This window comes from Tetrao urogallus (assembly GCF_951394365.1).
Source record: "Tetrao urogallus genome assembly, chromosome: 15".
Classification (NCBI taxonomy): Eukaryota; Metazoa; Chordata; class Aves; order Galliformes; family Phasianidae; genus Tetrao; species Tetrao urogallus.
Window position 1 is genome coordinate 5,067,046 of NC_136828.1, and position 138,899 is coordinate 5,205,944.

Consider the following 138,899-nt stretch of genomic DNA (forward strand, 5'->3'; position numbering starts at 1 on the left):
AAGCAGCCCGTCAGCCTTACCACTCTGCTGCCAGGTTCTAGACTGCTCAGTCATATCCTACAGTCAGTTATTCATTTGAGGAAATTGGCCATAGTCTCAAATCTTGCTCTTGTTTGAGATTATTCATGATCCATTCATACTGAAAAGGAAAAAAAAAAATTAGAAACTAATTACATTTTCGGGTTCACAATTATTTACTCAGGTGTTTTTGTAGCAAAGGAAAATGTGCAGACAGAACTGATTTGCAAATGAAGATATTTAAACTTGACAGAATTTAGAAACCCCATTCTTTAGAGCTGGGAATCGATAGACACGTCACATGGTCCTGAGTTATTACATTCACTCTCCTAATTTTCCTTAACTTGGTAAAGATAGCCATGTCTTAGCTTTTCAGACTGTTGAGTGGAAGAAGTCATTAGAAAAAATCTTTCAGGACAAACAGCAGAAGGGTTTGCATCAGCCAGCTCAATGACAATATTTGATGGACTCCATGTTATCTGAGGATCTTCCTCACCTTGTGTTCCACGGCACAGATTGATGCAGATTTTCCATCCTCTTAAACTACAGGTGCTTCTCTGCTTTTTAAGTCCTGTGTTGTTTCCTGAGCAGATCTGGGGCAGCAAGTCCTCTGTCAAACAGTGAAGGAATCAGTGCATTTCCCATGGAGCAGATGGAGAGCAAGACATAGCACAGGAGCAACGAGCCCTCGATGAGGAAGCTTCACAGCTTTGATGTGTTCTCTCTCTCCTTTCTCTTTTTAATTACCTAGAAAGCTATTCTTTCCATGGAGCATGAAAACTGTTCTTGCAACAACCTCAGTATTGCTTTTGAGCCCAATTTACCTTTCTAATCAAAGGAGATGTAAAGTAAGACAAACCTCTTCTCACCTAAAGGCGCTAAAGAGGGAAGGTATATCTGATTAACAAACAATAAACACATTGCATCTACAAACAAATGCCTGCAAGGGAAGCTGCACATGCTTTTTGCTAGTTTATAGAAGGCTGGGTATCTTCAAACAAGTCTGGTGAGCAGAGAAAGGAAACTGGTGTTCAATAGCACTGTTAACCACTGATTAACAGAAGCAGACACCTGAACCAGGTACTTTACCCAGGGAAGGTACTATTATAGGGACGAAAGAAGAATGCACTTCAAAGGTGCAAGTGTCTTCATACAGGTATGTGTATGTATTCTAGGAAAAGCAGCCTTAAACACTCCAATTATTTTGCTAAACACAGCTAAAGCAGTGCAGCACATAAATGAAACAGTAATTTATCTGAACTTATCCGTTATCCCGGATCCTTGCATAACTGCATGCCAGCAGATATTCCAGCACAGAATAAGCTACCAGCAGCTGACCACTTCTGGGATGTCACACAGCCAATGTGTAACAAATGACCATGAGTGAATTGGTGCCACTTTACAGCCAGCATATGTTAACAACCCTGATGGAAAACCCTGCCAAGGAGTTGGCTGCAACGATTCAAGTCAGAAAGTATGCTCAGCAAGCTTGCATTATTGGATATAAACAGTCCTTTGAAGTGGGAAGTCTCACCTGGAAGTTCTGCTGTTATTCTGTAATTATCTTGCGATACATCACAATTTAATACAGAGCACTCTATGACTGGCCCCCAAAGTCACTTCCAAACAAACAGTGAGAGCAGAAGGACTTGTCATTTACATGAAGTTACCCTCTTAGAAGCTAGAAGGGTGGTGGCATTTCAAATTTAGCTAATGTTGGAACAGAAGGAAAGCAGCACTGGATGGAGATTGAGAGGAAAAGGACTTAAACTGTATGACAAAGAGTGCTTTAACTCAAATTGCATCTTAATTGATAAATGCTGAACCAGTCATAACAAACCCTTGCGAGAGAAAATAATGTTTCATTTTCTCCATTATATAGGGGGAAAGAGGAGATGCTGTGTGCTTACCCAAACTCGAAGCAACCAAAAAGAGAAGAACAGAACCTACCTTGTGCTGAAGGAGCTCAAAGCTATTAGCAGGAGTTACAAGAACCAATCTGTCATGTGCGCCTCCAAAGAATTTGATTCCCCATGGATTATTCAGATCAATTACAGAATGAATTCTAGATTTCATAACACGGAAGCAAAGCCCCACTGCTGACCGGCATGGCAGAAACATGCTCTTTGCCAATCTCACCTTCCATCTCTGTTGAAGCCCATATCAGAGTTATGGTTGCACTGTGGAAAGATAAAAAAAAGTAATGGAAGATGCTGAAAGACCAAGAATTTTGCTGGGACTTGTTGTAGAAGCCTGGGTCTAGCAAAGATCTGAGACACAACCACAGACATCAATGGAGCAATTACAATCACTGCATTTCTTGGTCAAGCAGGAACACAGCATAAGTCTCCATGTATGTGAACAAGCTCGGCTTCAGTGCTCTTCCACTCCTTGTCAATGCAAGCAAGGAGCTCTCCTCCAGAAGTGAGGTCAAAACATAAAAAAATAATAACCAAAGAAAGTAGTTCTAACAGGCAAAGGAACAGATGTTCTCATGACATCATGCAGACACAGTATCACAAACACCTACCCTTCCACGTTGCTCAGTACCAGTGGTTTTCAGTCTCTGGCCTGCAGACCTTTGGTATGTAAGGGATTATATCCTAAGGTAACACAGAAAAATAAGATATTGCCAACTGTAAAAATGCACTACCCCCTGTCAGAGAAACTACAAAGCTGCTTGGCTAGGGTGTTTCCATTTCTGCTGATGCTGTGTTCTATTATCAGGCCTTCAGTAGTCAACATCCTGCAACATCTGAGCATTCACCCTGCCCCTACTGCACACCACGTTCCTGCCTTCAGGGAGATTGAAAACCTCACGGGCAGAGCGTGAATTTTTTAAAAACCATACCTATTTTGTGGCTCCATTCTTGACCGAGAAACTGCTCATATTAGCTTTCCCTCAAGGGCTCCATTTCCAGTAAACACATTATCTACTGTATAACCATCATCAGAAATTGCCTTTTGCTTTTAGCTTTCTCTTTGGGTTTGTTCTGTTCTAGACACAAGCCATCCCTCACTGATTAGATGCTGCATCTCTGCACCGTAAAACCCTTTTAAAGAGGTGGACAGCATTAGATGCCGCAGGCTCAGAATGACAGTACGCCATGACTCAAAAAATCCTCCAAAAAATTTTAAATCCTGTTGTAAACTTAAGCCAGAAGATCTGTACTACTACTGCTGCTGCTAGCTGGCTCAGAGGGAGCACAGGATAGTAGCATGGGGTTTTGTAGCAATCAGAAAGATCAACTAGATGGAATGGTGATACAGGAGGTCTAAGGACAAGGGGACCAGTGCACTGGAAAGGTGTCACAAAGAAGAAGCGCTCACCCATCTCTGAAGATGAAAGCTCACAAGAGAAACTCCACAAGGGAGGGATCTCCAATCAGAGATCCTTCCCCAGTGAGGTCTAGGACAGGTGCAGCCAGGCTCCACCTCTCCTGGGTGCACAGCTGAATTGCCTTCACCTGCTCTCCCAGGGCTGACCGGGTCCTTTCCCAGCTGCTCAATCAGTGGGTCAGGCTGTGACTCAACAGTTTCCATACAGGTTCCCAACAATTTAGCAAACATTCGTGTTTTCTTATTTTCTTCTGTATTGGAACTGTTTTTATAATCACTGTGTGTGACTTTGTCAGGAATACATGTGAAGGACCAATAACAACATTCCCTGGCTTTATCCTGAAAGTGACTTTTGCTCTCAGAAGACACCAGCAGAACAGGGCACTGGTGACTCACCCTTCCAGATTAACAGGGAAAGGTACCATTTTTCAGACTCGTGTGTATGTGCTGGGTTAGTTCCACTACTTCCTCTGCAAAACACAGAGAAGGACTCAAACCATGAACACATTTCCTTCCAACAGATTCTGTCACAGGCTCCTCTTACTGCAGGGTGAGAAGGATCCAAACCTGAATTCCTACATCGCAGAATTACTGCAATACCAAGAAATACATTTATAAACCATAGAACAGGAAATCTTTCAGTAGGTTGTTTGGAGCTGCTGCTCATTTTTCTCTCTTTCTGCCCTCCACACGCTGCTTTACCCTGAGACAAAGCCCCAGAGCAGGAACACTGTTTGTTAAGAGCAAAACAGCGAGCTGATGAGACTGGGCAGAACGTGGCTGATCACCCCATGTAAAAGTGTTGATGAAGTAACATCTGGGTCTTTCTCTGTTGTCGTTCATGTCATTTGGGTTTTGTCAATTCTGCTGATGAATGTTGTTGCTACAATCCAGAGACAGGTTGCAATGGCAGACGGGAAAGCATCGCTCAGCTTACATCGAGGAGAAAAAAGATGAAAAAGAGTAATATTTCTGAGGTTCTCAATGCACTGGCCTATCTTACTGCCATGTGAAACTATTAGCCATTTTGCCATCAGCCACTGAGAGCTGCAATCAGATGACAGAGTAAGAGAGAGACTTCTCTTTATTCTGCAGCTAAAGCTAGGCATTTCACAGCAATGCCACTGGCTGTTCTCTAGCATTCACTCATCTTTCCTAGGAAATGAAATGAGTTGGTTGTCAGGGGCAAGCAGGTCTGGAAAAAAAAAAAAAAACAAAAAAAAAACTATTTCTTGCATAATGTCTTTTTACATTCCTAATAGAGGCATGAGGAAACATGCGTTATACTGCTGAGTATTTTTTGCACAAGATAATGAGAGAGCAGTGCAAAGAATTCCCAGAGGCAGATAACCCAGCTTACTCTTGCTTAATAGTTATTTACTGAGAAGAAACACTCTCCTCCCAAGTCAGGCTGCTTGAGAAAATCATGCTTCGTTAGAATTAACCTGCTCTCTGATCTGCCACTTGCATGAATTCCTCACGTTCCAAAAATGAAAGCATTTGGTTAGAGGCAACAGTGTTTCTTTCAATCCTTCAGTCAGAAATATCTGAAAAGCAACAGAACCTCACGGACAGCAGTGAAATTCTCGTAAAAAAGAATGCACAAAGACTCCTCATGTCAGCAGCACATCACCTTTGATGGAACACAGACTAATGACAGACCTCTTTTACTAGGAACAGATTTTGCCACTTCTGCTAACAATGCTTATTTGCACCCAGATGCAAAGTAGAGAGCAGAGAGATTCTTGATTAATTTTCCGCACAGAAAATACACCTCCCTTGAATATCTCCATGTAAAAATATCTTGATGATTTAGTACCTGGTTCCCAAGTAAAACAGGAGTTGGGTGTATACACACCGGGGCCGTGACGCAGGCATTTCCTTTCTGCCTGAACCACAGAAGGACCGCAGACAGGTGGTGGCAGTGGGACTGGGCTGCTCAGCAGTGGCTCAAAGCCAAGGAGCCCATCTCAGGGCTCTGTTTCATCTCAAACAAATCCTAACTGCACTGCACAATTTACTCCAGCTGACTCCTGTCACAGCTGTTCTCTGTGTCTTTTTTCACCCTAACATAACTGAAAATGACATTACAGCACTTCAGAGGTTTCAAAACTTAGGCGTAACTGCAGAACTGAAATACTCCATTCATCTCTCAGTGGCACAAAGATGCCTTTTTCTCTCTAATGCTGCCTCTTACCAACGCTCACGCAATCCAATTAGCTTTGGCTCTGCAGTGCAGGCGAAATCTCCATCTGCTGGGGCTAACATCCTAGAGGACCTTCTACAGAAGAACACAGCTAAGAGCACAACGACTCTTTAGCCTACCTGTCTTCTCTTTCAGTTTCTACACATTCATAGCACCCAGCACCCATTCACACACAGCCAGCCAGCACCACCCCCAGTCTCGGGGCTTAAGGGACTAACTGGCCTGGCTGACTTTTAAGGATGCATGAATCCTGGCCCCAGGTGGTGGCTTTCAATTACTTTACTGTCACCAAACAAAAGGAAGGTTGAACAGCTTTCTCAGTCAGTCAGAACAATTTCCTGCGTTTAAGTGAACAACAGCTAGGCAGCCAGAAGCTATGCACAAGTAGAATTCCTGTCTTTCCATACCAAAATGAAGTTTTCACTTCACCACGGTGATCACATTTAGCAACCTCTCCAGAGTATGTGCCTGCTTTTTCATGTCACAGTGCCCGCAGAATGAGGACTGCATTACAAAGGGTAGGATTTCAGCAGTTAAGCAGGACTGAAAGTAGAAATAGCAGGAAATTGCTTTAAACTACTCCGCCAAGCACAAATGACTTTTAAATTCAGTCACACACCAGCATAAGGATGTGTTTTCACAGCCTGACAGGAGAACATTAAGCAAGTTCTACAGTACAATAAGTACCTTAACAACCATCCTACTTACAGCTCATTTCGGGATAATTCCCTCTCTGATCTCTTGTACTGCTTTTGCACACCTTTAACTCCCTGCTAGTCACTCCTGGCACAGCTCCACACACAGCCCGGTCAATATTTGGACATTAACGGACAGTGGTTTTGGGAAACTTTTAGGCAGAGGATCAGTTTGCTCTAGGGAGAGCTATCGTGTCTCTTGTTTCCATCAAGGAAAGCACTGCATATAAAGTAGACGGGATCGTTTTAATTAGTAAGGACTTGATACCCCAGCTGCTGCACAAGGCTCAAGAATGGGGCCGTTCCAATGTGAGAGGGCTCCGGGATCAAATCCAAAAATAACTTTAAAGGTGCCCAAATAATAAAGGATCATGAAGAACTGTAGATTCTGACCTCAACTTGAGCTCCAGAAGAACAAAACAACAAAACCCTACGCAGAGCTTTGCATGGCCCATTTTGAATTCCGTGATGGAAAGGATTCAAATGGTAGTCATCACGTAGCATGCACTAAGAAGAGATACTAAATTAAAGGCTTTGTGACTGGCCACTGCTTTCTATCCTTAGATGAATGATGAAATTGTTGGTAAAAGATCTAAGTAGATACCTCTGGCTTTTATCTTTAATTTTTTCTTTCTAAATTTAGTCTTCACAAATCATTCTGCTTAGAGTATTGGTTTTAGTACCTGTTTTTAGTATTCACAAATTATTTGATTATTCAAAATCGCTAAGGTGGAATTTCAGTATAGCACATACGAATATATTTAAACCTGAGGCTTCTGAAAGTGAGAAGGCGTGCGTTTGTTCATCACTCAGCGAATCAGGGAGCTCTGGACCAACACAGACTGCAGGTGGCAGCACCCAGTCAACCAGCTGCAGGGTGAGCTGAACCCAGACAAATGTCACCATAGCATCTTCATGGTTTTTAAGCCACTTCCTGACCGTGAGTGCTTGGGCATCCACGCAATTTCTGTCTGAATTTCCATTTTGATACAATACTGATTTCAGTAATTAATGTTTTATTAATCTGTACTTTAGTTTTCAATGTTGCAGCTTTGCTTTTCACATATTATTGTCATATTCTCTTCTAATTGAGCGTGGAGATGTGGCACTGAGAGACATAGGTCAGTGGGTCTGGTAGGGATGAACTGACAGATGGACTCTGATCTTAAATCTCTTTTCCCACTTCAGTGATTCTGTTCTATAATTCTAAATGCTTTCAGTGCTTTTCACTCAGTCAGATCTCCTAAACAAGAGAAGCTCCTTCAGCTGTCTTGAGCCAAACACAACAGATAGGTGGGTAATTTTTTCCGTTCTCTCCAGTTCGTATTTTCCCTACTCAGTTCAGGAGAACCTGGTTTTAATATCACCACTCTCTGGTCTTGCTCAGAAAGAATCCGCCCGTTCCATTTTTCTTAGCACACAATCTCTATCATAATACCTATCTGTGCTATGGCCAGTAGGTGTTCCAGCTGCAACTATGTTCCCAGGAAGTGCCTTACTCCATTCTGAGACCAACATTAATTACTTACCCAGTTAATTAGGTGACTCAAGAGCCCCCAGCAGAACCCCCATCAATGTGGACATGAGTCTTGGCAGCACCCACCTGGCTGCTCCTCGATATGAGACACAAAGCCCCCCTTCTGAGGGGCAGCAGGCAACGGGACTCTGTCTATTTGTGCCTTTGATGTCCTTTCTATTTGTGGTACCCAAAACATTTGCATTGACCTTCTCTCGTATGACAGGATCCTTTGCTGGAGCCACAGGAAGCCACCTGCAAAATATTTTCATTGCACTCGGAACTAGTCTGCAGCCCTGGCTCAGCAGTCTTTGCAAAAGAACGGGTATTTTTGGCTTATTTAAAGCACGTTCAATCTCCTTTTAAACTTTCATATTTAAAACAAAGAGTTCTAAGGACAACTTAGTTATTCACTCCTCTGACCATGCTGAAGTTTGTAATTAGACAATTATTCAGTCATCCAACCACATACTCTTTTTGACATCAGAATCATCCCTGGCCTGCAACCCAGCTCCATCATTCATCTCCTTCCAGCTCCTCACTGCTTACTGCTGACATTGATCACTTGGCTATGGATGCTAACTTATCCTTATGGAACAAATTATCCAGCCTTGTTCCTTCTGGGATCAGTATAGTGGTCATAAGACAGCTTCATTGCATGCGTCACACAGACAGAAATTCTGCAGACTCCCATCTGTCTTACTGAAAAGAAAGGAAGTCAATAAACTCAAGCAGAAATGTTTACAACTCTTGGACATGCCAATCACATCCCAGTTGTATAACCACAGTGTGAGCTCCGCAGTCACGCCAGTAAAATAAGCTCTGTCCTCTCTGCAGGAAATTTCTCTATTCTGTGCATTTTCCCATTTGAGGAGTCTATTTATTTGAGGTTCTAGGTCTAGCAGTCATTGAGGTGTAACAAGAACTAGGAGTTGCAATTCAATTCTTACAGAAGGATTTCTCTGCTGTGGCCCATTACTCCCAGGCATGAAGACTTCAGTGGTAATCTCACAGTTTCCAACTGACTTCCAGAAATCTTGTCTGCCTTGTGCCAGGTTGAAAGCACAAATATTACAGTTGGCAGCAGGGATGAATGAACATGAAGGTAGCATCTCTTGTGAATGTAAGGATTCTCAGCCAGCAGGGCAGAGTCTCCTCTTGAAAGCCATTAAGAGCCGGTCAGAAAGAACCAACACTGACAACATATCTTAAATAACTTCTTGAATTGTCATCACTGAGTTTTAACTCTTAGAGTTTCAAATATATGGTTTTCAAATATCAAGTTATTAGCCACGATCAAAACTAAAAAGAGAAAAATAAAACGTTTTTCACAAAGATACTCCATACAAACAGAGGAGGATGTTCAATAATTTTCAATGATTCCAGGAATAAATTCAAAATAAACTGTTATGCTACAATCGTGTTTTCTGACAGCCAGCTCAGAGCTCTCAGAAAAAAAAAAAAAAAAAAAAAGGAAAATCACTACTAACAAAATTAAGAACTGGGCCCCACTGTGGTGAGGCACACAGCCCAGCTACAGCAGGCTGGGCTTTTGGATGGGGCTTATTTACAAAGCATACGTGGATTTTTCAGGTTCCTGCACGGCATAGGGCTGGTTCCATGTTACACATCTTATTTTAATAGGCAAATTACTAGAAAAAGCCCACGTATGATGTCTTCACCTTGCACATAACTTCATCTGGAAGTGACTGCATATGTGTGGTTTCTGCTTTGTTTTGAGCTATGTGTCACTCAAACGTTTACTCTGCATATTACAGCAACACATCTCCAGATCCTATCTGATAAGAATGATGTTTCATATCTGAGTCACTATCATCCATCTTGTGTAAGAGATATGCTGTACTCAGACACCAAACAGGACAGGTAGGTTCCCAGTAATTAGGATGCATGCTCACCAATGGTATATTGGCATTTTAATCAGGAAAGGAATATTTTTTCTATCTGTGCTACGGTTACAGAAGATAATAGCAGCAATATTCACAGGCACTGAGGTTTCTTGAATCATAAAACACTGTCAGCTCCACATTCCATTGACTGCAAACAAATATTTCCTGCTACAGACAGGTCTCTGTTTGTGTAACTGGTTCAGCCTTTTCTCCAAGCTAACAGCCAGCTGCTTTATTAGGAAAAGACTTTAATTCATTATTAATTTTCCAGTTTTATAGAAACCATATAAAATATGTGTTGTCTTTGGGAAGTCCTAGATTGAACCCTGTTTCTATCACATTCCAAGAGACATTTCTGTCTACAGGGCTAGATCCTGAACACAAATCAGCAAGCGAAAAAACAATTGTGAATCAAAGAACACACGAACTGTCGAGACGGAAGCAAAAGAAAGAACACATCTCACAATTTCATCCACCTGCAAGGCTAGGACCACTGCTGTGCAGCTGATTGAGGCCCTTCTGAAGTCAGCAGATATAGAAAATGCCACTGTGTCTCACTCTCCTCTCATGCATGACCTGAGCAAGGCCTGGACAAAACAGCACAGCTGCTCTATCCCAGCAGAGGCTCAGTGCAGCTGATGTGTGCTCTATCCTGTGTGTGCCCTGGGATTCTCTCAGCCCTGGGCTAGATCTTTCACTGGGGCAGCTTCCCCATGGTGATGCCTTACACGCCTGCGTAGAGCTCAGTACCAGAAGCGCTTTGCTCCACCAGCAGCTCTGCAGGAACACCTGGGTGAGGCTTTACAGCCTGTATGGCGTACAGTGATCCCTCTGATCTTAACTGCATGCTAACAACTCTACAGTCAGATCTAGGGTAATCAACTGCACACATTAAAAACAATTGATTGTCCCATCACATGAAAGACTGCAAGCAAAAATGAGGGTGGGGGAGAAATCCAAATAAATGTCAGTGTAGCTCCTACACACAACAACATGGAACAATCTTTTGTGATGATAGAGAAAGCAATCAGCTCTGATGGACTCACTTATAATGATTATTATATCCTCGTTTTCCCCTGATAGTACACAGGATATTCAGGGGATTGACATACTTACGCAGGGAACTGATACAATCTTTCTCTTTGCTAAGTATTACACTCTTAGAATAAACAGTGCAATTAAGATTGCAAAAGAAATCCAACAACGTGCAGGTAAACAAAGTTTCAATATCATTCACTTCCCCCACAGACTGAAGAACCTTCTGGAGGTCAGTGGGTGCCCACAGCAGTGAGGGAGGCAGGCATGGCAGGAAGAAAAAGGCAGCTTTCTGTCCTCCCATCCCACCTGCAGTAAAGGCTGAAAATGCTGGAACACATGGAAGCCAAGAGCCACTTGGAAGAGGAGAAACAGATCCATCTGTAGAGTGAATGCCTGGCTCCTATATGCCTGGAAACAACCCTAGGAGCTTAAACAACATCAGGTTCTTTCATAAGCATCAGCTCGACAGCACGTTAAGCGTTAAAGTTGTCCTAAATATTTCAGCACTTAAGCCATCCTACACCGCAGTAAGAATTTCTTGTGTGTGAACATTTTCGGAAGTGCTTGTGGTTTCATCACTTTTTTCCCCCTCTAGTCTTCAGGGGTGAAAAAGGGGCAAGGAGAGACACCCCTCCCCAGAGAAATGAGCCCTTTCTCCACACAGCCAAGTCCTTCTCAGAGGTGGTGTCTCTGACTGCAGTGCGCAGTCACTGAGAAGCAAGGAGTGAAGGATTTCAGGGCTGTGATTACCATCTTCACAACAAACATCAAGAATGTATGTAATTACTAAGCTAACATTTGTATATGCAAACAAGTGTGGAACTATAGCTGAATCTAAGCCCTGTGCCCTCCAGAACACGCAATACTTTTTCAGGGAAAAAGTATTTTATTTGTAATACATATTTTCCCAATATCCTGCCACACAAGTTTGAATTTGATAACCAACTACAGCCATCCTAAAACCAAGTCCATCCTAAAACCAAGCCTTTGCCTACTTGATCAAAAGTCTGCGTGAACCAAAAAAAAACCAGTCTGTGCTCAGTGTCCCCCTGACTCCCCACAGACCTGGGCAGGAGCAGGAAGGGGAAGCAGGCAACCCTGCACAGACAGCCCCTGCAGCACGCATCCTGGTAGCCATTCCTCCCCTCTCATCTCACATGTTATTAAAACCAAGAGTAACATATGCACCTTTTGGTATCCATGGCTTTTTATTCCATACACTCTTGCACACCCAAACCTATTGCTGAGGTTCAGATCGTAATCTGTATCTTTCTCCACACAGTGTTTTCACTAGATCCTAGAACACCTCCGTAATGAATGGTATGTTGCAGTGTGAACACGCAGTCACTGCTGGCCTAATCCAGCTCTCTCTATACAGACAGGTGAACTCTTTTATGGGACCCCTAAAAAGTCAGGTGCACATTAGATGCTTGCCTAGAGCCAGCAGGACACCCACCTGTACATATATAAACACTTGCAGATGTATTTGGCAATATATACTCTATATTCTGTAACACTCTGTGTTATTCTTAGAGTCCTGGAATCATAAGCCAGGTAAAATTTCTGAAGGCTCATTACCCTTCCTATTTTCATTCATTTCATTACTTGCTGATGAACATTATTCCTTCGTTCTTGATTTTCGCCAGTGCAAAGCATGTTATGAATGAAAAAAAAAAGGTGCTTCCAAGCAAAACTTACAAACATCCCTGGTGTGCCAGCAGAGGATAATTAATCTGTTCACAGATGGATCTGTAGCTGAAAAGTTTGAAGACTCTGGTGACTGAAAACTTTATACCAGTGTCTATATCTCACAGTAGCAGTGAGCAGTTAATGACTGCATCTGCATGGCACAGGAAGCACAGAGACATGCAGAGGGAGAGTCTGTGCCAGGTCAACCCCAGCTAAGAGCCCAGGTCCTGCCCCCCTGCAGTAGGGGAAGAAATACATCAGTGTTCTCAGATCCTACCTGACGTGTAGGGATGAGACTCACTTGGCAGTGATCAGCAGCTGTGGTGAGAAATACAGGACGGCGGGCGGTGCACAGATGTGTGGACACCCGAGTGTCTGCAGACAGGGTGCTCTGGCCTTAGCAAGTGATGTTCTGAGTGGAAATAAAGCAGCTATGGCTTCCCAAGTATGAACATCTCAGTAATTCTTCCATCCAAGTGCACTACAGGACTGCTTAATGCAATGGCTTCTCCTCAACAGGAGCCTACCTGCAGCACTCCCAGCAGCCAGAGCACAACACACCCACTTTTCCCTGGGGATTAGCACTGCCACTTCAAATTAGGCTGTCTGCTTGACCTCTGAACAAAACCTCCTCAAAGAAAGGGCTGCAGCAGGGCAGGAAACCCCTGACCTCTAACAATCAGGAATGCATAACGATTGGCAAAACTGGTACAGCTGAGAAACTGGCAACAGGTGAAGGAAGAACAGAGTGAAGTGCTGAGCACTCCAGGTTTTCATGCTCTTTGCCTCACTGGGTCTCAGAAAGTCCTGGAAACTGAGATTTTTGTTGGTAATGGATGATTTGCTGTTAATGGCTGATGTTAATGTGGAAGCACATCACCTGCCTCTCTTAGCTGGACCCGAACAACTAGGTACAGCATCTTGCTCCTGCTGTCAAGAATGAAGTCTCAGCACTGTCAGCACTACCCCTGAGCTGTGATCTACATTTAACCACCACCCGAACAATAGCAGACTCCCTGATGAGCTTTGTCTCTAGGCTAAATTAAAAAGGTGGAGGGATGGTAGATATTAACCTTGGCTAATCCTATTATATTTGCATTTCAAGTCTTTGCTCTTTCACAAGTTTCCTGTGTGATGTCAAGCACGTTATTCACTCCTTCTTTCTCTTCATGTAAAAGGAATAACAGATTGGTAATAGTACTATTGCACAATTTCATTTGAATGCAGACATTAAAATGCTGCTTTACTGAAATGGAAATGCTTGGAGGAGATGTATTATTTTTATATCTTCTTCAGGAAGGTTTTATTTCTCAGGTTCACTGGTCAGTGTCATTGAAGAAGAAAGATCATTTCCATGTGGATGACTAAAAATTGTAAAAATTGAGATGTTGTATTTAACGGGAAGACATACATGAGGTTAAATGTCAAAAGCTATAGCTGTAGTGGATACCTGTATATAGAATAGCTGGTGAAAGGACGTTGAAGAAGCTGAAATTTGGGATAAGTACAACTGTTATAGGCTGCCCACAAGCTGCCATCCCCTGCTGCCCAGTGCTGCTCGGGAGATAGAAGAGCTGGGATTGAAGGTGTGAGATGGAGTCTGTGGAGAAGGAGGGGGCGAGGGAATGTTCTTAGCTTCAGCTAATCTCACCATCCAAATCTATTTCAATTGGCAATTAATTAATAAATAAATGAAATAAATTAATTTTCTGCTGGTCGAGTCTGTTTTGTTTATGACAATAATCAGCAAGCAATCTCCCTGTCTTTACCTCAGCCCACAAGTATTTCCATCTTTCTTCTTCCCAGTGACCTGTTCAGAAGGGGAAGGCGGCTGGGTGGGGGTCTGGTGACCAGCTAGGGCCACTCCACCACTGAGATAAAGCACTGCTTTCACAAAAGTCAAGTTCAGCCACAAACCTGGCCACCAAGACCATAGCTGCAGCATTGAAGCCTATCACCCTGCACGGATACATTTGTTGATCTAAGCATCAAGACCTCATTAGTCTTTTCTGAAAATAATGTCCGACATCAAGAACAGAATGTCCCAGACTCATCAGCACCTGTGGCTTTATAAGTCCCTGTGATGGTTAGGTACATAAGTGTGATGGGTTAGATTACACACTTCCCTCCATCACCCCCAAGTTATTCCCAAGCTTCTTCTAGTTGTCTGCATCTAGGTTTCAGGATAGCATGAAGTAAAATTTATGTGATATTAGAAAACTATCTTGGAAATACTCCAGCGCGAGCCTGTCACACCACATTCCTTCTGTGGCACAGCAGGTGTGAGCTGTAGGCTGTGATAATTATACACCAGCTACTAACCTGACTCTCTGTCTTCTTCAGCCAGATACATTACTGAGGCACGTTGGCAAAGTCATGTCACCAGTCGTGTGTGCTGCTTCCTTTCCTAGACACAGCTGCATTGGAAAGACGTGGATGAACTGATCAACTTTCAAAGCACTTCTGCTCCCAGAATTTGCCAGAGTTACCTAAAGGTAAGAGCTTTCTAATTACTCTGAATCAATACTACTCCTTATGGAATACAGAAAGGGACATGTCAAGGACTGAGGTGGACAGGGAGCTCAGGGAGTGTGACAGCTGTGGTTCTTGGCTGTAAATGTTAACGCTGTGATTGAATTGTCAGGCTTTGGATTCCAAGCTTTGGAAATCTGGAGACAAAGATTGTTCTTAGGGTACTTTGCTTATTTCCTAGAACAGTCCAAAGATGGAAAACAGGAAAACAATCTGATAAGGTAAAGATGAGAACAATAATAAGAAAGTCAAACCGATGTGCCATCAGAAAGGGCTTCTGTCACACACAGCACAGGGCACACACCTGCTTTCCTTAGATTAACGTTATCCATAATAACTTTGTAAGAGTTGTCAGACCAGGTCCAGATGCTAGGTGACGTTATTCATGCTGTCCTATCAGTTTGCAGTTCAAGGACAAGCCACGGACATTATTTTTATACGGTTATAAACGAAATGCTAGCTACCCATGCTTTAGTGCTGCCAGTAAGAGAATGTAAATCCCTAAGAGAACCTAATGAGAAGATGCAATAGGATCAAATGTTAAGGCAACGATGAAGTGCTGAAAGCAATTGTGTAAGGCTGTCCTCAGCTCAGACATCTAGAAGGAAATGTGAAAGAGAAAATGGTGTCAGTGGAGGACAAAGGAGGAATCTCAACTTGGCATATACTCTATACTCTGTTGCTTGCTCAAATTTTAAGACCAGCCACAGCCAAATTTGGACCATGTCACTGCAGAATGGTCACAGTGCCTTCTTGATACAGTGTCTCTGTATACAAAACAAAGAGTAATTAATTTGCTCATCGTCACTGTTGTAGAACAGGATCTGATCCCTTATTTCCCCTCAGCCCAGGTTAATGCATGAACCACTGGCCAGTACTTCCTTTTCGTGGTTAGCACTCTATTTTTGAAACAGTAATTAGGGAGGGAGAAGTTTTAATGCAATCCTGTGGCCCGATTCTCCTCGTCCTTCAGAACAGAGGCCCTTTAAATGTGAGCGAAGCTGGCCTGCGAAGGCAAGGCATTGTGCTTCAAACAGCAAATTAAGGATCAGGTATTAAGGGATATATCTGGTTTACATCAAAGGTTCACACAGAATTCAGTGACAGAGCTTATTTAGTATTTTAATTAGTAGTTTTGACAGAAATGTGGGAGTGGCAAAAAAATGTACGCATGAAGACATGAATGTCGGGAAGCAGAAAGCCTGTTGCACAGTGAGAAAACCTAGAGAACTGCTGTGACAGATTTCCTACCTACCTGCACTGCTCCAAAGCAGTACGTTTAGGGAGTACTATCAGGAAATGCAGCTACAACTGGGAACTCCTCAGTATAGAGTGACATCGGAGGACAAAGAAACACAGCATAAATGCAAGTCATTGGCACGATGTGGTTGTGGAGGAGGACAAAGTACTTTCGATTCTATTAAAGACAGCATTTCCCCTAAATATAAGGAGATAGTCATACTATTCTACAGGCTGAGGACTGAGCTCATCTGGTCACTTCTGTCCAGAATTAATAATAATTCACTGTCCAGAAGTGAGGACATGACAAGCTTGCATAGTGCTGTGAGCAGCGGGAGCAGAAGATGTACTGAAATAGAGTAGAACTCTCCTGATGAAGGAATAACCCAACCAAGTATGACTGGGATAGGACTGGAAAATGCACAGAATTCCTGCCCAGCCAGCAGCCATGTGGGGCCACGTAGGCCAGGCCGAGCTGCTGTTTGCACACCCAAGTGTGCAACTGCCTGCTCAGGGCCAGCAGCCAGGGAACCAGCCCTCCATCTGCACACGGCAGCAAACACACACCCTGCGTTGTGCTGGATTTAAAAAATAGTAATAATATTAAACATTCCAAATATCTTTGCATTTTTGTCACCCTTTACAATATCATGAATGAGAACACATTTGCTCCAAATTGGAGAAAGCAAAGAGATCTTTATGAAGAGAGCTCAGCTCACTAGCATTTCACTCTTCAGTGAATGCTTCTTCCTGATTCTGTGAACAAAAGTGGTTGTTCTCACCGTGCTCTCAACTGCCATTTAGGCCGCAGTGCTTTGGGTTAATTACACATCAGTACCACCTTGTACACACGAGGGGAGGGTCCTGCCCAGCTCTCCGGGCCAATGGCAAAATCATCCTGATGACTTCAACAGGTGAACAACAAGCTTCTTGCACCGACCCTTAGAAGCAGTGACCTCCCACATTGGCTGGAGAGTCAGTGCAGCCAACAGACAAACCAGTGGAACCAAGCAGGGAGTTCACAACAAGAACCACAGATCAGAATCCCCCAGAGCTACATCCTTTCCATTTGAAAAAGGAAGCAGGTAGCCTGATACACGCTTAAAAACCGGGAGCCTGAAGAACTTGGAGATGGCAGCAGGGTACCACAGTGCCTGCATCATTCGTTGAGTTCACTGGCAGGATGCCTACTTCAGGCACGCTGAATACCTCCTAAGGTCCAACTTTTAATTTGCTGCCTGCTGTCCTGTCTTGAGTTTCTATTTTAAAAACACGAATAAACATATACCTGGATGCTGCTCCACAGCTCTTTGTTTATCTGTGCTATTCCTTCCTGAATATCTGACAAGTCTCAGCACATTGCAAATGTTACCATCAGCAACAAACTTAGGGCTAATGAGAGAAGATTTCTCCACTGAGAAATTCAGCATTTTATTGCTGACTAAAAATGAGAAACAACTGCTTCGGTAAAATAAAACAGATGCACTCAATGTTATCCAAGCCACAGATGCAATTGTACGCCAGCAAAGGTATTTTATGGTCACTCCTTACAATAGTAGAAATCAAAATTGTTTCATAAAAGCAGCTGGATGGGCTGAATGCCCACAAAACACATTGAACTAGCGATGGCAGGACAGCAAGAGCACATTACACTGTAATGATCATTACAGACTGATCTCTCAGCTACTATCCTAAAAGCCATCATACCACTTCTACACCTCCAAACATCCCTGAAATCTGCAGATCAATTTCTGAAGCATTTTAATATTCCAAAACACAAAACTTCTGAATGAATTACATGGCCTTCAAATACCCGAATCACAGAATGCTCCCTTCCAAATTTTGCATCCCGTGTTGTTCTGGCCCTGAACTGGCTGTTACTGAAGTCAATGTCAAATCACACTCTGACATAAGCTGGAGCTGGAAGAGGCATTCAACGTGTTCCTCATGCACCCACTGCTTCCTGTCCTGCCTAATATTCTGGATGCCATCCTGGTACACGATGTGATGGCCGAAGATGATAGCCTCCTGCCAGATGACGTACTGAACCAAGCGCTTAACGCCAGCGTGGTACAGACAGGGCACAGGGACAGCTCTCTGCAACGTTAGTTCCTCTCTTACAATATCCAGCTCTTCCCTACACTTTCTCCATCGCCCCCGGAGCAGCACCAGGCATTCTGTGCTTTTACATCCACAACCAGCTCCTGGGTGCAGCACCACTTCAGCTGGAATAGAGGCTGGCCGGCGTCACTAATTGCTCCTGGAAGCATTCTGGAAACCTCATTTGGAGCCTGCAGTGTGAGATTAGCAATGAACCTTCTTGCTAAAAAAGCCTCCCTTAAATACAAAAGGGATTAGAAAATCCTGCTCAGTTTTCACAGAAGTGCCACATCACGTTTTAATCAGGCCAATCCACTGAACTCAACAGAAAGGAGGCACAGGAAGAGCTACGTGGGCTCCAATACATGCACACCTGCCAAATCCCAGCTGCCTCCTCTCACATGAGAATTTTGAGTCTCAACGGAGGGGAATTCGTACTGCAGCAAACTACAGCTCCTCAAATCAAACTGTAAATACATCATCAGCACTGCTCACACTTACAAAGCAAACACATACAGCGCTCACGCAATGATATTTCTGAATCAGTCTTCAGTACCTCCCAGTTTATGCCCTGCTGAGCTGCACCCAGACTGAAACAGACGTGAATCCCATGGGCTCTCCAGTCTCACAAATACTTCCATTTCAACTGCCACAATATCACCTTAGAAGAGGTACCTGAAGGAAAAGCATACTCCTCTCAAAATTGAAATCAAACTGCAAAAAACACTTTAGAAAGATCAAAAAATGACTGACTTGCATACACAGGACTGTCTGTCTGTCTGCCCATCATTCAAACATGCAACAGCTGACAAATCATGTAGAGAGAGGAAAGTGGTGAATCTCTTCGGATTCCTGAAAAGATTGTCCCCCGTGTGCCTTCATTTCCCCTCCATACAGCACCAATGGCACCTGGACACGCACTAGGCACTATTTAGACATTGGGGATGTTTGGGAGGAACATACAGAGGTGTGGGTGAGTGCTGGAGAGCAGAGCCCTGCCCTGGAATTCTGCAGTTCAGCAGCTTTGCTTGGCTCAACGAATGTCACTGCACACCAGAGCTGAGGGCCGGAGCGAACCCAGAGGAGGTCGATGGAAACTGCTGTTGCCTATCCTCCTCTAGGATATGTCCCTCCTAAAACATAAAGACCTCACACCTCCCATTCTCTGAACTGGGTCTTTGTGCCCACGCCTCAAGGTGTGATTTGCATTCTCTATTTTATCATTTTAAAATGCACTGAATTTAAAGCAAGCTTTATTTTGCAGTGCAAACTGATTCTATCCATATGCCAAAGAAACTGAGACAAGAAAGAAAGCAGTCTTGTTTCTGCATCGCTGTGACTGTGTTCCTGCCTGCAAGTCAAGTAGTTTGTAATTGCTTGAGCTGACCTTGAGAGCTCTAGATAAACCCAGCACCCATGCCAGGAGTGCACAGCACTCTGCTCTGCCCTGGTGGAGAGCTCTTTGCTCACTGTGGCTGCAGACAGGACAACTCACATCACATCCTTTGGCATCTAGTGTGGGCCAACTGCACACTGCTTGTTTCTGGAAGGGAGCTTATAGGACACTTCCCACTCCTCAGGAGTCGCTGCCTGACAGTTCTTGCTGTTTTCTCCCTCAGTGCTCCTAACACTGTTCATTCTCTCCCACATCTCCAGCAGATTATCACCTCTGATAAAGGTTCTAGCTCTAACCCACAGCAACAACACCAGATGTGGATGTTCACAGTCCCAGTGTGCTCTCAGACATCACAGGCACAGCAGCAACTGAGCTGAGATCACATCCTAAACAAAAGGGCCCACTGAGCTGTGGAAAACCCTCCAAGGAATGCTCTTCCTGGAACTCCATACTCACAGCACTCAGGTCCAGAGGCTACCCAAGCCCTGTGCCTCCCAGGCAGGAGAGCTGAAGCAGCTCCTGCAGCAGCTGGGGCTCACAGAACGCCTCAAGCTGGAAGGGACCTGCAAGGATCAAATCTGGCTCACCTCCTTTGGGGCAGCTGCTCAATCGCAACATGCAGCACTGTTAGAACAGCAACTAAAAGGCTGAAAGCAACCCAAATCCAGGGCATCTTAGCAGCAGCCTACGGCCCACAGCTTCAGTGCTCATGGCTCGAGCAGAGCCAACACAAACGAGGACTCCCACACCATTCCTGGCTCTGCCACTGATTCACTGAAGTCACTGGCTTTTCTTCTGCACCTCTGCCCTGTACATTTACCTGGTGCTATTACATTAACACCTCACTGGGTGGAGCAAGGATTAGTCAGTGTTTGCTTGCATTCAGCTGTTAACTTGCAATGCTCTCGCTATGTTAACCACTATTATTATTCCTTCATTTTGCCTAGGCTTACAGTCACTGGATGAAATTCAAAATCCCCTTCTTCTTTTTCCTGTTTTACAATGAATGATATTAATTCAGCAGAAATGTCACCAGAAATGACACATCCAGTATTTAGCATGTGCTGTTTAAGTATCAAGCAATAAGCCAAAAAACTTGAAGACACTCCTTATACATTTGGCCACTGATGCTCGTCTCAAAGAAACAGCCCATGGTCAACACTGGCTAGCACCCATTTGTCCATTATCACAGTTACTATTGAGACATTCTTCTCTACAGTTCAATAACCTTCCTTGGCTCTCATTGTGTCACCTTACCCAGGACGTCCCGATTCTCAGCTTTTCTCTTTTCTTCTCAGTAGGATCCTCATGAAGCTTCACCAAAGCCCTATTAATACATCCAACATTTCCAGTCTTTTAGCTTCTTTACACTGAGCACGCTGAAATACACTTTTCCCCATTCTGCCTGAATAATCCATATCTTAGCCATTTTTTCCAACTTTGTCACCCTTAACAAGGCCTATGCTTTATTTCTGACTTTTTCTCCACCCCACTTACTAACTTTACCATTCATTCTGCTACCATTTTCCACACCATGTCCCATTCATCCAGACCTGTGAAATTCTTTCAAATTCCTTCTTCCTTCCTCCCTAGGACTGCTGCTTTATCTCACCACTACTGACTTCCTCTCCCACCCCTCCCTACGCTCCCCCATAATCATGGCTCTCCAACACAACCTGAAAACAGACCTGCTGAGATCATCTTGCCTTGTTCAGAAGTCTCCATACTCCTCTAGTTTGACCTCACATACTCAGGCAGATGATGCTGATTTGCTGAGCACTATGTTTTGCAGACTTTACTTGCTTATCCAACTGTCTCTTAACAATATAATCCCTCACTACTGCATCACAGCAACAAAAGACACGTAGTTGTGCTGCAAGATGCTATGTGGAGTTACCCTAAGCCTCACCAGCCTCATTCAATTGCTCCTCACAGGCAACCGAATCCTCAATCCTTCCTCATTGGAAGGGGATTCTCCCCCTCTGTCCTTGTGAGACCCCATCTGCAGCAGTGTTCAGCTCGGGAGACCCAACACAAGAGGGATAGGGACCTGCCAGGTTCGGAGGAGACCACGAGGGTGCTCCCAGGGCTGGAGCACCTCTCCTGGGAAACAGGCTGAGGGAGCTGGGCTTGTTTAATCTGGAGGTGGCTTTGGACAGATCTCCTTGTGGTATTTCAATATTAAAGGGTAGCTATAAGACAGAGGGACATTTAACCAGCTTTGGATAAGAAGGGGAAATAGCTTTAAACTAAGAGAATGATGAAGATGGTGAAGCACTGGAACAGGCTGCTCAGAGTTGTGGATGCCCCGGCTCTGGAAATGTTTGAGCTCATGTGGCACAGGGCTGTGGGCAATCTGATGTCCCTGCCCACGGCAGAGGTTGGTCCCAATGGGCTTTAAGGTCCTTTTCAATACCCCAACCATAATTCTATCTTTGGTTCCTTTCCTTCCCTACATCACCCTTCCTTGCTGACGTGCATGTAAAGCCGTAACTTTCTTCTGCAAAGCAATTCCTACTGTTAACATTAGTCTATCAAATCATTAATCAGCCAGTTAATAGTGGATCAAAGGATAGCTAGGAGTAATTAACGCCATTCTATTCACAGTAATACAACATGTATCTCCAGCTGCATCCTCTACCTCCCACTCTCCTGGACTGTGAAGAAGTGCCTGCTAACACCTGCAACACACACGTCCTTTGTGGCCTGGTCCTGCTCAGAGCCTCGGGTAGCACAGTCATAGCTAACAATGATATTGACCAACAGACTCCCGTCATGCCAGTGATGAGACAATAGTTTCACAGTACAAGACTGGTCATGGCAATGATGATGATGAGGTTGCACAATAGCCTGCTGAAAGATCCAAATTGCCACAGGTTGCACAGTTGCATGCTCTGATTTAATGACACACGAAGGGTTTTTGCAGGTGCTCGGAAGTGCAATCTTCCCTCTCTTGATTATTTTGACAATTCCAGAAAAAGAATCACACTACCTTTTCTGTAAAGGTAACACTTGCAGACACAAATCTGAGTGCTTCAAATCGTATACTTTCTGTGTGAATGCTGTCAGCTGTCCGACACAAAGAAATAAAGTAAGATTCTATTTTCTGCTTGTCCTCATCTTCCTCACCTGGAAGTGGAACAGTAACTGACTGTACTGCAGTCTCTAAAACAGCCAGAATAAGAGAACTGCTCATTTTCCTCAAAGTGAAATCTGAGAGTAAGAACTAGAAGGAGGCATTGGGAAGTAGAGGGGAGTGAGAGTCACTGACTGTAGAAACTCTTTTGTGCTACTTTCGGCAGGTGAACTCCAGAGATGGCTAGTGAGAAGGGACGTGTGGAAATCCCCATGGTTATGTACGAAGCACGCCAAGAGCCCTCTGCTCCTGAGTACTGCAGCCAAGGAGGTAAGCAGCCTTTGCTGGGCATGGATGGAAAGAGCAAGCTTCTGGCTGGCTCTGTGGCAAACATCAATGGTCATTTTCTAACCCAAGCAGCTCATAAAGGGCCCAACTTGGCCACAACATGAGGGGCTCAAAATGTGCCTGTGCCAGTGTATAAAAGCCAGGGTTGGGGTGGGCAAGCCGGTATGATCTGCTAGTGTGGAGACCACTTGAAACGGGAAATAAAAAAAAAAAGTGTAATTATTCATTCTACCAACAACAACACTTAACTGGAACTGCAGTTGTCTCTACAGTGACTTCATATTTCTAACAAGCAATTGTGCAGACAGCAGACTTTGTAATGGTCTGGCCACGTGCTGCTTAGCCTGCCATCTGCTTTTCCAGAGGACTGGCCCTTTCTCTTGCACTCCTGCCCAGAGCTGCCCTCACTCCCTAGCTGAGTCAGTGTAGCACCTGGGTTCCACGGGCACAAGCAGCCCTTCCCCACGTCATCCCATGGGGGTTGGCACAGCAGAAGGCTTGGCAGCTCTGCTCAGTGACTGCTGTGCGGCAGGGCTGGCTTTTGCTTTGACACCAGACGTTGCTCCCACACCTACGCAAGCATCTCACAATGCTCCTTTGTCTTCTGCTTGCTGGAGCTCATGCTCACTGAAAGACGCACTGATGTCAGCCTTCCTGCTATTGAGGAAACTGCCATTCACCAGACAGGGCTGGAGAAGAAACCAGTATGGAGGTCAGAAGGTGCGGTACAGGGTTGCTAAACTTGACATGTTGCAGAGTGCTTTACCCTGATCAGCTCTCTCCACACATTTTTCTTCACAAAGCCCTCTCTGGCCTCACTCTAAGCTCTCAGAAGAACTTGCACGAGGCTGGGGAATGAGGTTGAAAATGCTTGAGGTGACTTAGTCACCAGTCCCAACTCTCTTACCCACAACAGAAGGAAAAAATAATTCTTCTCTTTCTGTAGACCAAAGGGTAACATTAAAATTCCTTGGCTTGAAGCTGGGGAGAAAAAAAAAAAAATCAAACTAGAAAAAAAAGTTCCAAACATTATTAGTAAAGGTGGTAATCACTGGAAGAACCCAGTTAGAGGTACTACAGATCTTTAGTCAATAGAGCCTTTAAAATAAGATCAAACACCATTTCAGTGTCATACCAGAACAGATGCAGTTATGTGTTGACAAAATAATTTGATTTTTTGGTTGATGTTGCTAAGAAATTGAGAGCAGCTTTTCACTGCAGGCTATTCTGGCTTTAAAAACCCACGAATCAAACCAATAGTGCCTGTTCCCTGTGCTGTACATCAGAAGGTCACACCAGGCCGTCCTGCCAGGCAGCAGCCCGCCCCAGCCCCAGCTCAACCTTCTGGGAGGTGAGCTGACCACTCTGTTATGTCTCACTGTCCTTCTTCCCTTAGGAGGCTATGAATATCCTGCTCCCCCTCCTTACTCCTACCGAGAAACAGCCACTGTTGAGCAGCCTGGTAAGTGCCAGGTATTTCTGACAACGTTCATAATTCTACTGCTAACAAAAGCAGAACGCAGTTGGTTTTAAAGTCAACAAACATAGCTTTTTGTTTTTTTACCTAAACACAGTCCAGGAAGATGGAAAGTTTCCCTAGGAATGTTAAAAACAAACTAAGACGACAGATTCAGTCCCATTTTCTAGCAGTAGCCAGGCTGCAGAAGCACCCCTTCATGCAGCGAGGGCTTTCAGAACAAATGATTTTAAGTCCAGTTTATTTCATCATTCCTGTTCTATTCACTTTTATGTAAGTGGACAAGCTCAAAGGAGACACTCAGAAAAGGCTTCAAAGAAAGTCAGGTATCATCTCTTACAGGAGAGAAGGAGATGCAGCTGCTTTCTGAATTCAGAATTCCCCAAATTCAGGAGACAAACTCAGATACGAGGTTGAAAGAAAGCAGATACTAGTTTGAATATACCCTACATTTGTCCTAGGGTGGTATTTTTTATTGTAAAAGATGGTATTTTTCACTGGAAATATTCTTGGGAAAAGGACACCTTCACATAGCTACAACGCATGCACACCCCTCGATGAGACAGGAAAGTCAAATCCAGGCTAGAAACAACATGGGAGAAGTTAGAGATTTTCCCAACTGGGGACATGCGACTGATAACATTTGTGTAACAGAGTAACTACTTCTTTGCATCTCTTTTAGTAAGCGGAGATCCAGAAAGCCCCTCTGTATCCTTCAGATCTCCTTTTCACGGTGAACGTGCATTTTTACAGTATTTTACATCAGAAGACAAACTCTCAGTGTCACCACCGGGCAGCAGAGACTGCCTGACTGTGGAGAGTTCCCCACTGGCAGCACCCAGCGTAGGTCCTTGTGAGCAGCTATCCTGAATGTGTTTAGTCAGTAACAGTAACACAGGCGGCTCTGGATCGGCCATTTTAGGAACCTTCATTATACAATTAAGAATTGATGGCTTGTAAAAGGTTTCCCATCTTTTTGCTCTCGCTGCTTCTTATTTCCTCTTCAACTCAGTCTACCTGGTGTCTCAGCCTCCGATCATCGTAGCAGGAATCTTCTCAAGCAGACCAACGCCCACAATATGTCCTTCCTGCCGCCAGCACATCACCACACAGGTCACCTACAGGTTGGGCAAACTGTCCTACCTCCTGTGCAGCAGCCTGTGCATGGTTGGGTAAGCTTTTCTGTATACACTGCAGCAGGAGGATACAAATGTAGGTCCAATACAACTTAAGGTCTAGTTGCTTATGTAGACAGCTGCCCTTCTTCCCTACTTCCTAAGAAGTCAGTCTGCCATCATGGCTACCAGAGATTTAACCACGCATGTTACTACTCTTTGTAAAACAAGTAAAAACGAGTACAACAGAGTCTACGTCCTTACAATAATTTAGAATCAGGCTCAGAATCACAGAATTGTAGGGGTTGGAAGGGACCTCCAGAAATCATTGAGTCCAACCCCCAAATAAAGAAATAATAAGACTAACAGGCAGGACATTAGTAATAAAGATAAATCCTTGGGAGGAAAATTTAAATATTAAAGAACCTAGAAAAGAAGCGGATTCATGAAGTGATATGGCAGATGGAATAAAAACAGGTGAAGCCAACAGGAAGAAAAGTTAGTAACTCACTCCACGCACGCCCATCTCCTCTTTGTCTACAGGTGCTGCTTTGGATGCTGCTTTGTACCTTTCTTTGTGAGGATCTTCAAGGACGCAGACCATTACTGCCCATACTGCCAATTTCACATTTACAGATACAAAAGGCTATAGGGACAGTTAGCACAACCAGATGATGTCCAGTTTGTTTCCTAATGGCGTAAGATTTCACGTGTAGAACTACTGACAGGAAACACCAGAGCAGGCTTTGGTTCTGCGGCTCCCTCACCAGCGATTCCACCCGACTTTGCCACCGCACGGTTGGACCGACTTTAAAAAGCCCTGCCGCACACCATCACTCAGTCAACGCTCAATCTGGACAGAACACCGAGTTACAAAGCGACCAGCTAGCGAGTACTTCAGCACTTGCACTGCTCCCAGACCCCAGCCCAGGCAGACGCAGCTCCTGCACTGCAGCCCAGCACAGCCCAGCCCGGCTCGAAGCACTGCCTCGAATGTGAGCCATCCCCGCAGGGCTGCGGGCGTGCGGGGCAAGCTGATTATTTATTGATGAAACATAAGTTATGAAACCCTCATTACTGTAACATATGAGATAAGAAAATAAACCTGTTCTTGTTAACAATTCTGACAAACGCTGCTGTCTGCACTGTGTCCGTGACGCCCCGCGTGTTGGGACACCTGCCCACATCAGCAGACCAGCAGAACGAGCAGAAGAGCCGCCTGATGTTATCGGATCGGTTTATTTTAGTTCTCTGGGCAATTTAGGCCACCATAAGCATACGGTGGGCAGGGGGACCCTGCAGCACGCGCTGCACACCTGTGGAAAGAGGCCGAGCTGAGCCGCTCGCAAGGCAAGCCCCCGAATTGTTGCTTTTGCAATCCTCGCAAACGCCAACTTCAGCGCTAAAAGAGCCGAATTTCCCCGTCTGAGGTCCTCTCCTCTCATTACTAACCTGAAGGGCAGCCCGCCCTGCCCGGCTCCGCGCGCTGACGGCTCGGCCCCCAGCCCCGCCCTGCACACAGCGCCCCCTGGCGGCACAGCGCGCCCGGCTCCAGCAGCCCTCAGAGGGCGGGCGGGGCAGGAAGCTGTGAGGAAGGGCGCAGCCCTGCGGCTGGGATCCGATTCCAGTGAGGATTTAACTACTCTAAGGAAACAAACCAACCAACCCACGGCCATCACAAAAAAGCCCCCAGATCCCCACTTGCTGCCTGTATTTGCTGACAGCCTTAACGCCTAAAGAAACGCGGTCACTGAAAAGAAATGCCCGCTGCTGGTCATTTCTTCTCAGGTCGCTCGGCGGCGCTGCGCCCGCTCCCAGCGCTTCTCCCGCCACACAACGGAACGCAGCGCGCTGCCTCCTGCTCCCTATTGAATTTGCACGGAGAGCGCTGTGAGGAGAGCGCAGCTCACTGACAGCCGTGCAGTTTTGTCTGCCAATCTGATGAGAAAAACAGACTTAAAAGCAACAGGCAAACACAGCAAAAGTTTGCCTACCTACAGGTGCTAGCGGGGCTGCCCGTTCCTACCATTCCTACCATCACCGGCTCTGCTGCCAGCTGCAGCCGCTCCGTCCCCAGCCCAGCAGCCCCAGCGCACCTGGGCTCGATCTGTGCCACTGCGGGACTGGTGCCGGCGACATGGCGGCTCTGCAGAGCTACGTCGGGATATGGGAAGTGTAGGTTTGAAGAATACGGGAGAAATCAGGGCCAGGAACGGTATTCCTCACTGGGCAGTCATGGCAGCCTGGAGCTTGGTTGTATTACAAATAGCTCCTATTTAGACAGTAGCACATCTAGGGTGGCCTTAGCTAAACTAGTTTGTGCACGCTCTCTTGGTTTTGCTTTGAGACCTCATTTTCAGATGCGACTATTTTCTGGGCTGACTGAACTATCGTGCGTCCCCACGTCTGTGCCGGAGCGGCAGGCTGACGTTTCAACCTGGCAGGCACCACAAACTGAAAAAACAACCAGCCAACCACGAGTGACCACTAAACTATTTAACCGCGTGCAAACTGGGAGGGCTTTGGGTGTGGGACTTCGCTGGCGAGGTGCTGCTATACACAGAGGCTTCTGTGCTGACCTCCCCAGAGTGCGCGAGGACGACCCAGCAGCAGGGAATGCAGTACAGAGCAGCTGCCCAGCACCAGTAGTTCTGTCCTCAGCTGACCCAGCCCATTTAAATCACTTTGATCTAATGAGAAATAACACCATAATGATAAAATCCACCAGCAGCCAAACAAGCAGCACCATTCTTGCACCACTTCAGACATTTTTTAAGTATTCTTTTTTTTTTTCCCCACCGTTTTAAGATCTGGATGTGAGCAGTTAAGCTTCACCTTTATATGGTGGCCAATACACACCGTGCTGGATAGCACTGAGAAACTGAACACACAGCAGAAAGAAATAACGTATACAATTTGAGATGCGCAGAAGACATTCAGTACAAGCAGAGCATTTTTGCACCAGTACTTGGAGACAAGTTTATGCAAGTATGCAACAAGGAAGGCAGGCTTTCCAGCTACAGCCTGCTGATTGGCACATCATCTCCTGCTAGCTTAAAAGTCACCTGGGACAGAAACCAAGCACAGCACAGATGTGAAGTCTGAGTTAGGCATTTCACACATACACATTCCCCTCCTTTTGCTATTCCTATAGACCAGGTTCATTTAAAGGCAGGGAATGAACAACACCAGGCTGCTCACTGAACAACGACACTGCCCACCTCAATATTCAAATCATGGAATCATAAACACTTGCTTAGTTCCTCTAAGAAAAAAACAGGAAGAGTGAAAAACCTACAAACTCACACAACTACTCAGCATTTACCATGAATGTCACTTGACACAATTTAGCTGCATTTTGCAAAATTCATCTTCATTTACTCAAAACCATCCTGACTTCTGAACAGGCCATTTGCTTTCGTTTCAAAAAGCTTTTCCATAATGAACGAACAAGACACAAATCCAGGGTTTACCCTAGTCTATTTTATTTACAATATATACAGGTCCTACAGAAGAAAAAAAGTGTATGATTTCTCACAAAGGATATTAAATAGCAAAACCACAGCGCAGCTCAGACCTACGTGCTGATGGCAGCCAGCACAAAGGCCACAGGGGAGAGGAGGTCCTGGGGCCGGCTCTTGGCATGGCAGGCTGGATCCCAGTGTGGGCAGCAGCTGAGGTAGGACGGCACTGGGCAGCGCAGCTGGCCGGATGGACTGCCCCATGGCTGGGGCACAGCTGGCAGCAGCACACATTCGTCCTGGCGGTGCTAAGCCTTCTGGTACATAGGGTGGGTTTCTTGACTGTCACTCTCTAATCAAACTATTTCACTGGTGTGATTTGCTTTGATTTCACAGAATGCTTTGGACTCCTTAAGAATAAAAGGCACCGTAAACCTACAGGAACCACAGCTATGTGGAATGATTCACATGGGCCGTTAAGGCTGTGCTCCTCTGATCCTGTGTAACATGAAATTACATTCTTACTGCTTAACACTTAACGTTACCGTTGGTCATTTCATGCATTCACTCTTCTCCTGATAATTCCAGAATCTGAAATCTGAGTAGGAAATGGAGAGCACAGCACTTCTGAAGACTGTACTCCAACTGAACGAGACACCGCACCTGAGAAAACCTCCGTTCTTCTCCTCACAGCTGTGTGCTCCCCTATTTGAATAATAAGGTACACGTGCTCCAAGAAAAAAAGAAACATTTAAAAAACCTCCCGTTATTGAAAACAGTACACAGGGAATGTCTGAATGTATCATCTCAAAATTGATGTGGGAATAGCACAAATACTGAAACTTGTTTAAAGCTGTCGTTTAAAAACCAAAAGGCATCCAAAATTTACTTTCCTAGTGGTATTTTCTTCTGAAATTGCAATTTCTTAAGATATTTCCTAGAAGCTGCCAGCATCCCAGACATTAATGCTAGAATGTAGCGACGTTCTGATACAAGCTCAATTTTATTGCTGTCTGCTTAGGGCATACTACTGCTGATCAGAGTATCTAATTCTACAGATAAATTTGGAATACAAATCCTGACACATACTGGAAGCCTGCAGAGACAGCAGTTGTCTTGGACTGTGTTGTATTTCTCACCATTTAATTGCAAATTCACTGCAAAGGAGAACTTGATCCACTTAAGGCACGTGCCACTGAAGCACATCACTTCCCTCTACCTGTAACCTACGCACAGATGACAAAATAATGTAAACTTGATTGACTTGACTGGGAATAAGACATGTTAAAATCACCACAATATGAAGAACAAAAACACACCTAACAGAGATTGCTGCATTTTACAACAGAAAAAATACATATGTACCAGAAACATATCTTGAAATCTAACTTAACAAAACTTGGTGGTATTTTCAGTAATCAGCTGCACCTGTAAATGCATGAGGGCCATCACATGTATACAGCCCACCTACAAGATGAACGAGAGGTTTGAGCAAAGAATCCTGTAAGAACTTGGCTCTGCTACGAACGCGTGGAATTCATTACAGCCGAAACCTATCATTCTATTCAGAGATCTTACCTTTAGAGGCTGCAGATTTTAACTTTACACCATTTGTACGATTAGACTTGAGAATCTGGATGACAGAAATCTGTACAGGCAGAGTCAAGGCTACCACAAAGACTCTACCAGGAGCTTTACAAATTAACCAGTAAAATATTTTCTTCCATTTATCTTATTTGTACATGGCTCCTTCCTGGAAAACCCTTTCATTCATTAAGCTCAAACGCAACTAACTTGGGAGGTTAAAAATTCCAAAACCTAAAAAAAAAAAAAAAAAAAAAAAAATCTAGCAGAAAAACCCACAGATTTCCCCCCAAACTCCAAAACAATCCATCTGAGGGTTACACAGTCGTCAACACCAGAGAGAGAAAACACACCTTTTGGAAAAGCACAAAGAAGACATTTCCCAGAACTCGATTTCCAGAGAGAAATCTTCTTCAACGTCCACGTCATCACTCACCGAAGAAAAATTTTATAGAAAATTTTATTCAACATACAACATTTTCCAGCAAAAAAAGGCAATATACAGGAAGAGTTGTTGTACACTGCAGCTACAGAAACAAAATAAAATACTGGAAAAGAATGTAAAGTTAAGTGTGAATTGCTGATTCTATCTTTACTGCACTCAAAACTAGACACGCGGCTGGCTTTAGCTCCAAAATAAAAGGAAGCAGTCTGGGGACTGAAAGAAAACTACACACAATGAATATCAACATCAGTGAAATTCACTTGCAGACTCACCCAACAAAATTATCCTCCAAGTGTTAAATTGTACATGTTCATTCATTAAATATACAATTTCATTTTTTCTTTTTTTTTTTTTTTTTCATTTTTTCCTCCTTTTTTATACAAAGTCAACAGCTTACTAAACACTAGTGAGCATGCCCCTCTGTGCTAAAAGGCTATTTCTTGTGTTCTCCCCGTCTCTTCCCACGTTAACTAAATGAATGATATTTATAATCCTTTCACTTGCTTTTGCCAACTTTGAGTGTCATTCTACTTGCCAGAAGATGGCATAATAAATTGCAACTGTATTCAACAATGGCTGAAATTTTCATAAAAAGACCCAAATATCTCATTATAGGAGTCAGGGCATCCACTGGGCAAAACGGGATGCGAAGTAGTGACTAAATTAAATGAAAACTAGTTTATTAAAAAAAAAAAAGATTCTATGCAGCTGGAGGAGACAAAAATCCCAAATAAGTGCCAACAATGTACACAATGAAGTAGAGATTGCTATTTATTGATGACGTGAGTTTTTTGCATTTACAAATGCACAAAAATGTCATTTAAAGTATAACTGAAGGAAATAAATCTGATGTGAGTCTAAACATAAGACTTACTAGCTGCAGTGATGGTGAACACCACACCAGGAAAGGCAGCCAGCCAGCTTATGCCATCTATAAACGTACTACAGACAAATATTTTGCCAATGTCAATTGTTCTACTAAACTCTTCCCTCATTATGCTGACAATTGCCTTGCATTACGTTTACCATAAAATAACTCTCATTGGCATCCAAGCTTTATAAAAACACCTTCATTTTGCTCAAAAAGGGCAGTCAATAGATACAGAGAAGCCAAACTGAACAGCCTCAACAAAATAAAATTAACATCAGCAGCAAATCCTCTTGCTGAAGACTTCAGATATAGTGCACGTGTACCAAAGTTCTACAGTTGTTAAAAAGGTGCACACACACACTTATTTTGTCCCTTGCCTCGACAATCTGGTTTATTAAGTCAGTTATGGATTTTAATAGCTTTTTCAAGGTAAGTGTAGCGACTTCTCTTTGGGGCTTTATTGAAATGGTCAAGCCCTAGCCACGGCCTTGGATGAGACATGTTGCCTAGAAAAGAAAGAGAAAAAAATGAAGTTGTAAGACTAAGTTAAGAAGTTTCATTCACACAAACTACTCATATGTGCCCTGTCCAGTTTGCTAGCAATTGTACAGCACAGATGAGGACTGAAAAACAGTCCTTAGCCTATGGACAATAGGGCTGCTCTCCTGACCACTGCTTCCATTCCATTATTATGTTGTACAATCGTTTCTGGGCCAGAGAGCTGGTTTTCCTCTTCTTCAATCACAGGAGTTAACAGCAGTGAAACAACTGCTCAAGTAAAAGCTTGATGTAACTTATAGCCAGAGGCACACCAAGCACAGCACCAACTCTCACAGAATGGCTGGGGCTGTCTGAAACAGAAAGGCATCATCCAAACGTCGTTTAATACAGCAAATGCTGGTGGTTAAGTGATTGCTGCTGTATGAAGCCATCCTTCTCACCTGGCTTAAGTAGGAATATTCTTCAAATAGATGCAAAATGCAAATCAGTAGTTAATTAAGAAAACAGGTAACTGACCTTGTACTGAGTCTTCCGATTAAAAAATAGTTACATTTGGACCAGGAAGAAAATATACACAACTTTTCACTAGTGCAACTCAGCATTAATTTACCTATGGCTAATTTTCATAGAAAAAAATATACAATCCACGGTCTTGCAAATGGGCAAGGTTCCCTTTCAAGATGTCTGCAATGCAGAGCATGAAACAGCCTTTGAAGTGAAATGGTAACAGCAGAAACTAAATAGCCCTCCAGCAAGAAAAGCAAACTTTTACATTTCAAGACATCACCTGCCATCACTAAAGCATAAAACACATGACCTTTATGGTTGCCTGTATCTGCATTCTTGGATATATTTTCCTCAAAATATTCTCTCTCTTCAGCTGATGAAATGGTTAATGGCAAACACAAATGAACTGCCAATCTGACAGAGACCATCCTAATGTCTTCTAAAGAAAGGAATCGAGTCCTGTGCTGGTAGCACTGCTGCAGTTGTCATTAGAGGCATCCTTGAGTGTGACAGTATCAACTGACATCAGCTATGTTGGTAAAGTTAGAGAAAGGCAAAGCTTTAGTGTAAAGCTCTGCACACTGAAATACTGTTCATATAAGAACACGTTAGAGTGTCATATCCTCATACAGCAGGACAACCTTGGCCAGATTCTACCAAAGTGCATTATATAAAAGGGCAACCTTCTATGAACTCTCAAAACCCCTTAGTCTCAAATTCCCCATGACTGCTTCAACCATTTCACGTTCTCCCTTTTCCCATTCCTGCCATGTTCTGGTAGTATTGACCTGGTTACCTGGTCTTTTACATCACCTTGCCAGTAACAGCTCTAATTTTACTCAGAAAGTCCAACAGTTAGCTTTGGACTATTGCCTTCTGGTTCCCCTCACTCTGATGGCTCACAGAATGAAACCACGACTCTGCCTGCCCTAAGCAGACCAGAGAGGGTTATCTGTCCACTGACAAATTGTCTGCTTCCAAGTTAGCCATCTAGAGACTCCCCAAAATTTGTGCAGAAAAACAGGGCCCCTAGCAACACAAGTCCCAGTTCCTTCCCTATGCTCACTGATGGCTCGTTCACATGCAGATATTCCAAGTTTTGGCAAGTCCCCTCACATCCACAGCCATAAGCCTGGCTGCACAACGTACCATAATGAGATGGCTTTTTGCTGGGCTCTTACAAATTGCTCATTGATGGTACAGGCCTAAGTCTCTGTGCCTTTTGAAATAAATGGACAGTTACAGGATTTCTTTACAAACGTTAATATACCCAGAACACAACCTGAGAAAAATCAGAGCAAATTTGGCCCTAGTACAACCTGCCAACGACAAACAGAGCTCAGCATTGTTAGAAAAACAGAATTCTGGAGAGCAAATTGTCCTCAACCTCATTTCTGCCAGACGGACAAAAAGAAGCAGTCAGCTAAGCTGGGGGAAAAAGCCTTTGTGAATTCAAGGCCTTCAACAGAGCCCTGACTGCAAGCCTAAAAGTGCCATTTCCAGCTCAAACTCCCGAAAGATGACTGCGGTGAAACTCCTGACCAATCTCCTATGGTACCTATAGGTATCTCCTATGTGTGAATTCCTTAAGTAATAGTGCTTTAAATATCTGTCAAGTAAATAAGATAGCAGACCACCTCCACAGACAAATTCAGAACAGATCTGTATTTGTAGCTTGGTGAATCACGACTGAAGAACCCGAAAAGCATCCTATTCACGTATGTAATATTTTTGTTGGATTCTTCAGACTCATTAAAGAAATCAAGAAAGAAGAATAGCTTAGAGAAGTACCTCATGTAGTGCACTTAAAATAAGGAGCTTATGAGGATGCACTTCAGTGTTTTTTAAGAATTCTATGAGCACTTCACTAGCAACATGAGAATGAAATATAGGAGCAGATGAGCAATACAGACATGCAAGTAACATCCTAACTCTCTCTGTAAAGTATGTTTTGTGGAAACAAACCCATTTGGCCACTCAAGTGCAAACTTTTAACATGCAAACAAACAGAATATGCAGTAGCTTGTATGTCTGTAGAATATGCATTCTCAAGACTAAGAGTTAAATGTACACAAATACGTATACACAAATACCTGCTTAGTTACTATATAATATACATGAAGTAAAAATAACTACTCTGTTCCTGCATTCTGAGTTCATGGTAGCTGCACTGTAACAACTGGCAGAGCAATTTCAGCAGGTCAAAACAACAGTCGGGCTGTTTAAGAACTCACCAGGTTGGGGCTCAAAATCTTTCAAGTTCACTTCATACTCATCTTCATTGAGATACTGGTGTCGGCCCATCATTACAATTGCAAATTTAAACTAGGAAAAGGAAGAAAACTGTTAAAATACTGTATTAAAACAAAGCCTCCAAACCTGATTTCACAGCCTAACACACAGTTGGTTACGAATGGCATTCTACTGAGATCAATCCTGTTTTAAAGATCTTCATCAACTACTAGGACAGTGGGATAAAATGAACAGTCAGGAAATCATGAGAATGCCCGTGGAATACTGTGCCCAGGCTCCCCAGAGAAAACAAACTGGCAACTAACTGCAGATAGTCCAGCAAAAGGCCCTGTAAGGCACACAGTGGGCTGGAGCACAAGGCATACAAGCAGCTATGGAAAACGTGTTTATTTAGCCTAAAAAAAAAAAAAAAAGGCTAATGGGCACCTAGTTGTCAGTTAATGGACAGGTGATACAGTGAAGACCAAAGCACCCCCACAAAGCCCAGCAAAAGGACATGGGGTAATTATCACATGCTGCAAAACGATGAATTCTGATCTCAGGTAAGAAAAAAAATCCTCAAAATGACAGCAGTACAGCTCTAAAATATGCTGCCCAGAATGTGGCAGAACTTCTTCTCTTGGGAGTTTTAAAATCGCAGCTAGTTAAAATCCTTGGCAACCTGAGTTAACTAAGTTAGCTCTGGTTTAAGCAGGAAACTGAAGTTGTGAGCTGTTGAGCTTTGGTACCACCTAAACTCTTCTAGGTTATTGTGCTGTTCTGTTGAGTACCCCTTCAATCCAGTACAGTACTATTCCTACACATTCTACTTAGTTATTCTCAGAATGGGCATTAAGGCTAATAACTGCTTTACTGAATAACATCTACACTTAAATCTACTGCCTTCCAATTTCTTAAAGCAATATTACAGACTCTGCAGTCAGCAATAAAACTCACTGCCAAGTTGTCATTACCTTTTCAAATTCTTTTTCCTGTATGTCCAGCATTGTCTGAATCCGCTTCATGACCTCTCTGAAGTGTTCGCCCTGATGATCACAACAAGATTTTTAACACACACACACGAAAAAGGAAACAAAAGGGGGTGCTGTTGGTATTTTCTAATTTGAGCTACATCAGAATACTTTGCTACCTCAATCTCTCAGATTTTGCTGAAATAACTGGAATGTCAACATCATCCACTACAACAAACAATCAGCAACGAACAACTTGCTATAAATTCAGCACCTGCAAGTCTTTGATTCATCATTATACAAACCATTGCATGACATATGCAAGTCAGGTTAAAGTTAAGAACATTTTAAAAATCCACAGCAAAACATGGGTTCAGAAAAGCCCTGTTTTCTTAGAACCTTTGCAGCTGCAATGCTCCCCCCCCAAGTAGTAAATTCTGTAGCATTCTTCTGTATGCTGTTTATGAGCTGCTGAAAATACACTGCTGGATGGCATCTACTTAAAGATCTATAACACAATAGCTGCCATAAGGAAATGTAATGCACATGATTTCCACCATAAATTAAGACAAGATTTGATTCTAAATTTTCAGACTTTGCTGTGCATTGCTCAAAAACACAGGAATACAGTGAAGTGTCACATGATTCAGAGATGTGGCCATTATTTCTCACTCCAAAACCATCTACAAAATTAGGCACGTTTCATATAAACCAACACACAAAGACCAAAGCAGCAGTTTAGAAGCACAAGTGCTAACTGCCCTCAGGAATACACTTTCCTATTGAAAGGAGGAGTGTGACCTGCACTCTCATTGGAGCAGTATCACATGAAAACTTAAACTGAGCTTTCGAAATTAGCTTTCCCTCTTGTATCAATATAGGAAGCATTCAAAAAACCAAACAATCATTTCCCATAACAGTGTATCTCAAGAAGCCAAGCAACCATGGCTTAGGCACTTTTATCAACAGGCATACTTTGCAATTCCTAACGCAGTATTAGCAATAGGATTTTAAGTAGTTGCTGGCCTTGGGTTTTGTTTTGTTACTTTGCTTTTAAAATGAAACAGAAAGATCAAATATTACATTTACAACGTTTCAAGTCTGTCTGATGTGGAAGATCTACAAAGCATCACTGAAAAACTGAACAGTTTTTATGTGCAAAAAAACTAAGACAAGTGATTTATCCACAAAACTGATAAACACAGAACCTTTATACAGGATTTTTCCTACACATTTTTACATTAATCAATTAATTTTACTATACTTTTAGAAATCATTAAAGATATTATCCCATAGGGAGGGAGAAAAGGGAGGCAGACATACCTGGTGTATCCTCAGCAAGAATGGAATTCCAAATGTCCCAAAAACCTCTTTGTGGAAATGTGCCACTGTGATTAGCATCTCATTTTCTTTATCTATATCTACCTGGTCCAGAGGAATTTCCTAGATCCAGGCACAAAGTTATGACTGCAATTAGCTAAAGCTAGCTGTGTTGTTAGCGATGCCAAACAAGTCAATTTAAACAATCAAAATAAACACCCTCTTTGACAAAGTCCTGTCTATGCCTCCCCACCCCCAATAAGGCAATTCCCCTGTCACAGCAGCACTGCAGCTTCCCATACTCAGTACAACACTCTTGGTTTGCCCAAGTGGCTTTTTTGACATGCAATCTTCCACTACTTAGGAAAATATCCCAGCCCTTCTGTCATCATTACAATTTCACTTCTTTCTTATTTCTGAGTTTAGAGGCAAGTTAACATACTTGCAGGATGAAACATTAAGAGAAATCACACACTAAGAAACAAGATTTGGCTGAAGAAACTCTGATTTAAGAAGAAAAGGAAACAGCCTTCCAGAATATAATTCTGCATATGAAAGTGGGTTCTCAGCTTAAAAATTTAAATCATGAGCCCCCAAACATCCCTTGGAACTACTGCTAAGCCATCCTATGGATAGGCCACTGCCAACTGTTCTCATATGGTTATACAAACCTATGTCAAAATTTAAAGAATGGAACTGTGACAGGGTGGCAGACAAAACAAAGGAAAATCTTTGGAAAGATCATCTTTATAAAGACACACGTGTCAACATGTATTCCAGCCTGCTGCAAGTACTGCGGCATTTGGAAAATCAGCACCCAGGAAAAGATGATAACCACTTAAAGTCTTTCCTCATTCAAAGGCAAGTTCCAAAGCAGCACTTACCTCTATTCGAAACGTCCGACTTGTTGCGGGCGACAAACACTCTAACAGCTCATCTTCCTGATGGACACCAATTATTTTGTAACTTACAATTTCTAGCAGCCTTAAAAACAAATTTTAAAAAAAGCTTTAGAAAAAAAAAAAAAAGGTGGAGGACGAATCTATTTTCAATTGTACCAGTACAAAAAACTAAGAGTTTTCCATCATTTATAAAGTCATTTTAAAGAAAATGACTTCACTTTTTGCTCCTGAGAAGTGAACAGTATGGAATACTTGAATTAGAAACATTATTGAAGCGTGAGCTGCGACTGATGAATCTTCGGCATCTCAAGAACGCAACTTAATGAAACACAGGATGAATAATTACATAAGGTTCCTACTTTCATTTAGTAACAACTTTTAGAGCGAATCTTGAAACTTTTTAACACAGTATCAGCCTTTATTTGGTAAGTTTCCATAATATTTTAAGTTCTAAGGCTAATTTTCTGCATGTAGCCCACGCGATCACAAAGAAATCCAAACTCTTACCTTAATTTCCCTGAACCTTTTTCAGAGAGCTCTACAACTTTTTTACATTCTTCTAAGAGGTCCCGCACACACCCATGCTTATCTGGATATACTGTTATTTCCTGTGGGATATTTAGAACAGAAAAGCAATCAGAAAAATCTGGAATTGTACTCCATCACATTAAAGCACAGAATACAGCAGGCTCTTCATCAAAATCCATCTTTTAAAAATAAACATTACTGAAGTGAACACCTTCACCTGAACGCATTAAGAACTGGCCCCGTTTTGGTACAAGGCACAGCCCTTCTCTAACACCATGTTCTTCCAGCACATCAACAGCACCACAACCCCAGCCTAGCAATATGGACTAAAAAATAACCACCAATAAGAGTAACAGCAGCCTCACTCACCTCTTCCCTAAATTGGCTATTTAGCCATATGCATTTAAAACTTCTTCTGTTCTCAAAATCAGTTATTTTCATTTTGAGCTTAAAGAAGAAAAGAGAAACACTTTAGGCATACTTTGTATAGGGCAGATGGCATTTTGTTTTTTTTACCCACGCCAACAAAAACAAAAGACTCTTACCTGTTGATAGTAAAGCTTTTTAGGTTGCCTAGGCTTGAAGAACTGCAGAAGATCTCTTAAAGTACCTTCATAATTGTGCCTAAGGGGATTACCAGGGCCGTCCCTATAACTACGAAAGAAAAATGAAAACCCTAAATCTCTCTCCACAAACAGTAAATCGAAGTTCCAAGAACGCTTTTATATCTGGCTACCAGTTCCACATAACTGCTAGCACAGCCTAAGCAGCATTGCATTTGGTGCATTAATGATTTTTTTAAGAACAGGCAAAGGCTGGGAGCAGAAATACCAGTCACTGTGTGCCTTAGCTCTCTTGGATGTTAAAAGCTCACCTTTAATCCTGCAGTAGCAGATCTACATTCCTCTGAAACTACTACAGCAGCACTACAGTCACATGCTTTTGACTGTGAAAGATTAATTTGTGGAGTCACAGGACACAGCAAAATTCCAGTGACCATAGCACTGTAAACTATACAGAGCTGTCCAAACTGGGACAGATTTGTTGGTGAGGAAGGGAGATACCTGCAGGTTAATAAAGAGCCCTCTACATTTCCACAAATACAAGACATTGAGTCAGTCTGTGTGCAAATATCTGTAATGACAAATTTTCTGCTCTCTATGGATTCAAATCCAGTTTTACACAACTCTGCCAGAAAGCACCACTTAAACAGAAGCATTCCTTTTAGAAGCTGAGTGAGATCACAGTAATTCTATTTTGTTTGGCCAGGATGGAGTTAACTTTGTTCACTTACAGACTCCCAACAAATAAACAATAGAAATAAAAGTCAGAGTCAGGTAACTCCTGCACATAACGTTTTTAACAGCAGCAAAAATCCTGCTTTTACTTGCATCTGCTTCTGGTCTCCTCCATTCCAGAAATCTACATTCACTGAAATAGTATCTCTGTTAGTTCAATAATTCAAGCCATACAGTAAGGCTCTGAAACAATTAATGGCTTCAGAAATTCTGTTAAAACAGGGATCCTTTAAAACGCTTCTGTCTCTCCATTTTACTTACTCTTACAAAGCGTCCAATTCATGGAGTCTCCAGTGTCAGCCACTGTAATGGTCACTAAACTGTCTTGGCAACTCACTGCACTAACATTTTATTGGTAAATAAATGGTTTGCAACCTGAAGGAAGCTACAAACTAACTGCAGCCTACTTATTATTGGGCTAAGTATTTTCAAAGGTATTTTAGACACAGAAAACCACACATAGAAGAAAATCTGTCTTACCCTTGAGACTTGAAAAACTGTAATAGCATTGGATCTGTATTAAGTCTTTGTGCAACTGTCTTTGCAACCTGCAAATAAAGTTGTGTGTCAGTTCTGCATTTTTTCAATTATGGCATTACACTGCATTCATACAAGATAGTTAACAGCCAATGGCTGGAAGGGACCTCTGGAGGTCATCTGCTCCAACTCCAGTCATTCACTGTAGTACTTCAAGAATATTATGCTACAGAAATTCTGTGAGACACAAGCCATGTGTTTACTTCTCCAAGGCTAAAGAAACTCCACGTATGTAACTTCTGAACAACGAAGAGAATAAGATTTTCAAGAAAATAAGAAGAAATTTCTCTCTTGCACAATAAACTACAGTCACCAAAAGGCCAAAAAATCCACAATAATAGCTTAACTCTTACTTTTATAATCATAGTATTACTCGGGAAATAAGCAAAAAACTCTCGAGGTTCTTCACTTCACCCAAAGGACATTAGTTTTCTGGGTGGTATCACCTTATTATTCCTATCAGTATTTCATGCTGCAGCCTCACAGAAAGAATTGGAATCTTCTGCCTAGTTTTCCCTTGCCAAAAGGAGCTGTAAAGAACTTAATATAAAAATGAAACAAGTGAGTCACCGAGAAGCAGACGCTGAGGAAGGATAGCAGAAATATCTCTGATTTTCTCAAAGATCCCACTTTTCATGACAGTAAAACGTGTTCTGTTTTCATGTACGAAGTACATAAAACTCTGATAAAAACAGCTGTAGGAGAACTGTAGGGAGCCAGACCACATAATCAGTCTGTGCACAGACCAGTCCAACTTTATTTATTTTTTAAAATTTTGAACAGTTTCAATGTCTGATTTGCTTCTTTTAAAAAGCCTTGTAATCACCCTTTATGAATCCAACAAATTTGATCTGTTACTGCCACTGTGTCCTAGACAGCACTTTGTGGAGAAAGCAGTATTTGGCCTACAAAATTAATAGTGCTGCTAAACTAAGAGGAAAGCAGGTATCATTACTGTCCCAAGGTATTTTTCTATTAACAGCTAAATAAATCGAGCACATTTTACACGTTTAGAAAGCAAATCCATTATTTCATCAGAACATCAATTCCTAGAGCAGAATGGTATGTAAAGAACTGTGCTGCCAATTAACTCTTTATTAATACAACTAATACTTTTAAGCATTTCTTCATTTTTCCATTACCACAATGCAAGTAATATGTAAAAACCTATCTGCTCTCCTCTAAAAAACATTCATTATGCCTTTGTGAATGAATGCAGACGGCACTTTCAGCACGAAGAAATAAATGTAGAGAAACAAATAGGATACATGCCTGAAAGTAATTCATCCTATTGGATAAAGTAACAACAAAACCTGGGTCGTTGGGGATGGTTTTATCACAGAAAATGACATCCACACGATGATAGAGGTCTCTGAAGTATTCCTTAGCTGTTGGCAGCTCACTGTTATCGTTTTCTGGGTCATCCCTACAAGAGCAGACAAACGATGGTACCATTACATACTACGTTGTTACACGTACACATAGCTAGGGCTCTTCAAAACAGGTTCTACAGTGTGTCAGCGACAGTTGAGAAACACAGAAAGGGAGGTAAGAAACCTTGTTAAAGAGCCGCCACTTGTACGCAGTGGAACCAGCACAGTCAGTAGTGACTCACACCTCGAACACTTCTGTGCAGCTCAAGAGCAAATGCACTTGCACACTGTGCTGGACAATTTGGTAATCTGGCAATGGGCTGACTCCACTTGTTTCACTGTAGTATTCCAGCAGTGCTCTTCCCTCCCTCTCCACCCTGGCACATCAGTGCATGTCTTTATTAACCCTGCCAAGTTTTCTATACACGACTGCGTTAGTTGTTTTGCACAGAGGCCAGCACTCCTCAGAGCACAAGAGCAAAACCACCCGCACAGATGCTAGTTTGGGTCACTACTGACTGGTACCCCTATCTTCTCAGCAGAGAAACAGCACCAGGGTACAAGCTGTGCACTTACCCAGAAGTCAGCAGCCAGCCAAAGGTGCATTACACCAACTGGGTCAACAGGGAATGCGAGTTCCAAGGCATGACATGAGAAATACATTCATCTCACATAATCTGGGGTAAGAGTGCTGAAGATAGACTAGCTGGCTTCCACCCACTGTCAGCCCATGGAGAGAAACACAGCAACACAGTTGGGTGTGACCATCAGGAGTGAGAGCATAGAGATGCTGATTTATAGCCCTGACAAGCTTATAAACGATCCCTTAAATGGATATAAGGAGTTCTCCTTTTGCCTTGGAGAAAACTCCAGTTGAAGCACCTATGAGTTGCATACGCAACAAACTGGGAGAATCACCACAGACCAATACGGACGTGAGCACATATGAAAGGAAAAGGGAAAGCAGTTCACTTCTAAGGTGAAAGGAGCTTCAAGTCAAGAGCTTGTATAGCAGTAATGGTACAGAGCCCAAGCCCTGAACTGCTGGTAGGCTCTTCTCTGAGTTATGATAGCTTCAAGTAAAAAGCTGCAGAACTCAGATGCATTGCTGAACCACACTCTTCAGAAGAGCAAGACGTATTTTAATATTTATGAGTATTAGTTTTCTAACCTGGGATGAATTTCCTTAAATGATGTGATGTGGTAATTAAAAAACAACTATCTATCTTCCTGGAATGATCAAATAAGAACTGCTGAGAATATGTTTACTGCTGGAAAACTATACCTCACTCCTGTTAAAGCATTAAATTAAAGGAAGCTCTGCTTTCAAACTGAACTATGTTATTTAATTGTAGCAATAAACTGGCCCTTTAAAATACATACTTCTGAAACACTATGATGTCACCATCCATGAGTTCATCAAGAGCTTTATCAAGAGACACATCATAGTCTTGAATCCTTTCTGTTAAATTGGGTTTAACTTCCTGCAAGGAAGAACAAGAACCATGCAGAATAAACAAGAGACAAAAGCAAAAGTCACAATATTAAACTTAATCAAATAAGGTAACTTGTACCTTCTATCTACAGAAAGAAGTACAGACATACATATCTTAGATAAATGTAATCTTAGCTAACACTGACACACTTCACTGTTAGTGGTAAAACTGACTGGTTTTACCAATACTGCACTTTAAAAAGTAACTTCCTGAAGTATTTTATCACTCGGCATTATCAAATTCTTATAAAGATTCGGAGATTCATTTTCTACTGATACAGCTTCCAGAAAGATAGGAGAATATCAATTAAGGTTACTAACTTTAGCAGCACAGTATCTCCCATACCAACCTTTACATTTCAACCTTGGTTGTTTTGTTTTTTGGTTTTTTTTTTACATCACAAACTTAGTTATTTTTCTTGTCATTATTACATATTGGAATGTTATCACATAGCAATTCATCCTTAAAGGAAACACACTACTGGCACAGCAATTAGAGTTTTTACAATAAACAAGTCTGTCAATCCAAACCTCATAGAGGATAAGGTTAGTTTCTTGTGGAAATCCTGCTCTCTCACACATAACTGGAAGCAAGTCACCTATTGGAAAAGAAAAGGAGCATGAAACGTACTGCACTGCTTGCAAGACCTATCTGCAAAAGAAGACAAAACCAATTTCTTCTATTTTCATTAAACAGTTTTAAAATGCCTTTCTAAGGAATGGAGCCTTCAAGGTTAAAGCTTCTCATATTCAGATTCAACCCAGAGAGAGCCTTTAAAGTTTCCTTCCACTTCATTTGAACAGCAAACGTGTAAAGCCATCCAATATCAGAGAGGTTAAATAAATTTCTTTCTCCAGAAAAGCATTTTTACCTCTTTCTGAAAAATTTACATAAATAAAATAAAACACAAAGTATGTACAAATCAACAGAATGAAATATTTTAAATGGAAAGGCATTATAACTCAGTGGCCACATGCTGAATTCTTTCAATGGACTCATGAAAGCTAAGGGTCACAGCCAAATCAATCCAAGCAGCTGCTCTCAGGCTACCACTGCGAAACGTTGTAAGAGAGTATTTTAAACACAACTTCAGAAATTCATTCTGCAAAATAATCCAAAATACAAGGGAGAAAACAGGGAGCAGTACCACATCACAAAACTACAGCAAGTTTGGAAAGCTGTTCAGAACGATATGGTGAATACTGGAAATCTGTAACCAGAAGTCAGTTGGCTGCCAATGCTGTGTTAAGACAATGATTTCAGCCTTGTAGAAAATTTCACTATGCTGGGAAAAATAAACATCAGAGGACCTGCACAGGCATTAGGAGAAACCACAATCCCACTCTGTGGCCTATCTTTGATTTCAAGAAAACATCTAGTATTAGAAGTAAAGTAGATATACAATCTAACTGTCTCTGCAAGTCATAACTTACGTATTTTACAGGATATAGGTGTGTAGATATGTCCACAATAATTCAAACTCCGAGTTTTCGGATCATACATCTTGAGAAACAACATTACATCATCTAGAAATTAAGATACAAAATTCAGTTTTAAATAAGGCTTATTTGACCATGTCTGGAGAAAAATCACTTAGATATTTTTCTTTAAGCTGTAAAAAAAAAAAAAAAAAAAAAAAAAAAAAAAAATCCTTTCATTCATCTGATCAATATCCTTGAAACATCAATAATTGGTGGATTTATATAAACCTGCATATATTTATAGAAAATTATTCCATTATTCCAGTGATATTTGAAACATGCCATCCACTTAGAGAGAAATGAGGGCAAAAGGTGTACAAGAAAACCCAATTCCAGCACTGTCATTTGATGAGTACATCAGTGACATCATTGAAAAACAGGAGCACACAACATTTCTTGAGATACATGCAAAGAATTTTGCATTTACTCAAGATTTAGCACATAAGCTTACGATCTTTGTCAAACTTGGGTAATGTTGCTCCAGTAGCAGCCATCTCTGGATCTACTGTTTCCAAAAATATTGTCCATGGATTTTCATTGTCACTGAGCTCAATCATCTGAATGGAAAACGTGGAAGAAGAAAAAAAGTCTCAGCAGAATATAATATGAAATGACAATTCGTATTATTGAGATTTTTATCAGATACAAAACTTTTTTACATGTTCTCTGAATGGGAGTTCTTCTAGCTGGGTTAATGACAGGAAAGTTTGTGAAGTTTATCAAGAGAAATAATGCCAGATAAGACATATAAAATTTTAATGAAGCAAAAATATTACATTTTCCTTAAAGTTGAACTCTTTCATTTGAAAATACTCCTACAGTTATCACTATTAATGCATGGAAATTAACTCCAGAAAAACACAGGACTACTTGTACTACTTAGACACAACATTTTACATTCTAAGCAATACACTTCATTAAATCCATTGTTCTGGCCAAATAGCACAAGACTCAGGAAGATCCAAAACCTAACATATAAATTAGGATGATACGTTCTCTTCATAGAAAGAATTGCACACCACAGTCTTCCTTCCCTCCAAAACAATATGCCATATTTCAAGTATTAGCATCCATACAAAAGCTTGGGATGGAAAGGACCTTACAGATCACCTAGTTCTAGTCCTCTCCAATATAAAACTTTACCAGACGGAGATTAAATTGAAACCCTTAAAAAACTGATGTCTTGAAGTTAGATTCTGAAATCCAACTGAGAATCACCGATGACATACAGAAGTAATGTTCTTTATCAATGAATACTTACTGTTTTATTGCCATCTGCTTCATTATCTAACATTGCAGGTCTTTTTGTTCCATTACTTCTAGCTTGCATTGGCCATAATCTGATCTGATCCTGGGGAAATCCCTAAAATTAAAGTTGTGACAGGAAACAAAAAAGATTAAGATGCTTACTGAAGCCAAACAGAACTCGCATTTTAAAAGGACTGGAAGAAGATAATGACTAAGCTGAACACATTATACTAAAACAAACACACACGGTCAGCTACAGAAAGCTTACCATTGTTTGAGAGAGGTTCTGAACAAATTCTGTCAGCGTGGAGTTTTTTAATACTTTGAACACGGTGTATTTCACTTTTTCTTCATCATACATGTCGTTACCTTGGTGGCCACAGAACTGATCCTCTGCTACTATCTGAAAGTTTACATTTAAAGGTTACTGTTTGTATTAACTCAGCTCCACATACAGTGCCATGTTATGACCATTCCCGATGCGCTGCCCCTGGCTCTCTGGATGGCAGCACACTGCTCGCTTTGTGCTTTCACAAAGACAACTTCTAAGTATATAGACCACAATGAAATTTCACGAGTCAAATCACTAACTAATAAATATAAAGTAATTCTTACAAATTCTGAACAATAAAACATCGGTAGCACTTGGATCCCAATCTTGGAAATGTACTCCAACAACAGTGGCACTTTAAAAAAAAAAAAAAAAAAGCCTGAAAAAAGCAGCACATTTTGTGTAAAGCAAGGAGGATGCTTCCTGCACCTGCTGCAGCTGTTAACTGACAGACAAAAGGTGCAACTCTGCCAACCTTCCACTGAAAACAGCCCCTGTGCAAACACAGTTTTGAATGAGCTTAACTTCACCAGCATCTCCACTTATGAACTCCATCAAGAACATGCAAAGAAATATGGAGGCAAACGCAAAATGGATTTTATTTTCTTTCACCAGATGGGCTCTGGAAAGAGCCATAAACAGGGTTCCTTAAGGCAATTCATAACAATTTAGTCCATCTGGCTTTTCCAAAAAGATAATTGCAAATATAAGCACTCTCTCCTTCTGCTTCTACTCGATGAGCTCAGTTTGGCAGATGTCCAGCCTTGCTGCCTATGGCTAGATACATTCTAATTTTAGAAAGTAATTCCTGAAGGAGGTAGAAGAGCAGTGGCAGGGCAGCCTTTTCAAATAACCCAGTCCTTCTCCTTTCACTTGAACTTACTATTTTTCTATGCAAGCAAGTAACAACTACAGCTTCTAGAGAAAGCAGAAATGCCTGCAACACGCTTTGATTTCCCAGAACAGCAGTGTTTCATTAGTACTGACTGCACATATAAACATACTTAGAAGCACTGAAATTTTTATCTCAGTGAAAACATTACTTCCAAACTTGTTCAAAAACTGAAAATCAAGGTTTGTCTTGCTGCCTGGATGCTCAATATTCTGCATTTTAATGGGAAGGCAGCTGCAACTTGATCTGTTTCCAAAGCTGACCTGCACTTGCATGTAGAGGTGAGCTTCCTGCCTCTCCTTCCTCTTCTGAGCCTCTATTCTTTTCTCTTCTTGTAGCCTTTCCACAAGTTGTTGAGGAATATCGTGGTCTGTGACAGGCTGCAAGACTTCACCTACAAAGAAGGTTTGATGATATCATTTCAAAATTTACATCACACAAGGTTCCCAAACACGCTTGACTTCTGCTGACTTGAAGTCAAAACCAGACTTTTTCATCTTTTAATTAAAAACATGATATGATATCATTGTGTTTTGGCAAAAGTAGTGTTTTCTATCCTGAGCCAAAATACACTGCTTCCATGAAATAAGTAACATAGATTTCAATATTCAATATTCATTTCAAGCTTAAAAAAAATATTTACCACCACTCAATTGTTTTTTAATAGACCTACATACCTATAATGGATTAATTCTAGTTTTTATGATTTAAGTCACTAATTTTCCACCCTGCAAAACAATTAAGGCTAAAAGGCTCTGCTGAACGTCTTGCCTTCCTGTGCTAAGATAAGGCAGCAGAGGATTAGAACACACTTCCCACAAGCAAGGGAAATGATGGCTGATCCCCACAGAATCTACAAGTTCATCTAAAACTCATAGAGCTTCTCATCCACAGTTCCCAAGTGAAGCACAGCTGAGTGCAGTATGTCTACCTACCACATGCAGAAGATACATACTTAATTTTGATTCCCTGATGTAAACCAACATGTACGCGTTCGTGCAGTGCCGTACAGACAAGTCGTCGTCGTGGCCTCCATAGTTGTGTTCAATTGCTTCTTCCTTTGTACATCTTGATACAACGTCGTCGTCAAATTTACACCACTAGAGAAAATTTTATATAAAGGTAATTTTACACACAAAAACACGTTCTTGGGTGACAAATGAATCCTATTTCTAGCATATCTACAGCTCTTTGAAGTAACCAGAATTTGTCTTCAAGCAGCAGGAGGTAAAAAAAAAATAATCTAGTTCAGTCTGGTGCTACCTGCTACAGCATTACAGAGACCATAAGAACCAAACCTTCAGTGATGCACATGAACAGTTTGCACTGAATACTGAAAGTTTTTAGCTTGATAATTACACAAATAATTCACCTTAAGACTCTTCCTCACATACTTAACACTGCTCTACGAAGCTCAGATAACTGACCCTATTTTTTACAAAATATACAGAGCAATGGCACAACATGCAAAATGGTAATTTCTTGTAATTTTAAAGTAGTTTACAGGAATTTTAAATAAAACAAACAAAAGCAATTCAGAGCAAAAGACACATAGCAATAAATTCACAGTAAAACCTGAGTACTCCTTTTCCTGTGAACATTTACACAGAAATCCAGTGAGCTCAAGGGAGGAGGCACCTGACCCATAAACATCTAATCTGATCAAGTCACCTGAACCTGTAACAGTCAGACATGCAAAGATGCTGAATTTCCGAGTCACAGAAAGATTCAGATTTGCTCCAGCATGAAGTCAGTCTGAAGAAACATGGAATAGAATTTGCTTGCTACAGAAATTCAACACACACACACAAGACTGAAAGGATTCCCTCAGCCTTTTAGTGGAAGCCAACAGCAAATAGAAAGGTGCTTCTTTTATGAAGGCAAGTAGGTCTTTACACCTCCAAATGTAAGCTGCTCTCTAAAGTGCAAGAACTAGACACCAGGACTGCGGGTTTGATTTCTTCTATAAATACAAGGCAAGTCAAATACATCTGACTTCACTAAGTGAGCACACCAGCATGCTGTGTTAGCAAACATCAATTGCAAAGAATTGCCCATCGTGAAAACATCAAATACCTACTTACAAAACACAAATAGGTTTAGCTGTTTTTCAATACTCACTTTTCCATCACCCTTTGGATTTAAGTAAACAACATAATGTCCACCATGGTTATCTCCACTGTGTACTAGAACTGCGTGAAGAATGTAATTTGCAGGATCTTTAGGATCTGTTTTTTGCAAAAATTCATCTAGTGGCAACTGTTCAGGAAACTCAAACCTAATTTTTGAAGAGAATTAAGACAGGTTTATTTGTATTTAGGAGATGCACACTATTAAGAACACCAACAATACTGAAGCCAAAGGAGAGTTACAAAAAGGAAACAAGTTACAGTAACAATTCTATCCAGGATATGAATACATTGGTAGATTTTACACAGCTTTCACATGGAATAGAAATAATCTTTATACAACAGCTGTCAGTGACTCAGTATTCCATATGTAACTCAGAATCCAAATGGTAGTCAGTGCACCTTCTGGGGACCTCTAACACACACCTACACACGCACCTTCCTCTTGGAGTTGATTCAAGAATTGATTTTTTTCAAACTATTATTGTTACTATTATTTTTTTTATATCAAGTATATCAACAGGTCCAAATTTTACATCTGAAAAATTCCACTGAAAACTTACCTATCATTTATCTTGATGTTTTGATCAGTCTGTGGATCATACATAAATCTCATGAGCTGTAGATGTAGCACTGGTGGCAAGGTTAGGAACTTCACACCTTTCTCTGCCTCCTACATATTTTAAAGGAAACAGAGGCTTGAAAGTGCAAGATTTTTAACAATTTAAAATACCTGTCTGCTGCACTTTCCTATGGACTTCTGTCTTATAGGCTTGACATACAACAACATGCAAAGAATAGTCAGCTTCTGCTCCAGTTCTGAACCTTCCATGAGTTACTCCAGCAGCATCACTAACCAAGAAATCACTTCACTTAAATCGAAGTCACCCACACAAGCACACGTGAGTATTCTCATCAAGCAAGTCGTGTGTACGTGAAACTTACAAAAATACTGAGGCAAAAACTAATTTCTGATCGGTTAGGAATTTCACGTCCACTGCACCCTGCCAACAGATACTTGGCTACCAAATGCTGCTTCCTGAGAACACCTAAGAATATACAGAATGTTACTGACAGGATCTGCTATATGGAAGCTGCAAAAATAAGACCTAGGTGGGAGGGAAGGACTTCTCCTTCCTACAGTGGAAGCAACAAAGTACAGCTGAAAAGCTCAGGAACACGCACACGGATAAATGGTTCAAACTGCACAACTGATAGGGAGTTCTTAACGATGACAGAAAAACCACCTCTTGACGGAACTTTCAGAGCTATGCTGCTTGTTCAGTAGGCAAATGGGACGGTCTTAAATGAATTCTCAGAAGAGAAGAAGTTCATCATGAAAATCATCCTTGTCACTAGAAATCTTTTAAATACAAAAGCAACATTTACTGCTGATTGGACTGTTTTCAAGTCCAAGCTCCATTCTGAGAAATTTAAAAGCAATTAAGAGGAACTACACAAATGCTTGCGTAAAGAGAAAGATGAACAAGATCGGTTGGTACAATCTCAAAACATTGTACCAGTAGCAAATTTTTTTGCTACTATAACTCTTCTGTTATCAAGAACATAGAAATAAATTTTAAAATCAAGGAATAAAAATACCTGCAAGCCATGCTCTCCTGCATCATACTTGTTATCACCATCCAACTGCTCCACTGCAACATAGTCAATGAAGGATTCAAAAACTACATGAAAAAGATTGGTAAATAGTAGGGAAAGAGGAAAAAAATGTAAGTTCACTCAAGCCTGGGGGCTTAAAGTATCCAGCAAATAACACATTAAGACATCAGAGCTTGTATTTGAATATTTGTCTTTATTGCTATATTGTTTAAGAACATCAAGAAACACACCAAAATTGTAGAGGCAAAAACGGGAATTTCAACAGATTTTAAAACCACACTTACAACTGTCTGCCAAATCTCCTGTTCTCACTGCAGCTGCTAAATATCAAGCTAGATGATTTTGTCTGCTAGAGTCTTACACATTCTTTTCTATGTCTTGCATGCCAAGTACTTGGTGAAGTGATGATAAGGGACCACTACAAGGATGCTCTGGTGAGTTTGTTCTTGTTATCTGCTTGTTACAGTCAAGCCTGAATAAGAATCTATTCCCCCACAAATTAATCTCCATATATAAATTATAACTTATTGTGAAAACACTACTGTTATTAAGATGGCATCATAAACTACTTTATTACACCCGTAAAACTCCTACAATTCAGAGTTCTCAGAGAATTAATTAGGTGGGAAGGAGCAAGGAAAGGGAATGGGAGAAAGGGTAAATGACTGAACATAAAAACACATCTCCTCTGAAATTAAATAAAGGATCTTTCAAAAATGATGAGCAACAAAAAAAAAAAACAAATTTGAAATCTGCAGGTATCAAACTCATTAGTAAAAAACAGCCCAACACGTTCAGGTATTTCATTGGTGCATATTTCAAAGTATCACTTACTATTTTTCTTTCCCTTTATACTTAGCTGGATATCATAATAATCTTCTATTCGTTCAGATCGATAGTCTACATGTTTGCATTGGATATAAGACTGTAAACAAAAATAAGACAGAATTTCAATATGTACAAAGTAACACAGTTAATTTTCAAAAATATTAACAGATTAAATACATACCACCATCTTTCCTCTGAACAACTTAGGAATAGTGCCTTCTACACATGTGCCTTTCATTTTATTTTCCACATTATCAAGCAGCTGAAAGAAAAATCAATTTTTTTTTTTCACACAGGATAAACATGCACAGTTTCTGATTCATTCATCACTTATGAATTGCTACTTCACTAATTTAAACATTAAGCTACTTCCATTAAAAGTTTTAGTCTATTCTCACTGGCATCTCCTCTAATCCTTCAAATCCTCCTCTTCCCCTTAGAACCTTCCGCTGAGGACCACCTCAGAAACCATCTTTGAGTGTGAAAACCTCACAGGTGTAATGAGGTGTAATGCACTTCTATCTTCAAAACTATATTCCTCTCTATAGCAGTTTAAGGACCACTCATATACTCTATTTAATTTTCAGCCTTCCCCGTCCTTTTCAAAATCCTCACCCTCAAAAGGCCACAACCAATCCCATTCTTAAAAAATAATAAACAAATCAAGGCAAAAGCTCTTAAGCCTTACTGACTTAATTTAAACTAATTAGTGTCAGCATAACCAGGAATGTTACTAATTTGTATTACGTTGGCTGCTCCAAAATGTATTTTAAGATGCTGGCCCACGACATCAGAGGCAGATATTGGGATGGCAGTATTGGTTGAACCTTCCCACTAACATCCCGTTACATCTTACTGCTGACAGATGGCAACAGAGGGGCACTCTGACACATTGGTCACTGACACTGAAGAACATACGAAGCAAAGGTGTGTCACTGAACTCCAAGCAGAAAAAAATGCAGTTAATGACATTCACTGACACTTGCTGAATGTTTATGCAGACCAAACAGTGGATGTGAGCACAGGGTCGCAGGCGGTGGTGCATTACAACAGTGGGTCACCTCTACTGGGGCAGATTTTTATGAGCGTGGCATGTAGGCTCTTGTTCACTGGCAGAAATGCACAGCTAACAGTGGTGACTATGTTGAAAAATAATGTTTTGTAGCACAGAATGTACTCTATCAAAAGTGTTATTGCACTTGATTGTAGGTTCCATGGAAATAAATAGGAGGCAATACTTTTGGAGCAACCTACTTATACACACACAACATCAAGACGTGTCAGTAAGAAACAGCAAAATCATACCACTCGACATAACTCCTGGACATCGTGTTGCATGAAGCTGTCTAAAGTTTCCCACCTTTGCAAGAGAAATCAGTACAAAATTACTGTCATAAAGAAAATTCACAGTTCAGAAGACATTTACATGGTTTCTCCTCAGAAATCAATGATGCGATGCACAGCAAAATACACAGACTCTAATGGACAGTACTGCCTGGTGCATGAGTTCCTCAGTTCTGTGGCATGCACTGCTCCTGGATCCATTTCTCCTTTCAGAACCCCGAGCTCAGAGCAGGAAGGGGCAGCGAACACGTGGGCAGCTGCCCTGCACACATCTCCCTTCCTTCTGCAGTCCTAGAGACAGGCAGTGGTAAAGCAGCCCAAGCCATGGGAAGAGCCTAAGGTCAGGCTCTTGCTAGCAGAATGCTTCCAGTTTAAAACCTATTCTCAGTTCATGTCAAAAAACACTTAAGAAAAGGCCTGGGAGCAACTCAGTGCTGTCAGAATAGTTTCCTCAACGTGCTTCTCACTGCCTCCGCACCGAGTGCCCTTCATGTGTAGTTAAGTCGTGTTCAAGGCAAATTTACGCTCACCAGAAGAAGCAAATGGATTTCTAAGAAATAGGGGCTCCTTTGTGCTCATCTGAGCAGTTAATCTTGGATGCACAGTAGCTCCAAGGACACATCCGTGTTACTGAACGCTTCCACACCACCTGTGCCGTACATCTGCAAACAGCTGTGTGAATGGCACAGGTACAACATGGGCTTCAAAGGCCTCCTCAGTGGCCAATGTACACACTGCAGCAAGGCTGCCATGGCCCCTGCCTTAAGTAAAAGGGAACAAGCATAAAGGAGCTGTTTTCAGTTTCACCACAAAATATTTTCTCAAAGAAACTCCTTAGATTCAAGAAGCATTCTTGAGTTTGGGACTCTAACAGCTCTTCTTTCAACAGCCATCATTTCCACTATGTAAAATAAGCTGTATTTACCACAGGCTTCCATGTGAGCTAAAGGTTCAACCCCATGCTCTAGAAGCCAGAAGCAGAGGGGCAGTCAGGAACAATGTTAACCTCCCTTTCCCCTCCCACTCTCAGTGATTCATCAGCACTGCAGTACGCTACTCCCAAAAGCAGCTGAAATAGCTGTGTGGGGTCCTCACTTGAGCAAGATCACTGAAGTAATCCACTGGATATAATTAGGAATGGAAAATAATCTTCTGAATCTGTAGGCTTTAAGCATTTGACAACTTAAAGGACAAAATAAATAAATAAATAAATAAATAAATAAAATCAAAGAAAAGGTTATATCCTAATACTAGGATTTCAAAAGAGGACTTTCTGACAACAGCATCAGTTTCTTCTAAGAAGCCAAGCTTATTTATGTTCCTCAGACAGTCATAGGGCCCAGCACAAAATTAAGCTCCACACAGCAGGTCTCACCACGTTATAAACTTCCCTTTAATTTAAAGGGGGAAAAATAAATAAATAAATATATATATATATTTATATTTATATATATTATATAAGATATATATATCTTCAACCACATTCAAAAAATCCTTCCCAATAACCAAAGCAGGCAGGAGCACATTTTCCAAAGGTTGCCCTCAGCTACAAAATTCAGCTCGTGCAACACCCTCAGGAAAGATCTCTTCATGCTACTGAAGATGACACAGTTAAGATACTAACTCAAGGTGAAGTATTTACAATATCAGCAAATCCCTTTAGTGTAACAGGAGAGGAGTGCTGATAAACTAAACGTACCAGTAGGCAGAAGATGCCATCAGACAGAGCACTGACGGTACCAACTTCATTTTAAATTTACCCCAAAAAGTGCAGAGAAAAGAAGGACAGATGTAAGGGCTCAAAGAATCTTATCAGGGCAGAGCACTTCTACAGCTTTAACAGAATCAGAGAGCTCACAAATGGGATTGTTATGCTGAACACCAGGACAGCTCTGCAGAGAAGACCATTTATTTTCTAACCCATTTTCAAATAATCCTTTCAATACTATTACAAATGATGAGCTTACAAACACACATGTAATAAAGTAATGCAAATAACATTTTAGAACAATTTTCAATTAAAAAATTCTCTGTTTACAGGGTCAGCTGAGCTATCAAGCCACTGTAAAAGCCAAGCAAACAACCAACAATAAAACCACCATCCTCAGCACAGCTATACTGCACAACCATTTTCCATTTGCCTGTGTGTTCCAGATACAAAAGTATGTTTTGTAACACTGTCTCACAGGAGTATCACATAAAGAGAAGCCAGGCAATGAAGTGGGTACTGGAGGGAAGTGAAAATAAAAGCCAAGCTTTTAGCAGACGTTTTACAGAAGAGAAGAGCATGCTAGTCTAAAGAAAATGCAAAGAAAGATTGTGTATGTGTACTGACTGACAGCTTTTCTCCATGCAACAGATACTCTTTAAGCATTAAATCACAAAACAGAATACAGGATAAACGTTTCTAAAATGAGGATGAGCGAAAATATAAGATCTTCGTAAGTCCTAAGAAAGTGCTGTGACAGGCAGCAGTGCTAACCTAACAATCTGGAGATGCACATTACTATTTCCCTACATTTAATACAGAAACAAGAGAGAGATGAACAATACACGAACCGCAGTGCAGTTCTGAATTTTACTTAGACAAACGTGTCGCACAACTTTCAGGTACGGCAAATCCTAACCCCACTGCTAGAGTGTTTGTGACCCTGTATTCCAAAACCTGACTGCTGGACCAGCTGCCGTTGGTTCTGATCACTAACAAAATCCTTTCCAAACTACCTATGAAAAACTAGCAATTAAAATGCTGTATTAACATTTCTCTGCACCTCTAAAAAAGTCTGATTTAAATGAAACCTTTTCAAGGAAATACCATATGAAACCTATAATAGCTGAAAATTTCAAAACTTACCCAAAAGATTTTGTTAATTTTTTAGTTCCAACTGGTTTGTCACTATGTTGCAGCTCATAAAACACTCTTTGCAATGCTAAAGGAACACTTTTGGATGAATCATCTCCTTCAGTGGGCATCATGTACACAGCCTGAAAAGGTATTTAGTTCAATTAGTATCAAAGGAAAAAGTTCATTCCTCAAATCATTTAATGCACACTTTCCTCTCCAGTGACTTAACTTCATACAACTCATTCAATCATCACTCCAAAAGAATGAGAAAAAAAATCTTTTACTGTAATGTAAAAACATTAATTGTCTAAAATCATCTTAGAGCACAGTGGTTACAAAGATTTGAACAACCGATTCTGTTCGTGGTAATGTTATCTAAATGGTTCTCTTATTCTACCCTAGGAAAGTAAATACACTCAGGCATTCAATGCACATGAACAATTTATCATGCCTATGTCCATACAATCATTACAGTAGAATCTGATATACTGGATAGTGCTACAGGATTTTGAAAACAAATTGCTTTGTGCTTTAGCTTGGCTCTGTGTGACTACCATCACCTCCACTGTGGGGGAAAACCACACGACATGAAAGCATAAAGGGCAACAGGAGAGCGAAACCAGAGGGTACAGCTGGAGCATGAGGATGCTGAAGGCAGCCCTGAGATTCTCTGATACATTCATTCCTACTGAATGGCATCACTGCCTGGCAAACAGAGTAAACAGCTTCATCAAATCAATTCACTAATTATACCACACAGAAAACAGAAACGCAAATAGACCCGCAGGCATAAGGAGAGCTCAAACAGGTAGGAAAATGGGATCGTTCATGAAACCTTAGGTCAGTACGTCTACAGAAAAGCTATTTACAGAGAAATGCTCACTCAAGAATTCTGAACGTAAAAGGAAAATAGAGACAACTTTGAAAGGGGATAATAAGTGAAAAAAGGAGACACTGCTATTAAGTATTACAGGAGAAAACATCCTGTTGAAGGGAACAATTGCCACCCAATTTTAATCATCTTCCTTTGCTCTGCATTTGCAGATCTCAGAGCTTGCTTAAACCACTTTCACCAACCGATATTTAAAAACAAACGAAAAACACATCCTTATTCTTCAGGAACAAGTTTTATCTGCCAAACCTCCATCATCTTTCACAGCCTCTCAGCAGCCCAGGAGGGAAACCACCCAGCAACCCCGCGCAGCTTCACTCAGCTAGGATCAATTAATCGTGACGCAGCTGCATCAGCAGGTGTTCCAAGGGGCCAAGCAGGGCTGCAGAGCTTCCAGCAGGGCAGCCAGGGGGGCTCTGTGTGCTGCGCCCCGCTCACAGACCCAGCTCCAAGCAGCCCACTGCCCAGCGTGAGCCCAGGGAGCCCCTCCTGCAGCACTGCTCCAGCACCTCTCTGCACACGTGCTGCATGCTTTGACCACTCTGCTGTGACCATTTCTTCCCTCAGGTCAGATCATACGATTTCAGAACAACTCCATTAGAACTATATATACATATGTGTATATATATATACACACACACACACACACACACACACACACTTTCAGCTGCTTCTCTATTTTTGTTACCCTAATGCGGAGTTACAGTTAACTAGACTGATTTGGGCAAGCTCCAATTTAAACATCAATAGCTAAAATTACCCCTTTGATTTTGCAAGAGTTATTTTTTGCTTGAAAACACTAACATCAAGATGAGTCAGCATCTTGCAGAATTAACCGCCCCCTAACCCTGGTTCATGAGCTCTTTTATGAGCTGGTCTTCAGTGGCAAGTATGGCAATGGGCAGTATTTGAACAACCATGTTTCAAGTCTTCTGAATCCAATCAGCCTCTGCTCACTGTTTCTCAGTATCTTGTAAATGCTCCCCGAAAATCAAAAATCGAGCAAGTTGGTTAAGCTTAAGTGAATTGGATATGAAAAAAAAAAAAAAAAAAAAAAAAAAAAAAATCACATAAAGAAACAAATTCCAATATAGCCTGTGCAGATACATTTTCCAAAGGTATTTTTGTATTTACTTATGAATAATCAACAGTCAAATGCTAAAAATCCTTCATGACAAACCCAAGTGATACTACAGCAGGCTAAAATTCATCCTAGAGGTTCTCAATGTAGCTGTCTCCTTTTAAAACGAATGAATAGGAGCTCGGAATATCATGGCAACTAAACAAAAATCAGGTCTTTTGCATTTAGTTATTTGATTTCCTCATGTCATTCTTATGACTAAATCCGTTCCTGCATCTCTCAAATAATAATCAAATAATTGCTCAAAATTTGTTTTTAATGACTGCACTCCAGATGCTGTTGAATAAAAGCACCCATTTCTTCTGAAGTTCCAATGAATTATTAACTTCTAACATACAGCCTTTCTTTGGTTCTGTAGGTGAGTACAACTGAAACAATTTCCCAAAATGCAAAGTGTTTCTCCATCCTAAAACAAACACAAACCACCCCTCAAACACAACCCTTCACAAACCTCTCTTTTCATGCTCTGCCCTCCCAGACTTCGTAAACTCGTTTTCAAGGATCAAGGAATTGGGCATTTTGATCATTTGAAAAAAGCACGATCTTTAGTACCTGAGAAGCTCCTCCAGGAAACAAACACATAAGAATGACAGGGACACGAACAGACAATGGCTAAAAGCACCAGACACATATGAGAAAGACTCTGAATAGTTACGTGCAAAAGAATGATACAGGTAAGGTTGAAGACACTGCTCAGAGTCAAGACAGTTACTTAAGAAGAGAAGACTGTGCATTAAATTTAAGGGTAAGGCAAAACATATTGGCTAAATTAAGGAGAGGCAGCTCAGGAAGGAACGCACTGCATCAACACATGACTTCAGCATAGCTGCAGACATTGTGCAACGTGCTCACAAAACGTAGGGAACTGCTCAAGAGAACCAGCAAAGAACTGTACAACTTCCTGGATGAAGCAGAGACAGACAGGCTGCAGGCACCATGACGGGCATGGGAAGTAACAGGCATGCTCTGAGAGCAGCCCTGGACTCCCCACCTGGGAAGCCACCTCTGTCCCTTGCCAGTGGCATTCATTTGCCAGTCACAAACATGCTCTGCAGAGCAACTTCCTTTGCTTTATTCCCTAGCACCAAAGCCACCAAATTGCTAATGAAAAGATGTTTCATTTCAGGTACCTGAGAATCCTCTGCCTGCTGTTTGGAAACAAAGCACAGAAAAGATCTCTGCATTAATCCTCTCCCACGCTTCAGAGGTCCGACTTCCTGCAGGTATGGGCTTCCCCTTGCTATTGGGTGTGCTCCCCCAGCTCTATCCCTGACAGCAACTCCTCTGTTAACAAAGCTCCAAATAGCAGCAAAACAATTTTTATTTCTCCTAAGTAGAGAGGACTAACAGAAGTAATAGAATTAGTGATAATTGTTTTAAAAGGAACAAATAGGTTCCAAGTGAAAACGAACATGTTGTAGAGATGTCACTTTTCAGACCAGTCAGCTTACTGACTCTTCCCATCTCTAACAATAACAAGTGAGTACTAAAACTGTCTACAAAAAAACCTCTAGTGACTATTCTATTTACAGGTGCTCTGAAAACCTGGAGAATGAGCAGAGAATCCAGTACCATTTCCAAAAGGAAGCTGCAGTTCCTGGCTAGCAAATTAAGCTTTCTCCTTTGGTCACTACCCAGATATTAACGATCCCTAAGTGCTGGTATGTATCTGGGCTCTGAGGAAGGAGTGCAGGAGAATGCCTGAAAAGATTAGTTCAGTTGAAACAAATCTGTATCACAAAAAGAATTTCTTCTTCACAGAAGATTACGTCATGGTACATATTGATTTACTGACTACCAGACATTCTTGAAAGGAACTACTCAATTGGATTAGATGTAGCTATTACAGAAACACATCTTTCTTTCAAGAGCAATGTGAAGTTGTCCAAAAACATAAAAGTCACAAACATTATCAGCGCTGAGCAAAAATCAGGCATTAAAACAAATGATAAACTGAATGTGAAAGCTACACCTCTTGCTAAAAAGGAACAGAGGCACCATGCAAAGCAAATCAAGTATTTTTTTCTTGTGTGGCACTGGTAAGATCTCAGTTACAGGCTACTGGAGCTCAACATGCTATTTTTTGCAACACTTCAGAGTAAACAGAACACTGCAAAAGAAAAATCTCAACAGGAACACTTGCAGGTCACTGTGATACAAATAATAACGATAACACAGTGAAAAATGATATAATAAAAGGAAAGTGTTGGAGAAAAGAAAGAGTAATGGAACAACCTTGTACACTCAAGAGAAAGCAGAAGTCAGAATACTTAACTATCACCAAGAGTTACAATAACCACAGATGGCAAGAACACGGACATTAAACACTCAGGGAGAAGCTGTACACGACAAAAAGCAAAAGGAACAGATCAAGAATCAAGAATGACAAAAGAGTCTTCAAAAATCCTTGAAGCAGAAAACTTTCGTAAATTAAGGAATGCAAATCACCAATAACAGTAAATGAGTGAAGTAGGCAGGATCAACAGGAGATGCCAACAAAATAAATGGTGTACTTATAACTTCCCATATACATATTTTCCCATTCTCCAGCTAGCCACACTCCAATACAAAGACATGGCTTATGTTTTTAACCAGTAAGGCTACTGCACTATTCCAAGTTCACACGTGACCTACTCTCTTTCGTCCTGTTTTTCACTGAGATATTAAGCCCACAAGTCAAAATTCTATTCTTTCCACTACAAAAGAACCATCTGTAGTAAATAAAAAAACATATGAACAAAGCAAATATAAAAGTTGTTCAAATACTGAAGTTACGATGTTTTCATTACCACAAATACACAAGCCACAGCGTCAGGTAATTCAGCCACATAACAAATTGAAAACCAGAACAAATGGTCATACTTATTTTTTAATTATGTGGTGGGTTGAGAAGTCACAACTGATTCTTCCATTTTAATTTAAGGAAAATACCTTCAGATCTGTAAGAAGTTGAATCAGTCCTTTTTTCCTTTCTCACTACAATTAATAGACATTTTATGCTTAGTGTTGCTAAAAAACATCCCTTAACACAGATTTTTCACCAGGTTTCCTGTCTATTTTCACAAAACCAAAAGCCTACACTCAAACTAGAAAAGGAAGCTTCCTTCCTTTTTCCTGAAGTATGATGTGCAGACCACGTAAATTACAACTTCTGTAAGAGGATGAAGGAAGCAAAAGGGACAGACAGGTCTGTTTTGAAGCATTTCTATATACAACAATCTCATTTCCTTTTCCCCACATACTGATTACCTTTCGTAGTTGATTTGTGAAAAATAAAGTCTGTAACAAACTGTTCATGTAACAAGTTGCTCCCTGGTTCTTTAAGCCAACATATCCTGTGTGCTTCTTTGAATCCCACCTAGAAAAGGTTAAAAATCAATCAATTAAGGTTGAAATCAAGACAGAAGTGTAATAAATACTATCTGTTTTAAGGTACCAGTGCTGTATACTGGTACTTTATTTTTAAAAGAGATACTTTATTACTTAATACTGAAATAACAGACTAAAAACACCAGCACTACCAGCAACAAGCTTTGGAATTACATGCTCTGTGATTCTGTAAATTTTCTTTTATAATACGTTCCATATGGCAGACAAGTTATTTATTACGAAAGTGTGCTGGAACCCAGAGCTATACATTCAAAGACAAGTCTACATTTCAGCAGAACCAATTTCTTTAGAAGTGACACGAGGCAGAGTGACTCAGACAAGGAAGTTTTAAACAGCTGTAAACCCAGACAAGCTAGACAGCAGAGTCACCTGATTACATCTGATAAGAGTTTCACTTGCAGGATCAGAAACACTGAGGCTGGATTTGCAGAGCTATTAAATCACAAACCAATTGTACAGAAGTAAGAGTTTCACAAACACTGTGATGAATAATGCATACTGAAATTTAACAAATTGAGACAAATCTCTGTATGATTAACAGAAAGTATTCACTGGGAAAATTCATCAATTAAAGGTGACTAAATGAGAACGTCTAATGAGCTACAACTATTATTAACAAAATACCTGAACAATCTGAAGTCATGTAAAAACAGTAGAATCTAGAATTACTTTGGAGCAAAGGTACTTACGCCACTCCATGGGGAGCATCTGCTTGAACATAGACTTCAAAAGTAACTTTGTCCTCTTCTATAAAGCCCTTTTCAGGATCAGTAACTTCCTGTAGAAGACAAATGACACAGGAACATGAAAACTGCAAAACTTCTGTACCTTACAACATTGCAGTGAAGCAACCAGTTAGATATCACTTAATTGCCAAACCTGACCTATCTGAAATAATAAACCAAAGTGGGACTGGGGGGAGTGGAGGGGCGAGAGTGAAGGCCAGCAGAAAAGAAAAGCTGTTTTTCAGTTTAATGCAGTTGGATCATTTTTTAATGTCTCAATACAGGAAACCTACTCCTGCTTTTTAAGCTTCTGCAGAATTATTTCAATTTCCTGTAGATATTAAAGAGTCAGTAATCAAATGCTGAGCTTCCAATGAACACTGCTCCAGCCAGATGAAAGATTAGAGGACTGACTTCGAAAACGCTTAAAAAGCTGTCTCAAGGTAAGCTTTTGCAGTATTTTTGTCCATTGAAGTGTATGTACATGTACATGAAGAACACATGGACGTGCAAGAAAGTCTGTGTTGCTCCAGAATGACATTACTTGTTTTCTTTTGTTTTCACTAAGTGACAGTCATTCAGATACTCATAAATGTCTGAATTGGAAGGGACCTTTAAAGGTCCTTTAGTCCAACCCCCCTGCAATGAATAGGGATACCTGCAATTCAATCAGGCAACTCAGAGCCAGGTCTATTCTGACCTTGAATGTGCATCCATCACCTTTCTAGGCAACTTGTTCCAGTGCTTCACCACTCTGATTGTAACAGAACCTTCTTCCTTATGTCCAGTCAAAATCTCGCCTCTTTTACTTTGAAACCATTTCCCCTTGTCCTAACACAACAGACCCTGCTAAAGAGCCTTCTTTCTCATAGCCCCACTTTTGACACTGATAGGCTGCCCTCAGGTCTCCCTGGATCCTTCCCCAAGCTGAACAGCAACAGCACTCTCAGCCTGTCCTTGTAGGAAAGGTGCTCCATCCCTTGGATCCTTTTTGTGGGTTAATCAATAGGCTCCACTTGATCAAATAGAATATTTGAGTCAAAATAAAAATCAATCTACAATAAGGACAAGAATTCACAGGAAATTGAAAACAATCTTCAGCAATGACAAGAAAAGCAGCTTAAAATACATTTCCACAGGTATTTCAGGCTCCAGAAGGATAAGTACAAAACTTTTCCTGTCCAGTAGCAGATTAATAGAAGTCCAATTACTTACACTCCAGGCCATAAAGTTGGAAAAGCCCCAGTCATTTTCCTTATGAAAGAATAAGTGACTAATACGACGACTGAATGATTTTTCATCATCTTTGTAGTTTATTATCTTGAGAACTGCTTGTGCATGACAAGACCATGACCTACAAATACAGAAGAAGCACGCTGTATAATCAGTGAATATAAAGATGTTGTAATTATGGAATAAACAAGAGAGTTTGGCAAAGCAGATCATAATAACAAAAAGAGAATAGATAGAATGCTTACCCACATCCTGGACTTACTGCAAAACTCCAGAGGAGGGATCTCCAGAAGAGATCCTTTCCCACTGGCACTCGGCTCTCAAATGGGTCCAGCAGAGGGGCAGCCAGGCTGCACCCCTTCCAGCAGCGCAGGTGAATTGCCTTCACCTGTGCTCCCAGGGCTGACTCAGTGCTCGCCTCAGGTGATCAATCAGGCTGTGATTCAGCAGTTCCCATACACACGTGAAATCATTCAAATAGCAGCTTTTTACAGTCACTAAAAACACCCTTGATAGGGTTTTTTGCTACCTTGCTTTTATACACAGATTTTTCTTTCGTTTTCTCTTGTTTGATGTTAAGGTTTGATTAATCATTTGAGAGTATGAATGACTGAGGCCTTCTGAAGCCACATTATGAATCTGAATTCAGCTGGAACAGCGGTTCTCCTTGGGCAAGTGGTATTAAGGCAGGACTGTTGGTGAACCACAAGTAACAGCAGTTAAGGTTCTACTGCTAATCTACTTTGGTGCCAACATACACGTCAGCTGAAAGGGCTCTTGGTGTCTCCAGACTGGCATAACTCAGTCTTTAACAAAGGAAAGGAGGAGGTGCTTCTGCCTTCCCACCCATCAGATAAATTTCCCAATTCCCCAGATTTTCTCAGCAGCATTTATGATCCTGCTCAAATCTATGACACTGGTGTAAATCAGAATGAACATCAGTTCAGACACAGCCCTTTCAATGCCTCATACAGAAGCATTACTGCTTTCTTAGCATCTAGTTCAATACTTCTGAAGATTATATTTTTTCTGTGACTACTATGTGTGAACCACTTCTCACAGGAACTGGTGACACATCTTTCTCCCTTATCTTTGCACTGAGCATTCACATTTTAGGTTACAAAAATGACAGGAAAGAGCAACTGTTAGAGTGAAAACAGTATAAGATTTGATGCAAGAATGAAGTTATCATATTGGAAGTGATACCTGTGAGGCACTTGCTCTTCAACTGGATAAAATGCAGAGATTCTCTTTAATTTACTGTACTATTTACTAAGGGTCAAATGTGGTCAAATTTGTTTTACATAGAGGAATCTGAGAACACGTTCAAGTCCTTATTATGGCTGCTGAGCAATGAACTCAGTTCAAGGACTACCTCAACACAATTCCCTGCCTCAGCTGCAGAGAACGACCCACTCCTGCTCCTCACAAGGTAGGACCTATGGCTCAGCAGGGCTTTAAAGCTCCAGCAGCTCCTCTGCTTGAAATGAACCCAGAACTTCTCACATGCTAAGAGAACTGTCAGACTTCCTTTCAGTACTCAAACTGGAACATACCTAAATTCTACCACAATCTTGCTGAAAGAGAGGATTAGTCCTGTGCTTCAGGTTTTGAAGGGTCAGGATGAAAAGAGGACTCAACACCCTGCAAGAATTCTTTCCTCTCAAAGAAAGTTGGATGAAGTAGGTGTTTTCAGACGCCTACACTTTTTACAATACAGTTCAAATAGTATCAAACGAAGACTCCAATAATACTTAAAGGGGTCTTACGTGGAATCAGATTCTGCATTGCACTGGAGGAAGAATCCTACACTTTTTTGGTGAGGTCTGTCCGGGTAGAGTCGTGGCATGACCATGATCTTCCATGGCAAATTCCGTACAAAGCAGGGAGGGCTGAGAACTGACTCACTCAATCTGTTGAAGCGTTCGACTGTGAACTGAAAGGTTGCTTCCGACCGCCAACTTGTATCTGTAAAATACAGATGTACATGCAGAGAGCATTTCAAAAACCTCATGTGCTGTCCTCCGAAACAATCCCCGCCAACATCAGTGCGTCTGATGTAGTGAGGTGCTGGAAGCAGCCAAACAAAACAAAATCCACAGTGTCATTAACCTCCCACACAACCAAAATTCCATTTTTTTTTTTGTTTTGAAAAACACTGCAATAGCATTTAGGAAGACAGAGCGCTGGAATAAACTCCTTTTGGACAATTTCTTCTTAATGATTTAAGGATTCTCACAATCTGTCCAACTGACTCAATACCAAGTCACTGCCTAGTTACTGTTTTCTGCTTGCAAAAGTGTCTTTTCAGAACAAATCAACCTCCTTTTAATCTTCTATCAGACAGCTGAGGAATTATTAAAGAGGGTCCTACATTCTTGTATGCAAAAGATAACAGATTTTTAGTCATCTAAAAGTTAAATGGGACAGTCTTTAACACTGCTTATTTTGACACACTGAAACTAGTTTTGCCTTCTTTCCACATCCTCAGCTCTTTGTATACCACAATCTGCTCCACTGCTGCTGTACGGAGCTCTAACAGTGTGCTGGAAGCTGCGGCAGCTTCAGGAAGGCACAAGTCTGAGCTCTTGTTCCTGCAATACACCTCACGTTGTGTATAGGGATACAGAACTCATCTGACAAGGAAGATGGAACAGAGGGTGCCCAACACACTCTCCTGCCTTTTTCATTTTTCTCCCTCCATAGCTTCATCTGAAGTCCTGCATAGCACAGCCAGGTTTGCTCCTGGGCACTGGGAGGCCCAAGCAGCACAGAGCACGCAGCCCTGGGCACATCATGTGCTGTGATACTGAACTCAAGAGCACTGGGGTGCAGGGACAAGGCAGGAACTGGGCCAGGCAAGTCTTGGTTATTACCTTGTTTAAGAAACCAAATTATTTTAATTACAACATGCAGCAGAGGAAAGATTATACACTCCACACAACAAACTAGAATTTTTGTCTACAACTACATGGGAGCTTTGACAAATTTCCTTCTTTGCCCCTGGAAAGCAGTTTTCTTTTTAAGCAGCTATCCTGCTGCTGATTTTGACTCTGGCAACAAAGTTGGCCATATCTGTGTAGGGCAGGACAGACATAAGCTTTCCTAATCAGCTCTTAAAAGTAACTACTACAACAGAAGCTAGCCAACCACTGCTTGATCTCTCCTCCACAGCTGTAACAACTGTCACAATGCTCTGTGCTGCCAGATTCCGTGACCTTTCCCATTGCTGGGGTTTACTTTCTCCTGTTCTCCCACTGCAAGTGCAACCAAACCAGCAGTTTCTCACCTACTCATCGCTCGCTTCCCACCCAGCTCAGCTACTCACTGCTTGTTGACAGAACTCAGGCAGCTGCACTTCTATGGGCAAAGGAGTGCCACACTTTCAAGCTTCCTTGCAGACAAAGACAATTCTTAACTTACCAATTTAACTCTGTCTTATATCACATGTATCTCCAAACAGCTGGAAAACACTTCCCTGTTCACAGCCCAGTACTTCAGGGCTTAGTTTAAGCATCCAAAAATGAGCAGATCAAGTTTGCTTTCTGCCTCCTTGAATGCAGCATTCAGAGCACTGCAGCACAGGACACTGCTCCACTACCAGCTAAGGCAGCATCTGCAGATGCTTCCAAGCAAGCTGGCCTGTACTTCTTGCCTTCTTTTCAGGAAAGTCTGTACGTGAGACTTCAGCAGGGAAGGGCTCTTCTCAGTACAGAACTTCAGTAATCACTAGAATCTATTTCACAAAAATGCAGCCTTGCAGCAAAGGTCAACCCTGAAATAGAAGTTTCTCTAAAAATACAAACAGTCCCTAGAAATAACGACCTTCCCTTCCCTCCAGAAAGCCCATGCTTTAAACAAGTGCAATTGATTAAAACAAGAACTGTGTTTAAATGAAACAAAGTTTAAATAGTAAGTCTGATGAATACTCTGAGCACATAAGTAAGTAAAACCTTCCTCTGCCATCATATCTGACAGCCTCTCATACAAGGCTGCAATTGGCAGCAGGATAATTTTGCAGTGACTGGCAAGGAAGGTTTCCACGGATCACTGCCATACACAGAGTTAAACACAAGGCTGGAAGCGCAGATCCAGCTAACCCTGCCCGCTGAAGTTACATGCTATGGATCACATCTGCTAGATGGAAAAGATTTTGTCACTGATGACACTAATGTCACACTTAACAACATGACACAACAAAGACTCTCCAAATTACAGATCCAAATACAGCACATGATCCATCTTCAAAATGAAGTACATATTTTTGTGCTTATAACTTTGAGAAAACCAGATTTCTTTTTTCCCTTAGTAGACGTTGCTAACTTTAAAGTACACTAAAGTTATTAAAATATTTTGAACCTGAACTATTAATAGCAAAACCAGCTGAATAGTCTACGGATATTTTTAAAGTGATCCAAAAACAGCACACGCAATATTGGCACGTGGCTAACACTGGCACTGCTGAAGCCCTCCTAGCTGCTAATTCTTAATGGAAACAAGGCAGCACTGGGAAACTGCAAAGCAGTGAGTTGGTTTTGTGAGGGACCTTCTGTTTGACCTCTAACTTCGGAGAGAATTTATGTTAGGTGCTGCTTGGAATACTGACGAGCTTATGAAGCAAGTCTGATCATAGCCTTGTTTATACTGCTTTTAATTATATTTGCAAAACTGCTGTTTCGTTTCACAAATTTCAGGTCACTGAGCCCTTTCCTGCACAAATCACAGCACGCTCCCCACTGCTGGCTGTTTTGTATTGCCAGCACATCACACGGACCAACACCAGCCCCATCTCAAGCCCTGCCAGTGGTGCACTGCAGTCCCACGCTGTGTTCCTCAATGCCCACGTTAGCTGCCAGACCAATGGGATGAGAGCTGCACTTTTTACCCCATCCCAGTTGTTTTTGTTTTTTCTGCTTAGCATGAGAAGAAACATCTCAAAAATGTCCTGAATTCAAACAGTTGGTTTCTGTGATCCCACAGGAAGAGAGCACCAACATTTTATCCTAGTTTTCACCTCTTCCACAGAAACTGTTAAAACTCATGTTTAGTTTTCTTACTGAAGTATCCAAATTCTCCTCTTGCATCCTCTTCCAGCTCAGCTTGTTCTCACTTGCTAAGAAAAGCAGCAGAGGAACACAGAGGACGCTTACAGAGGCCGATGTCTTCCTGCTTTCTCCCCTATCCTGTGAACCTCTGGGCCGCCCATCATACATGCACACTGTGCTGCAGCTCAGATAGCAAACGAACCAACAGCAAGCCAGCAATTGCACTGATGTGTAAATAACACAACAACAAACACCTCATCTGATTTACAAGGCCATGAAACAGCACCATGCACTTACGTGATGCAAGTCTTCAGGAATGTCTTTGCAATAACAACACTTTCTGTGTATATAAAGAAGTATCATAGCACCAAGACGTATGCAGGCACTCCTTCATCAAATATGGTAATGAGGACCTACCAGAGAATTGCTTAACAATCATATTCTACCTCTGATAGTTGTCCAACAGCACAGTGCATCAATGCTCCTGACCACAGCAAATGTACATGAGGACAATAATTAATATCACAATAAACATAAAAGGTATTTAAGATCTTTTATAACAGGCAAAAATAAATTGTCTTGATCGAAACAAAAATTCCTGTTTCAGACTCAATTAATTACAGTGAATTAAAGTTACCTGAACGAGATCAATAACAAAAATCACAGGCTGAACAGACCTAGTTTTTACTCTCTTGCAATAATCCAATCTTAGGAAACTTTATCTTTGCCAATGTTACAGCACGTCCTGAATTTAAACCATATTCTCTTCATAGAACATTACTATTTTCTACCAGTACTCTATCTAATATCAGGTTCCTTGAATACATGAAAGCAGTGCTTTTTTGCTCTTTAAACTCAAATTATGATTTTTTTCTCCAACAAAACCACTGAAAATTTTCCACAAACTAAAGCAAATCTTCAAGTACTTCAGATTTATCTCTCACAAGACAGGACAAGACAAAGAATCAGTGGGGAAGAAATCCCACTCACACTGTCTCCCTTCTCCCAGTTCCATTTATTTTGTTCTTTGAAATAAAGGCAGTTTCTTCCTCACCTCCTCTCTTAAGAAAAGAAATACAACTGGGCACTTCCTTCACTGAATATAACAACAAACTTAAGTGAACTTCAGATTATCTTTCTTTAAGTAAGTCTATCATATTTACTTTAAAATTATATTTTCTCTAACAGAAACCCACAAATTACACATGAACATTTATTTAACAGGTCAACAAAAATATTTCAAAACCTCCATCACTTTTCCTTCTCATTAAAAGGGACATCAGTTGACAGGATTTCCCTGGGAAAACTGCAAGGGTGGAATATATTCGTCAAAGGAATAGTTACAGTGACTTACTATCATAGCTGCCACGTAACAGAGCAGAACAGATAAGGACTCTCTAACCGTCCTGAAGGAATTGTGTAACTGACACACAGCGCTGTTTGGTAACGCGCAGCTGCAGCACACATAAATGACCGCGTCAGAGAATTTAACAGTGAGCAGCACAACTTTCAGCAGTGTTTAAAGCAATATTTGAAAGAGAAAATAAATAAACAACCTGTCGGGTCCCTGATGCAACTGGATAGCCATGTGAAAAGCTACACAGAGAACAAGGAGTTAACTACTGAGGCTTTGATTTTTAATGAGATGCAGTTCAAAGGATAGATAAGACATAGGCCGTTTTGTTCTCAAAGTCATAAAAATAACAAAGCCAGCCAGCTAGATGTTTTCATCTGTATTTCCTTACCATCCTCCATGTCCTCTTCGGTGTTGTTGTGTCCATCAGCCATTGCTACATTCCCATTAATGACAGGATTTTGAGTAATTCTTGGAGGATCATCTGCATCTCCAGCTAACAAAGAAAAAGAAAAACAAAAATTACTCAACTGTATTCACGTTTCTATCTCAGGTAACACTTATAAGACGGACTACTTTTCAAAGATATGAAAGGCACACTTTGTCCTGCTGAACAGCATCCACCAAAGCAGCAGCACAGCTACTGTACGGATGGATGTGCAACCGTAGAACTCTGCAAGCCAATGAACACTAACGACTTGACAAAAAGCCCATATTAACAGAGAACGCTAACATTCTTAAGCTTTCAATGGCCTTACACTCAGAATTACCCAAGTCTCAAAGTAGAAATGACCACTTAAATGACTTTGTCCTTCTGTCCCACCTTTACTGATACATTTATAGTAACAAACTGGTAAATCAACAGCATGCTTTATGTCTTCTTCCGTTTCACTTCTTTTAAAAGGAAAACAGAAGTATCAATCTAGAGATGAATTTTTAAATCTAAGTTGGAAAAAAAAAAAAGCAAAGAAAGTCTTTTTACCATCTCGGGAACAGCTCAGAAGTAACATTCTCCACTTTTCAGCCACTACTGACACTAAGCTCTGCTACAACAACTATCCAAAACACACATTAAGCGCCACGAACTAAAGCCGAGTATTTTCGAGGCGCATCGCTTTGACGATCCCGGTCACCCCGCAGGCACCGCGGGCACGCGGCAAAGCTGCTGACTGCGGGACCTCGCGGCAGCACCTCGGACAGCGGCCAGCCCTGCCGCCCCGCGAGGCGCCTCCGCAGCCCGCTTCAGAAGGCCGGCGCGCAGAAAACGCTTCAACGGGCGCCGCTCTCCGTCGTCACGGGGAGCTCCCCAAGTAAACTTACAGAACTAACGAACAGAAACAGATGAGAGCCGAGATTTCTGCCTGGATTAGGGCTCTGACACTGAGATACCTGTTGGGTCCCAGCGGGCACCCACTGCGTCTCATCAGCGCGACCCCAACGCCGATGACCGCTGGTGCTGAAGGCTGCTGCTGGGCGAGGCGCACAGAGCCTGCCGGCAGCAACCAGCACTGCGGCGCTGGGTTCAAGTAACAGCAACCTAATTACAACAGAACTAACTGGGAAGGGAAAGGCTTAAACTGCTGCAACTCATGAACAGGAAGAAACAAAAAATCACAGTATCACAGAATCACAGAATGGCCAGGGTTGGAAGGGACCTCAAGGACCATGAATCTCCAACCTCCCGGCCACATGCAGGGCCACCAGCCTCCCCATTTAATGCTAGACCAGGCTGCCCAAGGCCCCATCCAACCTGGCCTTGAACACCTCAGGGACGGAGCATCCACAACCTCTCCGGGCACCCACCGTTCTCTCTGTGAGGAACTTCCCTGACATCCAACCTAAATCTCCCATCCCTCAACTTAAAACCATTTCCCCTTGTCCTGCAGTTATCAACCCTTTCAAAGAGTTGATTCCCTTCCCCTCTGTAGGCTCCCTTTAGGTATTGAAAGGCTGCAATGAGGTCACCCCGCAGCCTTCTTATATCACCATGTTTATCTCCACAGCTTATCTTTCTTTCTTTTTCTCTTTCAACAACACAAAGTCTGAGAGAGCAGGGGCAGAGCTCCTTGCAGGGCACGCAGCACACAGCCTGCGGCAGCACAGCAACTGCCTGCACACTGACACAGGCTGCTTTGTTCCCAGTCACCATCAGGGCAACTTAATGCCTATAAACAGGTTGGAGCAAACAGCCGAGGTGCAGCCAGTCCCTCACCAACAGCAGGGAGCACTGACATGTCCTTGAGCTAGGACCTGGCTTTAACAGCGACGGGCTTCTGAGAGATGCTGCACTGCATTGCCCCAAAGCGCAGCCAGCAGAGAGCAGGGAGAAAACACAGAAACAATCAGAGCAAAAGTGATCACCTTAGGAGATACAGCAGAGGCATATGTGAGATACTATGAAGGGAAAAAACAAACCACAGCACAGCACGTGTCCCGAATGCCCATCCCAACACACGGCAGTGCTGCACCACAGCCGTTGGGCACACATCATAGTAACAGCAGCAGACACTAACAACAGACAAACACTGTTAGGCCGCCTTGTAAAGAACACTTAAATTGGTTTCTACCTCTCCAAAACACAACAGTTACAACTTAAGTATTATTTCATTAGAGAAAAAGAACACAGAATATGATGAAATATACGAATACAACAACCCACTGAATACAAAGCGCAGCTCAGCAGTGACCATGTCTGCAGTCCCACATGGACTAAAGCTACAGAAGGAGCCCCCTTCCTCAGCAATGAAACCATGTCCGCCAGAAGTTTAACACTGAGCAACAGCTGCACAGGGCTCATGTCATACCAAGTGTTCAAATTCTGAGAGATTACCTACAGCATTTCTCATTAGCTTTTGGACCTGCTGGACACAGAGGAGAAACTGAAGCAGACTGCCTGGCAGGTTATGAAAAATTTGTTTCCTTTTGAGGTTAAGCAGACCACAGTGCTGAAGGGTGCCTCTAAATTTGCACCACATACAACTGCCTCATGATGGAAACCACCAGCACTGAGGACTGTGAGGTGTGCCCATGGTTTGTACAGACCTCTGCAATGATGGGACCATGGTGTCTGCGGCAGCTGAAGGCTGGACACCAGGTGCTGGGAGAGGCAGCTAACAGAACAGTCTTCCTCCCCCTCTGTGAACCAGGCATTCCGGAACCAAAGCCACTGTAATTTAATAGAAGATGCTACGAGATCTTTTAGTATCTTTCCTAAAAATACATAGAAATAAAACAGTATATAGACAGACTATGTAAATTTCACTGGAAAGTGGACAAAATGAGTGTTGTAGCAGTCGAAATGCACTAGCACTAGGAGATGTTAAAATAGGGATTATTTCACAACTCCCTGTAGCAAACATTCCCCAAACCACAGAAGCGGCCTGCAAATGGCCTCTTCAGAGATACTGGGTTTTATGCAACTAGACAGCAGCTTACCAAAAGCCTTTGGGATTCCAGAAGTCTGGGACCCACTGCAGGAAAGCCAGAGCAACAGGCAGAGCTCCCAGGGAGCTGGGGTTATGCACACAACAGAAACAACTAAACAAGTCCCATGATCAGAGTAACCTAACAACAGCAAGTCTTCGACCAACTAGAACTGCTTTAAGACAAAAAGCTGGAAATTGTTCACCTCATGGAAAAAAAAGTGACCAAATTTGCTTGCTTTGGAAAAACAAAGCCCTTCAAAGAGAAAGTACCTGTAATCCCTGTCTACAATCAAAATACAAACACCACTTCCTAGCTGCACAAAGGGACTCAGGGAATTAAGCAACAGTGTCCTATCATTTCCTTTTCAAGGCACACCTACCTAGATTGCTGTAATATAAACTTGTAGAAGCAGCGACCCATTTCTGTAGTACTGCTGCCTTTCCAAAAAGCACCCCAAACAAACCAACCCCCCCAAACATTTTAAAAGACTAAATACAGACATGGAGATCAAGCTGACCATTCAGGATAAGAGGACCCATAACATTCTGAAGACTGTTGCTAAGATATAGAATGCTGACGCCACAGATGTTACTCATGACTTTCAGAAATCTGAAATTACAGGAAAAAAAAGCAATTCTCATATTAACAAAAGAGAGGGTAATTTGTTGTTTTTTGTTTTGTTTTGTTGTTTCCCTTCCTGTTCTATTACTTTTTCATTAATTCACCCAGGAAGCTACAAAGGACACCAAGACCTAAGGGGAAAAAGCTTCTGGAGAAGTACCAGAGGGCAAGAGACAAGTGAGCAGAGTAAAGGAGAACGGCACAGTCACAGGCAGCGAGGTGACTGCAGAGGGAGACACGGTTTAAGGGTCATTGGTGCTCTCACAGTTTGCCTTAGGAAATTTAAAAGAAAGGAAATACAAATGATTTTTTTTAAAACTCTCTTTAAAGAAGAATAAGCAGCCAACACTCGTTTAGAAAAAAAAAAAAAGAGGGAGGGGGGGCTTAAAGAATTTTACAGAAGTCTCCTGCCATCCAAAATGTCTAAAATAAATTATTATTGCACTATTGACTGTGAATTGCAAATCCTCTGCTGCATGAGACGATGCTACACAAGATAGTCATCAAAGAGAGAAATATCACTGGGTGGGGAAGCTGCCTGGAAGCAGGCCCAGCCCTGCCATGCCTACAGCACGTGCAGCACGGAGCGGGCAGCCAGCGCCTGTATTCCACTGACCGACCATTACAGTGCTGCAGCCCTGTGTTCCTGTCATTACATCTGCCTGTCAAAGGGAACATTCTGACAGAAGATGAGATGGCATGAGTGCTTATATGTTGGGTCAGTGCACCTCTGAATCCAAACAGTCTTGTAACTGAAGGTGATCGTACCTATTACATTCCCAGATAAGGCAAAGTTACTCCCCTAAGCAGCTCCTGAACACCAAACTTCATCCATGAGAGGTACACGCCAAGACAAACAGTATCTGAAACATCATCCTACAAAGAAAGCTATCTTTACTTCAAGATGAAAGGGAGGTACAATGTAACTTTGTGAGCAGAAAGATAGCTGAGAACAAACAGCCGACCCAGAAGCTATTCTCTGAGTTCAGCAGTCTGCCACAGCGCCTCATTCATCCGCCTGCCTTTAAAGAGATGAGCACGTTGATGGCATTTACTAGACATCTTAAGCCTTAAAAATGTGACTAATTTCTTACAGACGTGTATAAATCACTTAAGGTATTATCAGCACAATTATTCAGTGAACCAAAGGCTGCCATTTAAGAAGTCACCCTCCACACCAAGTTTACTAAAACAAGCAGTGACTAAATTACTGCCAGCTCTCAGCATCTTAACTTGGAGCTTCATGAATAATGCAGTGTTAAATGAAAGACTGCCTGAACCAGAGATCAATTTGGACACTGACAACACACCTATAATCATCCCACATATTTACAACTTTATACTCTTGCAGAAGCAGTTTCTATAGACTGCTTTCTCATTTTAAGATTCTTTTCATACACTTGAAGTGTTTAATAACTTGGGGCAGACAACACTACCAGCACACATTTTTCTTCAGCACAGTGCTATGATTTCTCTGAAAGATGCCAACCCCCAACTCGCTATCCCATGTTTACCCATTCTGCATTGCCACAATCTCCTCTGCAGCCAGCAGGGCAAGGGAAAGACTGCTGGGAGCCTTCCCAGTTTTTTTCCCAGTCTGATGGGCTTTGCTGGCTGAGGTTACACTTCCAGAAAACTATCAGACCCAGAAGAAAAAGGAAAGACAACTGCATCTGGTTCCCATGTAATAGTCAAAGCAGTAAACAGAACAGTTGACAAGACAAATCATTTTCTTCCACGATAAGGGAAAGGCTGAAGCATCAGAAGTGTCATGAGCCATTATAACAACAACTACTGGACTTGTGCTACCCTCCTCTTCACTGCACCTAGAGGAGCAAGGCCAGAGAAGCAACCATCCAAACTCGTTATGTCTTGTCTCTGCACATTCCAGAGATGGTAGCACGATTACATCTGCACTGCAGACAAGGCTCTCGGTCCCAGCCTACCAAACACACCCTAAACAACGTCACACCCCTCTTTATGGTTTACTGCTTTAACTGAGTAATCAACATGTCTCTTGCAACAACAAACGCAGAGCTCTTCAGCAGGCATCACAGCAAAGGCTAAAGAAGAACTGAGAGAAAACAAACCTCTGAAACAGAAAGTGATATGATGTTAAATGGACCAGGAGCCAACCAGCACTGAACGTGACACAACCGTAGTGCTCTGGCCATGTTGTGTTTTAAAAGGAGACAAACAGTAACAGAACGAGCCTTGTTGGATAGGAGCATAAGTGCACTATGGCACTAGTGACTGCACTCCTGATGCAGCTCTCCTTCAAGAGAAGCATGCAGCTTTATCACTTGACTCAGCTTCACTGGGAGTAGTTGGGAACCTACATAACTCTTCAGAACTCAAGTCTGTTTCATTCTGACTCAGCACACTACTGTGTTTCAGAAAGCTGTAGAGCATCCATCAAAGTAAACACTACAACTGAATGATTGCTATATAGTTCAGCAACAAAGAAGTTTTGTGTTTGAAACAATAAAAAAAATGCTGTATTACCCTTTGTTAACCTAGCTCTGAAGGCAGAATGATTCTGTATGGTTACTTTCATAACAAAATCAAAACATTAGCAAGATACTGCAATTCTGTTTGAGAATGCATGCATGCAGCAAACACTAATTGCACTGCTCACACCTCAACTCAGCCCTGAAATCTGCTGAGCTGTGCTACACTGCAGGCAGCAGGACAGGTAGCAGGGCAGGATAAATCTTCTTTTGTTCTAATATCAATAACATTTCCTAGAACTGGTAGAGCTTAAATGCAAAGATCAATTTCCAGCACAGAACATCAGCTGATAAATAATACAGATTTCGTACTGCAACAACACTGGTTGTACTGGGAGGGAATTTCACTTTTAGCCTCACTTTAAGTGGGCCTAACAGTACTTCGCTACTAAGGAGTCTGTTAAAAAACAACAACAACAACAACAACAACAACAACAGCTCTGTCTCAGTTAGAGAAAAATGTGGCATTTGCACATAGGAGACCTCACACCTAAGATCCAACAGCATCAGCATTTCTACCTATGACTTTTGGCAGTGCTTTTTATGGCCTTTCTCTATCATTACATTACAGATTTGCTAGCACTGGTCCTATTTTCTCACTTCTTCTTTATTCATTGCAATGTCAGTAAAAATGGATGGATATACACAGCGGGACCACAGAAATCTGATGTGGCTGCATGGTGAACTTCTATAAAGCACGTAACATTCCCATTCACTTCCAGAAACAAAGAAAAAAATGGAAAATGACTGCACGAGGAGCTGTTGGGAGATGGGGAGGCAATATTCTTGTGTATGTGGCAAGCAAACATCATGGTAAACTACGATTTTAAGTAATTCCTATTATGAGAAGTCTACAGTTCAGGTTAATGTCACCATTCATGTTCAATGTAATAAAACAATAACTTGTCTTAAACTAACACCCACAGAGAGCAAACCAAGAACCATTCCTCTCTCACAAGGGATGCCTTCCAACGAGCTGGACAAGGAAGTGCTGCTTTGTTCCAAGGTGCAGATTTCAGATTTTCTTTCGCACCAGTTCCCAAGTTCCTGAAAGGCATGGCTCTCTGCAGTTTTTCAGGCTATTATTTAATGTTACATTTTCCAGCCTGTTTCTTGCACTGTTCCATGTCCCACAACAACATCCATGATCCAATGACTGTGCAGGAGGACAAGTGTCGGGATCTGGATGTTCCCAGCAGCCACTAAACTCCGGCAGCATTAATTCTGAGCCCCAACCATCTGCCTCTGCATGCTCCATACTACAAACACCACCAAAAACAGTCAAAAGGCCTTAGCAGAGGACTGACCAAGGATCACCATCACATCCTGGAGCAGCTGGGGCTTTCCCCAGCATGAACTCGCACTTAAGGTTTAAACTTGATTTTCCCTTTCCCTCCTGACAGTAACCCACTTTTTCCATTGCAGTGCTAACGTGGGCAATTAATTCCTTGGGCTCCAAGAAAGAGCAGACTGTTGCTGTGAGCGTTCTGCAGATCCTCCTCTCTCAACTGCTCGGAAAGTGCAACTTACTATATGGGAAGCACACAAATGTTAGCAGGTACCAAAATTAGGACTGAGCTGTTAATTATTTAATCCTGCCTACACGAAGAATGTCCTTCTTCTAACAAACAAACAAGCTTCAGCTGAAAAGGTGTTTTATACAGAACATATCCTGGGTATCAGCTTCCACTACTTACAAAGGAATTCTTAAAAGCATGCAGAACAGGAATTTAATAATTCTCCATTAAACACTCCATTGACAATTTTATCACTTTTTTGGTCAGCAATTTCAAGTCAGTTGGTTCTTTTCCTTTTGAATGAAAACAAAAGAAATCTTAAGAAGTGACCAGAAGGTTTTTCCCGTTTAACTACTCAACTGTAACACATCCACCCCATTGTCCTGGTGCCAAGAAGGCGGCCACGGGACCCAAGGCCTCACAGCAGCTAAGCAAACAGTCAGAAAAGAAGCATGCCTTCTATTTTGAAGAAAATGATATACATACATAACAGGCACAACGTTCTGAGACACTCTCTTCCCAAAGCCAGTATAAGTGCGCCCAAATCAATGAGGCAGAAAAACTACTGAGGATTGTTCCACATCTGCATTAGCACAGAACATCTAAATCTAAAAATTAAGCTGCTTGGAAAAGAAATAAGAATAAAAAATACCTACTGCCAACCACTGCAACACCCGTAAGGCAGCAACCATTCTCAAAACAATTCTTTATCACAGACAGAGCTTCCCAAACCAAATGCATCATGCAGCACCATCTGCAGCTGCAAGCCTCAAAAATACACAGCTTATGCAAATCATGCAAACAACTGTTTTAGAAACAGGAATTTAAGAGAGACATTCACGAACTGGGGCCTCCCACCGACATAATTCAATTTCAGTCTCATTTTGCAGCACAACCACGTGGATGAAGGATGGAGAGGTGATTCAGATGGGTTTTATTTTATATGCCACAGCTCATGCGTATTGCAGCTCTCTTAATGCCCTGATGTGCCACTGTCCCAAGTAACTATTTCCCCATAAGACTCCCTCTCTCTCTCTCCAGCCCTCCCCATGGGCAGGAGCATTTGGTATCCCCACAGCAGCACTTTATGTCCCTCCCTACAAGCCACCCCCCCCCCCCACTGCTCCCTCCACTCGAGCAGTCACAGCACCCCAAGCAAGGCGCTCTCACCACAAGGGTAGCATTTAGCTCTTCCCATCATCAAGCTTTAGCACAGCTTTGTCTGACGGGAGGAAAACAGGTTGGTCACAAACGTTACCTCTTCCTTTGAAAAGCTTGTAGCCTCACGTGCGGCAGTGATCAGAACCAGCACACTTCTGAGCGAAAACACATTCTGAATAGAAGTTGTACTTCACTGCTTACGCCTTTGTTGTGTATTTGCTTTCTTACTGCATATTTATTTATTGTTTGATAGGCCAAATCCTCAGCCTGTATTTCAACAGCATTCTGGGCTTCATTCTCAGAGCACAAAGGCAACAACCCAGACTCGAAAATGTGTTTTAGAGCAGCTGACTACTGCATGTCAGCCACTGAATTAAATCTTTCTTATGCTCTGCGAAACACCCTAATTCCACAAATACATTCCCAATCTCAATACTCTATTCTCTCTGGAAAATCTTCCTAACTACTGCTATTTTTGCTCCATTGCTTGCACCACTCATCTGAAGCAAATTCTGAGGACTTCCAAAATTAATTACCGTCTTCCTGCTTTGCCTCTGGCGAGGAGCTGGTATAAACATCACCACCGAATTAAGCAGCATCTCAAATTCCTTATTCCACTGATGAATGATTCTTCCTTTGTTTCAGGAAAGCCACGAGTCCCAGAAGCCTTCTCCCCACCCTTTATTTTTCTCCCAAATAATGCATCATCTGTGGCCTGGGCCATCATCAGAGTTACAACTAGGTGACTACACACACAGCTGCAACAAACCCTCCCCAGTCACACTCTGCTTTTGATGTATCTAGGCCATTTACATTTCCAGCTATACCTTTTATCCCACAAATGCTGTCAGTAATTTAAGTGTACCCCTGCTGGATGCAAAAGTAGATTTTTCCCCCAGTCCTCCCCACTGCTGGCTCCTCAGCTCATTTCCTCCCCTTTTCCCAGACTACTTTCCGTGACTTGAAAGCTGAGGTTGTCCTCAGAGGAGGGGTGCACACGGGACAGAGCAAGGCAGATCACAGAGAGGACAGAAATAAATGCAAGGAGAGCTCTCCCACAGACCGTCCAATACAGAATTCCTGGCGCTTCCTAACCTCCAGACCTTTTTGTGCAGTGTTATTCACTTAATCTTACAATTTATTTCGCCATTCAGAAGCAGACAAGACTCAAATTAAGAAATCTTGCTTAAGAAATAGTTGTACATATAACAAAATCTGCAACTTCGAATCTTTTAAAGGTTTCCCACCTAAAAGTCAGTTTCTGTATTACTTCTTTATACGCTGTGAACCAACAGAATAGAAGCAGAGCTCCAGTTTAGATGTCATTACATCCAGATCTGATCCCAACTTGAAATGAGCTCCAGGCCAAAGTCAGAGTGAGATACTGATTTAAGAATGATCAGAGAGAGATCGCAGAAACAGCAATCATTTAGCTGCAACTTTTATTCGCACCAGAATACTCCTGCATTTCTGAAAGGAAAAGATGTGTCATGCTTTTGTAATACAGAATGAGATATAAAAGACAACAAAAACTAAGCCAAGATAGACTTGAGGCTGAAAAGAGTACAGTGTTTGTTTTTGCTGAAGCTGCACATGGACAAAGCACACAGACCTGCAGAAGCACCAGCCCACGCCTCTGATGCAGCATTCTGTTATTTCACCTATATGCAGGCACCAGGCTTTTGCCAGTGGCAATACGTTGTGTTTACCAGGGTGGTAACACAACACTGGCATACTTATAACAGGTAAGCTACACAAAAGGAAATTTATCTGTGCCCATGTAACAGGAGAGTCTTTCTTCACCTGTTACAGCTTGTTCTCAAACCCCATCACACACAATACAGTGTCTGTACTTTTATGTAGCAGATACGCTTGCTTCTTTTCCTATTGCATCCTTCGACTATAAAAAAGTTACAGAAATAAATATGCACATGTGGTTTAATTTGCTCTAGTTCACTTGGCCAAGCTGGGGTATTTTAATGCTCCTGTGGATGTCAGCTCCCAACGCAGCTTCAGCATCCCGTAGATCAAAGACACCCCACAAGAACAAGGAAGCACTCAAAGGATGAGGGAGAAGTCCTCCACACTTTGTCTTGGGAAGTCCTGGTGAACAGGAGACTGATCCAACATCCAAACAGCCACACGTGGGGTGCTGGCATCTCTGGGAGATACGAAACTGCCCATCAGGCCCTGGGATCTCCCCGTACTGCCCACTCAAGGTGAGGCCCTGGGACTCAGCCCATACACCGCTGTGCAGCACAGGTTTGCCATCCATCACAAGGACCATGCTACACACTGAAGTACTGAGCCTACTGCTACTGGTCTGCACGTTCCAAAACAGAAGCAGTGTTCCCTCATTATACAAATCACTGCAGACACTGCCTCATCCAAATTTCTGCTTCAGAGTGCTGACAGAATACTGACTCCAGAACACAAAGGGTACCCTTTCAACATAGCTTATAGGCACTTGTTTTTAGATTTTATTATTTCTTCTGCCATTACCCCTACCTAACAGATGCAGTGTTGACAGTCAAATCTTCATTGATGTTTTTATTTGAATTGTCTTCTCTTCTGCAAATGTTACTAGAAGCAAGCTTCTCATCTGCTTCACAGGCAAAAATACATTTGTACTGTTTCAAGTGCTGGGAAATAAGCACTCTTGCAGTTCAGCATTCTTGAGTCCAAGCACACTTGCAACCAGCACAGTCTTCCTTCTCAGACACAGCAGTGCCCAGCTCCCCTAGTGCTGCAGCCACACAGGGAAAAGCCACTTTGTACGTGGAGCTCCAGCTCAGGCAGGACAGGAGAAGTTATTGCCTGCTAACAGCCTACCTTCCTGCCCATCCATGCGCATACAGGTGAACTCATGACAGCAGTGTCCAAAGCACTCCAGCAAAATTCTGGGTCCCCTTCACATCCAATGTTATGAACCTGTATTAAGTGACAAACTCCTGTTACAAGATAGCATTGCGTGCACTGTATTAATTGCATGATGCAACTACTGTTCTAGGGATAGCTTTATATGTTCTTTGCCTATTAAATTTTTTAAATGTGCTCATATGAAACATTTTGAGAAATGTCAATTCAAGCATCGCTGTCAGGCAAAGTTTTCACCGGATTTATGTTATTGATATTGATTTTAACAAATACACTAATAATTGAAAGACTGGCTCAGACAAGATGCAGCTTCGGTTCTGCAAGTGAGCAGTGAAACCAGGGACAACAGGACTGTCTTTGTTAATAACATTATTACTGCATTGGTTCATTTCACATGAACGCTTACTCAGGATGAAATAAATGGTCACTGCATTCAATTCATACCTGCTGCACTCGGTTGGATGGATCTCAGAGACCCATGTACAGCAGCCCAAGTGCCAGCCATACAGATGCCCAGCATCAGAGCCTGCTGATGCAGCTTCATGATCCCTTTGGTGTTTACCTTAAGGTGAAAATGGGGTTGAGGAGGGGAGAGAATCATAGGAACAATGTGCTTTTTGTCTAAAGTCATTAAGTGTTTTCAGGACTAGGTTGTGCTTTCAAGCTTTAGAACTGAAAGGAGAACCAGCAGAAACCATGGCATGCATGCAATGAGCTGTGCCAGGCAGCCATGTGCATTGCTAGCCACACAGCTGCTTTGTCAACACTTTGCAAAAGCAACACACACACCCATTTAGCTTTAGTAACTTAATTCCAATCCTCTTACTTGATCACAGCTTGAAAAAAATGCATCTGAAAGAACTGTCAGAGCTCTAAAGGAAGAAGGCAGCATTTCACACCACAAGCAGCACTTCTACAGCAGTTTGTATTTTCTCTTCAGTCTCACCAGACAGTTAAACGGCCTGGTTTGGCCATCTTCAGGTACATCCAGGTATTGATCTGGGATACCATCTCAGAAGCACTTCTGCTGCTGTGAGCAGGACAGGCACAGGCACAGCTCCCGCACAGAGCAAGGCGGCCCACAGCACCACCAGCACTCACAGACCTCAGTGAGCGAATGTCAGCGGTAGACAACCATGGTAGGGTGAGGCAAGCATTTCAACTCCCAGAAAATTCATGCCCTAGTCAATACGATCAAACATACAGCCGTATTTTGAATAGAAAGCCAGCACACAGCAGTGGAAGCTGCATGTTATCTGTCAGAGCAGCGGTGCCCCTCCTCACCAGGCAGGCGGCCCCACTATCACTATCGCAGCGCCAGCAGGGATGGCAGCAGACACCCCTCCAACCCGTGTGTGCATCTGAAGAGCACCAAGACATGGCTGCAGTCAGAACCAACCCATACAACAGCCAGGTGCGGTTCCAGGCTGCAGGCACTCCTCTGACTGCAACCAGCATGTAGGCCAGAGTCATTCCATGGGAAGTAGTGACCCATTTCTAGAGCTGTTTTCCCAACGCACACTCCCCCAGGAAACACAGGGGCATACAGCAAGTTTGTGCCAGCCCTGAGCAGCTCCTTCCCCAGCTTCCAGGCAGCGCCTGGGGAAGCGGACGGCTCAGCTGCAGACACTGCATGAGGCCAAGGAGCAAGCAGAGCATCCCTTCTGGAGCCCCAGGCAACCAGACCAAATTCCTGAGTGTGATATGGCAACCAGAGGTGAAGCACTGCCACCAAGAAGGTTTGCCACACTCAGAGGTTAAGTAGCCCAACATCAAAAAATTTCCTACTTCAGAAAAAACTCACATCTCTATTAACAGAACTGTATCCTGACAAAATGTCAAGTGCTTTTACTGGACATCCATCCTTTGACTTAATTAACCATGGACCTGAGGTGGTTAACATGCATTTCAAGGTGTACTAAAACAAGAGATCAAAAATCAACACTAGCCTAGTAAATCTCAATGGCTAATGTTTTGCTCAGGATACACTAACTAGGTCCTGTCAACAATGTAAAATTAGTTTAATACTGAAGTCTAACCTGTGAACTGGGTGTTAATAGCAAAAGATGCACCATAAGTTAAATTTGACTAAAATCAATCTTCTCCTCCAATCTATCTGAAAAAGTTTACCTCCAACAGCTCCTACACATCCTACTGCAAACACACCAAACCCAGTGCATCTCTGAGACTGGTGCAGGATATGGGGAAGGTTGCAGGAAGCACCAGCTCCACATCTGAGCACCTGAATGCAGCCTTGAGATGATTTTAGCCACTGTGCTGAAAGTATGAGATGAAAAGTGGCTCGGGCAGGAACTTCCCTTCCCCCTTCAGTGGTTACATTATGATTGTTGGAGATCTTACATTTACTTTAACCTGAAAATAGTAACCCACTTAATACAGGTGAGAACAACAAAGATGCCTCAGAGTTGGAAAATCAAGAGTATTTTTAGCTACAAGGAATGCCCTCATTTAAAGTAATAACAGAAGTGAAGACACTCAGAAGTAGATCTGCAATGGGAACAACTTCATCCCCAAAGTGGTTTGCACAGAACAATATTCTGTTTCTGTAATGGTAAAAGCAGGTGTCAGCACCAAGAGCTCTAAGCAGCATTTTGATGCTTATGCTTGCAACCCTGCTACAGCCTCCTATCATCCTCCTTGGGGGAGAAAGGGCCCACTGTCAAACTCAGGTACTTGAAAAAGTTTAAAAAAAAAAAAAAAAAAAAAAGTAAAGGAAGTTCTGAACAGCTTAAAAGTTACACCGCCTCCTGCCCAGCCATCTGTGAGACCAGCCAACATCAGTGAACACCTCTAGGCTAAAATTAACCCCAAAATCAGGAAATCAAAATCTCCTTTCACGTTATTTACTCCCACAACAGCTGTCAGTGCAATGAGGAGAAAAAGGGGAGGTGCAGGGTGAAAGCCAGCTCCAGCAGATAGCTGTTCTCTGCAGCAGCTTCAGAGTGAACTACGCACAAAAGCTGGCTCCCAGTAGCATAGAGATAGCCATCATGCAGTGCCCAGCTCAAAATCCAACATTTAGGATTTAACAGTACCAGGATTTGACATCAGTTTTGTTATTCAAAGTGCCACAAAGAATCTCAGTGTTGGTTCGATACCATCAGCAGTTTGCAATAGGATTAATCCAAATGCCTCCACTGCACAGGTGATCCCCTAAGAAGACCAGCAGGTAAATGGGCCGAGGCAAAGCGCTCAGGACACTGCATTAATGTTAGCACCTCTCAAAGGCTGCCTTCCAGCAAAACAAGGGGCACAGCAAAGAGAACTGCTGAACAGGAGCTACTTATGAACAGCAGCAGGTGAAACGAGACCCCGTTTTGCATAACTTTCTCAACATTCTTCAGTTAATCAGTGCTAAAATCAAGATGAGGAGTTGGCTTCTGCTGCAGAGACCTGCTGTGACCAATTACAGAGAGAGAACTGCAGAGCTTTCTGTCCTCAAGAGGAAAACCCCAATAGTCCTTTCCAGACAGATTCTGTCCTCCCCAGCAGATCCTACCCATCCCTTCCACACCAACCTTTTCCTACTTTGGAAGATGCACTCCAGGATAAGTCGCAAGCCAAAGCATAAGCCTGATGAACAAAACTGATTAAGAAACAAGACTCACTAGCTGAGAAGAATAAAATAAACCAAAGGATCACAATTGAAGCAACAAGTTGTTATCAAATGCTCTGGTAACGATGCTAAAATACAAAGCTTAAAACAAAAGTTAAGCTTCCATTTCTGGAACATTTCAGTTCAATTTAACTGCTTCTTAGTTCCTCAGCAGTAAGTACACATTAAGGAAAAAAAGGACACAGAACCTGTGTGTGTGGCCGCTACCTCACAAAGCAGTGCCAGTTTTTGAGCGGGTTGTTTTATTGGCACAGGGGTTGTTTTACTGAAGGCCAGGTAGCACCTGAACCAGCAGAGATGAAAGCCCCACAGGAAGAATGAGCAGAGGGAAAAGAAAGAAGAAACGTGAAATACCACAGCCACACTACTGACACTGCTGCTGCCAAGGAAGGTCTGCATGTGGTTTGTGACCCAGAGCTTAACTCACACTATTTGCAGACACAACAGACTTATGTGTTAAATTGACAATAGTACCTATGCTCCTCCAGAAGCCAGGTTCGACCCTCAGTGTCACTACGCAGGTGCATATAACCAGCTGAAATGTTCTCTAGAAGCAGTTAGTTCTTTAGCTCCAATGAGGAAGGAAATCCACAGGCAGCCTGACTCAATGAACAGTGAAACCGCATTCATTCTGCCCATGCTTAAGCAGATAGAGCTGAAAGTCTCCCTTCTTGAACGAAGCAAACAAATAAATAGAAGATGATGCCCAAACTGCCTTATCTCAGTACAGCTGAGCCCTGGCTGCCCAAAGCAAAGTGCATTTCAAGGCAAGGGGAAAAAAAGGCAACCGGTCATTCTCCAAGCAGGAACCTCTTCATTCTCTTCCAGCAACTGGAGACTACAGAAAATGCACTATGTTACTGCTGAAATACTGTCAAGTTCTAAGTGAGTGCAGTTTAAGACAGGTATCACTCAGTCACAGGGCCAGGGAATCCCCTACTGGGAATCAGACAGGGAATGGTCTCTGTCATGGCTTTGGGGACAACAGCCACGCAGGAAGTGCTGGGTCCTGAGGCAGGTTGGTATCTGTGCAGCTTTCTGATCCCACTGCCTGCACACCAGAGCCTTCACAGCGCTCCCGGCCTTCTTAATAAATAAATTTGATAGCGCAAAGAACATTAACTCAGTACGATAGATTTGGAATTTAAATCTGTCACTGAGTTGTAGCAGACCTCTGCACCCACCTGTTCGTAGCCAAACTCCATCAGTGTTCTGCTGAACATGAGCAATGACAAAAAATAAACCCCTGAAAAATAATACAAGTAAAAACCTCTGTTGTGGAAACACACAATTACTTCAGAACAGAGCTCCAAAGAAATCCATCCAATCGTTACATTAGTGCAACACCACAGCTAGAGCTCTGAACCAAAGTCTGCCCCACATCGTTACACAACTGGAAATGCAGTATTTATGCAGATTCCCCTTTCAGCCACACCTTGTGAAATCACTGGAGGATCAGACTTAGAGCTGTGGTAAACACTGTTATCAATGTTACTCCTACACAGCCCTTCACACTTACACAAAGAAAAGGGAAATCAGGAAAAATGGCTTTAAGACTTTTCAGACTTCTATGCAAGTTGCTCCAAAAGTAATGCCTCCTATTTATTTCCATGGAAATGACAACCAATACAAAGAGCACAATAACGCTTTGATAGAGCAAATTCTCAGCTAAAAAACACTATTTTTCAACAGAATCACCACCATTAGCTGTGCATTTTTACCAGCAATAAAATCTGTGTGGCTATCCAGAATGTCACCATCACAATGGCCTTTCATGTCACCATTACCACTGCTGAAACGCACCACCATAGCTTCACTGTGCTCACATCCACTGCTGGGTCTCCATCAACGAATGCCACAGGTGCCATTTTTTTCCACATGAAGGAATTCAATGACACCCCTTTGCTTCACACTCACTTCCACGTCAGACTCTGTTCTGTCAGACTGCCCCGCTGCTGCCACCTGTCACAGGCAACAAAACGTAGCGTCATATTGGTGAGAAGGTTCAACCTCTACTGACATCCCACCAACATCCATCCCTGATATTGTGGGCCAATATAATAAAATAGGTGGCACTACTTTTGGAGAAACCCTTCTATATTTACATGACTGCATTCAACCCCCTAACATCCCAAATACAAAGTCTCCAAGTTCTGTTTTCCAGCACCTCTGTGACGTTCCATATCAAAGAGCTGTGGGTGTTAAATAAACAAATCTCACCATGCCTCTGGGCTGCAAACTGCTGCAGTACTGCCGAAACCCTGCTTGGAGCTTTCCTCTCACAGTACATCTCATCTCATCGCTCACATTGCCTTGCACTGGCTAACATGCTGTTATTCCTGGTGCATATCAAGTCCAACATGAGCCAGTCCTCAAGTACATTTCTGAATTCTGAAAGAAGTACACTGTAGACCACTCAGCACTACACTAAAACGTGGTGAAAGACTGGAAATGTCTGCTCCAAACTGCAAGTATTCAGCACAGCTGAACTGCTTTGAAACCCATCCACCGCTTCCAGCAGAACTGTCTCCACTTGACAAAACCTCCCAGAGAAAGCAGGCAGACACAAACCAGAAGGACATTATTTTCAAGCTGACCATTCTTCATCTTGCCGCAAAGTCATTCCAAATCCACTCTGCTCTCAGCGTCTCTAACCCCACAGAGCCTGTTTTGTACAGCCAGCGAGCAAAGGTGGAAAAAAGGACTTAGCAGAAATATTAAAATGTGTTAAGTTTAAACCTGCAACAATGTGCAGATCCATGAAGCTAACGCTGGTGCCACTGATCCACGCGCTTCTGCACTTAAATAATCTGAGCAAAATGCATTAATATCTTAAATGGCCAACTAAGGAAGGTGTTTTTGAACTACCTACACATTCAATAACTGAGTAAGTAACACCACCTGCCCCCAGCCCCCAGTCCACCCACCAAGGTATTTTGTAGTAAATGTTAACCTGCTGGTTACACCAAACTAGCCTATATCACATTTTCTGTATCTACAGATACACGTTTGTGTTCAGAAGTAAAACCAAACACATTTGCTGTGGATTATTGCTACGTTCTATTGCAAACAAGCCAGTGGTTTCCTCCTTCACAATCAGCCCCAGCATACAAAGCTGAATCAGAACTAACCCGAGACCCCTCACAGTGCAACAGAAGCACATAATGCACACTTGTAAATGCATGGACACTGAAAAAAGCGGGTGCTTCACGAGCTCTGAACAAGCTCATTTTCACCCTTACCCCAAATATTGAGTGATGTCACACGTGATGTACTGGCTGAACTGGTTCGGCTGCTGCAGGCTGGATGCACACTGCAGATACTTTGTGATAAGTTACTCTGCAGCTGGGAACTGCTCTACTGCATTAAACCCCACCTCTGGCTGCATCTTAAATTCAGGGTTGCACTACATACACACACACGGCTCACTTCATTACAAGCGGAGCAACCTGGTGGGAAGGGCAGCAATGTCACCTTTGTTCTGAGTCCAGCCAGCAAAAGTGGAAAGGAGAGAAGACAGATACATACAGATATACAGCTGGTCTGTAATAGGGCATAGCGCACTGCCTGCTTCCCTTCAAATTGAACACACATCTGCCACTATTTGAGTCGGTATACCTCTCATTCGCAGAACACTTACCGACCCAACAGGCTGTTAGGCACTTAGTTCATGAAGAACACACAACAGAACATTGAGTCAATTCCACCTTCCCAAGGTGCCAGTACCCCAGTACCCCAGCAGGCACAGAGCAGCACCATGGGAGGGATACAATGCTAACAGCTCCCAGGCCGCTGCTTCCAGTGCCCCGCACACCATCAGCAGCAGAGCGGGCTTGGCCCTCTGTTCTACCTGTCACCTCAGTACTAGCTGAATCCTGATCACTGCCTGCAGCACCACTGCCTTCATCACCTCTCCTGTGAGCAGCACCCATCACAGAAAGCGTCAGGGTTGGGAAGGGGCAGGGAGGACAGATGAGCAGACAGCCACGTTCCTGCCATGGATGCACAGCCTCCTACTCACCCGGAAGGCAGAAGCTGCCCAAGGAAGGGCACAGGCACACAGCTTCAGGAGCCAGGCACACAGGAGTGCGTACCACCCCATGTGCACAAATGGCATCACACCGACAGCAATGCGAATGCCAGCAAGGACAAAATATTAGAAGCAAGCAAGCATTCAGAATACAGGCAAAAAAGTACGTTACATATTTGAGACCAACATGGTAGAGTGGGACACAATCCAGTAACTACTATCAGTAGTGAACAGCAAGCAGCACACACCTGCTATTGCAGGGACACTGCAAGAAAGCACCATTTTCAACTTTTCTCCCACACACATCAAGTTCTTTCTGAGCAGCTGCATCGCCTCACCTGGAAACCAAATCCCCATCCTCCTGCCCCAACTGGGAAAGCTGGATGCCAGCAGTGCCAGAGCATCAGGGCTGATACGGAGTCCCAGTGCCAGCACCACGCACCGGCTGCGGCACTCCTGCGCTCTCCACAATGAAAGGAACCCTCCCTAATGCGAAACACACGTCTGTAACTGCAGGCAGGAGCTGAAACTACAAAGAGGCAAACTCCAGCTATAAATGGGGAAACCTCCAGTTATTAAGCTGCAAATGAGACTTTCCATGGAGGCACTGAAAGAACTTTATGAAAGACGTAACTGTAGATGTGTATTAAGCCGAGCTCTTTGAAGCTCAACTAGACACATTTGTGCAAAGAAGTTACAGAGGAAGCATATATAATGTACGGGGTTTTGGATTCAATTACACACCACAGAGCAACTCACTAGCAACTAAACAGCTGTAATTCTTTGCATGATAAAGGAACTTACATACCCCACTTACAGCACAGAAAAACTATTACTTATTTTTTTCCCCCACTAAACTTAGTATATAAACAAACAAACAAACTCCAGAATCTCCATGCAATCATTCACTGATTACCTCCTCAACCTGTTAACTTCCTCAGAATGCAGGCACTGGAGGTGAGGAGCACAGCTCTGCTGGACCAGAGCTCCACACAGCAGCAACGTACATCAGCCCCATTCCCGAGGATGCCGTGTGTAACAGTAACTGCTGCCTTCCTCCTTCCCTCCCACCCCAATGCCACATTTTCACCCCGTTAACACAACACTACAGAGGACTGCAAGGGGAACCAAATTGTAGAGTAAAGAACCAAACAAAAAAAAAAATCGTTTTTAATTTTGATCACTTTATGGTGATTGCTAATTGCACCAGTCCAAATGCTGGGCTGAGAACAAAGTCACCAGCAGCAAAGGCTGTATTTTCCAGCTCCATTCTCAACTAGGGAAGCTGCTGCCTTCAGCTGAAGGGACACAATTCTTGTTACAGTTCTTGTAAAGTTTCTATGTCCAAGCATCACTGCAGCCATCGCTAAGGATAAGACTGATTCCAAACAACATCCACGAGAAGGCTGAACACACCAAGCGCTGATTCATAACATCACCCTACCCTGGCTGAAGTGGCACAAGCAGGTGAGCCTGCATCACACAGAGGCGTCTCACAGGGACACACCGTAGCACAGCTGTCAAGGCTTCTTTAGCTCAGGATGCACAGACCCAATGGTCTCCTTCCCACAGGACAGGGTGCTCCTGTCCGGCACCGATCCCACTCACATCAGCACAAGACTGCGGATCCTCAGAACATCAGATCCAATTCAGTGCGGAGGATTTTAATTGCCTGCTTTTATCACTGCTTCCAAGAGACCTACTTCACTCATTAAACATGGTTTGTCTCGTGTGGCTGTATGCAGAACATGCAAGCCCTCACCGAATTCAGCCCCAAGATGTGCGATTTTCCACTGTGCATTCTTCACATGCCTCCTAAATCTAGTGTGATCACTCAGGGAAGAATGGCGTCTGACACTGCTGCACACATGTTGGAATTAAACTAACTACATGTTGTTAAATGTTTACCTCAGTGCTTCAAAACATCTCTCCCAAGAAAGCATCAACACCCATGTTTTAAAAGAACAAACATCATTTTACAGGATAAACGAATATATGTATATACACACACACCCGTGATATCTACTTTTATTAAAAGTTATCGATAATCCAATCTCAACAATTCGGTAAACCTAAGGCATTTCAAGAAAACATGCATTTTAAATCTCCAAAGGTCTAAGTAAACCCTTTGGGTTTTGCACAGAACTGTCAGCAAGCTCTCACAAAATCCATAGCATCACCCTGAATGAGCTGTGTGCAGATCTCACACTGATTCCTGAGATAACGTTTCTTTTGGTGTTGATGCACAGACTCTTCTCTCACCCCTTCAGATGAGGCAGAGGCCAGCAGGAGGCTCCTACCACTGCCAATGGGGCATCCCGGGCTTCTCATCCCCATCACAGAGGGGGATGCGACCCAGAGCAGCACAGAGCACTGAACTGAATGGAAGCATTCAGCACCTCACAGCGTGCCCGGCCAACAAACAAAAAGAAGCATTAAATAGCCAATATTATAAAGGGTGTTGAGAAAAAGCAGGTTGTAAAGTCTGCTGGAAATTATAAGCTGCAAAATGTTAACTTGCATGTACGCACCCAAACAAAGTACTTTTAAATCATCTCATATATTTGTCACATAGCATATAAAGGCCAATTTGGGGATTCTTCTAAAGAAGCTCAGCAGAAAGTAAGTCCTACCTGTAAACCTCATAATACAGCTCTACATTTAAAGAAAGGAGCTTTTGGCAATGACCTTTCTGTCCTGAAATGCAGTCACACAGTTATCGTGTGCAACTTCCACGGGAACACCTCCACAATTCCAACTCTTTCTGTGCCAGGAACGCACCCCTGTGTCAGCTGCCGTGTGCCACAAACGAGGACTCCTCGGCGGACACAGACCGCACATCTCACCGACACATTTACATGGAGCTTTCCGTATCCACAGGCACACACAAGAGCACGCCGGCAGCTCGGTGCTCCCTCCAAGTCTCACGGCGCGGCCCGGCGCTCTGCCTTCCGAGCACCGCGCCCGCCCCGCACCGCCGCGTGCAGCCGAGCTCACGGCGGAGGCGCAGCGCGATGCGGGAACGCCGCGGGCATAAAGCGGAGCGGAGCCCCGGAGCGGAGCGGCGGAGCGGCGGGCGGCACGCGCAGCGCCTCGCCGGCGGGAGCCGCGCGACTGCATGACGGTGCAGGATCGGTGCGGAGCGGGCGCGACACACGGGCAGCGCGCAGCCCGCGACCCCGCGCTAGGCCCGGCCGGCGGCGCTAGCTGTAAATAACCCTCCGAGGAGGGTTAATTAAAAATGGCGAGCGGCGTGGCGGCGGGCGTACAATGAGCGGCCCCGGCCCGGCCGCCGCGCGGCTCCTCCGGCCCCAGCTTCCACTCCCCCCCCCGGGACCTCCCCGTAGGGCCGGCGGAGCGGGCCTGGCCCCGCGCCTCACCGGAAAGCGGAGCCCGGGCGCTTCCCGCGGTGTCGCCCTCCCGCCAGCAGCCCCTCTCCCGGGCTCGCGGCCACTCCGAGGCCCTTTCCTGCCTGCCTGCCTGCCTGCCTGCCCGCCCGCCCGCCACCAGCCCCGCGCCCACCGGGCCGCCCCAGGGGCGGCGCGCGGAGCCGCGCACGGAGCTCTCTCTTCCCGCCCCGCTCCCGGGGGCGGCCGCGCACCTCGCCCCGGGGCCGCGGATCCCCTTTTGTACGGCGCTTTCCCCGCGCCCTCCCCCTCCCGCGGCTCAAATTCCCGCGGCCCCCCCGGCCCCGAGCACGCTGCCATGCCCCAACTTTCCCCGCTCGCCCCAGCAGCCCCCGCTCGCACGGCACAGCCAGATCTCGGAGCTCCCGAAGGGGCCGGGGGGAACTCGGCGCCGAGTTGAGGGTCTGGGGGGGAGCCGCGCGGGGCCTCACCTTCCATCTCCATGTCCTCGGGCTCGCTCAGCTGCTGCTCCCCGGGCTTCTGGTGCTGCTGCTGCTGATGGTGGTTCATGTCGGGCTGGGACTCGGGCTCGGCGGCGGCCCGGGCCTTTCCCGTCGGGGGCTGCGGGGCCGCGTCGGGAGGGGACGGGGCGGAGGAGCGGCGGGGCGCGGGCGGCTGCCGGGGTCGGGCGCCCGCCTCAGGGGGCTGCGGCTGGGCTCCGGCGGGCAGGGAGCGGGCAGCCGGGGGAGGCAGCGAGACGCGCACGTATTTGCTCGCTATTCGCCCAATCTCGGCGGCGGCACCCGGTCTGGGGAAGGGGGTGGGGAGGAGGGACCGGCCGGGGGCGGCGGCCGCCCCGGGGGCCGGAGGGGAGGGGAGCGGGAGGAGGGGAAGGGGAGGGAGGGGAAGGGGGGGGGGGGGGACGGGAGATCAGGAGTCAGGGCCCGGCGGCTGCGCCCGGCGCTTCCCCCCTCCCCCGGCGAGGCGTCCCCGGCGCTGCGAAGTCGGGGAGGCGCCGCGGGGCCCCTCCTCTGCCCTCCCGCCCCCCCAGCGCCCCGGCACAGCCGCTGGCCGACGCCCGGCTCGCTGCTCCCGGCCCGCGGGCCGCCCCGGCTGCCTGTGGCCCGGCGCTCCACTGCCGCTCCGCTGCCGCCAGCGCTCAGTGCCTCAAAATGGCGGCTGCAGTAAACGCCGTGAAATGTCACATCCGCATGAGGGGCAGCCCAGCGAGCCGGGGAGGGGGAGCGGCGCCGCGGCCGCGCCGGGAACAGCAAGCCGCCGCCACCGCCACAGGAGGGCCCGAGGGGCGGAGCCGCAGCGCCGGGCCCGGCAGCGGCCTCCCCGCAGCGTCCGACACCTGCGCGGGGAGCTGCCCTGCCGCAGCTCCTTCCCGACCGCGCCCGGCTCTCGTTCGGGCTTCCGCGGCGCCGCTGCGCGCCGAGGCCCGAGCACCTCCGTACCGCCGCGCGCAGGGGAGACGCCGGGCTCGGCCGGGCCGTGCCGGAGCTGGGCCTCGCGTGGAAGGAGGCGGGCGGGAGGGAGAGGGGTGTTTGTGTGGGAAGAGGCAGAAGTCTGTAAACAAGGCTGTGCCCTGCCTGGATACCATTGTTTTGCAGGAGCCTCATGCAGAGGACGGAGTTCCTACTGTGGCAGAGACTGACTTGCGTGCCCGTGCTGAAGGAGAAGGGAAGGGTGCGGGTGAAGAAATAACGCCCGGCCAGTCCCGCCCGAGAGAACCTGAAGGGAGGCCTCAGCGAGGGGCACCGCGATGGGTGGCGCTGAGCGGTACGGCGCTCAATTCATGGCGGTGGGAAGCCTGGGCAGACGAGGACCTGGAGGAATTGCTCAGGACTTGCAACCTGGGCCTCCTGAAGAGCCAGCAGCCCAGTGCTGCTCTGACTGCCAGTGGTCCAGAAGTTTGTTTGTTTTTCCAGTGTATAAAACGAGCCAATCACACCCAGTCTGGGGGACAGGCCTGGCCTGTCTGGGCTCTGCTTGGCGGTGTTTCAGCAGCACAGGAGTCTGCGGGGTGGGCAGGACAGGAAAATAACATCCCCCTGCCTTAGGTAGTAAAAATCCTGGGCTGGAAGGAGGAAAAATAACAGGGGTTGGGGATGTCAGTGGGAAGATCAGCCTTTAAAAAGTCAGTGTGACGGTTTGCCTTTCAGGTACTTCTTTCTGACTTTCCACATTGTTCCTCTCAATTCTCTAAAGCTGTTCAAAGAAAAATAATTTACAAACCTTTTCCTGCTATTGACCCGGCCAAAAATGTAATAAATTTGTTGAACCCGAGCTTCTTGTGAAGGGGGGAGGGGGGGGAACTAGGATCAGGATTCTGACAGAGATTTATGCAGAGATCTTTGGTTTCTTAACATCCTGAACTTCAAATTCCCCACTGCCAGTCTTTCCCTACCATTACCTCCCTGAACAACTGCTCTTTCCTAACGACTTCCATTCCAGCCTCCTAAATCATACACAGGTTTGAACTCATCCCTCCGTCTGTCCTACACAAGTGATTCCCAATACAGGATGGACGGGTATGTCACAATGAGGAGTGAGCCAGATTATTGCTGATTCTTCAGCCACGGGCAGCACAGCTGTAGGAAAGGATTGGCAGAGGAAAACAATTTCACTATTGCGAAGAACAAGTCCCTAAAGATAGTCACAAGCCAATGTTATCATAAGTGCTAAAACACACTAGTTGGATACAAAAGTTTCTCTGTTTCAGTTTGCTTTAAGGCAGCTGAGTTTTCCAAAACTATTTGTTTCTCCTGCTGCTGTGGAGGAGCAGAGATCAGGCAAAAGGCTGCCCCACAAATCCTCTGCTGTGGGGAGGGCAGTGAAAATGAGGGGCAGGGATCTTCCTGTAAAGATGGAGCGTCACAACCAAGCGCTGCCCTTTCTGCATAGTCCCGCTGTGAGCGAATTCTGTCAGAGTCCACACGGAATGCAGAATAGCTATGAGTAAAGCAATCTCAAAAATGGATTCAGCTACATATACTTAAGAGAGAATAAATGTGGTGTGTATAATTGTCTCGCATGCATGTGTGAAGTAATTAACTGTAAGCATGTTATGCAGCCCACTGGTGGTCATAGCACTGCGATTCAATTGTTCCTGGACAGGAAATACAAATCTTACCAATTGCCAAGCTGAAGGTGAAGCCCAGATCTGAACATATGCTAACATTTTATCCCAGCTTTATGAAAAATACTTCTGCAAAGTATTTCTGGCCTGTTGCCGCTCCATGTGAAACTCCCCGCTGTTCACCTCTCTCTGGTGCAGGATGCAAATGCTCTGTGCTTTGTGGGAAGGGCTGGCCACCTTCTGCATAGCCCGCTGGCCGTGTCCTCGCTGCCAGCATGTGGCCCAGCCTCTGCTCCAGCAGTGACATCCATCACCCATCCAGCTGATCCACAAATACCTTCTGTTTTGCGCTGCACGCCCCATCCTCAATGCCTGCATGCTCCTGCAGACGATTCCTGCTTACTGATGGTAAATGCCTCACCTGGGAGAGTTGTGTGACACCCAGTGAGGGTTATTGGTATTTTGAAAAAAAACCTACAGATCACAAGTGGGGACATGATGAATACAGTCCATGTATCCACTGCTATCAGTTTTATTTTTGTCCTTCCTTTTTCACTTCTTCATTTCCTGTGCCCACTTATTGAATCTTGTCTAAAATTAGCCCTCTGACATGTGAACTAATCCGGTCCCTCCTTCTCCCTTTGCCCACGCAAAGAACCAGGAATTCGGTGAAGCTGCACCTGAGCAAAGGATTCTATCCTCCAGGTCCCAGCAAATCTCAGTTCCTCCTCTTGTTCTCCAGGGTCGACAGGGCTGCCTCCCAGCATTCCCTCCACATTAGTCACCATAAAGAGAGATGATGAGGTGCTATCATCTTTAAAATGCCATTGAAGAAATGGGCTTCCCTTTGTGAAGCTGACTGTTCTGAGCCTCCCTGAAATTAAAAATAAATCCAGCTCAGGCTGTTTGTTTTTGAAGCACTCACAAGGCAGCATCTGCCAGGACCTGTGTCCCGGCTGCGGCCGACACTGGCTGGGAGACCATGGTCCAGCTGGGATTGCTGAAGTGGATGGGGGAACCACAGAAACCCGAGCTGTAGGGAAGGAGGGTGCTGCCCAGCCTGTCCTCTGGCCACGGCAGAATGTGCCCAGCAGCATTTCTGCCCTTCTGCTCCTTTCCTCCTTCTCTTCCATACCTCAGTTAATCTCTCGTCCCGCTTGGCTCCATGTGCTGCCCTGGCTTCAGAGCAGATGTCCTCTCCTGACCAGGCTCTGCACCTCTAGCCCCACTTCTGATGCTCTGTAATGAGTGCAGGTGCCCATGTCTATAATTAAGGAAATTTATAACCCTGTAATCACAGAAGGGCAATTACACCAGCACACACCCTTAATTTAGGTGCACTAAACCAGCAAAACTGGGGTTACCACTTGTGCAGCGTATTCTACCATGTTTCTGGGTGAACATATTTTAATGCAAACGTGCCAGTAGCATGCTTCCCCAAGACGTTCAACATGCGTTCATGGGCCCATGCCCATGGTTACACCACTGCCATAACTCCTAAACATGCACAGTATGGCTGTCTAAGGCTGCTGTCCCACCAGGCTGCCTCTGGGCTCTCAGCGTTTTGCTTCTTCCATGACCAGAGACATCGTGTACAACAGTGGTAGAAGTAGTAGAAGTGGTAGAACATTCTCACCGTTGCCAGAAGCTCTCCATCCCCTTGGTCCATCCCCTTCTGATGCTTTGCCATGCACTGCCTGGCCTGCACTGTACCCGGGTGGATCTCAGCAAACCTTAACTAGGGAGTCCAAGAATCCTGAGCTCTCCAGGTGAGTGCAATTCCAGAGAGACCTTCCAGTTGAGGCAGAGCATAGCTGCCCTTGTGAGCACCTCCAGGTTGAGAGGGGAGCACATGAGGCAGGAAGGCAATCATCAGGAGGCAGGAAACATTGAAGGTACAGAACTGCATGGGAAGAGAGGACAGTTTCTTTGCTCCAATGCATGTATTTAACAGCTTGGTGCACACCTGGTTGGATGGACAGCATTTCATGCCCTATGAATGTATTTTCCACATCTTCCAACAATTTCCATCTTCCAGTAACCCCTATTTACCATGTTTTTTTTTCCGTAAAGTGACAAATAGCTCCAAATGGATCCTGTATTTCTCTGGGCTGGATCAAGTAGCCGTTGGAAGCTGTTTCAAACTGAATTTATTCTGTGATTAATGAATTAGCCAGTAGTTTCCACAAAGTTTGCAGATATTTAATATTTCAGTCATCTACCCCTTCATTAATTACTTCTTTTTAGTGTCTGACAGACAGGGAGACTGTGCCATAACTTCAGCTCTGTTTTCATAGAAAAATGGGAAAAATACATAGTTACAGTATTTTTTTCGGATAACTTTGCAGTTCAGAGCTCTTCGGTTTAATGATTTCTCTTTAATTGAACAACCATTAGCTTTTAAGGAGACATGTAAATCATTATTCCTTAATAATAAAAGGTGGGAAATCCATTACACCTGAATGCATCCCGTAGTTTCAAGCTTCACAACATGATTTAAAGTATATTGTTTGAGAAGATTCCTAAAGCCATATCTTTCATATGACTTTCACCGAGTCAAGACATACCATTTCATAGCTATTAAAAAGTGAAGTTTCCATTTTCACATTAAATGTAGCCTGGTGTGCTCAAAGCTGTGTGCTTTTACTGTAGCCATCCCTGTATCACTTACGTGGTGACTTAGGCAGATGCACCCCGTGTGTGCCCCAACAGGCGCTGCTCATGTGGCCCCATAAACCCATACGCACATCACTGTGGGACTGGATGCACCCAAGGAAGGGTGGCACAGAGCAGTGAGATGAGGATCAGGTGAATTCTGTTGCAGTGATTACTTTTCTGCAATTTTGCTAATTTTTAAGTCTCCGGACTTTCGACATCAAAAGGCAATTACTGCCTGCAGTGGTATTTGGCCACTTGTCTGTTCAGCTGTGAAGGATACCAAAGAATTTGTTTCTGTGCTGTCTACCCAGGAGACTGAGACTCTTGAAGACACCAAGAACAGAAACTTTGCTCTCGAGCTCCTGGCTTTGTCACAGAGCTCCTTTGTGCCACCTCTCCAAGCAGCAGCTGCCTGAGCCAAAAGACCACAACGAAGGTTCAGCGTGGGTCTGCCGAGCACAGGAGCTGGTTGTGCCATCCGTAAATGTGGTTGTCTGCTTATCTGGACAATTTAGGGGAAAGGGTCACAGACACAGGCAGATACTGTCTCTGCTAAATAACATTTTCTCATGTTGACTAAGTCTTCCACATTAGTGCTGCTAAGTAAAGGCAACTTGCTATCTTCAAGTCACCAAGAATTTCAAGAGTACTTGGAAATTCAGACTAGTTCTCTGCACTGAAATCACTTTCCTTTGCCTGGCTGCACATCAAATCCCCACTTGGATTCTGTTTAGCTTTTGTGCACCAAGCAGATGACAGCCCAGGCATAAGGCTGGGACCTACAGTGCCATCTATCCTCCGCCACTTCCTTTCCTCCTGACTGTTTTTTCCTGAGAAGACCCTACCTCCACAAGTTCTCTTTTTCCTTCGAGAGTCCGCATTAATGATTGCCTCCTTTCTGCCACTGATTCTTCTCACCCTGGTCTTCCCTTTACCCTGGTGGTTTAATAAGCTGTGAAAACAGGTCTGGTGCAGCAGAAGCATGGGTGATGCTACAGCTATATTAAATTGTTATATTAGAATTATCCATCATACATTAAGGCAGGTATGTCCAACCCACAGGCTGCCCTCTGCCCTGCTACAGAGGTGGCTCTGCCCCACTTGGTGGCCCCAGGCACACATTGCTCACCACAGCCAAACTGCTACTAACGCTGTGCTGACTGAAACCAGGGCGGGCAGTGCTGTGCAGTGCTGACTCAAGTGATGGCAAAGACCTGTATGCATTTGGCACATGGGCTACACACGGTGCTCTGTACAACAAAGAACATGCAGCTGTGCTTTCCGGTTTGATAAAGAAGTTTGAGAATAGGTTTCAGGATTGCCAAAAATATCATCAATTTATGTCTGTGACACCATTTTCAGTTGATATAAATACATCACCTGCAAATTTTCAAATGGATTGTATAGATCTGCAGTCAGATATTCAATACAACAATCTCATTACATCTCTTTCTTTACCAGACTTTCACAACCTTTCTTACCAGAGAGAAATCTCCTCTGGTTCACAATCACACCTTATTCAACAGGTATTATTTTGGCAGTACACTCATGTGTGAACAGTTGTCAAGGATGAAGTTCAGGAAGAGTAAAATTTCCTCCAAAATCTCTGACGAACACCCTGAGAGCTCACTGGGAATGGCAGCAGTGCCATTGAACCGACCTGATGTATTAGTCCCACAAAACAAGATCACGTATCCCACTAGTTTTATGGTTTTGTTCAACATTTTAAGAAAAAATAGTAAATATGAATTTTTTTTGTTACCTATCTATTAACAATATTGTATATTTTACCAAGGCTGCTCTGAAGGTAAAGCCTTCTGTTTTATGGTGCTGGCTCACGGTGTCAGAGGTGGCTGTTGGTGAGATGGCAGTAGAAGTTGAACCTTCCCACCAACACCCCATTGCTTGTTGTTGCTGTGTGACAGATGGCAGCACAGGGGCTCTTTGACACACCGGTGTCTGACATGGAAGTGTGGATGAAGCAAAGGTGTGTCACTGAATTTCTCCATGAAGAAAAAATGGTACCCATTGACATTCATTGATGCTTACTGAACATCTATGGAGACCAAAGAGTGGATGTGGCACAGTGAGGGGTGAGTGGTGCATTTCAGCAGCAACGACAGAGGGTCACCTCCGCTGGTCAGATTTTTAAGATGCACAGCTAACAGTGATGACTGTGCTGAAAAACGGCATTTTGTAGCTGAGAATTTGTTTGATCAAATAGTGTTATTGTGCTCTTTGTACTCATTGTCATTTCCATGGAAATAAATAGGAGGCATTACTTTCAGAGCAACTTATGTACATGTGGCCCAAGACAATTCTTCTGTACTCAGTGTGGCCCAGGCACACCAAAAAGTTGGACACCCATGCATTGAGAAGTGGATCTGATTTCTTTTCAATCTCGTATTTACAGTCTGGCAGAGTTCAGAACAAATGTAGGAACTGATCCTGCAATTTGATCAGCCCGTGTAAACCCAATGAAGTCAGTGGAGTCTGCATGGATGGATCAGATTCCAGTATTGAAGATTATTTTTGTAGTCTGTTTAACAAGCAAACCTCACTAAATCTCGCAGTGATTAAATAGAACAAGGCAACTGAGATGTCTGCAGTTGGCACTTTTTCTCTAAATGAATGTTCTAGCATAGGTTGAATTCATCTTTTTGTTCTAAGCAGCAGAGAACAGACCCTAGAAAGGGAATAAATTAGAACAAGTGAATCTAATAACAGAAAAAAAAAAACGATTAAAGATAAACTTGGGAAAATAGATTTTGCTTTGCAGTGAAAACCAGGTCCTAGAGGACATGACTGTCATTATAACTTTCAGATGCGAGCTCTGATCCTGCGGGGAGCTCTGTGCAGGCAGATCCAAGAGGCAGTGCAGTGTCCTTCAGTGTCCTGAGATTTGATTTCAGGTCAGAAATTCTCAGCACAATAGACAAAAGCTTTTTTCTCAGTTTTTGTGTGTATATGTGAAAGGAATAACAGAATTATGAAGCTTCATTGTTCCTACAGGAAAGGGCTGAAGTTGAAGTCCTCTGTTTTTCGGTAGGGATATGACTATTGGGTTTTTCCCCAAGAAAGTTGTCTCCTCAGTATTATTAGGAATTTGAGGTCAGTAGGATGCAGAAGAAAAAGTTTGATTAGGAACTCTTGCCCCCTGATTGTTCGGATGTCAGCTCCTATTGTCACTGCCACCCCCCTGGTTTTCCTGTGCTTTGTGCCAGCCAGCAAAGCCAGAGAGGTCAAAGCACAAGCAAGCCAAAACTTCAGGACAGAATAAAAAAGGTATCTTCTCTCTTGCTTCATAAAACCCACCAGAAACAAATGAGATGTGAGTTTTTCCTCCTCTTTGCCATGATTTTCAGAGGAATATTTAAATAGGAATGCTACAGATAGCAGTACACGTATTTGAGCAAAGACTGAGAGTTAATTGCTGGAAAACTGCTGCTATATGTGGGGTCTGTGGAGGAGTTCCTCACACCAGCAATGCCAAGATTGTGCTGTGCTGCAGAGAGGAGGAAGATACCAATTAGACTAATAGAAAGAGCAGGGCTGGGAGCACGGAGATAAACATCTGGAAGGCTCCCTGGGGCAATTCCATTTGAAGACTTAAAAATAGGAAGGATGAATTTAACAGCAATCCTGAAATGGAACTGAAACTGGCGGAATTGTTTGCAGGTGGAATCACATAATTGCACTCCTTCCTATTATCAGCAGTAGTTTACATTTAGGGGAGTTTGGTAAGCTGGGCTTTTAAAAATATAGATGTAGAACTGGCAACAGACTGTGGGAGGCAAGATGAGAGCGAGGATTAACACTTCCACAGCAGTGAAGTCAAAGCCAAATGTGGCCTCTGACTACCTTCATTCAATCTCAATATGTAGCGATGAATATTAATTATATTCAATACAAGCTGGTTTGTATTTTGAATACGAGCAGCAAGCATCCAGTTGGTGCTGACACTGCAGCATGAAGCTGGCTGCTGTCGTTCAGAATGCCTTGCTTTGCAGGTAACCCATCCTGTCCCCATGTAGTGGAGTGTTGTTTCACACTGGGGCATTAAGAATGACGTTGTTGTTGTTTTTTCAGCAAGAATAAAGCATTTAATTATTTTGAGAAGACTGGAGGAAAACTGTATCTTTGGGACAGTTTGGGCTGCATGTGGTTGGCATTTACTTCTTGGTCTGAGGTCCTTTGCATAAGGCAATGTAATGGATGTCTGCAGTTGCTGCATTAGGCAAAAAGCAGGATTCCTATCTTCATTTCCCTTTGCCACCAAACACATGTATGTTTATATTTAAGATCCTCCAACATTTCTTCCTAATTGTACCTGGCAAAGGAAGTCCTTGCAGAATCATCAGTGCTTTGCCAGGGTTGAAGGCTGCTGCCTTGAGTGATGTGATGCATGTAGGAACCTGCTTTGACACTTGAATTTTCCTGCCTTCTCTGGAGGCTACTTCAGTGTTTCGGCAGACTGCAGTTACTGATACTCTTTTTACCTCTTGCCTCAATGCTCAAGGTGCCTTGATAAATTTAAGGAGTTTTTCCTTAATACCTGAATATGCAGCATCTTCTACAGAAACATTAATTTGGTGTTTTTACAGACCCTGAAGTCTAACACCATCCAAGGTAAGCTCTAGAAACTTTAGTAGAGGCTCATATGGCAATGGGGATTTCTGCAAGCTCCTGCTGAAAGCTCTGCTCTAGAGTCTTTATGGGGTCTCCCATTGCTGATTTGCTTGGCACTACTCACTTTGTGGTTTGGTTTCTTAAATACTTGGAGCGAGATTCACAGGTCAGTCCTTCATCTGTTATTGTACATGACACCATGTTGTGCAGGATTCATCTGAGAACCAGAGCAAAGAGAAGTCTCGAGCTTCGCCATTTCTGCTCTGCATGTTCTACTAAAGCCCTTCTCAATTTTTATTTTATTTTCTCAATTTTTTTTTTTTTTTTTTAATAGAAACCAGCTGTGAAAGGCGTGGGCAAAGGAAAGCACTTGGAAGGCCCATCTATCTTACTGTCTCCCTTGGTATCAACACAACAGGCAACTTGGTTACCCATACCCTGTCTAACTGCCAAGCTACTCCAGTACATTTTGTTTTACAGCCTGTCTGAAGTTTGAAAACCATGTCAAGCTGCATTTGATCTGAAGCAAAGCAGCCTCCGCTATTTTTCCATCCAAGACAACTGCAAGTTAGTTGCATGGTGCATGCGCTGTGCATTTACCAAACCACTATGATTTAGATTAGATCTACAGCAAGAAATCCTATTTTAGTCATTCTGTGCTGTGGAAATTGTTCACAAGATTATAGGAATCAAGCTGTTCAACACACTGGAGACTTCAACCATTGCAGAATGACTTGTCTTAGCTCTGAGTCTCTTTTGTTTTGCTTGCATCTTTCAGAGTTAGAAATGCAATGCTGGAGATTGCTCTGAGTTACCTTTTGTTTTAAATATGACTGCTTTTACGACTTTGTTTTTATAACTATTCCTTTCCTCTACTCCATTTTTGAATGGCTTCCCTTCTTGTTGTAGCTCCTTTTCTCTCACCTCCTGTCACTCCAGGGCTGAGGATCCAGACAGATGTAGCACAGGGCAGCCCCCTCAGTAGAGCTCACTGCCCTGGAGAGGCTGTTTGTCTCTGTCCTGTTGTTGGAGAGCCCCCAAAAAGAGACTGATTTTGTAACTTCTGTACTGCTCTGTCCGACTTCCTTCCCCTTCCCATCCTCTTTTATTTTTTTGCTCTTCTTGACTGATTTATCTCACTGGTAAAACATTAACTCTGCTCAAACTGGGAGTTGTGCAGAGCAGCTGATAGAGCTGTAGAGACCACCAGTTTGTGCTTGGCACTGATACCAAGCCAGCCCTATAGAGACCCAAACCTCTCAGGGCTTGAGAGAGTTGTATCTATCTGGGTAGTCAGGAGTAGTCAAGAAATAGGACTGAGAACCTTCACTGAGATGAGAATCTGAATATTCTCTGCAAACAAGGTTAACACAGATCAGTAACTTTTTTTTAGGGATTCGTATATTACACAATCAATTATTTTTGACACATTGCTAATACAGCATAAGAGCCCGTTAGGTATTCACAGCACTGAAGCTTTACCAAAACCAGAGAAAAGTCAACAAGGCAAAACCATGCATGCGGCAATGCAGAAATGGGTTGTTCTGTAAAATCTTGAGTATTCACACAGGGAAAAAAAAAAAAAAAAAAAAAAAAGCCATTGTTCTGAGAATTTGGGTAAATGTACAGAAGAGAGCAAATTTTTCACAACCTTTAGAGACAGTATGTGAAAAACGTTCTACGGGTCCTACTTATTAAAGCACGGACATATTGGTGGAAGCCTGTTCCTAAAGGGCTTTAAATAAGTAGGAAGAACCCTGCCTTAGCAGGTTGGACAGACGGAAGTGCTGCTTACACACACCTAGAGGATGGCAGCAATTGCTGCACCCAGCACAGCTTGCAGAGTCGTGAAAGCCCTAAGGCTCCTGTCCACCTTTTCAATGCACAGATTTACACATACACATTTGCAGACCTGCAAACCCAAAGCAATTGATGCCTTCCTCTCTGTGGACTATAATTTGAGGACTGAAAACAATTTGCAATGAAGGGAGTGTTATTTAATCATGAAGGTATCTTGATGTTTCAACATTCTGAGGATACTTCCAACCTGTGGCTTACTCCTCAGTGCAGTAGCTAGGCACTAGTTTCGAGGAAGTAAGAAACTTTTTCCATTCCAATGTTCTCATTTCCTATGTTTCTGAACAATTGTATGGGATATCCCTTTGGTCAGCAACATCAGAGTCCCAGAAATACTACACTGCAAGGGTCAGCACGCCTAAAGATGTCACTGCTGTTAGTCACCTTTCCCATCCTCTTGCAGGACGTCACTGCCCTCGAAGGACAGCTCATGCAGTTGTGAATCAGCCCTTTGGCTGCTGCAGCCCAGGCTCATTTAGCAAAGCAGGCTGACCGCAGCAGCAGCGTGGGGCCTGGTGCTCCAGATGTCTGGGGAAGGAGGAAGTCCACCAGCTGGAGGCACTGCTGAATTCATCTACTGTCCAGTGTGGTGGAGCTTTGTTAAGTATCAGACAGTGGAAGTGCTGGAGAGGTACTGAAGGCAGAGTGGTGGTCTGATTTGGAATAACGTGATCTTACACTCCAGAGCTGGGTTTTTGGGAGTTGGGGAGTGCTTGGACATATGGACAGGCTGTTTTTCAACCCTGCCAAGCAAAAGGTTGAGGAAATTTGTACATTATCTTCTACCACAGCAGAAGAGATGCAGAAGTAATGATCTTATCCCATACATACAGCAAAAAGACAGGAGAGGAGCACATGGAGGAACTACAGGTGGAGAGACACAGCTGGTTTTTAAGGGGTTGCACGAACGATGTGGGAAGAGCCAGAGAATATGGGAGTCAGTGGTTGAAGAGAAGCAGCTCCAGCTGGGTGTGGGTGTGGGAGGAGGTGGGAGAAGGAGCACCATTGCCAGAGGGGAAGGGATTTTCCATGTGTAGGTGGAAGCCCTGGAGGGGAAGGATGAAACAGCACAGATAGAGGCTCCTGGGAGCGGGGAAATCCATGCAGGGACCCAGATCCTGTGACAGGGCACAGCGCTGAAGAGAAGCACAGTTGTTTGATGTGTACTGTAAGTGACTTTGCAGGACAAGTGCCTGGCTCAGAGCTTTCTGCCAGTTAGGTGGAGCGGCCTGAAGTGCTGCAAGGGACCTGGTGTCACACAGACACACAGACACACAGACACACAGACACACACATGCTCCTCGTGCAAAGCTTGTGCTCACACACTCACCCTCTCTTCTTTCTCCTGGCTTCATTACCTTTTCTTTCCCTTTTTTCTGGAAATAAAATCACTGCTTTTGCAAAACGATTTTCACACCATGTTAATCATCGGGAAGCCTGAACTTTTCGAAGGTGAATTCTTCAAGAGCAGTTTGGAAATTCCCACCAGAAAATATTATATCAAGAAACTGAAGGGAGCAAGGGCTGACTGGGGAGTTCCTGGGTATAGGAGACCTCAAGGAAGACAAACAGAATAATGTGCATGAATGAGAAAGGCCTATTGGTCCTTATTTTGTTGTTCTTCCTGTTCTGCTGGCTCCATCAGTGCCCGTCCCTGCCTGGAGGAGCTTCCTCATTCTTTCCCTGTTATTTTTGAATCCACCTCTTTCAGTTTCCCAAAGACAGAACGTAAAACAGATTGATCAGTGAAATAATGAATTCCATGTTTTGTAATGCTGAGCAAATACTTCTACAGCAGAATCAAGGATGATTGTGGAAACATCAGCCTGGACCAAAGCAAGAAAGAAGAGGGTCAGCTCAGCAGCAGCAGCAGCAAGGCTTATGGAGTGTGCCCTCTTCTTGAGAATTAAGATTTTTACAGACACTTTCTGTAGGAATTCTTATATTCAAGTTTTCCTAGATTGATGGTGTATGATTCTTCCTGCTTTATTTATGGAGATATTACTTAGCCACATGATTAACTAACACAACAACCAATTACGCACATATTGTGCTGAGTGTTTGTGCACAGAAAAATTAACATAGAAATTATATTAAATAGGCTCATCTCAGTGAAACAGAGGGAGACAGAAGTAGACTTGCAATTAGAACAGGAAGAGCATAGACCACATCTTACAGTCAGGTCACTCCAAAAGTAATGCCTTCTATTTATTTTCATGGAAACTACAACAGATACAAAGAGCACAGTAATGCTGTTTGATAGAGCAAATGGTCAGCTACAAAATGCCATTTTCCAGCATAGCCACCACCATTAGCTGATTCACGTGGATGGGCTGATCGAGATGCTCTTCATTTTGTGGTGTGACAGCTGTGTATGGCTGTCCATAGCATGGCTTGTTGTCCACACCGTTATTGCCACTGCTGAAACGCAGCGCTCACGCCCTCACAGTGCTCACATCCACTCTTTGGTCTCTGTAAACATTCATCAAACATCAATTAATGTCAATGGATGCCATATTTTTCTTCACGGAGGAATTCAGTGACACACCTTTGCTTCATCTGCACTTCCATGTCAGACTCCGTTCTGTCAGGCTGTCCCTCTGCTGCCATCTGTCACACAGCAATAAAATGTAATGGGATATTGCTGGAAAGGTTCAACCTCTACTGCCATCCCACCGATATCCACTTCTGACGTTGTGTATCAACATCATAAAATAGGAGGCATTACATTTGGAAGAGCCTTCGTAGATCTCTCATCTTGTTTTGACTTAGCAGATGCAGTGATTCTTTTTCAAAACAGTACATTTGGTGACATTTAAAGAAATCTGTCCTTTACTAGATGCTCAAGTATGGCATTTCTTCATTAAACAATGACATGAATAAACTGGTGGCCTGTATGTGTTGCAAAATGCTTTTACTACGCAAAAGACACTTGAATGAGGATGTTACAAATGGAATGCGTTTCCGTGATGTTTTGCAGTCAGCAGCTTGGTGTTGGCTCGGCTGCTTGGGACAATTCTTTAATCCTTATGCTAGAAACAAAAATGTTTAGCTATTGCAGATGTCCTGCAGGAATGGTTCCCAAGAAATGAGCCATGTCAAGTAACTATGGCTTTTCTTTGGGGAAATTTGAATTTTTCCTTGAGGGACTGGATATCTTTAATGTTTTATCTGGGAAGTAGGAAAAAAAAAAGGCAAGTATGTGAAAGAGACACAAAAGGATAAAAGCAACCTGCAGGTAATCTCACTTTGTTACAGAGATTAGGAACCTTGCATCAGAAAGGCAAAATGGTTCTGCCCTGCATCTGGATTTGAAAATGCACAAATTCAGACTAGCACTCCTAAGATAGTTTGCTGCCAGGTTTTATCACTCTCTTAGAACATTGCTGATGTGCAGGAAGAAATGCCAGCTACTTTGAGAACAGAGGGATATGGTAGGGAGGTAAGAGGAAAAAAAAAGAGCCGTGAGATTTGCACCCTTGTCTAATAAAAGAGGTCAGCACCACAATGACAAGTCTAATTTCTAATTTCTCTCTAAGCTTTTAAAATCAGTTCCTCAATTTTACGTTGTTGAATCCCGAACAGGACAATACATCACTGTAGCTACTCTGCTACAGTCAGTGGTGTTGAGAGAGGGTAGGAAAGGCAGTAATTTGGTCACCAAACATATACACACAAAACTGAGGATAGGGGAAGATACTGGAAACTGCTAAAGGGAACCAAAAGGCCCCTTGGGACTATCACCTCGATGTCCTGCTCTTCCACAGAGTGCTCTCTGGAGCAGGTCCCAGATGTGGGCACACAGCTGCTCATCTGCCAACAGAATCTCATCCAGCAGGGACGGCGTGGGGCAGCAAACGGGTGAGAGCACACCTCCCTCCCACATGATGAGCTGCAGCATCACCTGATAGCAGTGCTATAAAAGTAGCACTGCTAACACGCTGTGGGCTTTGAAAGGTAAATCCCTGACTGCTGTAAAACTGAGCAGTGCAATGAAGGCAGTACGTGTATGTCAGTGCAGCCTACTGGAGTCTGTTAATGCAGTATACTGTACGCATTTGCAGATCTCAGGTGACACTGTGTTCCTGGAGGGGCGCAGTGGAAAACAATAAGCCATAAAGCACGTCTGTAGTAATCCAGCAGTCAGGTGACCTTCTGCGCAGCTTTATGGCGGCCATAAACCCGGCCTGCACTGCCAACGAGCGATGAAACGCAGGGATGCTCATTGCACAGCAGCTCCTGGTCACTCGTATTGCTTGGACGAGCCACAGGTTGCACAGGCAGCGTTACCTGTGATGATCCATGGCAGTGCCCACATGTGCCCTCTGCTCTGGGCAGCACGGAGCTGCCCTGCACACAGCACTCCGAGCTGTGCTCCTGCACGGTGCTGGCTGTGTGGAGGGAGGCCCACGTCCCACCCGCCCTTCTGCTGCCTTCCCTGAGGAGAAGTTCACTCTGCTTTCACAGAACCAAGATCTGCCCTCAGACTGCGAATCCAGAGTGCTGCTACGGGCTGTGGGGACAAGCTCCCCCAAAGCCTTGGTCTGCAGTGCACATCAGCACTGACCCATGGCTGGCCCTGATTTACCCCTCTGAGCGACTCAGCACATCCAACACAGCCACATGTGCTCCTCATCCCTGCTCTGCCCTGGGCCCTTCTTGTCCGACTGCCCCCCAGAGTCCCATCCATACACCATGGCCCAGCCCAAACTTCACCTTTCAATCCAGCTCCCACAGAAGTGCCTCCCCTATCAGGTGCAGGCACATTTGGCCCCGGGGCCCCAGAGCTTTCCAACGGCTTGAATAATACTGCACAGGAGAGACACCCACATTGCAGCAGATCGAGACTGGTGTGCAGAGCAATGGGAACACAAACAACTCACTCGCAGTCCCAGTGCCACTTTTTGCCTCCTGTCTGAAAGCAAACTGTCCAGCTGGCTGGCAGCAGGCACGCAGCCATGAGCTGCTGTGTGGCCGGGCTCCGATGTAAAGTGCTGTCCTTTCAGGATGCCCCGTGAGCTGTGTTACTGTGCTGGCACAGGGAAACTCCAGTATGCTTTTACACTGATATTGACCTACGTGAAGGAGGGTAAACTTCTGAAAAACCGAATGCCTTAACTTTATGATATACCTTTCCTCCCCCAGTTCTACAGGCTGTAACACAGTGAGTTGAAGATAAAATGGTTGTGGACTGGGTTTTTTTTTGCAACGTTCAATGGTTTGGATCAGTCAAACAATCAAAGGGCATGGCAGAGGCATGCCTTTCATTGCTGCTATAAACCATCAAACTCAGACTTTGCACCATGTAGAAGTCTGTGTTATAAACAAGCTCGGCTGCTATCATATTACCATCCTGAGGCTAATTTATATAAACTGCCTTCAGAGCCATGATTAGGTTCAAAAAAACCCCATATGCTGCACAGGCAGACCAAATTCCTGGAGTTAAATTTTCAATAACACCACTAATTACTCAGCTATCTACTGTGGGGAAATTTCTGGTTCAGGAAAGTTGCATGCTCTTTCTAGACAAGTTTAAGAAGATGGTTAAGTAAATAAAGACGCACTGTTTTTTGTCTTTGAACAGGTTATGTCTCTATTCTGTACATGCTGTATACTCAGGAGCAGTAAGTTCAGTTCAGCAAATCGATGCAGGGACAAATAAATCTATTGCAATGTTAAGGCAGCATGCAAGGAGAGGCATCAGGACGCATTATTTCCTACAGATGAAATATTTATAGCTGGGGAAATTCTGTCATTTTTCAGGAATACTTGCAGAGGTCACGTCCAGGACTGTTTTGAGTGAACCTGCGTGGTTCATCCTCAGTGATAGAAAGTTTCTATCACAACACAGAACAAAAAGAGCACTGTTTCTTCTACTTGATGTGATATATATGCTCCCATGATATAATGACCTCCTCCCCAAAGATTTTTGAGGCAAACACTCCCTCCTTATTTATGTGGAGATCCAGATGTATCTCTGGCTGAGAATACATTAACTCATGCTTGTTCAAATGGCAGCACAGTTATACAAAAATTAAAAATCATCGTGCAGGCTTAAGTGCTAAAAAATGCTGATAGCCCAAAAACAAATTCCAAAAAGGTGCTATTTAATGCATTGGTTCCAGCCCTGTGTTACTAGAAAACAGCACAAATGTGCTAACCTTTATCAGTCAAAGTCTCTGCTGCCCTGGATTCCCATGCAATTGAAAGCAGAGTCATCTGCAACAATGGGAGCTTTATTTATCCTGCACAATTGCTGCCAAAGCAGTCCTGGGACTTCCATGAGACTGCTATGAATATGTTTGGAGTGGGATGAATCTGGCAAAGCGCTGCTAAACTGCTGTCTCACCAGTCTCAGGTCTGCCGGCTGGCTGCACTGATGGGCAGTTTTTTGTGCAGGGTTGCTAAGGAAATTTTAAAGCTTTTAGGAGACTGAAATAGCAGTGTTCAGCCTGCCTCCCTGCTAGAGACTCACGATTGCTGTTCCCTCTAGAGGCGGTGGAGAGGATGTAATTGCTGCTGTGATGACAGCTGATGAAGATTTAGGGTAGGGACTGCGGTCTGTGCCCAGCCCTGCGTCCCGCATGTACATCTCCCAGTGGGGACACCGGGGGCTGCAAGAAGTGACGAATGAAGAGATGAGGAAAGGGTGAAATGTGAATCATTTGGTGCTGTCTTTCTGTTGACTCTCTGGACCCCGTTATGAGATTGTCCGTTCTTTTCATTATTCAAGGTGACAGCAGGTGTGTACCTAAGGAACAACAGTTTAAGAGTTGCCTTTGAATTAGGGACACTTACAAATATGCTGCAGGGCATTTGTCAGCTGCACCATGGGAGAAATCCGTGGCCTTCTGGGTGTCCTACTGAACTGGTCATAATCTTGTTAGCCTCTCTAATACGACCTACTTCTTCCCTGGCCTGAGTCACCCTGTTTCATAGCAGACGATAATGAAGCTAAATCTGCTTTCCAGCATGTAGGACTCTAAAAGAAGCGTGGTTTGCTGACAGATCAGGGCTTGGTGCAGGAGCAGCAGTACTGGTGGGTTCCCACAGGAGAACACGCTGTGCAGTCCAGAAGCCTTCTTGTTGGACATTGTTATCAAACTTCGGTAGCAGTGAGAATTTAAGGGCATCAAAGTGATAACGTACCTAGAAAGCTCACTGACTGCATCCTAGGAGATGGAGCCTCAAGTATTCTGCATCCTAAGATATCTTGGCGTCTCTATCATACTATATTTCACTGCTTCACAGTTAGGAAAAGTTCTGGGTCTCTCTTGTAAGGGGAATTTTCAAATCAACCCTGAAAATAAAACATCAATGTGAATTTTAAAGAGAATAATTTTTCCTCTTTCATGAAAGTGACTTTTAATTTATGCACTCTTTCTGGCTGCTCAGTAAATGGTCCTGAGGCTGAACCAAAGTTCAGACCAGGTCCAAACTGCTTTTGGTGGCCACAACTTAAAGAAATAGAGAACAACAAAACAGTGTGGAAAGTATTCTCTGTGGTGATGCTGACCTTACTCTAAAAGAGTTGAAAAGGGAGAGGCAAGAAGCAAATAAAAGATGAAAGTAACTATAAATGTAGCTACTTGAACTCTTGCCAGAGTGGAGGTGAGAACCTTTTGAACAGCAAACATCCAGGCATCGGCGCTTCTACTTGTGGAAAAACATAAATTGGAAAAGCCACTCAATTCTACAGCTTGAGTTTAGGGTGATTAAGGATTCTGGGAGTATATTTCTTAACAAATAACCCTTCATGTGGGAAAAACACACTCAGAGACTTTGGTTTGTCAGAGCAAATGTGTATTCCAGGTACATGCCAAGCCTGAGAACTAGATTCTTGAAAGTGTTACCTTGTTCTTTTGGAAAAAGGCGTCTGTTCTGCTCCCAATACTAAATGAGTAGTTATTTTTAAAGATGCATACTGAAGTGGTGGATGTTCCCCATCAGGAGTCATTTTAAGCTACTGCTGGGAGGAACTTGCAGAGGACAGACAGAGCAACGAGGGTGAGCTTACATCAAGGGGTTCTCATGACAGATTTTGAAGATTTTGACTTGTCTTCAAAGGTATAAGCTTATCTTGATGTGTGGTTGCATTAAGCTGCCCCAGATGAGGTCTGCCATGTAAAACAACAGGCGTGGGTTTCCTCAGGTGGTCATCATCACTCAATGGACTGCAATCCAAATGCACGGTTGATCCCAAGGTAAGGTGATGGATACTGGGGCAAACTGAGATGCACTGCCTGGGCAAAACCAACATGTAGTAGACCCAGAATTAGAGCTTGGTGTAAAGCCCAGAGTATCACCGTGACAACCCCCAAACATGATAAATGTGACAAACTTCTAAGCAATGCACGTAGATGTAGCCAAAGTTTCTGTGCAACATTTGGTTGTTATTTCTATCTTGAGATCTACTGCAGTTATTCAGGAAGGATAGTATCACAGCTTGCAAGACCATATATGTAAGGTATGCAGTGCATGCAAGGTCATGTGCACAGAGATGGATTCTCCCTAGTTATCAGATGCCTGGGAGAATCTGTGTCATCCTGATGCCAAGAGCAATAAAGCCCAGTGTCATAAGTCAATGGGAAGCAAAGCCTGTAGCTTGACAGCAGCTCAGAAATATTTAGCAGTTCCCAAAACATACATTTTTCCCTACCATTGTCACCTTGGGTTGCCTAAGGTTGTTTGCTTTTCATTTTGGTTTAAACCTCCATTAATTCTGGCACAGTGTCAATATATGAGGTCCTTAGACAACGGCTCGTTCACCTTCTGCCTCTATTCTTAAAGCCCAAAGCCTGAGACATTTTTCAGAGGGAAGAGAAAAAAGGACTGTCCTGCTTTATGAGGAGGCTCTGGTGAAACACTAGGATGCAAACCTCAGCAGTAAATGAGAGTTAAAGAGTTTGCAGGAGGTGATGGGAATGGTCTGTAGCAACAAGTTCAACTTTCAACTCCTCTGGCTTTGTTTTAGCTATGTAAAACTCTGAATGCATGTAGCAATTCTGTGTCCCAAGAAGCTTATGGCTAACTGCTGCAGGAAGTTGTAATACAACGCTGTTGTTTGACTGTGCTAACATTGCTCAGCTTTGCAAGGCTCTTAGAGGAGAAATGGATATTTGAATGGTTTTCATTCCTTTGACCAAAAGAGGGAAAAATAGTGATCCCATTTGCCTCCTATTCTGCCTCCCACAAAAAATGTTTGACTAGAACTTTTCTGATGGTGCCAAAGCCTGATCTGTAGCACATAAAATACAGCACTATCAAAATATGAATTGGTCATGAAGCATCCCACTCCTGGCACACACATATGCTGCCAGTGGTGAGCTTGTCAGGTTGCACAGGTTACAAGCAGACAGTGGGCTGCAGGCTGTTGTGCCTCATGGGGAGGGAGAGCAGTCACCAGGAGTGAGGGATCTTTAAAACAGTATGAATGAGCAAAGAAGTTCTGATCCCGTGTGAGCACTGTTCAGAGCTGAACGTTCTGCAGGCGAGTTCCTCCTGACTGTGAGCTCCCTGGCAGCTCAGACGTGGCCCAGAGGTGACCACTGGGAATGGAAGTGGAGGTCTCAAATTAGACTTCAGTCAAACATCAACAGCTAGGAGACAATGGAGATCTTTTTTTCCTAGCAGCAATACTGTGTTTGGGCCAGATCACAGCACTGGGCTGAAATTCCTGTGGGATTTTCTGGAGAACTTCAGCCTCCCAACCTCTTTTGCTGTTATGCATAAAACAAAGAACATTTTTATTTGCGGAACGTATCAACTTGCTTAGAACAATACCAGCAGATGAGAACATAGCCTCGTCTCCTTTTTTTAGTACGTTTTCAAACCAGCATGATCTAATCATTCATGCAACAAAATCCAAAGGAATCTGACACTCACTCCCTTGGCAGCAGGATGGAAGGCTGAATTAAATGGGAAAGCCAGCTCTTGGCAAGAGAGAATTTCCTTTTGTGAGCAGTATCAAACATACAGGCTCGCACCCTCAGCTGGTACGAAGGAGGGTTAGGCTACACCAGGAACCATTTCTTCTTCAGGTTGACTCCAGTAGGTAAGATGAAAGGAGAAAATCTTAAAGAGGGACCAAGATGCTACAAAGGCTTGTATTGATAGCACTCTACAGCACTCTACAGATTTGGTCAGATAAAACTCCTGTCATCAAATACCTTGGTTATCTGGAGGGACTGTATGTAGGCCAGCAGAAGGCTACTGGCATCAGACATGGGAACTGTTTGTGAGCAGGAAGCACAGAGCTGGGAGCACACAGCCTGCAGCCCTGTGATTCCTCAGAGCAAAGGTACAGCTCTACTCCTCATTTGCACAAATAAAGCTAATTGCACGTGGTCTATCAGGAAGGGTACGGTTAGAAGTGCTGGTGATAACAGCACCAGGAGCACCATGTGGGAGCCTCCGGGCACTGAGCTCGTGCCAGGGATCCTGGTGTACTGCCAGCTCCAACTGCCACGTTGTGCAGGTGAGACGGGGCCTCTTATGGTGGGTGGACCTGTCTGAACAGTGCTGCACTACTGCATTAATCTCCTCTCCTCTCCTCTCCTCTCCTCTCCTCTCCTCTCCTCTCCTCTCCTCTCCTCTCCTCTCCTCTCCTCTCCTCTCCTCTCCTCTCCTCTCCTCTCCTCTCCTCTCCTCTCCTCTCCTCTCCTCTCCTCTCCTCTCCTCTCCTCTCCTCTCCTCTCCTCTCCTCTCCTCTCCATCCAAAATCTTATTGATGGATGAAGCAGATTCTGGTAACCTTCAGGCCAGGAATCTTTAACCTTATTCACCTCTTACTGAGCAAAGAACTGACTGATTTCCATCTGATGACTTAGGAAACAGTTTATACTTAGATTGCCTAGGATGGTATATTTTGTCTATTGATATCCTCGCAAAGGAGGATACAGGTAGATGGCATAGGAAAGAGCCTTCAACCAAGCACAGAGCTTTAGTGATAGAAATTTTATCACATCTATTTCAGAAGATGCTTTAATATTGCAGAAAATGGTAGAACAGAAGTGAGCAGACATGGACATGATTTGTAGCTTCGTGGATGAACTGCAAACCACAACACCAGGGCAATTCTATCACAAAAAAGAAAACCCAATGCCCCAGTTGGTTTCTATTACACACAATAGTTAAAAAGGGATGATGGCGGCTAAATTTTACCTCTGGACAGAATAAAGCATGCCCCAGCCACACTGGGTATTTTATTTTCCTGTCTAGGTGTGCACAGCACGCACTCTACGTAATGAAGGATAATTATGTCAGTGCATAATGAGAGATAAAAAGCAGTGAGTGAGATGCTAGTGATGAGATCAGTATGACAATCCTGAAGGCATTCCTACCTGGCATGTGGCTTGGGGCCACGTCTGGGGTGAGGGTCAAGAAGCCACCTCTCTCACTGGAGTGCTGCATAGCTCCAGTGAGGGCATTCAGCTTTTCTTTGCCCCCACTTCCCATGTGATGCAAATTAAAGAAGATCTTTCAGATGAACATCACCTCTCTGCAGAGGACCTATCAAAAACTCAGGCGATGTCTGCATCATTTCAGTGTCCTTTCCAAAGTGCTTTGTAGCGAGGTTTTACAGAGCTGAGCTTGGAGAGGACAGGAGCGCTGTTAAAAACCATTCCTTTGTCAGCAATGCCTTTGTGTTTACCTCTCCAAAACACTTCTTTAAGGCCGTTCATGTAATGCTGGAACAAGAGTGGGAAATGCCTCGTCTCAGACTTCCTGTTGTCAAAGCAAAAAATAACTCCTGCACAGGAGCTGGCGTGGGCCCAACCCACACTGCTGTGACACAGGGCCTTCAGATGGCTCACAGGGTATGAAGTGCCATCTGGGGTGGCACTGCTGGGAATGCAGCCTCTGTGCTCTTCCGGGTCGCGCACTATTTGTAACTGCAATAGCAGAGAAGGAGGCAGGTGCTACACTGGGTCGAAGTCCAAAGAGCATTGTGTTCTCATTATGAGCATTGTGTTGCCATCATAGATAATTATAATCTGACATCTCAATTCCTTTTCTTTTTTTTAAACTGCACAAAGGCGCTGAAGCCAGAGACTCCGTGGTGACAGCGCAGGAGATGTCTGTTGTTCTTCCTGACTGTGTGTTTTATCTTATGGGGATTCCAGGGTATTGCTGTGGAAATGCCAGATATTAGAACTTCATTATACTTCTGTTTGCAAAACAGATCTTATCTCTCCTCGTACAGACAATTACCCTGGCAGGCACATTCTGGAAAAATAACAGCCAAAAAGAATGAAAAGTCTTTTCAATTGCTTTGTTGAAAAAGCAAAATCTGATGCAAGTTCACTCAGCCAGCCAAATACCCCGCTCATACACTGCTCCAGTTCTGTAAATTTGAGCTGCTGGTGCTTCCTGAACCTTTTTCCAACTGCAGCTACGTTATGAAGTTGGATGCTTTTCCTGAAACCTACAGCAGCACACAGGTCCTGAAACACGAAGCAGAGCGATGCATTCTGCTCACCCAATGCTGCACCATGCACATCCTGAAGTGAGAGGTGCAGCGCATCGCTGGGCCCACTGTGAACCAAGGACTTGGAGGGTCAGCACTCAGGGTTCAGTACAAAAGTCATAGAATCATAGAATGGCCTGGGAAAAGGAGCACAATGCTCATCCAGTTCCAACCCCCTGCTATGTGCAGGGTCACCAACCAGCAGAGCAGCCTGGCCTTGAATGCCTCCAGGGATGGGGCATCCACAGCCTCCTTGGGCAATGTGTTCCAGTGCCTCACCACCCTCTGGGTGAAAAACTTCCTCCTAATATCCAACCTAAAGCTCCCCTGTCTCAGTTTAAGACCATTCCCCTGTGTCCTATCTGCTTGACATTAAGAGTTAACAATGCAAAACTGATGATTTCTGATACTTTCTAGTCCCACCAAAACAAAACCCCACACTCATGCAATTTAGCCAGAGCTATGGACTGATCCACATTTCCCAAGAATTACTGTGATGGGACAACATGAATTTACTGCCAAGAACCTGGCGATGTCTAACATAATCATCTCAGTTTTGTGGGCAGCAGTTTTGTTTCCTGCACTTTTGTTTCTGTCACTGCAAGAATGAATTCTTTGTGCTGTCAGTGTTTGCCAGGCTCCCCATTCCCAAACAGCACCAAGCAGAGGTTCTGCACACCAGCAGGTTCTGAACACGGAGGGCAGAACCCCCGTAGGGCCATGGGCTGTGGCGAGTGCCATTGAGATCCGTGCTCCAGTTTGGGATTGCTGGCATTTAACGCATTGTATTTTAAGACTGATGACTGGATGACACAAGAGACAGTGATGTAACCCTCCGAGGTAAGCTGGCTCCTCGCCTTTGCCGGCCTCGCAGCTCAGCACGGCACTGACTTCAACGAATCGGGAAATTTATGAGAGACCTCTGCTCTAAATCTGTAATTTTCCCAAAGCTCCAAAAGATAAATCTACGTTACAAGAGGCTCAATTCCGTCTGTCGTACCTCAAACGTCAGTGGCCGAGGCACGTCTACGAGTTTTGCCAAGAGCACAGCGTTGCTCAGAGCGCGATGCAGGTGGCAGCAGCACAGCACGGCCTCCGCTCCGGGCAGCATCTGACCTAATGGCTGCCATTGCCAAAGCACTCAGCATCGCCGTGCGCGCCTTTTCAATCTTCTTCCTTTCCTAAATACGCCTGCTGACTCTTACCTTTGTTCTGCTAATCACCAGTGCCCGGAGCGGCTGGGGGAAGAGATTCCCTTCCCTCGAGCAGGTAAGCGGGGTGGGCTTTATGTGAAATATCTGTGAAAACTATCAATTCCCAAAAGCGTTATTTGTCCGCTGGCTATCCCTAGAACATCTGTTTTAGAAGAATTTTGATGACATTTAGTCGTGTGGGATTGTATATTGGGTTGGTTGTTTCGTCAGAAAGACACAGCAGCCAGTTGTCAAGATGCACAATGAAAAAAAGATCAGTTTAAAAATGTGAGTTACTCCATTTTAATTTTAAGTATTACTCCAGATATGACACTTAGATCCCCAGCCAAGGATAGCAGAGCACCTACACACAAACCGGAGAGAAATGTTTCAGGTGAGGAACTGACTGTTGTTACAACCTTTCCCACTTCTTTAAAGCCAAAGAGGGCAGCTGTGACAAACCAGTCCTGCTCTCAGCCCTCCTCAGACCGTTCTCACCTCTTTTCCTCCCCCAGGCGCTATGGCAGAGGGCGACAGCAGACCCGAGGTTCTGCTGCTCATCTCGGCCTGCTGTGCATACACCTCACTGAAACACAACAGCTCTGATGGAAAGAGATTTTCTGTAACGCTGTGTCCACAAGGAAGCTGTTTTCAGAGGAACATTACAGTAACTGCCACCTTAAACTTGGTCAGTGCCGGGCAGTGGCATCACATGAGCGTGGATGGTTTCTGCACTCTGATCCCACAAAGTGCCTGGCTTTTAATGGCAACCACATGGACACACTTGGTCCTTAGTGCTGGTGTTTTGCTCCCCTTCCTCTGACAGCTCCAGCAGAGCAGCCAGCAGCTCTGTCCTCCCTCCAGGGCTGGTGCTGGCACTGAGCTCAACCAGCAGGCAGTGGGTGCCATGTGCCTCCCAAGACATCCTGCAGAGAGAGAAGGGCTCTAACCCAGCACAGGCTTTTCATGGTGAGCCCAGTGACGCAGGAAGGAGAACCTCTTTCAAAGCTGCTCAGTTCACCTCAAGTTTGTAAAATCATCATCAAACACAGTCATGCTTTGTAAGGGCCATCTCTCTTCCAGCTTCTGGGGAGAAGAAAGTTTTGCTGTTTTGGCCACAAGCAATGGCACCCATACAAACATTTAGTGTGCACAATGACAATACTCTGTATCTTAGCACATCCGTACTTCAGAAGGCACCAACAGGGATTTAAACCCATCTGAATGCCCAGCAGGCACTGGGCAGGATAGAAAATGGGATTTGAAAAAGAGCTTGCAGTCTTCATGGAATCAGAGAATCAAAGAATGGTTTGGTTTGGAAGGGACCTTACAGCCATGCAGTTCCAACCCCCTGCCCTGGGCTGGTTGCTCCCATCAGCTCAGACTTTCCCAGTCATCTAATATAAGAACAAACAGCTCTCAGACAGAAGAAACTCTTTCTCCATAGAGACCTAAATGCTGTCAGATGCAGCAAAGAATATGCTGGGAATTGGTTTTCTCTATAGAGAAGGGTTGTGCTGAAGAGTGAAACAGCCGTGAGTTTCCTACCACAAACCTGCAGATGGGATGGAAACAGGGAAGCAGGCACCAGCAGCAATGCTCACACCATGCAGGTCAGTGCTCAGCAGGTCTGCAGAGAGGAGCTGAGGCAGCGCTGAGAGGAGAAAGGCACGAAAATACGAGAGTAGGAGTAAATAAAGCCAGAATATGACCCAAGTTATCAAAGAGAAGAGTACCCAGAGGAGATCTACAGCAGCCCATGGAAAAGAAAATAATATTGCAATTACGGTTTTATTATTATTATTATTCTGTGCCTGTGAAGAGCATTAACAGCTTCATCAAGAGACGATGGAGATGGCCTGGAGGTGAGTTTGTGTTGTGCCATTCCGTGATGGATGGATGGGAGGTGAGGGCCACCACACAGGTTTTGAAACTTCCGTGTTGCAGCCCTTGCATGGCTTGTTCTCGATACTCATTTATTTCTGTGCATGCACGTGCATACTGGCACACTTCATGTTTTAAATGCTGGCACGAGAGAGAAATCTGGCGATGGGCCCCATCATTCACCAATGCTTCTCCCACGGGTGACAGTGCACCAGCAAAGCCCCATGCGCTCACCATCCTACCTGAGAGCCAATGATCCAGAAACTCTCAGCGTTTTTCTCTGTAGTATTTATCCAATTCACATTACTCACATACTGTTTTAACTCCAAAATGTTTTTCGTTGCTTTTTTTGTTTGTTTGTTTGTTTTTTAAAGAAACCCTCTTAAAGAGATGCCCAGTATTAGAATTCTCATTAGTATTTAATAACCTTTTAAGGTAAACTGAAATCTCCCACTTCAAGTAGCAGGTTGAATTAATAGGATGGTTTTTATTGGGGGAAAATGTTCCCTGTCAAATTGTGCTGATGTGTACAGTGCTGTTAGTCCCATTTATGTTTAATTAATACATTAATTAAGTAGGTATTTGTTTTCCTACCTAGAAGTGCCTGGGGCTGATGGTGTAATAACTCACGCAGTGCCAGGAGGAATTCATTTTGGAGCAAAAAGTTATCTGTTGGAATTTCTGAATCTATTTGAGAAAGCCTGAAATGTCGGTAAGTGGAGCCTGGAGGAAAGGATGCCACGTCCCCTCCCCTACAGGTGAGTGCTAAGGTAAAGAAATGAGAAAGTCTCTTAGCCTGAAGTTACCAAACTCATTCTGAACTCACCAGAGAAACGTTGTTTTCCTACACAGACTGTCCTGGCGGATGCACGCTGCCTGAAAATGCCCCTTCTAACGTGGGGAGGACTTGGACACTCGGATACTTGGCACAGCTTCGGTGTTGAACATATTCCCTCCCGCGTTGTCTTTGCCCTCTCGTTGCTGGGAAGCGGCTCAGATGTGCCGACGCAGCGAAGCCCATCTCGCCAACCTTTCCTCGGAGCGCGCCGAGCACCGCAGCGCCGCTCCGGACCGCCGCCCCGCAGCCCCGCTCCGCTCCCGGCTCCCAACTCCCGGCTCTCTGCGGCCAGCAGGGGGCGGCAGCGGCGTGCGGGCGGCGGCGGCACGGGCACGGGTTCGAGCCCCGAGACCTTCGTCACGTTTCCTGAAGCAAAAAGGAAAAGCCCTCTAAACGACCACAAAATGTATTTCCTAGAGGATGCTGTGAGCAGGGAGCTTTACGGAGCCTGCGCAGCTACACGGGTTTTGAAAGCAATGTTTATCAGCTAGGAGTTTGTTCAAAGTTGAAGTCTTCCAGTTTAACATGTTCGTAACAAACAGCACTTGTAGGAAATGCAACAGTTCAAGTATCTTGTAAAGGGAATTCGCTGGGAGAATTGGGGAATTTAAGTGTGATGAAGGCTGTGAACCAGGATGATGCTTGGCACACTGCATCCAAAGGAAAAGGCACACAGGAACAGGAGCTCCCCTCGTAACAAAGATTCACAGCACACACTGAGCCAACTTCTTGAAATCAGAAACCTGCAGGGCAGAACCTACCAGCTGAGCCCAACCATGCCCCCTCTCATATCCTGGATCACTTGGCCACAGATCTTAACCAAAGTTCCTTGATTCCAGGTGAAACATGGCTGCATGGCTTTGGGCCGACGGAGCCAATTCCTGCATCACAGCTGCAGTGTTCAGCACAATGCTCGTGCCCTCAGACAAGCAGCACAATTCTGATATGTGAAAAAGAAGCTTCTTTGCTGAGGATTTGAAGACAGAGGTACGAGATAGAGCTCAGCTCTGGCATGGGCTCAGATCTTGAGCCAAGCTGTGCCTTGCAGTGCCCTGCTTCCATCTCCTGCTGGGTGCTGCAGGGCTGCCTGTGCAGCAGGCACACAGCCCTGTATGGCATATACAAGCACTGCTGTGTGCAGCTGGAGCAAAATGGAAGAATATCTTGGTTCTAAACCCCCGTGCTAGTAAATATTCCCAGCCTGGGGTTGTGAGAATTCTGGAAAATAGTGAATGGAAACAATTGGCTCTAAGTAAGAGAATAAGTTTGATGTAGGTTGTATTAGGGAGCAAAGATTTAGGTTGGATGTCAGGGGGAAATTCTTTACAGAGAGAGGTGCTGGAACAGCTGCCCAGAGAGGTTGTGGATGCCCTGTCCCTGGAGGTGTTCAAGGCCAGGTTGGATGGGGCCCTGGGCAGCCTGATCTAGCATTAAATGGGGAGGTTGGTGGCCCTGCCTGTGGCAGGGGGATTGGAGATTCATGATCCCTTCCAACCCTGGCCATTCTGTGATTCTGTGGTTGTAAACTTTACATGTGGCTTTGGAAGAGAATGCAGCAGCTATTGCTCTGTCACAGTGACAGTATTTCACTGCCCCAGTGAAATGTCTCTGGAGGAGCAGTGGCTGCTTAGATTTACTGGGTGGATTTTCTTTCCAAAGGATCTTCTCGTCCAAGGAAATGGAAGCCATTGCCCCATTCCATACCTGCAACCACTCCAGCAGGTCGGGGCTGCACAGCACTGCCTGAGTGCAGCAGCACTTCCTAACTGCAACCAAGGGAGGCTGGAGAACATCTGCACAGCTAATGCTCTTCTCCTGGAAACGTGCTTGGAGCTTTTTGTACAGAAGACAATGATCTTATCTCTTCCTTAAATCTGCAGCTTGAAGAAGGATTTAGATACAGTCCCTCAAGAAAACATAAAAAAATCTACAAATTTGATTCCAATTATTTTTGCAAAAACCAAGGCTTCCTCCAGGAAACCTGAGGCCAGCAATGACAGCCTGTTGTGTTAGGTGGCTTCATGCACTGCACAGCTTATTTCTAATTCTTTCTGGGAGCCAGAACCCACCTACATTCTGAGCTGTTTCCTCAGCCAAAGCTGCTCTTCTCCTGCAGCTCCGAGCCCACGGGGTGAAGGCATGTTTTACCACCCCAGTATTACACAGTGATTTCAGTTCAGGTACTTCAGCAGTCACTCTGCTTAAGGGTGTTTTGCCTCTGGTGCAAATTATTGGGCTGAGCTCTTCTTGCTTCAAGTAACAGTGCTGTGCTGGAATCCAGGTTTTTTGCCCCAGCCCACTGTGTATTTCACTTCTAGGCTGAGTTCCTATTGCACAGGGTGAATGCTCCAGGACCCAGAGCAAGCTCAGCCCTGTCGTGTTTTCATCCATCCAGAATATCTCCTCAATAGATTTATAAAACCACCGGACAGTTTTTAAGTTGGTGGAATAATCGTTTCTTGTTTGTCCTAACAGTATGAGCCAACCATGAATCCCAGCTGTTCTACTGCCTGCTGAATTGGATACACTCAGGTGGTGTAGTAAGATACAGCATAGAGCCAGATGTGTTGTTTGATAAACATAAATACACTGAAACGCTAAAAATGTACACTGCCCTGAGTCAGCCTGGGTTCCACCCTAACATCCCTAGAGCAGCTCTGCACTTCTCAAGGTTTCCAGCCAACGCTGGCCCCAGGCCCCACCTCCCACGATGCTGCTGGGCACCTCAGTACGCAGGCACACGCTGTGCTCCTGGATCTCCCTGTGCTCCAACATCGTGCCACGCTACTGGGTCGTGCTGCGCTCCTGGATCACGCCATCCTCCAGGATCACGCTGTGTTCTGTCCCTGCAGGAACCCCAGTGGCTCAGGACTGCACGCAGACCCCACATCACAGGGCTGCAGAGCACGTCCTCACCGCCACCAGGCTCAGAAGTGGCTTTTAAATAGGTCAAGTGATCTCTGAACATCGTGTCTGAGATCAGACCCTCCTGTGCAGAGGCTTTATTTATAGCCACGTCTGTGTCTGTACAGATACAGATACGGGTGCAGAGGATAGGACACATCCTTCAGCATCCACAAGGGAGTGGTTGCTTCTCATTAGACCCTTGGACTTTGTTCCTTTGGGATTTCTCATCTTGAAGTGCTGCCAAAGATGTTGTATTGTATCCAGATGGAAGGTGACAAGCACTATATAACCAAATTATAAAATGAATCAAGTCGTTTGATATTTGAAAGAAAAAACGCTTCTCCCAGAGCTCATAATTTATTAAAACCCCAAATCAAGAGCTGAATATTTATAGTTTATTTTGTTCCTCTTTCTTGAGCTCTCTAGACACAGACTTTGTTCAGTTGGCCTAAAAAATGAGCTCCACATGCTGAAAGAACAAATCTGCAATGCTTTTCCAGATTTATATCCTCATGGAAGAAACAAAGCTTCAGTGCCTGTTTCAGTGAGGCAAGCGGGCTGAAGCGCCTGCCTTCCCACCAGCCAGCTTTCTGGCACTCTCCCCCTCAGGCTCTGGCCATGCACTATGATGCTGTGAGGCCTGGAGCCCATGAAGGGGCTGCTCGGTGTGTTCTGGTCCCAGGGCTGCTGCACAGTGCTGTAGGAGTTCTCAGCCATATGCACATGTGCGTGCACCACTCCTGGACCTTCCCAGTGCTTTTAGTTACATTCTAAAGCCCGGATATTTTTAGTTGCTGCATATTCGTGCATGTAGTGAAGTTTTGAAATGTAAGTGCTTTGCACGAAGGCGGACACTTTGGAGAAAATCCAGCAGCAAAAGGGACAGCTGAACCACTGCTTCTCTGCAGTGCTGCAGTTCATGGGTTCCATCGCAAACACCTCAAAATACGGTTTTATTGACACGTGCAGAAGGACAAGCCCCCAGCTGGAGCTGCAGGTCAGTACTTCAGGACCCAGCCACCAGAGAAGGAATCGTCCCTGAGACAGTGATGGCACAGGGAGGGACAGGTGTTGGGGGATGCTGCGACCAAGATGAAGCAACCAAGTCCCTTGCTGTTGTAGGCATTCCTTTGGAATCAGCGTGACACAGAAGTGACATCTGCATGCCTTGCCAGCAGCCGCACGGCTGTGCAGCACAGAGCACTAATGTCATACATGGGACTGCGCTCCTTCTGCGGGGCAGAGATGCTCCGGAGGCCAAGCGTTGATCCCAAAGGAACAGCCTTAGAATTGGTATTTACTCCAGGCTACTGAGATGGCAGTTTCACAGTTTTTTTCTCTGCTTAAGTAATTATTTCAAGCCGGAAGAAACCATTATGAAAATCTGCTTTGTGTACAGCAGAGAATTTCTACCACTGAGTTTTACCGAAGGAAGCATAACTCTGCCCAGAAAAGCAGAGTACCCACATTATGCTTTGCCATAACAGGATTTTCCTTCCAGCACTAAAAAAATCATTTTTTCATAGGCTATTCAGCAAGAAGCAAGCAAGTGGCTTGGTACATACACTTCCAGCAACATACACAATTACACAGTACAGCAATGCTTTGCAATTACACAGCCTTTTTCATTCAAATTGCAGCACATCACTTTGCAAGCATTCATTAAATAACTTGCACAGCATCCTTGGTGATAAAGTACACACATTAACTGTGCCTCAGAGTCAGGGACCTGCTCAGGGTCACATGCTGAAGGCAGTAGGAAACACAGGCACCTTCTCTGTCTTTACCCAATGCCAGTTCCTATCTGCATTTTCCTCTGTTCAGACTTCAAATACAGATGACTGAAGCCATCTTTCTATTCCAGTTGGAAAGAACCCATGTGTCAAATCTAGAACGTGAAAACACCATATTTTTCTACAAATATATGCCATAAAAGGAGGCCTTTTACTAGTAAGAGCTTGCAAATTCATTGTCCTTTAAATTCTGAGACATCTCTGCATATTTTTATGATTTTCACTTTGCCACCTCTGAAGTGGAACGTATTCCCTTAGTAGCACAAAGCAACACTGCATTGAAGTGAAGAATCATATCCAAGGATGGGGCTGAGAAAGAGACGACTTAAACCCAGAAATAGGATTGCTTCAGTTAAAGACCTCATCTAGAACTTATATTTATTTTTCTCTGCTTATCAGAAACACTGTTATTAAAATCATAGAATCACAGAATGGCCTGGGTTGAAAAGGACCACAATGATTCAACACCCCTGCTATGTGCAGGATTGCCAACCACAAGACCAGTCTGCCCAGAGCCACATCCAGCCTGGCCTTGAAAATCTGCCTGATTTTCCATTTAGCACCAAGCTGAGCATTTCAGCAACTGCATTTACTACTGTGCAAAGTGTCCAGGGGGACAGAGTGCCCACGCTGACACTTCAGCACAGCCATGTCCTGGGGCACCAAAGTGCTGCTAGCTCTAGGGGAGCCAGAAGGAAGAGAGTTACATACAGTGCAACTTGCTGAAAGCCATCCCACCACATCCCACTATACATCATTTCCCAACAGCTTCTTTTTTTTTTTTAATTATTTATGGATGAGAAGTATTAATTAATAGTCATTATTGGAAATGGATGATAGCTTGGACTCAGAAAGCCCCATCCACTGCTGCTTGCTGGCAGAGCTGCTCTGCCATTGCATCCCTGTTGTAGGAGGACGTTGACCTGACCAGATCTTTGTTCTGACCTACAAATGCAGATTGCACAGCGGGGACTTCAGGAATTCCTAAACTGGAAATATCCAGACCTCTGTGCCCACTGACGAGCACTGAATCTTTTCTTCAGTCCTTTTATTTCTGTTTCCCCTGCATTCACAATGAAATTCTTCACCATTTCAGCCAACTGTAAATGTTCAAGTGCCTTCTTTTCACACATGCAAACTTTCATGGCCCAAATGGCTGCAGCAGCCTCCACACAGAGGTGGGCAGCCCCACAGGGGGTGGGAGGAACAGCCTGAGCGGGTATTTCTCACCTTTGCTGGGTTCGCTGTCACAATTCCCATTACCAGGGGATGCCACGTGAATTAAACGTTTTGACTTCGTGTGGTGCGTACGGGTGAAGGACGTGAAGGCTCAGACAACTGGCTGAGCTGAGACGGCATCCGACTGCCCCAGCAGCGTCTGGAGGGAACGCCTGATGGGAGCTCACAGCTCTGCAGCCGCTGGGCTTGCGTCTGGGTTACAGTGCTGTTCCCAAACCTACCTGAGAAACACAATGTGAATTTGAAACTGGCTCAAATGCATTGCAGCACAAATCTCTGCTGTCAGTGGCTTCACATTAAAGAGTCATTTATTGCAAATTCTACGACTTACACCATGTAAAACAAAGCTACAATTTTAAAGATCAGAGGTGAGTGTGAGGGCTGGCCATCAGCACCTCTGGCCTGGAGCCTGCCAGCAACATGGGCACAGCTCATGGGAAGGACGCAAAGAAGCTGAGAGAGGAACGGAAATCTCCTCTTTTCACTTCCTCCTTGATTCTAGTCCTCCCACTAATAACACCCCAGGGAAAATCAGTGCAGAAGAGTTAACAGACACTGGAGGAGAACACTGACAATCGCTTTGTCATCCAATTCATTCCTTTCCATTGTTGCTTTTTCCCAATCAGAATCACTTTGGATTTATTGCCTTCCTTCTGGATCCTTCTGGAGAGCAGCTTCTCTCAAAGATGAGCTGTAGGGAAGGAGAGCAAACGCTTGCAGACAGACCTCCCTCTTTTTACCTGCCACTCATGTGACCGTGCCTGCTGTTCCCATGGCAGGCACAATCACACACCATTCACAAAGGACACATGAAGACAACTCGATGTGTTTCCTGCACCACTTGTGGAGCTGGAGATGAGGGCTCCGCCGCTCAGTTCTCTTCTCCCATGCATGGTCTGTAAACGTGGAGATTCTCTTCTATTTTTCAAACGTGTCCTCAACTGAATGCCATTGGGCACTGAAATTTAGGAAAATAAGTTCTGAATTTTCAGATCCTGTCAAGTAAGACCAGTTAAATAAGCTTTCATTTCATGTTCATTTCTGAGCGGAGAAGTTAAGTGCTAATTTTATTGGGTTATTATCCATTGAAATACACCCAGATAGGGACAATAACTCCACTAATGGCATCTGTAATTATTTTATTATAGTTGCTGAACTCTACAGCAGTGAATATTAAAAATATTCTGCACTGGGTTGAAGCCAAGAGATAATCTAACCATCACAAATTCAGGTGGAACAGCTATAAAAGTTTATACGTGCAGTATTAAGTCCTCAAAATGAAAACCATCAGTATCTCTCTTGCCTTCTCATCTCTAACTCAGTGTGATGCTTCTAGGCTGTTTAGAAGCATGTATTACTATTTCAAACACATTAACATCTTTTTTTTTTTTTCCCCAGGAAAGATTTGTACACTGAAAGAAATGTTCTCCTCCACTGTCCTCATTCTACACCCCTCCAGCTGCCTGCTGCAGCACACGGTGAGCCAGGGCACTAAGCCTGCTGTAGACAAGGAAACCAAGGAAATCCCCTGCCCATGTGTATTTTTACACCCCACTTCTACTGCTTTCCAATTACAGACCTTGCACACTGGTCTTTAGACGGCAGAAATGAACACAAATGCACCCTTTTAGACACATCATGTTAATTTTCACCAAAATGAAGAAAATACGATGCAGAAAACACGATGTGTCATGTGGATGAGAACAATGTAATTAAAAAAAAACAAACACAAGCACAAAGCTTGAGAAAAAGAATCGGAAGAATTCACAGCAGGCAGAGAAGCATATTAAACATCTGATCACATCACTGCCTCTGTGATGATCTGGCCTCAGAAAGCCCCAAACGAACTCACAAAATATCTAACAAGAGCAAATGAGCACTACTGAAAGCACGTCACAGGTACCTGGAGCCAGGTTTTACACCTGGTAAGCACCAAGCTACCAAACTTGTCCTGCTAGGAGCAGTCAGGTTCAGGCTCTTCAAAACTCTGACAGAGCTAAGCCAGCAAACAAGACCAAACAAACTCTCCAGATATGACAAAGCTCCGACATTCTGTGTGAGCAGCCACTCCAGGTCCTGCAGGCTCCCACACCCTGGGCTTCCCATCCATGGACACAAGTGGATTTTAATGAAGGTTGGGAGCTTCCTGACCAGCAAGGATGTGAATCCACGGGCTGGCAGCAGAGCCTGATGCAGCTGCACTCCTAATGGGGACATACAGAATTAACAATAGATTAAGAGCTGTTCAAGCATGCTTTATTCATTCTGCATGTTGGGCTCGAATTATGATTTTTCCCATCATCTGAGTAGATACTTTTTCTGTAGAGAAGGCCAATGTCTAATGTTTCCTCCCCAAATGACAATTTAAAGGAGAAGGGGCTAGACAGCTAATACTTTATCCACAGAAGAAAATAATTATTAAAACAGACAGCTGTCATTACTTAATGACGTTACATTGATTGAAGCCTGCTCTGTCACAGGCTGTGTATCTCACCCTCTCCACATCACATGTGAGCTCGAGGAACCAAATCCACTGAAAACCACTCTTTTTCAAGCACAGTAAGATAAAGCAATTAGTTTACAAGCTGCTCTAATTTGCTACGGGGTACACAGCTGTAAACACTGACATAAAAGAAATGGAGGGAAATGTGTGTGAGGGCATTTCCAGTCTGACTGAGCCTTTGGTTAAATGTGGGTTTGGTTTTCACACATTTCTCACCTCCCAGGAGGGAAATAGGGGTGAGCCAGAAAGCTAAGAGTAAGCTGGAATGATCCAAACTACCTACAACTGTAAGGCCAAAGCCACAGCTTCAAATCCAGAGTAAAAGGCAAAGAAAATACAAAAGAAAAAAAAAAATCAAAGAAAGGAAACATATCCCATTGCCATGTTTATTGGATTTAAGGGCCTGATTCTGTTCTATTCCCAAGAGTAAAATACAGGAAGAGTTACAGAACACTTGTTGACAACAAGTGACTATAGCTATGGGGGAGAATGCTCTGGAGTAAGTGCTCCAAAACTCTCATAAATCCACACTGGAATGGACTATAACCATTGTATTTCCATGTCTGTTACAACAGAGCACAGCAGGACTCTCCATAGCAACTCAGAAACTGCCCCATCCAAGCGTTTCCACTCTGCAACACCAATCCTCCCCTATCCTTGCTTCTCAAAGAAAATCGATGTATTTGAGTTTTGAAATAGCACTTGAAGCCTGGGTCCCAGCTCCAGTGCCACTCGAAGTCTTCTGCACTCTATCAAACAGCAGCGACAGGAAGCATGAGTAACATTGCTCTTGTGATGAAGAGAGGTATTGAAAAACGGGGTCAAAGCTAGAAAAGGATCTCTCAAATCCCTTCAATACATATCAGTCTCTCGGGGCCCTCTCCTTCCAGCACATAGTGCAGAGATTTAATGATCTGGTAGGGCTCTATAAGATGTAGTTTTATCCATGCTCCTCACATGCTCCCTCCTCTGCTGTACAATCAGCCTTCGCCAGGACAGAAGTGTCCCAGTTCACAGCGTGACCCCAACAGAGGTGATTTGGGACAGCTGATGGTTGGGCTCCTGCAGCCCTGCTGTCCCTGCCAGCACAGCAGTGCTTCTGGCAGATGCCAAGCAGGCAGCTGGAGGTGATAACATCATGTTTTATCCATTAATCCAGACCTTGTTTGTTAAACCCCTTGTTTGTTAGTATTTCCGTTGTGTTTCATTCTAAACATCTCATTAAAACTTCACGACAAAAATCTGTCCTTGCACAATTTTCCTGGAGAAAGAAGACATTTCACAAGGCACTTTGGGAATCAATAGGACATCACGCTTACTTTCCTTGAACTAGGAAAAAAACACATTCTGGAAGAGAAACTGCATACATTATCCATACCAGTGATGCACCAGTCAGCGCTCCTACAAACTCAATTAACTTCCCCAGTTTGCTAGCACAACATGCTTGCTTAGGAGAAATTAATAAGAAGATTTAAATGAACTGACACGACTGTGTTCCCTGGAAGGATGGTTGTAATTCCATACTCCTCTAGGAATAGGTTGTCTCCTTTATACAGGTGGAGAATTTAGGAGAAATCTAGAAGAGCCATTTCTGGGAGTGCTATGCATCTGCTCCCACACAAACTAAATGAAGTCTTCCCTGGCCAGCATCCCGAGAGATTAGTGGTATTCAAACAGCTATTGAATCTGCCAATAGCTGAGATGCAGAACTGCAAATATTATATTTAGCACTTGAGATTCTTTAAACGTGAACAGTCAGTTCTTATAACACAGAAGTAGGTGGTTTGGTTATTTTTTTCTACTCTACTGACTAAGGAGAGCACAGAGTGAGATGAACCGTTTGAAATAGTTTGGACAACAGTGACAGGACACTGCTGTTGAACTTGGAATCAGAGAATTCATAGCTAGCTCTCTGCATTACTACTCACCTCCATGCACAGCTGTGCACGGTACGTAAAGAAAAAGTTCAGCTGAGTTCTGTTGATCCTGAACATGCAAAATGCCCAGTAGCTTCAGCAGAGGTTGTGCTGAGCCTCCAAGTTTTATCTGGGAGCTTGCTTTTTGCGCCTTATTCAGATTGTTAATCCTGCTCAAATGTTTCCTGCAGAGCTCTGCATGCACAGCACAACCCAGCCCTCCTGCACCCCTTTTGGGCACAGCACGTACCGTCAGTGAGGCTAGGACAAGCTCAGCTGTAGGACTGATGTGTGCTGCTAGATAAAAGGAGCAAATGTATTCCCACTTGCAACAAAATGAGGTGTAGAAAGATTCTGGGATCTCTGCTGTTCAGTGCTACAACCAGCAGTATAAAAGGAGTTTTGTTACAGCTGTACCCCAAAAGGCTACATAGAAAATTAAAGCTCTATCTATTGCTCTGCCTCTTGAGTACAGAAGTGCTGAGTTTTGTGACATTACCAACTGCATGCAGGTACGCTGTCAACAGCAAAGTAAAGTAATTTGTACCCCCGATGCTTTGCTGAGAAGCAAAAAAAGCCCCTCTGAGCACAGGCTTAACTCAAGAAACACTCCTGCTGCCTGTGATTCCCGGCCGCTCTGCAAAGCGGCTTTTGCAGCCTGTGATGCTCTAAAAAAAGAGAGAAGCTAAAAGCTGCAGTGATTCATAACTGCCTTTGGGAGCTTGCAGGCAACCTGCTGCAGACCTTTGGCATTCTGCAGCTCCTTCAGCTAATGAGTGACAGTAAGTGGTGAAGTGCCTGCCAGCAGCAGCAATTCAGGTACTGCCAAACATCCCAGCATCACACCACAAGATCTCATGGAGAACTCCTGCTTTCATTTATATCCTATTAGGGATTTTTAAAACCCTTGGCTTCCTGTCTCATGAAGTCAATGGAGCAAGCCATGTGCTCTACGAGCAAAGGAAACGCCACTCAGATGGCCTGCAATGGCTTTATCTGATCTTGCATTTATTCCATAGCCTTTTTGTTTTATAGGCCAGTCATATATCTGCACTGAGCGATTATGATGCTCTTTCATACTCAGTCAGACTTTGACCTGCAGTAATCACAGATTATTGGATATTGTTTCTCCTCAGGGACTGAATCTGCAACCTTGGGCCTAGATTTGGGATTGAATTTGGGGTAAAAATATCCAGATTGGGCCACATTTATGGCAATCATAATAAATGGTCCCAGACTGAATTCAGCTTTGAAATCAATCTTTCTTTCTTCTGACAACAGAAATACTAGCTTATGCATAGACTAATAAAGTTGTTCTATTATCTGCTCATTTATCGTGTATCATGAAAACATGGTACTTGCTGTTTGCTTCCTTTGTGCTTTAATTGCTAGTCCTTCAGAGCAAAGATCAGCTCTTTCGCTTGCGTACAGCAAACAATAGAATCTCATTCTTGAATATTAATTAATTTGCTGCATAGAAATTATTTTCATTTCTGATGATGCACTGGAAATTTGAATCCGGGGGAAAAACACTCTTCAGAGAAGTGCTCTTGACAAGCAGAGTTCTCCTTTCTGAGCAGTTCTTATGGCAGGAAGAAAGATCAAGCTGCTCTGAAGTCCTGAGCAGAACAATTGCACATTCACCATGTGCTTTATCTTGCCATGCTAGAAGCACCACTTATTTTAAGGGAGCAATTGTTTAATCATACTGAAAACAGAGCCCTGACATGAGGTTCTGAGAACTTTCTGCTTTCCTTCTCATACTGAGCATGGCTTCTGGGGCTGACATTCAAGGATATCTATTTTAGGCAAAAATAAATTGACCAAATTTTAGTCACGTAGTGGCAAGTTGCATTTACAAGGCTGCATTTTGATCAGTTTTAAAAGAGCTATTACTGATGTGCCCACAGGATATAACAGAAGGGATGCAGATGTCATTGCAGTGTTCTTTGTCTTTGAGGTTATGAACACTTTAAAATGCAAAACGCCACTCAGATAGCTTTTAGGCAGTGCTTATCCACCTCTGGTTTGGATTATGTGTGTTGAAGCCATTCCTTTACCTAGGAACACAAACTAGAAAATAAATATTTTCATTCTATTTCCTTTCTTTTCTACTTCCCAGGTTTTCCATTTTTTCAGCCTCTTCAGAGAGGAACAATAGTATCAAGTCAATATAAATAAAGCCCAGCTGATTGCATCGATAACAAGTTAAACTGTCTTGATTATCTGGTACCAACAGTCAGTGTGCCATGGTCTTTGTAAGCCAGCCTTCCCAGAAATACCTGCCCTTGTTTCTCGCACTTACTTCAGGTTTACTTGCACTGAAAACTTTTGCCTGAGAAACACTACAATTTTCAGCTGAGCAATTTCCTTCCCTGATGACGTTTTTTTTTTTGGAGGATGACACATCTACAGTCTGAGCCCAAAGGACAAATAGTGAATAGAAATAAAAATACTCAGAGCTATTTTTTTATGCTTTGGTGAAATTAATACATGCTCTCTTCAGTTCTCCCAGTGTCTAAAACCACGAGAGTTCTCTTGTACATGAGCAATTTTCACTGACGTAGCCACAGCTCTGAGAAAACATTTTCATGTATGGAAACCATCTAAATACTCAAATATTAACAAATGCTGCATATCTTGAGTATTTATTATTCAATAAACCCTCCTCCCCCAGTTCCATATTTTCATATTTAAAAAGATGCTTTCCATTATTTATCATTAAATTCAACTCCCAGTAAGAGTCTGCTAAGGGAATAAAACAAGTCTTCAGAGCATTCTACAATTAGCATACCCTCATCGTGCTCCAGTAATTATCTCCCCAGAGACTTCAGTTGGGATGCCATGCTGCTCTCATCACTACAGCATTCCCATGGGGGAAATTAAGAGGCAAAACACCAAGATTACTCAGATGCCACATTTATTGTGCATCAGCCACTGATCTTCTAGTCTTTTTGCATTTGACTCCAGCCAAAACAAATGACCCAACAGCGCCCAATACCAGCACAGCTGCATTTGTGCCAGGCTACTTAGGGTAGGTCATGATGGATCAGCATGGAATTTGTTTTTAATTTACAGGGAAGAATAATTCTTCAATAACTCAGTATTGCCCAGAAAATATAGGCACTATGTTTCTCAGGAGGCATCAGGAAGAAGAGTGGTTGGGTGTGACAGTGTACTTTTATACACTGTGCTGTTCCTTTCTCTACTCTCCTTTGCTGCCTCCTCCACAGTTAACCTGAGAAAAGTCAATCAATTTTGCCTTCATTCTCCAGGACTTCTTTGCTGTGTTATTCTTCTAGTCCCAGAAAATGCGTGACTTCTTCCCAAGTCCCTGGCTCCAGATAAAAATGTTAGTAGACCGTGTTAAAACTACTCAATCAATCCTATTGAAAAGTGACAATTTCTAATTTCATGGACTACATGTAATTAAAAACTATCTGATCATATGCAGGAAAAATTCAATATCCCAGTTCTCAAGCCTCTTCACACTGCAGTCCTAGAGATCGTTTCAGTACAACTCCAGTGTTAATCAGTACTAGTTGGTGTTATACAAGCAGAAAGGAAAATATCCCTCTTAAAATCAATTTCTAACAGGAATTTCTACCAGCTGCAGGTATTGAGAAATGCATGTAGCCAGGTTTCTCTGAATTAAACCAGGAAACCTGACTGCTGTATTTTTACCCATAACGTATCTCCCTGCTTGGTTCATACTGAATGGGCATCAGTCATAGCCAAATGTCAGGACTGTATGCTTGATAAATCATGACTAACACTACATTGTATTGCAGTAACCAACTGTTTATTTCAGAGTTGCCAACATTATGCAACTCCTTAGAAATATTCAGAAAAACAGATGTGTGGCACAAAAATCCCCGTCCTACACCAAGCTATGTATGATCTGATCTCAGATCTTACAGAAGGCATCTGCAAAGCCCTCTGAAGTTGACAGGGGCATTTCTGGTCACCTATGGAGCAAAGACTGATAAGGGAGATGGATTTAAGGACCTATTTATAGGAGTAGTGTTTGAACGCAATCTCATCAGACATTCCTATTTGATGCCTTCCAATATTTAAACAATTTAAGAGCATATAGAATGAACATTTCCAAGTTATAGGTAGCTTGTAAGAAATCCTATTCAACAGAGAACATAGTTTCACTTTTTGTTTTCCTTAAAACAGTTTCACGGGAGAAAAATCTGTCTCAGCATGGTATATACCTAACAGCCCACTGATCAATGCAAGATTTACAAACCAATTTCAGAGACTGTCAATATTTATTTATTTATTTATTACTCCCTTCCTTTCAATGCTACCTTTGTACATTCACAAAGACCCCATAACTCACACCTAGGACTATTTCTAAACCTGCTGAAGTTCTTAATCCTAACCAAGGACTTGACAGAGCCATACCTAGAATGGAAGACAACACTTCTGTATAAGTGCAATAGTGTTAGGAAGTATTTATAAAAAATGTGCACAGGCATGGATACTCCTTTCTACTCAAATGGAGTGGCATAGCACAACCCATAAGCAAGATGTTCTTAGTCTCAGTGGTCTAGGAAGGAAAAAAAAAAAAAAAAGAGAGAGAGAAAAAACATGCTTGGTATGTGAAGACTGGCCATAAAGCAATACAAGGATGTTTGTTTTTTATCACAATTCAGCCTGACCCATAAAGTAAATTGCGTGTCTTAGGAACGAAATGACATAAACCTACTTTAATTCCACTTTAAGCATCTCTAGAAGCATAAAGGAGCTCGATATTGGCCAATACCCTCAGAGTGCATTGTCTGCTCATAAGACTAGTACAGAAGAAACCGAGAAAGGATTCTTGGAACTGATGCAGCCGACAGCAACACCATTAGAAAATCCAGTTACTGAGAACTGCAGAGCTAACTTACATTGTAGATGTTAAGTAACCTTGACTCAGTGGACTCCTAATTTAGGGCTGCATCAAAACAAAACAAAACGCAAACAGTCAAATAATTTACAACTAGCAGGACAGTAAATTATGTATCTATTGATATCTAGCTTATATCAGCATCTCCAGCTCTAGAATAGGGAATTACATACTTGCACTGGTATCATGCTTGTGCTAAAATTACGATACAGCAACAAGCTCAGTTTCCCTCTTGGCCTAAGAGCTTATTTGAGGCACAAATTCAGGTGTAAATCTCTTCTCTCTTTGGGATGAAAGGAGAGGATGGGATGCATCACTACAGTCCTTCTCTCTTACCCTTGTCACTCGAATCCATTGTCATCCTCATCCCAGCCACACATGAGGCCCAAGTCCTCCCCTAGGAGGCCAGCAGTCACTATGTGCTGCCAGGCCTTCTGCTGGAGAAGAAGGTGCTGGAGAAGTGCTGCCTCACTGCTCGTTCCCCGCCAGGCTGCTCTTGTAAGAGTGCCAGCTGAAGTCATCCTCCTCCCTTGCTCTGACACACATCTTCCCCCAGCTCTCCTTGCTGGGCTGAGGAAACTTCCCCACTGACCGTTCCTCCTGCACCAAAGCAAAGCCTGCGTTTCCCTGGCAGCCCTGGGAAACTACAGCTCCCACAGTGCTGCGCAGCGCTGCAGTCAGAGCCCGGCTGTGCCCTCAGAGCTATGTGCTGGCTCGTGACCACGGACAGGAGGTTCCCTGCTCCCAGCACGCAAGGGCATTGCACTGCATCAGGTGCTGTGTGGTTGGAGCCAGATATCTGTGGAGCCCCAGGTATTTCACAGGGGGCACAGAGAGTGGGAAGCACCACGTGCTGGCTCACACAGCAGCGTCTATTGCGAGCCATGGCTTGCCCTGCACGTGGGCTGCAGGGAGCGTTTGCTGTGACTGAAAGCATGGCTGGAGCAGCTAGGCATGAGCGTGTATTATGAAGAGGTGCTCTGAAGAAACGCTCTGAGCGGGCACAAAGGAATCCTGTCTTATTATTAATTATTATTAACCTGTCGGGATGCTTTCTGATACAAAGTGAATGATAAGTAAGATATAAAAATGGGGCAAAAAGAGTCAGAAGGGTGCGAGGCTCCACGCATCCCACCCGGCCCCCACCACACAGCCGGGCCTGGAGGCACCAAGACGCGGCCGGCCGGCGGCCATGTTCCCGCCGGGCAGGGGCAGCCATCCGGCGGCGCAGATCTGCCCCTTCGCCGGGTCGGGACGCGGCCAGCTGACAATTACAGTCTTCGCCCCATCCCCCCCTGCGTATCAATAGCTGGGGAAACCCGAGGCGGAGCACCGCCTCACCCCGCCCCACCGTCGATATGGCAAGAGCAACAAAACCGCCCTGCCCTAACCACGCAGTCGCATCTTCGCCTCAGGCCCTCCGCCGGCGCGCGGACCCGGCGCGAGGAGGCGCGAGGAGGCGAGGGGCGGCGAGGGGCGGCGGCGGGCGGGGCCGCCTCGGGGCCGTGCCTCACGCCAGGGGGAGTGGCGAGGCAGCGCCGAGGCGGCGGGGGAGGGCAGCGCGCCTGCGCCGCGCGGCTGGCAACGTCTGCGCACGAGTCGGTGACGACACGAGCCGTCTGCCGCTCGGCCCCGCCCCCCCGTGACGTAGTGCCGGATTGACGTGCGTGAGAACCAGTGCCGCGCA

General features: G+C 43.8%; 2 protein-coding genes across 3 annotated transcripts; one reads left to right on the top strand and one right to left on the bottom strand.

Moving 5' to 3' along the window:
- Positions 1–22,990: 22,990 nt before the first annotated feature.
- LITAFD (LITAF domain containing) lies at positions 22,991–26,343 on the top strand (the record flags this gene model as incomplete). Its single annotated transcript, XM_079543084.1, has 5 exons — positions 22,991–23,081; positions 24,496–24,561; positions 25,330–25,419; positions 25,589–25,748; positions 26,235–26,343. The coding sequence occupies 5 exons, from the start codon at positions 22,991–22,993 to the stop codon at positions 26,341–26,343; spliced, it is 516 nt and encodes a 171-aa protein (XP_079399210.1).
- A 6,108-nt stretch (positions 26,344–32,451) lies between these two features.
- USP7 (ubiquitin specific peptidase 7) lies at positions 32,452–93,911 on the bottom strand (the record flags this gene model as incomplete). 2 transcript variants are annotated; one of them, XM_079542838.1, is made up of 31 exons in its annotated part: positions 32,452–32,558; positions 35,295–35,385; positions 36,267–36,338; positions 37,587–37,706; positions 38,468–38,567; positions 38,993–39,093; positions 39,383–39,460; positions 39,559–39,667; positions 40,792–40,859; positions 42,121–42,274; positions 43,605–43,705; positions 44,248–44,315; positions 45,151–45,243; positions 45,650–45,755; positions 46,460–46,561; positions 46,715–46,849; positions 47,933–48,063; positions 48,625–48,769; positions 49,791–49,947; positions 50,362–50,471; positions 51,401–51,483; positions 52,253–52,343; positions 52,428–52,508; positions 53,552–53,606; positions 56,445–56,575; positions 61,718–61,826; positions 62,548–62,636; positions 63,799–63,937; positions 65,586–65,784; positions 70,607–70,711; positions 93,833–93,911. In XM_079542838.1, the coding sequence occupies 31 exons, from the start codon at positions 93,909–93,911 to the stop codon at positions 32,452–32,454; spliced, it is 3,309 nt and encodes a 1,102-aa protein (XP_079398964.1). The 2 variants fall into 2 exon arrangements, with proteins under 2 accessions (XP_079398964.1, XP_079398963.1); XM_079542837.1 differs by having other exon boundaries at positions 65,586–65,838.
- Between the last annotated feature and the right edge of the window lie 44,988 nt (positions 93,912–138,899).